Source organism: Bubalus bubalis, chromosome 1 (assembly GCF_019923935.1).
Source record: "Bubalus bubalis isolate 160015118507 breed Murrah chromosome 1, NDDB_SH_1, whole genome shotgun sequence".
In the NCBI taxonomy this organism is placed as follows: Eukaryota; Metazoa; Chordata; class Mammalia; order Artiodactyla; family Bovidae; genus Bubalus; species Bubalus bubalis.
Window position 1 is genome coordinate 172,588,525 of NC_059157.1, and position 142,059 is coordinate 172,730,583.

Consider the following 142,059-nt stretch of genomic DNA (forward strand, 5'->3'; position numbering starts at 1 on the left):
CGACTTACTGACTGGACGACAACACATGATTTTCAGCAATAAAAGAAGACTTTGAGATAAATTGTCACCCAGTCCAGGGCCACCAGCTGTGACACACCCTTGACCACCAAGTCCTGATGCTCCTGTCAGAGAAGGAAGCTGTAGCCCCTCTGTGGCCCAGGGCAGGACTCTGTTCCTTCTGGTCACCCTAGCAGGCCCAGCTTGGCCCGTTGCTAGTCACACTGGGCCTCCCTTCCCCATGTGTACTGTAGAGTTTTCTAATTTAAAATGCTTTTATTTAAGATAAAACAAAACTCACTTGAAAAGAAACAGTGACTTATAGGTACAAACCATGAGTTACATGTATGAGTATTCTTCAAAAATTTATTAATAGAAACAGATGTATTCAAATGAAACACTGGACAAAAACAGACAAAAAAGGCTGGAATGGCAACGACATTGGAGAATCTCACTTTACATTTCTTTGCACAGAACTAGCACCATTTTAGGCAGAAATCACATTTAATTATAATTGCTTCTAATATATAAAATACCTTATAAAGATTATTTAACTATCTAGTAACAAAGTTCTTCCAAAAACTTATTTAAAAATCAATTTGAATTTACCATTTGAAACTGACGAAAATGGTTTAAAAATTGATCCAATTCTACTGCTTGTCAAAGGGAATGAGCCATCATTAGCTTTATTGGGAGAAAGTGCCTGAATTCAGCTTCTAGTTCCCTTCTAACCACCAAGCAGATACAGTAAATTGAATATTTCATAGGAATAAGAGCACATCTAAAACTGGTCTTAGAAAATATTTCCCTAGACTATAAAAATACTAAATGGAATACAAAAATTTCAGCATGTACAGCAAATAGACTACAGCAGACAAATATCGAAGACATACTCGAAACTATCTTATACCACAATCATCATGAACATCAAGTATTATTCTGGAAATTTTTTTATGATTCATTCTGATTCAATGTTTGTTTCCCCTCAAGTTTTGTGATAATGTCAGATACAGACCAGATTCTGTGTTTCTAGCAGAAGTTACTGGAGGCACCACTGAATAATTCTGGGTATTCAACTGGTTCTCTCAAAAAGTGCTGAACGCGCAATGGTAGTGCAGCCTGGTTCTTAGAATGGGGGTCAGCAAACTACAGCCCTCAGGCCACAGCTGGCCCACTGCCTCTTTTGTGTGGCCTGTGACAGCCATGCTTAACTCATCCATGGGTCATCTGTGGTTGCTTTCATGTTACAAGAGCAGCGTCGAGCTGCTGCGACAGGCGCTATAGGTGGCCTTTTGGTCCAGAGTCTATAGTATTTACTATCTGGCCCTTTACGGAAAAAGTTTGCCCACCCCTGTTTTAAATGAATCACTTCAGGAAACCATTCACTGAACAAAGACAAAGTGAGGTTGTCCCAGATGAAGAGGAGCTTTGGCTGAGGTTTGCTGATTCCATCACACAGTACCAAGGCAGATCAAAAGAATATACATTTGAAATGGCAGCTTTGGGCACTGAAATATTATTCTGGCATCCAAGTAAAGTCTAGCTGGAATAAAGTACCTTCCTTTCTCTGTGAACTGACCACTGTGTCTCAAGTTACTCACGTACCTAATTACAGTAACATACTCCCTGTTCAACCCCAAATCCACGTGGGCCCCAAGCATGATTTCTGGCCTTTAAAAACCACCTTGTAACTTTAGCAGCCGACAGAACTAGAAGTGGACCTTCCCCATCCTTTTGAATTGGCACGGATTCTCAGCGCTGCATTGTGTACCTTTAGAATCCTTCCCTGTGACATGCTTCATAATAATTGGTACTACCACCACCCAGGGCCACAAACATGTCCTTTTTGATGAAGCGGACTAAATTTTCAAGGGGACACATGGGCTTGGGAAACCGCCTGTGGTAGTCCTGGCAGAATGAAGTGTAGAACGTGATGTCAACACCATCATAGAGGATCCGGACGGAGTGTTCACGGGGTTTCTCCCTGTCCTGCCAGAGCTCAAAGACCAACCTGGCTGCAAACCGTGGGAATCTGGCTCCTGTAAGGCCCAAGGCACTGAGAATCGGGGCCAGAGTAACATCATGAGCAGAGTAGAGAGTGAAGAGCGCCTCCTTCTTGCCCTCTGCTGTGTGCTGCATACGGCTGACAGTTTGGTTCAGGATCGGGTGGGCGCCCAGGAGCGCGTACCCCAGGTACAGCTTCTTCTCCTGCCTCTCTCTTTCATCCTCTATCTGATGCGTCTTGATCACCTTGAAGTGGTCCATGGTGATACAGCCGTTCTTGGTGCAGGGGAAGCTGACATTGTGGCAGAAGAGGCAGAGCAGGGAGTCTATGGGGTTGGCAGCCCGGAGCTGCTTGGTGGGGATGTCCACGATCCGGGCCATCTCCTCGTAGGTCCTTTCCAGCTGCCTGTTATTCAAACGTAATAGGTACTGCCGACGCTGCTCCTTCTCCAGGTACTGGTTCCTCAGTGGGCAATAGCAGTTCCCAGAGCAGAACAGAGCACTGGGCTGGTGCCTGAAATAAACCTTCTTCCAGTCAAAATCTGGCAGAAAGCCATAGAGCAGAGCCAGCCCACTCTGCAGCGTCCGGCTCTTGCCAGTGGTCTCTAAGTGAAGCTGCTCTGCAGCCCAGTCACTCGGCAGGAGCTTGTGTTTCTTCAGGTAGATGTCCCTCAGCAGCTGGCCATTCTGCAGGTGCTGCACGACCCCTGAAACACAAGAGCGCCACATGCTTGCCTCACTACCAGCTCAGTGAAAGGGACAGCCAGGGGAATTGAGGCGCGCCCAATGCTGGAAGGCTTCAGACACTGTATGGTTACATCCTCAAGCCTGGCCCCTGCTGCAAGGGACCCTCCAGAAGGGGCTCCCACCAGCATGTGAAGGGATTACGCACAAAGGGATGAGCAGAGTGGGGCCCTGTCTTCTGGACCCACGCCTTTCCAGGGAGTACAGGGAGCATCTGTCTGCCTCAATCCCTCCTCTGGAGGAGGGCTGTGACTGGTGGGGCTCAGAGGTAAGACCAGCCTGCTGGTGGAGGTGCGGGAGGTAACAGAGCTTAAGGAGAGCTTTCTCCCTCCTGCCCAGGGACAAATCTCCTCAGAGTGCCTGGGAGCTCACAGAAATCAGCCAGGCAAGGAGAACAAGTCAAATCCTGGCTGCCCAGTTCCCTTCTTCATGCCATACTCCCTATTCTCCCAGCCCAAGGCTCTCTGCTCACCTTCTGGGTCCATTCTGCCCAGTCCTGCCCTTTACCTGCCCATGAGCAAGGATATTCTCCCTGCACAGATATGGAATGATCTCCCAGGTACCTAGATGGAATATTTGGGGGGAAAAAAGAGAGCAAATTGTAGAACAGTGTGTTTACTATGCTCCTTTTAAAGTGAGGGGAAAAATAAGAACGTTATGTAGGCAGCTGCCTGTGTTTTGTATAAAGAAACTTTGGAAAGGTGCATGATGATTATCTGGGGGTGACAGGGGCACAGAAATGGGGGGTGGTAATAGAACGTGGGTAGCAGCATGAATTTTAAGTTTCCCTTTAGTAGTTACAGTTTTGAACTACACACAGGAACTATGCCACAGTACAATAAAAACAAAAAACAAAAAACAAACACTGAAAAAGCCTTATCTTCAAGTAGGAGAAGGCAATCCAAGATAAGAGCAAGCTCACTCTCCAGCCAACAGGATGTTGGGATGGCCTTTCAGTGTGAGATCGGAGTTCCCTGAGTGTAAACCACGGGCAGGCCCTGTGACCAGTGGTACCACTTATTCAGATGCTCAACTGGTCTGAAAAGCCCAGCCAAAAAGACAAGACAACTTCAGGCTGAAATGTGTGGGACAGAGGGAACAGTGTTAGCCCAGGAAGGGGAACAGCTCAGGGGGGAAAAAAAAACATGAAGGCTATCTAGATCCTACTCCGAATGAAGAGTATTGAGAGCCGAGTCCCCTCAGAGATCTGGGCTGGGACAGGTCTTAGCATTTCCAAATGACTTGCACAGAGGGGCCAACACCCAGAATCTGTGTCAGCCCCCAGTTCCTTCTGGGCCTACCCTGCATTCTGAGGCCACCTATGAAAGGCCACCAGACCTTTCTCCTTTAATCTTCACAAAAAAACAACAAAGAAAGCAGAAGGAAACTGAGGCCCAAGCCATTCACAGTTAAGATGTGGCCGAGCCAGAACTCCAGCTCCCATGTGGGCCCAACCTGTGCTCTTAGTCCCGGCTCACATCACCTCCTCCCTACATGTTCACGCCAAAATATTACCCACTCAGGGTGTCTCCTTCTCTCCAAACACAACTTGCATCTTCACAACCCAGCTCATGTCCTTCCCTTTCTCTTCCCAGTGAAATCCTTCCTCATCCTGACTCCAATACTATAATTTCTTTTCTGGCCTTCTCTTTCACCCCCAGGTGGAATTAATCATTCCCTCCTGTTCACACAGGCTGCTGGACTTCTGTGGCATTCGCTGCATTTGCTGAGCCTAGCATGTGCTAGAACTGTGCTCAGCGCTTTACACACACTGTCAAATGCAACCGGCCACCAGCTCTGTCGGGAATATGTTACATGCCCCACTTCATAGCTCTGTCTACTCCAAAGCGTGTGTTTATTCTGTAAGCACCCGCAGCTGGCAGCAGCACCCTCAGGGGCCTCCATGCGCCGTGCCATCCAGTGGCCCTCCTGCCCTACACACGGCAGCTGCTAAAGCACCTGGGACAGAGTAGACACTAATGACCAACTGCATCTTACATGGTTCCTGTGAGGTCCCCAAAGTGTGCCACTTATAAATGATTATTCCAACAGCGATGCAAAATTTCAAATAGATAAAAATGACCATTAAAAGAGACCAAGGGAATAGGAGCAAACTACCACAAATAAGATTTCTAGGGCAAGGCTAATTTGAAAAACACTGATGATAATAGGTCAATTGGAAAGAAAGATGGGAATGAGTAAACTACTTGATCCAATTACCCTGCCCTCCCAGCCAGCTGATGGACACTGACCCTCAAGGATGCCATCGGATTCTCTCACGAACGTGAACGTGTAAGTTCATCTTGACACGTGGCCAGGACTGTCTCCATTGACAGACACATAGCAAAACCATAGCAGCAGGGACAGACAGCTTTGTTATCGCTGGGACCAGTCTCTGGAGGCCTAGTCATATTCTTGCCCTTAGAGTCTGTGAGTCATCCTCAGTCTTTATAATAAATGTCCTTTTTTTTCTTTTTGGCTTGAGTTGGTTTCTGCTACTCACCACCAGTGGTTCTTAGCAAGCACAGTTCTGCCCTCAGGGAGGGTTTGGGTTGTCACACTAACACCGGGAGGAACATTGCTGACCCCTTGTGGGTGGGGGCCAAGGGCTGGACAGTCTTCACAAGGAACTGTTCTCTGTTCCGAATAACTTTTGAAGGTACAAGACATTCCCATATGTGAAAATCCTTCAGGTTTTAATACTTTAATCCTTGAAGTTTTAATACTTCAATTTCAAAACTGTTTTTTTGTGTCTACAGACATAAAACCATTTTTGCATAACATTAACATCTACTGAATTTTCCAGAAATAAATTAAGGGACATCTGTCTTTTGTCTTGATCACATTTGTCAAATAAATCATGTCCTGATATACGGGGTATTAAGAGTCATCAATGCACATCCTTTGATGAGTCTGCATCTGTGGCTGTCACCACACCCATCTACACTTACGTGCAAGCAATTGATTACTTCATTCTCTTTTCTAACAAAGGTGTGCTCAAACATTTATACTGAGATATATACAATTACATAATAAAATCATTTCCTTTTGTTTCTACTTCATATTACAGGTAGGATACCTGATATAACTGTTTTGTAAAATTATGTATATAGAACGGTTATATTTGAATTTCACTTTGGGATAGTTCAGGGAGCACCACAAAATACTTGTTAATAAAAGGGGGCTCTGGTTCTGGTAGGAGAAGGACTCCTCTATTTTTATTTATTTGTTTTTTAAATATTTATTCATTTGGCTGCTCCAGGTCTTAGCTGCAGCATACAAGAGCTTCAGTTGTGGCCTGTGGGATAGAGTTCCCTGTTCAGGGACTGAACCCGGGCCCCCTGCATTGGGAGCACAGAGTCTTAGCCATGGACCACAAGGGAAATCCCAGGACTCCTGTTTTAAACTAATGCAGAGCTTGCACACGTGGAACTAATTAGCAAAAGCTTTTGACAAAACTCCTTGTTCAAGGCTAGTCCTCCAGAGCCTTCATCTTAACCCACTTGGTCACTTACTATCATTCTCCCCCATAATAATAGCTTTCAAAACATGGGGAAACCAGTGGGGTTTGATGGACCTTCTTTCCATCAAAGCTGAGGTCCTAAGATGCTGGTGGATCAAGAAACAGAATATGGCCTATAGGTCATCCTGATTCCTCCAGAAAGAGCAGTGACCACACAAAGGTCCTCTGAGGTCTCATACTGAAGACATAGGAAGCTGGAACCTCTCGGGGGCACCAGTTCTTTCTCATGCCAACTCACAGTTAACTCACCAACCTATGCCGACAGTGTACTGGCTGCACAGTCGTATGAGCAGGGCCGCAGAGGGAGAGACGGCTTTTGTGAGGAACACACTTGCAGGCTCCATGTGTGGTGGGGCTCTACCATATGCATGTCCCTCAGATCTGGGGCACTAAAACCTTTTAGCTGTTTTGTTCTAAGTATCTAAGAACATGGGACTGGTTACATACATCATGGCCTATCCATAGTGGAAGAATATGCAGCTATCAAAAATTATGTTGTTGATGAACACATATTGGTAGAGAAAGATTATCACAATACATTATTAAGTGAAAAAGTGGGCTACAAAATAGTGCTCAGGAAGATACAACCTGTGAGAATGAGTGTGAGTGTGTGTGTGTGTATACCCATGACTGCATACAGATATTAACACTGCTGCTGCTGCTGCTGCTAAGTCGCTTCAGTCGTGTCTGACTCTGTGCGACCCCATAGACGGCAGCCCACCAGGCTCCCCCGTCCCTGGGATTCTCCAGGCAAGAACACTGGAGTGGGTTGCCATTTCCTCCTCCAATGCATGAAAGTGAAAAGTGAAAGTGAAGTTGTTCAGTCGTATCCGACTCTTAGTGACCCCATGGACTACAAGGTACCAGGTTCCTCCATCCATGGGATTTTCCAGGCAAAAGTACTGGAGTGGGTGCCATTGCCTTCTCCGGATATTAACACTAATGGTTATTAATTCTTTGGTGAGATTATGAGTGCTTTAGATTCGTCTTCCTTTTGCCTAATTGTCATTCCTACTTTCTCTTCCATGAATATATATATTTTTAATAATAAGAGAAAAGGCTATTTTTAATATTTAGAGATCAGATGGGACTTCCCTGGTTGGAGCAGTGGATAGGAATCCACCTACCAAAGCAGGGGACATGGGTTTGACCCTTGTTTGATCAGGGAAGATCCCACATGCCTTAGATCAACTAAGCCTGTGCTCCACAACTGCTGAGCCCACACATGAGAAAAGTCACTGAAATGAGAAGCCAGTGCAGTGCAATGAAGAGTAGCCCCCACTTGTTGCAACTAGAGAAAGCCTGCACACAGCAGTGAAGACCCAGTGCAACCAAAAATAATAAATATATTTTTAAAAAGAAATGTTTAATGAGATACCTTGGTGGGCTCACAGCTGCTTCAGGTACTCGTGCTGACTCACCCCCACACCCACAGCGTCTCACCCGAGGCCCCGCTGCTCGCGTCCACCACACACGGGAGTGGGTGGAAGAGTAAGTGGAAGAATGGTCGATGTACTGACCTGTCTGCGTGAGCTCTCCCATCTCACACAGCTGGTGACTGGAGTAAAGAGGCAGCGAGTGCAAGGGGCTTTCAAAAGAGGCTCCAGGTCCTTTTGACATGTGATTCACAAAAGCCTCCAGTTTAGAGTGATACGGCTTCCTAAAGAAACAACACAGAGTTAGCGGTCAATGTGCTCTGAAAAAGTCCACAACGATTTCACCTGCAACAAGCAGTATCCCAAGTGAGCCTTGCCCTTTCTCACCTGCAATAATAGTACATTCCCAGCTCACGATTACTCGCCTGCTGACACCTACATATAAACCCCCGACTCCGTAAGGCCAGCCTGAGCCCCTGCCATCTCCGAGTGCCCATCTTCTCAAGCCCTGTGGGGGTTAGCGCTGACCTCATGCACTCTGTTCCCCAGCCCGCACTGCTCCTGTTTCCCTCTCCAGGAGGCCACTGACCTTACCAGGCAGCCAAGCCTAGGTTGGCAGTCATCCTCGATTTCTCCCTCCCCTGCCCTTGCCCATGTGCCCTCCTGGGCTGCTCTGCTCCTCTCTCCTATCCCTGCATCCCTGAGTAGGTTTTGGCTCCTTGGAAAGGAGCCCATTAGCCTACTTTGGCCCTGCCTGACTCTGAGGCCCAGGGCTCCCCAGTGCTGTTCTCTGGCCACACATAGCATCTGCCTTCTGTACCCCACACTTGTTCTTGTACCCTTCCAAGACTTTCCACATGCTGCCTCTTCCTCCTAGAAAAGGTCACCCAGCTTTCACTGGGGTAACCTTTAATCCTTAACTTACGTGACCTCTGGAAAAATCTCTTGTGAAGAAAATTAACTGATCAGGATAACCCATATCTCTACAGCTCACTATGCATTTTGCACATATGGTATCTCACTGCATGTGGGGTGAAAATGAAGAGTGGGAAAAAAACAGGTTATGTATGAGATCTTATGAAATTTATATTATTTATATTTCTGCCATGAAGTCACATGTGGTAAATCAAGATTTATCAGTCTAATCACAAATACACAATTTCTCTGAATAATGAAATGACCTATGAATATATACATACATTTTCTCTGAATAATGAAATGATCTATGAATATACACACCTTTCCCTTGAATAATGAAATGGCCTATGACTGTTTATACATTGTCCAGCTGAACAGAGGTGGACAGATAGAGTAGTTCCCAACTAAACTAAAGCAGCATGAAAATAAGCAAAGATAAATTGTTTAATGGCAGACCCCTGCTGTCTGAAAACCTAATTAACTTTGGCAATGCTTTTACAATGGCTGCCAGAATGGGTTTATTATCTTTTGAAAACATAAAGCTAAAAAAAAACCCCATTACAAAAATATGTTTTAGAGAATGCTAATCCTGACATACAGTATATAGTCTAATAAATCATCCTGTATTGCTACAAGACATTATGGCTTTCCATAAAAACAGAGGATGTTATTTTCCCTGAGGCTGAAACACATATATATTTGCAAACTGGGAAGTAAAATGTCCAGACTGATAATGAGGCTGCCGAAACGAATCCACATAAACAAAGGCTATCTATCAACAGGAGTCAGATATTCTGCTCCAGGCCATTATTTCAGGTTGGTGATGTCTGAGGATCCAAGAAAGCTTTGCTACCAATTTTAGAAATGAAATTTCCCCACTGAAAGTGTTTGCTGGGAGGTCCCAGGTTTTCAGGGAATCTGATTGCTTAATGATGCTTTAATATCTAACTGTATTCATGGAAACCTATTTTTGATATGGAAAAATGACAATTCATGAAAGAAAAACTTCACTTATGGATAATATAACAAAAGACTGAGTCTTTTAATCAGGAAGAGGACCAGGTAACCTGAGTCCTTGGGCCTGTCCTGGACCTGAATGATCAGGTCCTGAGGCAGGAGATATATGGGCCCCAGACTGAGCAGCTATAATCTGTCTCCTGAGGACAGATATTTCAAGGTAAAGATAAAGCAGGAGCAAGAGGAAGCGGAGTCCTGCTTGGATAAAAGATAAAGAGACCACATATTTCTCTTTCTTGAGTTCAGAGACCCCCAAACTATGCATGCAAAGAACGGATCCTTAGGAGAGGGGGTGCTAGACCATAATATGTTCTGTCAAATTCCCTGAGACCTCTGCACTGGAATCTATCCTGGCTAAAAGATGCACGTGCACACACGGGAGGGCCTTTAGCCAGACCAATTATGGACTTAAAGCCAGGCAAAGCAAGATGACCGGCCAGAGGAAACCCGGAGGAACTGCCTCCAAAAGCACAGGACTCTCTCTCTCTGAGCCAGCCCATGCTTCCTCTGCACATATATGCTCTCTTAATAAACATTTTAGTTATCTCACTACTTTTCATCTCTTTGCTGAATTCTTTCTTCAAAGCAGACAAGAACTAGGGAGCACAGCAGCCTAGGTTCAAACCCTGGTAGGGGAACTGAGATTCCTGCTTCAAGCCATCACAGCCGAGGCCATCCCACAGCCTCCCAAGATCAGTTCTTCCCACCTCATATACTGCTCCATACCTGGAGTGAGAGGGTCCCTAGCACACAGTAGATACCTCAAAAACACATGTAAATGAATTCAACTGGGAAGTGCCCCACACTTAGATGCTTCAAGAAAAGTCCAAGCTTTCTATAATCTGTAGCAATGAATATAGAAAGTTCCCATGGTTTATTAAAATATCCAGATTTCGATGGAAATATTAAAAATAAAGGTAGTTGTAAGTGAGCCTTACTTATATGACAGACTCTCTTTGGTCAAATTTTAGTCTTCTCTGAACCCTCTTCCCAACCAGGCCTTGATCTTTGGATTTATACCTGTCTTTGCATTGCCCATTTGTAGCAAAAATCCTGCTAAAGTCAGTTTAGCCAGAATCTCACACTCTTTTTTTTGCTGTGCTGGGTCTTTGTTGCTATGCAGGCTTTTCTCTAGTTACAGTGTGAGGGCTTCTCTTTAAGGTGACTTCTCTTGTTGCAGAGCACAGGCTCCAGATACACAGGCTCAGTAGTTGTGGTGCATGGGCTTAGTTGCCCTGAGGCATGTGGGATCTTAGTTCCCTGATCAGGGATCAAACCCATGTCTCCTGTATCAGCAGGCAGATTATTTACCAGTGGACCACTAGGGAAGCCCAGAATCTCCCACTCTTGGTATCTGATCACCCTTGATACCTGATCAAATTCCTCAACCCCAGTGGTATCTGATCACCCGGGTCTGCTTTCATCAGGAATCCTGTGGAGTCAGTTAACTGGGACCCCTTCACCCTGATGTGTCCTCACAGTAACTCTCCCTCCATTGACCCCCCCACCCTGCTCCTTGGCTAAAAAGCCCCCCTTGTCTATGCTGTATCTGGAACTGAGCTCAGTTCTATCCCTATTGTATTAACTCCTCAATAAGATCTGTTTTTAATGCTTTATCTGCTCTTCAGCTCTGGTTTTTCTTTAACAGTTAGATACTAAAAACCATTCTCTGCTTCTTGGGAACTTGGTTAGATCCCATTTTTGAGACCCTAGCGGTAAGTAGAGTCACATGACTAAGTATTTGCCAGTGGAATGGAAGGATGTATGCCAATCTGTGTTTAGGCTTTCAGATCATGGGTGTGCCCCCTTCACTCTCTCTTCCTTCCCTCTGGCCATGATTCAGGCACTCCTGCAACCCAGGTTCAGTCAAGTACACATCCCTAGGGCATGGCAGGAGCAACAACCTGGAAGGAACCTGGGGCCCTGGATGATCAAGTAAAATTATACAACCTAGAATACTCATCTCAGACCTTCATGCAAGAGATAAACTTCTGTTATTTAAGGCAAGGCATTCCTGGCTCCCCTTTTTATTTTTTACAGTAAGTCCCCTACATACGAATGAGTTCTAGTCTGATAGCACATTCATAAGCCCAACAGTTAGCCTAAGAAGTCAACTAACACAATCAGCTATAGAGTAGTGTACTGTAATAGGTTCTAATACTTTTCACACAAATAATACATAAAAACAAATGCAAAAAATAAACACTTTTAATCTTACCATACAGTACCTTGAAAAGTAAGATAAGTACCAGCTAAGTCACCACAGCTTTTATACTTGATTCCAGACATCCTGGGCTTGAAATAAAGCTACTGAACTACTGTGCTCTATATAGTAAAGTACACAAAAGCACAACTTGTATAGGTTGCACACACATGACAATGTACGGCAGACATGTGAACGAACTTACACGACTGGACATGCGAACACATGTTCACGTCTTCAAAAATTCAAAACTTAAAGGTTCATATGTAGAGGGCTGCCTGTATTTTTATTTTTTGGCCATGCTACACAGCTTGCAGGACCTTAGTTATCTGACCAGGGACCGAACCTGGGCCCATGGCAGTGAAAGCACTGAGTCCTAACCACTGGCCCATCGGAGAATTCTCCTTGGTTCTCCTTATTATAACAGCATGCACAGAAACGACTGTATCTGTGCTGAGGAATTTTTCTTCAGGAAATACCCATGTTATTGTATTCTCATTGGAAATCTACTTTCACTCTGAAAACAGAAAGAGCCTGCAGTGCTACCATCTTAAGCCTTCAAACTATTTGCTTCAGAGTTCTTATTTACATTTTATATACATTTTCACGCCTATTTATTACACAAAGCTCTAGACAGAAGCCCTAAGGCTAATCCACACATATATAAGAAAATGTATTGTGCTTTAGCCATCATTTGAGCAATTATTGAGTTCTGCACAGACTAGTTAGACAAGCAGAGAGACGTATAAGACCAGTGACACTGTTTATTCAAAAAAGCAATTCAAAAAAGCTTGCATGGCTGGAAACCAGATCAAGTTCATGCCACAGATTTTTACAGTTTATGCCAATTAAAGAATTTATTATTTTATATTATTAATAAAGTAAAATAAACTTAATATACTTTTCTCAGTCTTTGGTTTTCTGGGCCTTTTTGCTCTACTTGATGTGATTACCCTCCCCACTCCCCCTTCCTGAAACTCTCCTTCCTCAGCTCTTATAACATCACTCTCTTACCTTCTTCCTGTTTGCAACTTCTCTATCTCCTTCAGGGACCCTTCTTTCTCTCTGTGCTATAATTGGCTGGTGCTCTCAGGGCTCTGTTTTCGGCCCATTCCTCACCCCACAGGCTCTGTGTGTGATACCATTCAAGCCCACAGCTTCAGCTACTGTCTACATGCTAACCTCTCAAATCGACCTCCACCTCCCTGCGGGACAATGTTCCTGAGCCCCACAACTACTCATGAAGAGGCAGCTTCCACTATAAAGACTCTGAGAGTCACGGGAGGTGTCCTTGTAAAGGGAAACATCGGGGTGTCTGGCCCCTGCTGTTTCAGCTCAGTGCACCCCCACCTGTCAGCCCAGAAGTCTCCTTCACCAGATGGGAGTAAAGGGCGCACTTCAGAATGCTCTGCCTCAGAGGAGGCTATACAATTAATAATTCATGAAGATGAACTGGCACCTGGGAACGCAGCAGGCCCAGCAGGTGACCCAGATCCACAGTCCCAGGGGACGAAGAGTCCCAGAGTGGGTCCCCTTTGCTGGAACACCTCCTCACTCTTACGCTAAATGTGTGTTTATAATGACAAGTCAACATTTATTGTTATAAAAGATGGAATTCATTAAATGCCATTAATTAATTAAACATGTATATTCTACCCACTTTCTAGAAAAGATTGAAAGTAGCTCCTAAAAATACAGAATGTGGACTAAAAGAGACCTTCCCTGATGGCTCAGTGGGTAAAGAGCCTGCCTGCAATGTTTGAGACACAAGAGAGAGATGCAGGTTCAATCCCTGGGTCAGGAAGATCCCCTGGAGAAGGAAACAGCAACCCACTCCAGTATTCTTGCCTGGAAAACCCCACGGACAGAGGAGCCTGGTGGGCAACAGTCCACAGGGTCACCCAGAGTTGGACACGACTGAGTGACTAAGCATACACACAGCACACATTCTATCCACTCTCTAGAAAAGACTGAAAGTAGCTCCTAAAAATACAGAATGTGGACTAAAGTAGCAGAACTAGGCCAAAAAGTCAAGACCAAAGGAAATGACGCAGAGGTGGCTGGGGCAGCTGGCTCCTGGAAACTGCGCTGCTCAGGTGGCAACTGCAGAAGTGGCCTCGTCACGGGTCCTGCCATCCCCGTGGCAGAACGAGGGGCCCTGGGGCCTGACCTGGCCTTGTGACCACAGCCACTCGGAGAGGAGAAAAGGCCAGGCCTGAGAGACTCCAGGCTGCTGCAGTGAATGAAACACCATTGCTCAAATTCTCAGCGGGGACCAGGTTCTGCGCTTTTCTGCATCACCACAGTTAGACCTCACCAGGATTTCACAGCCGAGGCTCAAATCTACTACGATAGACACATGAGAGGCAATGATGACCAGTGATTCTTATTGGGCTCCTGAATTCATTCTGCAACCAATCCAGTCCAACAACCAGGCTTGGGCTGGGCACCAGTGATATAGAATGAGTAAGGCCCAATGCCCTGCAGAGCCAAGTGGTGTGGGAGGGCAGAAACAAGGATGCTGGGAGGAAAGCCTGATGGTAGGGAGGAGGCTAGCCTGCTGCCCAGTGGCCCTGCCAAGTGGGCTCCTTCCCTGGGAATAGCCAGACGGCCCCCAGAGCCCTCAGGGTGCCCAGGGGCCTTCCAGCATCAGCTGATTGACCTGGGTGCTGACCCATTGTCCCACCCGAGAATCTGAAGCCCAGCCCGAGAAAGGTGAGCAGAAGCTAAGAGCTGCCCACTCGACCAGGATACCTCCCACAAAGCCTGTGAGGCTGATCTGGGTCCAGCCAGCTCAGAGGCCCACTAGTCCATCTGTCCCTGGGTTGTTCAAAGTCCTGTACAATGACAAGACTGAGTCAGCTGTTAACACACTGAACCTCTGCTGTGCCGAAGGAGAGAAGCCACTTCCTCTAGCCGCCTTCCCATCACCCTGGATGCTCCAGCCCAGTAACTAAAGGGTGAACATCCAGCACAGCAAGTGGCCTCTATCCCTGCCCTAAACGTAAGGCTAGTTAAGGTCTGGTCATTAAATATTTTGTTCTGAGGCCCTTCCTGTACATCCCTCTTTTCAGGTTGAGTGAGACAGTGGTGGTGCCTGATACAAGCAGAGAAGACCCCCTAATGCAGTGGGAGAGGTTTCCTGGAAGGGTGCCATCTCAGAGGGTCTTGGAGGAGCTATAGGAGGGGACCAGCAAGCCAAACCACAGATGCAAAGGCCTGAAGGGTGAAGAGCCGGCAGGCAGTGGTGGGCAGAGGCAGAGGGTCCCAGCAGAAAGGCTCCACAGAGGGCTAGAGATGAGGAAGAAAGCCAATGACTGCACAAGGGCTGGACTCCACCCAGGAGGTTTTCCAGGCTGTGGGACATGAGGACATGCATCCATGCTTGTTGAACATAGAAAAGAAGACACAAATTCCTAGGCTTCGAGCTTTGTGACCTCCAGCAGGAAATGAAAGTCTAGGGTCATGTGGTATTTCATGATGTTTTTACATAAAATGATTCACTTCATCTTTCCTGTGATATCAGACAATAAGAAGGCTGAGATGCAAAGGGTTAGCCTGGAACTCCTGGGTTCACACTGCAGTCCACTGTGAATGGACAGCCCTGGCTGCTGGGAGGCAATGGTTCCACCAGGCTGGTACCCATCCAGCATTCCATCACCATAACATCTTCCCCACGGAGTACTTCCCCGTCTCCTCCCTTCATTCAGTAAACTCTGCCTGGGAGATAGTGAGATCCCAACACACCTGCTGAGGCCTGGCCCATTGCTTTACTGCTAACTGTGCCTCTCACTTTAGAGCCATGCCATTTCCACAGGCACACTTCTACTCTCTTTTCAAGTATTTTTCATCCTAAAGGCTGTCATCCAACAGCAGGTTGTCTCTCCTGTGAAGAATGAAAAGCCTGACGTAATGCTTTCCCTGTAAATGACTTTGCAGCTGGTGATAGTCAGCCTTCTCATCCCATTTACTCCTCACCCCAACTCTGCATGGTCAGCAGCATAATCCCCATTTCAGAAACAGAATGCTGAGACCCAGAGAGAGTAAGGGACATACCTGCAGCCCTGAGTGGAACAGCCACTCCAGGGGCTGAGGACTCCTGGCCCAGTGCTCACTGCACCATGTCTCAACTGTTTCTTAAACTAAACAACAGCAGGAAGGGAGACTGTAGATAGCAGACTGGCCAGGGCTCAAATCTCAGTTTATCTGCTGTGTGGCCTCAGACAGGTGTTCTCACCTCTCTGGGCCTCTGTCCTCTCAACTGTGAGATGGGATTACCCTGCAGGATCGTGCTGAAGATCCAAATCCTGGCAAACTACTCACTGGATGTACGCAGGCCACTCCCCACCCTGTCATCCTGTTTTGAATAGTTTTCCAGTCACTCTTTTGATCTGAAAAGAGATTCTTTTCAATGACTTTTAAGAAAAGTGCGATTTACCTGTTAGCCACCAGAGTGCAGTCAATTTCCGGGCGCTTCGTTTTGGGAATGGCGTACAGTGGGTACCTGTCCCCGTGTCGAATGAACACGTGCACAGAGACCAGCTTAAAATGATGTGGAGCATGGCCTGCGTGAGAAAAGCACGTTGCCTGGTTGTCACTCAGCAACAGTCTATCCTTTCAGCTCGCAGAGGCCGGGAGGGGTGACCATGGTGGAAGGGTGCCATGCTGGGTTGGAGCGAGGGGGGCCCTCTGACTCCCTCACAAGGAAGGGCAGAGGAATGTAAGAAGGCTGCTTATGCTCCAGAGTCCCAGCACTCACAGGGAGGCTTTGGGGTGTGGCTGGGGGGCTGAGATCAGTGAAGTAGGGGCAAGACTGCTCAGGTAGCCTCACTCACATCCACAGACTAGGGGGAGGCCCATGGAAGTACCGGAAACCATGACTTCTGTTTTAAGTCTTTCTCTTATGAAACAAGACTGGGCAAAAAGAGATAAATACTCAACATCTTCTTTGATATACTTTCAGAAAAGCAGAAGTCAACAGAGAAATCATATTTTCCTACATCTTTAATGTCAGACAACATCAGGGTATGATTTGGGAGTTCTAAGCCCTGAGAGAGCCCACCTGGAAAAGGGTTGAGCCGAGGGTGACCCCCTAGAACCCTTCAAGGCCACCTTTCTGCTCATTCTCACAGAAAATCAGGATGACGGCCAACAACTGTGGAGGCCTTCTTATGTGCCTCATGCTGCTCAAAGCAGTTACTCACTCGTCCCAGCAGCCCTGTCTGTGAGGAGGGATGACTTGTTATGCCCATTTTACAGATGAGGAAACTAAGACCTGGGAACTCATTCAAGGGCACAGCCCAGTGGCGACTGTAGGATTGGAGCCCCGGCTGTCTAGCTCCTTAGATGCTGTGTGAAGATGCTACCATGTCAGGCTGCCCAGCCGGCCTACCTTCCATGCTGCGCTCAGCCACACCTGGAATGTTGCAGTACAAAAGGGCTTCATATACCGGGTCCATCACGGGGGGCTCTGTTGCTGGGTCAGGCATGATTCTCTTTCGATTCTTGCTGGTCACTCCATTCTTGGTTGCCAACACTGGGATCAGGTGGACTGCAGGGAAAGCAAAGTAGGTCAGGAAACATGTGATCATGGAGGGCACATGCCAGCTAGAGGACCCCAGAGGGCAGCTAGATTTTCACCGGAATTCACCTCTCTCTCAGAATTAGGCTGGACTTCAATGCATCAATAGCAAAATGTCAGCTTCCCATTCAAGCACTCTTTAAAAAAATTTTTTTTAATTATTTTTTAATTGAAGGAAAACTCCTTGACAATGTTGTGCCATTTTCTGCCATACAACAACACAAATCAGGCATAATTATATATGTGTGCTGTGCTCAGTCATTTCAGTCATGTCCAACTCTTTGCAACCTAGGGATTGTAGCCCACCAGGCTTCTCTGTCCATGGGATTCTCCAGGCAAGAATACTGGAGGGGGTTGCTGTGCCCTCCTCCAGGGGATCTTCCTGACCTAGGAATTGAACCCATATCTCCGGTGTCTCCTGCACTGCAGGCAGATTCTTTACCCACTGAGCCACCTGGGAAGCCCATAATTATATATAAATATCTTTTAAAAATACTTATTTATTTGGCTGTATTGGGTCTTAGTTGTAGCACATGGGATCTGCATAGCAGTGTGCAGACTCTCTAGTTTTGGCACACAGGCTTAGTTGCTCTGTGGCATATGAGATCTTAGTTCCCTGACCAGGGATCAAACCCATGTCTCCTGCACTGGAAGATGGATTCTTAACCACTGGACTACCAGGGAAGCCTTGAGTCCCCTCCAAGCCCTGCCTCTTTCTCAACACCCTCCCCCTCCCCTTGTCAATAATTACCTATGTGACACCAGGTGGGCCACCCAGAGAGAGGGGGCCTCACCCACAGTGGTGAAGGAAGAACTTACTAACTTCATGCAATCTGATTACTTCCTTCTGAACCCCCTTTGAATTCTGGTAAATACTAAGGCGGAAAGCCATTATCTACTAGTGCCTATGAAGTGCTAGACATGTGTCTGTCATATCTCATTTAATACCATCTGCCTTGCACTCTGGGGCCCCCTCAGCCCAAGCATGGGTATCTGCTTATTAATTCTCAAGAGACTATTTTACAGTGAAGAGAGCCACAGACCCAAGGCAAGGCTGAGGCAACTGCCCAAGGTGTATGTGCTGGAGAGAAGACATCTCACTCTCACCCATCTGTCCCCAGGCCAGGTTCTCCCCCACCCCCATCTGCTGGATGTCATGGATGGACACAGCAGTCTGTTACGCTTGTCCAGACAGCACCCCTCTTTCTGTTGGGGAACCCCTCCTTCCCTGCCATGTGGTTCAGCTGAACTGCCAATCACAATGTCAAGTACAATACAGACAAGAGGAGGGGAGTCCTTTTCTCCTGGACACTGATATCTAAGAACGGAAACCCAGGGCTGCCCCAGTCATTTGTCCCTCCATGGACAGCCTCTGCCTGCAGTGGCCAGAGCAATAAATGAGGAGAATTATCAGAGAGAAAGAGGAAGGAAGATCTGAGGACATCCATCCTCTGGGCCCTGGGTCCAGATGTGGCTGAAGTGCCTATTCGATGTCCCAGTTCTGTAAGCCAAGAAAGTCTGCTTATTACTTAAGCTAGTCTCATGTGGGCTTCTGTTCCTTTCAACCAAATGAGTCCTGGTTCACACATTTTATCAATTATTTACAAGCAGCTGTAAGTCCATCTCCTAGGTTAGTAGTACTCAATCTTTCAAAGAGTTCCCAATTTGGAACTGCTGCTGCTGCTAAGTTGCTTTAGTCGTGTCTGACTCTGTGTGACCCCATAGACGGCAGCCCACCAGGCTCCCCCGTCCCTGGGATTCTCCAGGCAAGAACACTGGAGTGGGTTGCCATTTCCTTTTCCAATGCATGAAAGTGAAAAGTGAAAGTGAAGTCGCTCAGTCGTGTCCAATTCGTAGCAACCCCATGGACTGCAGTCTTCCAGGCTCCTCCGTCCATGGGATTTTCCAGGCAAGAGTACTGGAGTAGGGTGCCATTGCCTTCTCCGAATTTGGAACTACCTATAATAATAATCGCTGTATTTTTAGAATCACCAACTGAGGAAATAGGTGAAAATAGGTGTGCCCATGAATCATTAAGAGGAGATGAAGAAGAGGTAGCAAGAATACACAGAAGAACTGTACAAAAAAATGTTCTTAATGACCCAGATAACCTCTCTGGCACTCACCTACAGCTAGACATCCTGGAGTGTGAAGTCAAATGAGCCTTAGGAACCATGACTACAAACAAAGCTAGTAGAGGTGATGGAATTCCAGTTGAACTATTTCAAATCCTAAAAGATGATGCTGTTAAAGTGCTTGATTGAAGATGTCAACAAATCAGTAGTGGCCACAGGACTGGAAAAGGTCAGTTTTCATTCCAATCCCAAAGAAAAGCAATGCCCAAAAATGTTCAAATTACCATACAATTGCACACATTGCACATGCTAGCAAGATTATGCTCAAAATCCTTCAAGCTAGGCTTCAAACAGTATGTGAACAGAGAACTTCCAGATGTAAAAGTTGAAATCAGAAAAGTCAGAAGAACCAGAGATCAAATTGCCAACATCCATTGGATCATAGAAAAAGCAAGGGAATTCCAAAAAAATCTACTTCAGCTTCACTGACTACACTAAAGCCTTTGACTGTGTGTATCACCACAAACTGTGGAAAATTCTTAAAAAGATGGAAATATCTGACCACCTTACCTGCCTCCTGAGAAATGTGTATGCAGGTCAAGAAGCAACAGTTAGTACTGGACATGGAACAACAGACTGGTTCCAAATAGGAAAAGGAGTACATCGAGGCTGTATATTGTCACCCTGTTTATTTAACTTATATGCAGAGTACATCATGAGAAATGCTGGACTGGAAGAAACACAAGCTGGAATCAAGATTGCTGGGAGAAATATCAATAACCTCAGATATGCAGATGACACCACCCTTATGGCAGAAAGTGAAGAGGAACTCAAAAGCCTCTTGATGAAAGTGAAAGTGGAGAGTGAAAACGTTGGCTTAAAGCTCAACATTCAGAAAATGAAGATCATGGCATCCGGTCCCATCACTTCATGGGAAATAGATGGGGAAACAGTGGAAACAGTGTCAGACTTTATTTTTCTGGGCTCCAAAATCACTACAGATGGTGACTGCAGCCATGAAATTAAAAGATGCTTACTCCTTGGAAGGAAAGTTATGACCAACCTAGATAGCATATTGAAAAGCAGAGACATTACTTTGCCAACAAAGGTCCGTCTAGTCAAGGCTATGGTTTTTCCTGTGGTCATGTATGGATGTGAGAGTTGGGCTGTGAAGAAGGCTGAGCGCCGAAGAATTCATGCTTTTGAAGTGTGGTGTTGAAGAAGACTCTTGAGAGTCCCTTGGACTGCAAGGAGATCCAACCAGTCCATTCTGAAGGAGATCAGCCCTGGGATTTCTTTGGAGGGAATGATGCTAAAGCTGAAACTCCAGTACTTTGGCCACCTGATGCGAAGAGTTGACTCATTGGAAAAGACTCTGATGCTGGGAGGGACTGGGGGCAAGAGGAGAAGGGGATGACAGAGGATGAGATGGCTGGATGGCATCACTGACTCAATGGACGTGAGTCTGGGTGAACTCCGGGAGTTGGTGATGGACAGGGAGGCCTGGCGTGCTGCGATTCATGGGGTCGCAAAGAGTTGGACACAACTGAGCGACTGATCTGATCTGATATGTATACAAGTACATGTATATTTCTATCATGTCTAGATATATCGATACTTTTTTTTTCAAGAAGCATATTTTCATTTATGATGAAACAACAACCACAGCTAGAGTTGGCCCTTCACCAAAGAAGCCCTTCAGTTTGTCGTAAACCCACCTTCTTCCTAACAGTTAGGAAGGTCTGGAGCTGCTAACACACAGCTCAAGTGTCCAAAGGTCATTTACCATGGTGGGGAGAATTTGTGCCAGAGCAAGAGGACAATAAAAAGTACATATCATAATTAGCCTCCAATTAAAATAAATAAATTAATTTAAAAATAAAATAAAGAAGAGGGGGGGAAAAAGTACATGTCCTAAGGCAGCATGTTAATGACCCAGCCCTTCCAGCCATGTGGCACCCCTCAGTCCTTGATTCTGCTCTTTTATTAAGCGGTACCAGGTGCTGGCCCCTTGGCCATGCCTGTGGGCACACTCCCTTTGAATCTGGGGCACTTAGCCGAAGCTAAGGAGACATAATATGAGTGACCCTGGGACAGATGGGCATGGGTCCCTAAGCATCCCAGAGTCCTCACAGTTTGCTGGTTTATTTGAGAGCACATGGGGTAAGGCCTGATGGAACTGCTATAAGCTGAGTGTTTGCTGTGCTGTGCTCAGACATGCTCAGTCATGTCCAACTCTTTGTGACCCTATGGACTGTAGCCTGCCAGGCTTCTCTGCCCATGGCATTTTCCCGGCAAGAATATTGGAGCGGGTTGTCATTACCCATTCCAGGGATCTTCTGGGCCCAGGGACCGAGCTGCATCTCTTGTGTCTTCTGTGCTGGCAGGTAGATTCTTTACTATTCATTGCACCATTTGGGAAACCCAAGCTGTGTTCATGCTCCCCCAAATTCACATGTTAAAATCCTAACTGCCAGTGTGATGGTATTTGGAGGTGGGGCCTTGGGGAGTAATTCAGTCAAGAGGGTGGAGTCCTCATGAATGGGATTAGTGCCATTGTAAGAGAGATCCCAGAGAGCTGCCACCCCCATTTCTGTGATGTGAGGTTACAGCAAAACAGGGGCTAAGGGCAGACTTAGGTGTAAGGGAGCATCCTGGGGCTGGAGGATGCGGCTTCTTCTGGCGGGCCTCCCCAGCTCCTCCACTGCCCTGAGGACACGTAGGAACTCTGCTGATCCCACGCAGCTCATATGTCACTGGGCAAGAAAAAGGAACTGTAGGCGCATCAGAAGGAACAGTAGGCAGTCAAACAGATGGAAGAATAACGAGGTGTCATGTAGGTGTAAAAAGCTCCACGAACAGACATGAGTGCCCTGGGGCCACTGTATCTCTGTGGCCAACACAATGACACAATAGGAGACACCTTTTATTAATAATTAACTTGCTATCAATGGGCACATGTTTTCTTTGTGGTGTGATTTCCCAATAGAAGACTTTATACGCCATCTGAGGATATGAGTCTCTCCCATTTATGTCTGCTGTACCTGTTTATTGCATCTATAATCACTTTCATCCTGTCATCACATCCATAAACCTTCTTGTATAAAAAGATGCCAGTGACGTCTCAAGGTCAAAGAATGGCAGAGAACATGACCTCTAAAGCAGTCCCTTGGACCCCCTCACATGCAAAAGCAACTAGCAAATTTCTTAGAACGAGAGTAAGACAAATCAGATGCTGTTTCATGTAGGCCCCTCCCCGTCTCACCCCCACCCCCCCATCCCTCAATGCACAGAGGAAGGATCCATGTGCCTCATTACCAAACATCCCTGTAGCTGTGACTAGAATTCAAGCCAAACTGTCTGGTGCTGCTTTTTCCAGCCTTATACCTCACCTCATCCTATGAAGAGCAACCATCCATCAGGCATGAACCTCAGGCAGAGGCAAGTCAAGGGACTTGCCTGGGGTCACTTGCCCTGTAATCCTGTTGACCTGCTAGGCCTGGTATTTAGGCATCTCCCATCCAGCTATCCAACATTTATTGAGCATCTACTGGGAATTCTTCAGAGAATAAAATACTCTGGTTGCTGTCCTTCTGCCAGAGCTTACAATCCTGTTGAGGAGGGTGGTAAGGTATTAAATAAGAAAACGGGAGCAGAAAGCATATGGGGAAATGTCCTTCTCCATCACAGTGCCTCTGCACACCCTGGGGGTTGGTTTGGGGGTCTGGGTGTAGGAATAATGCAGAAACAAACCGGATATAGAGGAGATACTGGGAAGTCACCACAAGAGTGATCAAGAAGAGGCTCAGAAGAAATACCATCTATCAATAAGTCTCAGCTCAGCAGCCAACTTGATGAACATGTCTGAAGAGCAATGTTTCATCCAACAATGAACTGCTTCTTTTGATTTTTATTTATTCTATTGAAGACCCCCATGGGAGAGAGGAAAGGAGAGAAAGAACGAGTCCAGAGTCAGGGTCAGATCATGACCCTAGCCCCTAGGCTTCGAGCTCCTTCTTGTCTGGCCTTGGTTTCAGGCCCCTTAGTTATTCCACATGCTCAGCGGGTTGTGTGTGTGCAGCCAGTCATCACCTGGGAATCACCGTGACTTCACGAAGACAGGTCAGCGCCTCTCTTCCAGGGCACCAAGCCCATGCCCATCTCCAGTTCCTCACTCCCTATGGGGGCTCTGGCCCAGGGCAGGGGATAAGAATTTACCTGCTTCCAGGCCTCTTCCCAGCTGCTCTAGCATTCAGAACCCACTGTATGCTGCCCTTTACAGGAGATTCTGATGGAGCACTGTGGGCCCATTCCTGGCTCAGAGCACTACCTCTCCTTCCCTTCTGTAGACGGCTGCTCTCCCAGGTCAACCCCATGCTGTGGTGGGGGTGGTCATGACCCTTCTCCAGGACCCTGTCCTTGCCATGCTGGTCCCAGGGATGGGACCTGGCACTAGCCAACTGGGTCAATAAAGGCCCTTTCCAGGAAAGACAGCTTCCCCACATGGAAGAATCAGGTGAGCCCAGAAGCCCTGCCTCCTGCCATCCCTGCCCTAGTCATTTAGTTATCCTGTGTTGTTATCAACTCTTCCTCTGATTATACAGACACCCTGGCAGTTTGAAGTCAGGTATCTAGGATCCGCAGGTGTCCCAGGGCAGGTGGGCAAGTGTTGGCTGACCCGTCTCCACCACTCTGGGCTCAGCTGCCCCACAGGTCTCACCACTGACTGGACCAGCAAAGAACTTGGTGGGGCCAAGGTGTGGCCCCACCACCTGCTTTTCACCTTCCTAGCTTCAGAGTCTGTTTCACCCTTGTTGGGACCTCAGCCCTGGGCTGGTCACCTTCCTAAGCGACTGTAGTCACTTCACCCTTGCATCACTCAAGTCTGTCCTGAGTCAGCCCTGCAGCCATAATTCCCTTAAATAGTTCAGCTCACCCAACTATTTAAGGCACCTTCTTATAAGTTAAACACCCCTAGTCCTGTCACCTGATTTCTGCGATTTCTTCCTCCCCAAAGCTCAAAAGGTTCTTGAATTCTCTTTATCTGTCTTTAATTTGTGTCAATTTGATTACTATGTGTCTCAATGTGTTCCTCCTTGGGTTTATCATGGCTGGGACACTGTGTGCTTCCTGGACTTGGTTAACTATTTCCTTTCACATTTTATTAAGTTTTCAGCTATTAACTCTTTAAATATTTTCTTGGGTCTTTTCTCTCTTTTCCTTCTGCTGCTGCTGCTGCTGCTAAGTCGCTTCAGTCATGTCTGACTCTGTGTGACCCCATAGACGGCAGCCCAACAGGCTCCCCAGTCCCTGGGATTCTCCAGGCAAGAACACTGGAGTGGGTTGCCATTTCCTTTTTCAATGCATGAAAGTGAAAAGTGAAAGTGAAGTCGCTCAGTCACGTCCGACTCTTAGCAACCCCATAGACTGCAGCCCACCAGGCTCCTCCGTCCATGGGATTTTCCAGGCAAGAGTACTGGAGTGGGTTGCCACTGCCTTCTCCGTTTCCTTCTGGGACCTCTATAATACAAATGTTGGTGTATTTTTATGTTGTCCCAGAGGCTGTCTTTGTTTCTTTTCATTATTTTTTCTATATTATATTTTGTGGCACTGATTTCCACCATTCTGTCTTCCAGAAATTCTGTCTCAGCTCCTCTGCTATTGATTCTTCTAGTGTATTATTCAGGAGAAGGCAATGGCAACCCACTCCAGTACTCTTGCCTGGCAAATCCCATGGATGGAGGAGCCTGGTAGGCTGCAGTCCATGGGGTTGCTAGGAGTCGGACACGACTGAGTGACTTCACTTTCACTTTTCACTTTCATGCATTGGAGACGGAAATGGCAACCCACTCCAGTGTTCTTGCCTGGAGAATCCCAGGGACAGAGGAGCCTGGTGGGCTGCCGTCTATGGGGTCTCACAGAGTCGGACACAACTGAAGCGACTTAGCAGCAGCAGCAGTTAGTTCTTTAGTTCTTCTAGTGTATTATTCATCTCTGTTTGTTCTTTAGTTTTTCATTGGTAAACATTTCTTGCATCTTCTCCATTCTTTTTCTGAGATTCTGGATCAACTTCACTATCATTATTCTGAATTCTTTTTCTGGAAGACTGCCTATCTCCACTTCATTTAGTTGTTTTTCTGGGGTTTTATCTTGTTCCTTCATCTGGGAGATAACCCTCTGCCTTTTCATTTTGATTAACTTTCTGGATTGTGTGGGTTTTGTTCTGCAGGCTGTGGGACTGTAGTTCTTCCTGCTTATTCTGTATTCCCTCTGGTGAATGAGGCTATAAGAGGCTCGTGTAAGCTTCCTGATGAGAAAGACTGGTGGTGGAAAAAACTGGGTCTTGCTCTGATGGGGAAGACCATGCTCAGTAAAAGTTTAATCCAGTTGTCTGCTGACAGGGGGTTTGGGGGGTGGAGGCCGCACTCTCCCTGTTAGTTGTTTGGCCTGAGGCGACCCTGCTGTGGAGTCTATGGGCTCTATGGTAGGGCTAATGGTGAACTCCAAGAGGGCTCACACCAAGGGGCATCTTCCAGGACTGCTGCTGCCAGTGCCCCTGTCCCCACAGAGAGCCACTGCCAACCCACGCCTCCACAGGAGACCCTCCAACACTAGCAGGTAGGTCTGGTTCAGTCTCCTGTGGGGGTCACTGCTCCTTTCCCCTGGGTCTTGCTGTGCACAAGATTTTGTTTGTGCCCCCCAAGAGTGGAATCTGTTTCCCCCAGTCCTGTGGAAGTCCTGCCATCAAATCCTGTTGGCCTTCAAAGTCTGCTTCCCTGGGGATTCCCAGTCCCTTTGCCAGAGCCCCGGGCTGGGAAGCCTGATGTGGGGGCTCATAACTTTCACAACAGTGGGAGAACTTCTTTGGTGTTATCATTCTCCAGTTTGTGAGCTGCCAGCCCAGTGGGTTTGGGATTTGATTTTATCATGATTGCGCCCCTCCTTCTGTCTTGTTGAGGCTTCTCCTTTGTCTTTGGATGTGGGGTATCATTTTTCGGTGGATTCAGCATCCTCCTGTTGTAGGTTATTCAACAACTAGTTGCCCTGAATTCTCTTTACTAGAATTGCTCTGACAGGCAACTCCCATAATTCCCTTAGGCTTCCTCAATCCACTAAAGTGTCTTTAATGTTCTTTCTTTCTCTAGCCTGCACTGAGTATAAAAATGTGTGTGATTCTCAAATAAAAGCCAGAGCCAGACCACCAGAGCCCATAGTGGGAGTGGGGTGCTCACAGGGTTGAGGACTCAGCTCCAGCCCTAGGCTGTTTGTTCCAAGTTCTTATCTCCTCCCTGCCTGACCCCTCTGACATCTGAGACCTAACCCCAAGGGTGGCCAGAGTGCAAGGGGCAGTGGTCCCACTGTGACCTGAGCCCAAGCCCAGCTGCAGCCTCTTGGAGGGGCCAGGAAACATTCCTCACATTCCTCTGGGGCCACTGCAAACTGGCCTTGACCAGACAGGGTCCCTCGGGTTAGATGCTGCAAGTGCCAAAGACTCTGAATCATGACAGAAACTAGGAATCAGACACATCCAAGACAGATCCCCAAAAAGAACTATGAAAAGAGCCCCAGTCATCCTCAACCACCTCAGGGCCTGGATCCTCTCTATCTTACCTTTGAGAATCTGCTAAGAGCTATTGATCCTCAGCCCTGAAAAAGGACTGTGTACACTCTTTTACATTTGGTTTCTGGGGATTCATAGCACCTCTGAAACCATGTGAGACAATGCAGATGTCCATGGACTCAGGTTAAGAACGCAATGCACCTGGAAACAGGTTTCCAATTTCAACACCCTCGAGTAGAGATTTTTTCATTTTACAAAATGAAAAAGGATTGTTACAATTCATATAAGCATGTGTTCATCCTAAAATAGGCACCAATACTAAGGTATAAAAAGAAGTGAGTCATGCATATTCCTACCACCCAGAGAACCCACAGTGAACGCTGCAGTGTGTGTGGCTGGAAGTCCTGCCGGAGATGAATGGTGCTCCAGTCCCTGCTCTGGTGCGAATGATGATCGGGTCACTATGGCTCAAGAACATTGTTGCCCCTTCCCCAGGAGCAAAAAGTTTTTTGTGTCTCAAAGGTCTGTATCCCATTAAGGCCACCAAACTAACAGCCCAGGAAAGTGGGTCCAGGTTGGTCATTCACTTCTATGAAAACAGTCAAAAAAGAAGAGCGGTCAAGTGGATGTGAGAGTCCTGGAGAGGCCACCTGAGTGAGAGACCATGTGCTGCGTGCCTGCAGGTATCTGGATACTGTGAAGACTGGTCATTTCACCCTCTGGTAGATACCTGGGGCTGGGGAGAGGCAGAGCTGGGTTCTAAGTTCCCCATAAAGCAGACCCCAGGGCAGTGTGGTCCAGCCCCTCAGTTGACACAGGAAAAAGAAGGAAGGAGGCGGGGAGGGAAAGAGACGATGCTGGAACCAGAACCAGATAAATCAGAGAGGAGTCCTGCATTGTGGCCGAGTCTCTGCTTCTCTCACCCTGGGCGCCGGCTCTGCAGGGCCGGCATCCAGTGCTGGGGACACAGCGGCAGGAAGCACAGTGAGATGGTTCCACTGTCTCTGAGGGCATTCCTGACTGCACCTTCTTATTCAGGATTCAGATTCTGTCCCCCTCAAGACCTCACTTCTGATCAGTCTCAAAAACCTCCCCCTCCCACCCCTTCCCCCAAGGCAGAGTGCTACCAATATCACAGGGCTGTGCATCTGATTACCACTTATCTCACTTCGAGTTGTTTTTTATTTTTATTAATGTCGTCAGCTTGGAGCCCTGTTGCCAAGACAACGAGAAATGAGGCCCAAGCTGATCAGTGCAAACTCCGCCCACGCAGGCTCCCACTGGGTCCCTGGCTCACCTCTATTCAGTTGTTCCTCCAGTGTCAACGTCCCGCAGCTTCCTCTCCTATTTGTCTCTCTTCGTACAATCTTGGCAATCGGCACATACTCTCCTGAATTCACTGACTCATTTTACTAACACTTTCTAGTTTTACTAACTGATAACTTGCTCTCTTCTAAAATGGGAGATTCATCCTTTCCGTCAGGCGGCAGCCATCAGGGTGAGCCGACATGGGCGCCTACAAGTACATCCAGGAGCTGTGGAGGAAGCAGTCGGCCGTGCTGCGGGGGCGCTGCTGGCAGTACCGTCAGCTCTCAGCGCTGCACCGCGCCCCGCGCCCCGCGCCCCGCGCCCCACACCCAACCCGGCCCGACAAGGCGCGCAGGCTGGGCTACAAGGCCAAGCAAGGCTATGTCATATACTGGATCCGTGTGCGCCGTGGTGGCCGCAAACGCCCAGTTCCTAAGGGTGCCACCTACAGCAAGCCTGTCCACCATGGTGTCAACCAGCTCAAGTTTGCTCGAAGCTTGCAGTCGGTTGCGGAGGGGCGCGCTGGCCGCCACTGTGGGGCCCTGAGGGTCCTGAATTCCCACTGGGTTGGTGAAGAGTCTACATACAACTTCTTAGAGGTTATCCTCATTGATCCATTCCATAAAGCTATCAGAAGAAACCCTGACACTCAGTGGATCACCAAACCAGTCCACAAGCACAGGGAGATGGGGGGGCTGACTTCTGCAGGCAGAAAGAGCCACGGCCTGGGCAAGGGCCACAAGTTCCACCATACTACAGGTGGCTCTCGCCCTGCAGCTTGGAGAAGGTGCGATACTCTCCAACTCCACCGCTACCACTAATGTAAGTAATGTTGGTAAAGTTCTTACCTAATAAACAATTTAGGACGTTCTTGTCTGCTTAAAAGTGTGTTTTAATTTGTCTGTTAAAACTAGTTGTCTGCAGATTGCTTCATTGAATGCATTGTCAAATTTTGAAAGTTAAAATGCAATAATGTTTGAACTTATTAAAACTATTTACACTTACACATATAAGTGTATATGAAGTGATGGTATATCTTGTTTTTAATAAGGGAAATGCCTTTGTTTTTGCTTTATTAGGGAGTTGATATGTCTGTGTTTAAAATGCTGTTTGGTACAATAGGTGTAAAATTCTGTAAAAGAGGAGTACATAAACTTAACCCAGTAGATTTGTTGATGCATGTGGTGAGACCTGCAGCTTTACTGGGGTGATGTAACGCTTTGCAGTTTTATGGAGTTTGGCAGGGACAATGTTTTCAGTTGGATTTTCCTTGGAAATGTGAACGGTGTCCTGATCCTTTCTCATGATCATATGCAGAAAAATAATGAAGTTTTTGACTAGGGCCCACATTTAGGCTTAATCTAATATTACATTTGTGTAATTGCTGCTTCTGAAAGGCAAAAAGTATTAAAGTAATGCCACCATTTTAAAGAGAATTGAGTAGCCCTGTTGCAAGAGGCTTCTGATGAACCAAATCCTGGTTTACCCAAATTAAATTGCCTTGGCCTCCGTGGTAGCACTGAAGTTCATATAAAGCTCCTGGTTCAGGCCTTGGGATCTGTAGAATACTGAACTTTGTGCAAAATGGTTGTATTTACACTGGTGTCAATTAAAGTTGAATGTTAGATAAGTGAGGGGGGAGTTATTAGCCCTAAGGTTTGTAAGGTAGTGATGTTAGGATTGGGAGTTTGGTGTTCATCAGATCCCTTTCAAGTGTAGGATGATTGGAAAAACTTGGATCAAAAAGTTAAATGTTTTATATGTAGTATTAGTTTGCGACCATCATGAACTTCTCTAAGCCACATTAGGGGATGAGGAAACAGGGGTGGTTATATTTAAAAGTATCATTGCTAAGTGTAATCTGTTCTCTAGGGTCAAGGCACTCCATTTTTAAAAGGCTACTGAGAAAACTCATGTTGTTGGTGTCAATGCAAGTTCAGCTGGCCTCCAACTTCGTGTTGTCTATAGTTCCCATCCCTACTCTAACCAGCCTCACCGTTCCAGGCTTGATAGGCCACCAGCTGTGGTTGCCCTTACCACCTCATTCTGCTTGTTCCATCACGTCTTCCTGTAGACTAGGCTTCTGTTTCTCAGGGTGGATGTGAGTGTAGGAAATACAGAAGAGGAATTACCCCAATTCTTGGCTTGCTATCTTCATAAATAGTTTGATTTTGAAATTTAATTGCTGGTTTTCTTGAACCAATTTTTCTTTTTTTTCAAGGGTCCTTAAAAAGGCCCACTTGAGTGATTTCCAGAAAACAGGCTTGCAAAACCTTTTAAGACCCAAATTCCTTTCAACTAAAAAAAAAACTTAAATCATATTATTTTGTGTGTAGAGGTTGTTCAACTATATAATAACAGAATAAATGTCTATTAAACCAAAAAAAATAAAATAAAATGGGAGATTCACCTTCTTAACCAATACTGCTGACTACACACACACACACACACACACACACACACACACTCACATAAAGGTACCACATGTCTTTTTAGCAAATATATTATGGACAACCTTTCAAGTCAATACTGAGATGTCTATGTAAATATGGTGTAATGGATGCAGGAGTATTTCCTGTTGGACATTTTGGCTCTTGACCCCCTTTTCCTACTATAAGCAGGGCTGCAAGTAACATCTTTGAGCATACATCTCTATCCTCCAGTTTATTCTTAGGAGAAACTCTCTAAGATCAGAAACAAAGAAAGAGGGAAAGAAAGAAGGAAGGAAGAGGGAGAGAGAGAGAAACAATGTCTCTACCCTGGAAGAAAACTAGAAATAATCCACAGACATATATGTGTCCCATTTTTAGTTCATGGAAGGGCCCACCTGGTACATACCTCCTCCAAAATAACTATGACATGAACTTAAGACACTGATTTGTCCAGCTTAACTTTGTCAGTTATCTACAGAACTTTTTTTCTACCCAAAGATATTTAACTCTATGCGGCAGTTACACACAAAACATTCAAAGAAAAACTAAATTGAAAATTCTCAGAAATCAAATAAGCAGCTTCCCTGGTGGCTCAGTGGTAAAGAATCTGCCTGGAAATATAGGAGACACGGGTTTGATCCCTGATCCTGGAAGATCCCACATGCTGCGGAGCAACTAAGCCAGTGTACCACAGCTGCTGAGCCTGTGCTCTAGAGCCCAGGAGGTGCAACTACAGAGCCCACGCACCCTAGAGCCTGTGCTCCGCAACAAGAGAAGCCACCTCAATGAGAAGTCTGCACGCTGCAACGAGGAATAGCTCCTACTCGCTGCAACTGGAGAAAAGTCCCCACAACAAAAAAAACACAACACAGCCAAAAATAAATAAATAAATACAAATTAAAAAATCAAACAAATCTCCAAGAAAAGGATCATACACACACCACTTACACACACCACACACCACTTATATACACCCCACATATACACATACCACACACATACACACACCACACACATACATGCAGCACTTATACACACCACACACATACACACCCCACATCACTTATACATACTTGTGTTCATCTGCTTCAGTCATGTCCGACTCTTTGTGACCCCATGGACTGTAGCCCGCCAGGCTCCTCTGTCCATAGGATTCTCCAGGCAAGAATATTCAAGTGGTTTGCCATTTTCCTTCTCCAGGGGATCTTCCTGACCCAGGAATTAAACCTGAGTCTCCTGTGTCTCCTCCATCTCCTGCATTGCAGGCAGATTCTTTACCCACTGAGCCACCCAGGAAGCCCACTTATACATACACACACCACTTAAACACACCACACACATCACATACACACACCACTTGCATGCATATCAAACACACATCACTTACACATTCACAAACAGCATACACATCACCATATACATACCACTGACACATACACTTCTTACACACATCATATAAACACACCACTGACACACACACACACCACTTGCACACACATCACACATGCACAAAAGCTGGCCTGGCTGGGGTTCCTCGGCTGCCCACCTGAGAACCTGGGGCGGGTCGCCTGCCCCTTGGCTTCGGAGCCCCCCTCCCTGCTGCTTCCCTGTCTCCTTCACAGCCTCTCCTCCTCCATCTGCCCACATTTCACCTTTGCCCCGTCCTTCCCCTCTGCAGGTACATGGAGTACAAACTCCGGAGCTGACAGGGCTTAGCACAGTGCTCTCGCCACCCCTACTCAGATTGCAGCCGGCTGCAGCTGAGGTCCCTGCAAAGGACTGTGGGCCACAGCTTGTGGACAGTCTGGTTCTTAAAAGAGGGGCTAGAACTTTATGTGAAATTGCCTAGTTTAAAAACATTGGTAAATAAATTTTCCAAAGTGAAAACGTTGCTTGGGCCAAAAAATACCAGCCCGCAGGCTGTGGGACTGGAGGAGCCTCCATGGGCTCCAGGGAGATCAGGGAATGCTGGACACAAGGTCTGTAAACAGGGGCTCTGACGGGCTTCCTGTTGGGCTCAGGCCCTGGAATCGCCTCCAGGAGGACCTGCACCCACTGCACCCATTGGTACTCCCAATGGCCCTGATGCACCTCACCAACTCCCCAGCTCCTCCCCTGTTCCCCACCAGCCCATCCCCTGTTCCCCACCAGCCTGCTTCTCCTTGCTCAGAGCACTCTCCCCCAGTCTCTTCGTCCAGACTCGGGGGCCATTGGCCCCACACGGCTGACCTCCCAGACCGTGTTCTGGGTACCTCCTTCAGCCTTTGGCACACTCACCCCAGGTGGAAAAGGGACTGTGTGAGTAACAGCATGGACGCATGAATGGGGGCAGCCTACGAGACCTCCGAGTCACACTCCCCTCTCTCTCCACCCTGGTTGCACTGCACCCTAGATCAGCTCTCAGTCCGCAGCATCATCTGACGCTCTCAGCTTTGTTCCTTCCTTTTGGGCCCGACACCTTCATCAGAGCCATTCCTCAGCCTTCAACTGGAGCAGGGATGTAGCCCCCGAGTTGCCTCTGAGCACTACCCTTCCGCCAGCCTCTGAGTGGGCAGCACCCAACTTCTGTGTACATTAGCACCCCCAGGGGGAACCACAGTTCTGACTCCCTGGGGAGGGGCACAGATCTGCTCTTCTTTGTTTTTGGAACATGCACTTTAGCAAACTCCCAGGGCTACTCTAATCAAGGGGCTCAGGAGACCACTCTTTGGCAACCGTTGTACAAGACTGTAGCCTTTCCCAGACACGAATCTGATGACATGCTGTCCTCCTGCTTCAGGGGCTCTAGTATCTTCAAGGTATAACATGGTGATGTAGGTGGCCCTGGCATAGTCCACCTTCACAGCTACACACAGGTGATTAACCTGGCCCTGCTGTCTCTTGCTCTGCCCTGGCACACCTGCCTCCATCTGCCAGGAATGCCCTTCCCAGCTTCCTCATGGACAACTCTAACTCATCCCTCAAGGCTGGAGCTCGGATGTCACCTCCCCTGGGAGGGAGTCTTCCCTGACCTCCTACGTGGCTGGCTTCTTGTCCTCCATCCTCCCATGTCACCCTGCCATAATTCATCTCAATCATTTTATTTAACAAGCATGCATACAGTGATCACTATCTGCCAGGAACTGTTCTAGGTGTATTATAAAATATCCTTCACCAACCCGATGAAACAGAAACTCTTATTGTCCCCCTCCCCATTTTACAGATGAGCATGCAGAGGGTAGCAAACATGCCTGAGCTCACACAGTTGGCAAGTGGCAGGGCAGGGACTCGATCAGGCAATCTGGCTCCAGAGTCCACGTTCTTTCCCAGCTCTTTGGGGGGGCCACCGCTTTCCTGCCTGAGCACGCTGTACCTTGTGTGCCAAGCATCTGCTCAGGATTCTCCTTCACTAGATAGACAGCTCCTTTGGCCCTTGAGAGATGAAACCCCAAGGGCCCAGCACACAGTGGAATGTTTGCTGAAGGACAGTGCTATGCCAACTCAAGGTACTGGGTCAACAAGGAACGATAAGATTCTCCAAACCTCAGAGTCTGAGAAGGCTTTAAATGGGATCAGGTCCAGTGACCTGCCTACTATTCCATTCTTCACAGAGCGATGCTCCAGGGTGTGCATCCTGCCAGTCCACCTCCACAAGACGTTGACAGTCAGGAAGCTTCACCTGCCACTGAACTGAAATACGTCTCCATGGTCACCAGGCCACACAGAGCTGGGCTGACGCCTCTTACAGATACTGGATAGACATAAGAGTGCTTCAGATACTGAAGGCAACTTCACTTTGGCAGGTTAACCGCCCCCTTCTACCTGGGAAGCTGAGTTTCCAGTCCACCATGGACATTTCCCTTAGAAACCTGCTCTGGTCCACCAGGGCCCTGCCCAAGATACCGATGACCAGTGTAGACTGACCCCCTATCATGGCCGATGGACTCTGATTTAAAAGAAAGAAATGCACGATATACTATTTCAAAGGGGCTTCCCTGGTGGCTCAGATGGTAAAGAATCTGCTGCAATGCAGGAGACCCCAGTTTGATCCCTGGGTTGGGAAGATCCCCTGGAAAAGGGAAAGGCTACCCACTCCAGTATTCTTGCCTGGAGGATTCCATGGAGAGAGAAGCCTGGTGGGCTATAGTCCATGGGGTCACAAAGAGTTAGACACAACTGAGTGACTAACACACACACACACACATACACACACTCTGTTTCAAAAGCTCTGTCCACAAATGGCTGAAGCAGCCTTTGGGATACCAAGAGCCCTGGCTTCTGAGGAAGCATCATGACAGGACTCTGTACTGTTTACACTGACTGAGCTTCCTGAGCCAAAGGTTTTACCACAAAATCTCCTTTCTCATACCAATGTTTCAAAGTAGCAACAATGAACTTCATTTTATGAAATAAGAAACAGAGGCTCCTGGAGGCCACGCCTGCCTAAGGCACACCACAGCTAAGTGGCTGAGCAGCATTCAAACCCAAGGCTGTGGCTTCAGGGTCTGGGAGCTGGGCCCCCGCCACGCTGCCATTTTGGGACTGCTTGGAAGGCGGTAAAATGAGCACAAAATGAGCATGAAGGAAAGGGTTGAAGCAGGAAAACGGACGATTACAAACGAGCAGAAAAAGCAGCAAAATAAGGAACCATCCACAAGTCTTCATAACCCAGGATCTTTTCTTGTCACACTGAAGGAGTCCCACAATCTAAGAAGTTATTTTCCCAGTTATACTTATTTTAACTAGAATAACTAATGATATTTATGCCTGACTTGTTCCCTTCTTCGAGTATCAGGAATTTCAGAATCACTCTTTCCAAACTCAAAAACATCAAGGACTTGAAAATACAAAATGAATCATTCTTATTAATGTCTATTAGCATAAAGTGAATCATTATTACCATTTAAAATCAACATATTTTGAGAAACTACAAACCGTACTTTAATCTTTTTTGTATCCTCTCCCAACCATCTCCACCCCAATAGTGTAGAAAAATCTCCAGCATACATAAGCACTTAATAAATATATGTTAGTACACATACACACTTTCTGTACCGAGAGGATGAAACACTTATTTAAGCAACTTGATTTTTTCATTGTAACCTGGGTCATAACTTTCTCATATTCAAAACATCAGAAAAATAAAACTACCAAAGTGTCAAAATAAAATACACAATCATAGAAAACAAAATTATACTATTTACTTAAAACAAAAGAAAGCCAAGTTCCATTTGACTGTCTCAAATACATTACCTGAAACAATTATATGTGCTAATCCGATATTCAAAAATTAGTCAAAAGAAATAGAGAAGAAAAAAGTCCATATATTTTAGGGTAAGAATGAAAATTTAAGTGTTACTTAAGCAGACATCTTTGTATTATGAATTAGTCCAGTTTCTTACAGCATAATAATTAGCAACCAGTAAAGTGATTAAATAAATTAAACAATTTAACTCAATTTTCACCAAAATTGTTAAATTCCAAAGTTACAGTTTACCTAGAAGCAGAAGAGCAGTAAGAAGGTCCATATCTTAATCTTTCCAAACTCCCAATGCACTGAAGAATAAAGACCTCAGACCCAGGCTGGCCAATTTATCCTGAAAAATTTTCCCTAAAATAAGTACGGCTGAAAATTGGCTCTGCTAAAACAGAAGGTACTTTCAGAGGAGTTATATAAGCAAAACACACAGGCCAATTCAGTGACATGGAAACCACCTCATGCAAGAGAGACGCGGCAAACACAAGTAACCCACACTCATGTCTCAGAACCTGTCAGTGTCTCAAACTAAGAACTAAGGTTGATTGAAACATCCTTACAAGCAAAGGATGGAAAATTTTTAATGAAAAGCCACACACAAACGACTGATTCCAAACACTTTCTGGAAAAGACTTGTTTTTTTTTTACAGTTCATTAACCATCTAGAGTATCTTTAAACTTCTTATGCCCACCTTCTCTTAATCTATTTTCCTATTCCTAAGGATAAAGTGAGTACTTTTACTATTAGAAGTGCTTGTCATATGCACTAGATGTGTGCATGGAATATGTCACAAATCAGAGGTGAGGCAGGGAAATTTGCTCAAAGCCTCCTCCCTTCAAACCACTCATTCTGAATGCCAAGTCTTTCCCATGTCCCTCAGCTCACTCAGAACATCCCCGCTCTCTGGCCACCTGCCCTTCCTCCCATCATGCAGACTGTGATAGCAATGCCACCTCCTCCCAGAGATACCCTAAGCCGTGATGAGGGCCAAGCACTTGCTTCCCACCTGCCGGGGTGCGGTGGAAAGTGGAGGGCAGGTAGGCAGCAGCAAAAATACAATTACCAGCATCGCACAGATATTTTCTTGGCTTACAAGTACACAGCACCAGAAGGATAGAGAAATAGGGTTCACCTGCTTTCCAGAGCAGGTGTAGATTCATTCATTCACTGAAACACTCCTGAGGCGCCTCCTATGTGGTTGGCAGTGCTGGTTCCTGTGATAAAGAGGGAAGCAGAAATGGGCCCTGTTCTCAAAGAGCAGCCAGTCTTGTAGAAGGAAAAGACACAGAACCAAAAAATTATGATATCGCAAGGCTTCCCTGGTAGCCCAGATGGTAAAGAATCCACCTGCAAGGCATGAGACTTGGGTTCGATCCTTGGGTTGGGAAGATCCCCTGGAGAAGGGAATGGCAACCCACTTCAGTGTTCTTGCCTGGAGAATACCATGGACAGAGGAGACTGGCCGGCTACAGGGAGCTCTCAAAGACTCGGACACAACTGAGCGACTTTCACTTCACTTCATGGCTAGTGCAAGGAGTGGGATAGGTTCAGAGCACCCCAGATGTACAGCCAAGAAGCCCATACCCAGGTGGGGAGTGATGGAAGCTTTCTGAAGGAGAAAGGTGTGAATGAACCATGTGGAGGAGAGGATGGGATGGGAGGCAGATAGAAGGAAGGTGAGGAGAACAGTCCAGGCAGACGGACCGGCTTCAGGCACAGAGAACAGCCTGGATGTGCAGAAAATGCCAAGCCACTCAGCAAGGCTGTGGTGTAGGGTTCAAGGTGAGACAGGGGTCCCAGAAAGGCTAAGGTGCCTCTCAGAGACCCACTGCTGAAGGGTTACAGCCAAGGAAGTGCCTGGTTGGATCTGTGTTTGAGGACCACCACCCTTAGGGGGCAGCAGGGGGCATAGATTTGGGGCTCAGCCTGAGCACAGGCCACAAGTTATGGGCTGAGGGCAGGTGGCGAGGCCTGTGGACTGGCCTCCTCAGCCATGCTGCTGCCGCGCCACTCCGGGCTTCCCAATGCACAGTCCCTGCTGCCCAGTTTGGTACTGGGACCTAATCCTTCCACCCTCTCTGATAATGGACACTCAACCCCCAAGCCAAGCACCTCTGCTGTGTGGCCCAGCATGAGGGCACAAGCTGACCACTCACTGTCTTCACCTTGGGAACCTGAACTAAGGATCCAGGAATAACCAGTTGAGGAATCCAGGGAGAAGCCAAAAGTATGTCATGAGGCCAAGTGATTGCTCTTGTTCCTCACAAGCAAAGATGTACACTCACCCACCACTAGCACCGACACTAAAAAGATTGAGTTGTTTGAAACCTCACTGTTTATTTAAAGAACACAGGTAATGACCTAGAACGTGGGATGGGGGGTAGGTGGGAGGGAGGCTCAAGAGAGAGGGGATATATGTACACTTACAGCTGATTCATGATGTTGTACAGCAGAAACTAACTGTAAAGCAATTATCCACCAATTAAAAAAAATCCTATGATAAACAATAATGGAAAAGAGTATTTTTTAAAAAAGATGTATACACACACACACACACACACACACACACACACACACACATTCTTTTTCTGGTGGCTCAGACAGTAAAGAGTCTGCCTGCAATGCGGGAGACCTGGGTTCGATCTCTGGGTTGGGAAGATCCCCTGGAGGAGGGCATGGCAACCCACTCCAGTATTCTTGCCTGGAGGATCCCCATGGAGAGAGGAGTCTGGCAGGCTACAGTTCATGGGGTCACAAAGAGTCAGACACGACTGAGCGACTAAGCACACACACACACACACACACACACATATATGTAAAACTGAATCACTTTGCTGTATAACAGGAATTAACAACATTGTAAATCAACTATATTTCAATTAAAAAAAAGGTGAAAGGAAAAAAAAAGAACAAAGGCTTTGGGACCTATGTGTTTCCTTCCCATGGGGGCTTCTGCTCCAGAGAAAAGCCCCCTTACCATCCCAGCACCCATACCCACACTCACAGAACTGCAGGCTGAGGCTCACGAAGGCCAGCAGTGCGGCCAGGGCCAGCAGCAGCACGAAGCGATTGCGGAAAAGCATTATTGTTTATTTTATCTTCTCTTCATGGTTTCACCTCAGATCAGCAACACGTCCTGCGAAGAGAGGAGAGGCAAGAAACATGTTTCTGAGGCGGAAAACCAAGTCTGTCAACTGAAAAGAATCTGATCAGCCCCGTTCTCCAGCAGGGCAGTGTGAATCCCGGTCGGAGAACAACTGTGCGCTGTTGCTGATGTCTGTGCCCCCAAATCAGCCTGGCTGAGAAGGCACCCTTCGGGAAGGCTTCGTTTATCTGATCTCAACAGGCAGGGAGATTTCATGGCATGGCCTTTGCAAAGAAAAACGGACAGGATGTCTTTTGAGCACTTATAGTATATGCCAGACCTAAGAAGTCTTTACAAGGATGAGGAAGTGAACACCCCATTCTGATCCCCAACTTCTTCAACCATTTCTGATGAACACTTTGCTATGATGACCCTGCATCTTTGATCTCAGTAATTAACCTGAACATCAATCACTGCCTCATGGTCCACTTTAACACCTTTAGGGATGGCTGGGCTGTGTCTAAGACATGTTCCTACATCAAGCAGCCCCATAAGCTAATTAGAGACCTCCCCCCCAACCTGGACCACTGGGCCCATTTCAGCTGCATCCATGGGTCATCTCGCAGCCCCACCCACCATTCTAATTTCCTCTGACCATGTTAGGACTGTGCAAAAGGACTTCACAAAAATGCCAAATGTGGCTCTAAATGTCCATTCTGTGAAAAGGAACGGTTGCTATGGGTATTTACCCCACCTCTTAGATACCAAATTTATTTTCTGGTTCTCATTGGGGTTTAAAATAGAACTTGAAAAATCACAGCCTCTTCAGAAAAGGTTCTTAACCACAGCAAGCTTATAACCATTATTTCAAACCTGATTTTAGCAGCAGAATCTTTTTCTCCTTCAAATACAATAGAAAATCAATCAGATAAAAGCTCACCTGCTAAGATGGTGAGGGTCACACAACTCCATGAATATATTAAAAGCTACTGAATTATACACTTTGGGTGAGTTGTATGTGAATTATATCTCAATAAGACTGTATTTTTAAGAACCTATGCATGGAATGAGGCAGAAGCCAGAGCCCTGGGGTCTCTTGCTGCCCCCCGCACCCACTCACCTTACCACCACACCCAAGGCCCTGTAGGGGAGTTTGAGAACCATTCCTTTAAGGGACCTGTCAGACCTTCTACCACAGGACAACACTGGCTAAAAGACTGATGAAAATACACTGTACCTCACAAATGAGCCTGTATGTCCAGCATCCGGCAACCCTGCTAACAAACAAATCCCAATTTACACCTTCAAGTGAGCGCTGGTTCTGTCCCTTTAGTCACCACTTCTTTCAGGGGACCAGTGCTTCATGTCCCAAGATGATCTGTCCTCCTGGGGACACCCACCTCCTTGTCCTGGTAGGGACTCAGCAGCCTCAGAAGCTCTCTGACATCTCCAGCTAAAACAACACATTACCCTGGCAGATCCCATCAGGATCTAACATACTTCAGTTCAGTTCAGTTCAGTCGCTCAGTCGTGTCCGACTCTTTGCGACTCCATGAATCGCAGCACGCCAGGCCTCCCTGTCCATCACCAACTCCCGGAGTTTACTCAAACTCATGTCCATCGAGTCGGTGATGCCATCCAGCTGTTAGGACTCCAAATAAATGTTTGCTCTTTCCAAAACTGAAACTCCCTGTGGCCTCCACCTGGGGGTGTTTGCAAGGACACCCACAGACCCTGAAGACAGCTCACCAGAATCTGCATTTGGTGAGGGGCCCAAAGCCAGGGCTTCGGCATTGAACCCTCGAGGTGGCTGAGATCACAATGAGACATGATGTGGGCCCACAGATGTGCAGCCCACAGTTTTGCCCTCCTGAGGGAACAAAGAGGGTGAAGCCCTCCTGTAAACAAACCCCATTTCCAGAGGTAAAGCGTCAAGCCTGAGTGGCTCTGGGCCCCTGATCCAGGCTGTAGAGTTCCTTGCCTAGGGTGTCTGGGAGGCATCACAGTTCATTCTCTTGTATCCTTGACCTTGAGGGAGACCTTGGCAACACTCATCTGCTGGTTCAACAGTAACTGTCCCCTGCTCACCCTGCTGCAAAAGAAAACAACCTAAGTCAAATCCAAGTCACGGCCTCTCCACCCCTCACCCGGGACAGGTTCTGCTGCCCAGCCAAGCCCCCCAGGGATGAGCGTAAAAGGTGCCACCATTCAGCTGCAAACACTGGTCAGTATTTCCAAATCATACCCGACCTGAGCTGAATGTCAGCATTCCCTCACAGCAGCCTCCCCGGCGCAGCCTCCAACCTTTGCTCCAGGAACCAGGAGCTTCTACCTGCTCAAAACCATCCATTCCCTTGGGTTTCCCGTGACATGCCCCGGGGACAGGGTTGGCAATTTCGAACCTGACAGCGGAAAACTGAACTTTAAGGGCACGAGGTTCTTAAGTGGTGATGACTGATATGAAATGAGAGGTGTGCCTCTAAAGCTCTTTCTGCTGCCTTTCAGCGTCACCCCGACACGTCCGCATACTGACTCTAGCTGCCACCCATGTATGTACACAGAAGAGGTTGGCTCTTGGCACGTGCCAGCTTCTTAGCTACCCAAGGATGGCTCACTGCTTCTGGCTCACTAGCCTGTGGATTTCAGAACGTCTCGCTCTCTCAGTCATTCCCAATTAGATGTGTTTACTTTACCATGGTCCTGTTAGAAGGGGATCCTTTTAATTTGGGGAAGGTGAGTGGGGTGTGTGCGTAGAGATTAGATCACAGAACAGGGAGAAGGGTCAGAGCAAATACCTTCTTTGGGTGGGTGTCCCTGTACCCCCAACAATAAATATGTTAGAGCTCTCCTTCATATCTTCCTCTCCCTTCTGTTATGTTATTACCTTCTTTTGAGCCTAATACCACATTTGGAATGGCTCCTTTTCCTTTACATAAACATCTTTAAGTGTTCCTGCTTGGCAAATGGCCTCTAGAGTCTGTCAGAATTCTGTTAGAAGGGTCCTGCAGCTCTGCTTCTCGTGGGGGGACCACCTCTGTAGCACGTGCAGATGAAGTCCACAGCTCTCTGGAGGTGGACAGACCTGGGTCAGAACCCCGAGCTTTTTGACCATAGGACAAGTTATTTAACCTCTCTGAGACTCAGTATCCTCATCTGTAAGTTGGGACTAATTATGTCATGAGAACTGAATCAAAGGCTAAATAAGTGTAATCTCAGTGTACGGTAGGTATTCAAAAGAAAATGATGTCACTAGCTTTGTTACCTACTCATTTTCTTCTTTGGTTTTAATTTGGCTGCATTAGGTCTTAGTTGCGGCACATGAGATCTTTCGTTGTGGTACACAGGCTCTCTGGTAGGGGCATGCGGTCCGAGGAGCATGGGCTTGGTTGCTTCTCGGTACGTGGGAATCTTAGTTCCCCCACCAGGGATTGAACCCGCGTCCCCCCGTGTCTCCTGTATTGCAAGGCAGATTCTTAACCACAGGACCAGCAGGGAAGTCCCCCCTACTCATCTCTGTCAGTTCACTCTACTGCTTCCTCCATCCTCTTGAGAAATAGGAATAGTTTCTTAACCAGTTTGTTGGTTCCTCCAGCTACATGAGTATTGAAATGGTCACATGTTCTTGTCCCCATCCATTGCTCTGTCACTCCAGCTCAAATGCTATCTTCAGCATCTCACTATGCAGTGCAAACCTTGCTGCCTGGGGAAACCACCCACCCCCAATTTCTGAGCCTGGTGGTCTCTTGCCTCTGCAGCTGGAAGACTAGACTTGCCTCTTGGTTGCTCTGCACTTCAGTGTGCGAGGTAAGAACTTTCTTCTGGTACTAGACCAGGTCTGGCCCTTCAACCACTTCCTGCCTCCAGCCTCTTGGGAGACTTATCACCACCCTCATTGGCAGATGAGGCTGCTAGAGCTGCTAAAGAGGCCATCTATGGTTTTTCCCGACACTGCCATTTTACACGAGGACAAATCACAATATGGTTCAGGGTCATCTTCAGATTGTCAGGTAGAAACAACTGCTTTTGCTAAGTTAAATCTCAGACTTATAGACAGGTTTGATTTGGTGCGGTGATGGCCCCCAGTTTGTTTGTTCATGCTTTTCTGTATTCATGGCTTTGGGAAACCTCCTCCCAGACGGACTCTAAGCTTGGACAAGGTCTATGCTTTGGCTACAAGCCAAAAGCTCTCTAAGCTTCGCAGACAAGCTGCAAACAGAGGTGTGAATAGCACTTACGCATTAGGGCTTGTCTTCCCTGGCTGCTTTTAGAACATTGCCCTCCCTGGCTGCTTTTAGAACATTGCCCTCCCTGGCTGCTTTTAGAACACTGAGACCACGGTGTGAAGACACCCAGGCGAGCTGCTGGAGGATGAGACCACATGGGGCCAAGGCAAGCACTCCCGGCTGAGGCTCTCTTAAACAACAAGGCTGCCTGCCAGTCACCATACATGTGAGCAAAGCCATCCCAGACCTTCTAGTTCAGCCACACCACCTGTAGATGGAGAGTCAACCCAGACTAAAAGAACTGTGTGGCCAACCCCCAGGTCACAGCAAATATGAAGGCTGCTGTTTTCAACCACTAAGTTTTGGAAGCTTGATATATGTAAAGCAAAACTAGCTATTCCCATAGAGAGAAAACACGTTGGGTCTTTACCAGGAAATTCTAAGCTAGGGTGTAGATTTCCATATCCTCATCTTTTTTTTTTTTTTTGCAGGCCCCAAATGTCAAAGCTCCATCTCCATCCACATTCTTCAATATGCTGAGGGCTTTTTGGGAAAGGGGCTATATTTAGTTCTAGATTGAAAGTACTGAGGATATGCTGGGTTAACCAGATGGCTGGGATCATGTGACTGCCTTACTGCTTTTAGTTCTCCAGCTACTGACATGTCCACGTACCTGAGGCTTTTCACTTGATGACACGAGCCTCCATGTGGGAACACCAAACATTTCCCCTTGATAAGCTCTGGGTTTCTGTGCCCCTACATCCTGACTCTGCCTCGGCAGTCCAAATGGCAAATAATGGTCAGAATCTCATTCCTTCCGCTCGTGCTAGCACCAGGCTGGTGTGTCCACAGCCCAGGGGCAGGGGGAGGGAGCAGTTCACCAACACTGAGCCCCGAGATGAGCACCTCCGTGCTGCTCTCCTGGAACTTATCTTCCTAGAAAACTTGGAGAGGAAGGTCATGCTCTGTTCTTTTCTTTTTAAACAGCTAAACAATAATGACAATGCAAAACGCAGATTGCTTTGAAGTTTGTGTTTGCAGCTGGAGCTAGGATCCCAATGTGTGTGTAAGCGCTGTGTGTAAGCACTGTGTGTACACAGGTGTGTGCCCATGTGAGAAGCGTGTGCCTGGCTCCAGTGCGTGCTTCTTCACTTCTCCAGTGGAAAAGACCCAAGGGAGCCCCAACACAGCGGAAAACATGAGGCTTCAGAGGCTGGCAGAACTGTGTCAGTTCTCTGCTCGACCACTGCCTTCTGTGTGACCTCTTGACAACTGTATTTCGCCAAGTTTCAGGTCACTGTTCTTTAAATAAGACTGGGGATAAGAGTATAAATGAGCAGAAGGGCAGTGAGGAGTAAATATCACGATACACAGAGCACTTGGCACAAAGGAGGGATGTGCTGTGTCTGGCTCCCCAGCTCTGGAGGAATCATACAGACGCCCCTGCTAGCAATTCAGTCGTCCGACTCTTTGAGACACCATGGACTGTAGCTCACCAGACTCCTCTGTCCATGGGATTCTCCAGGCAAGAACACTGGAGCGGGTTGCCATTCCCTTCTCCAGGGGATCTTCCCAACCCAGGGATCAAACCCAGGTCTCTTGCATTGCAGGCTGATTCTTTACTATCTGAGCCACCAGGGAAACTCTACCATCTAAACACAAAGATTCGCCCTTTCCCTGGGCTGCTGCTTCTGCCGCACACTGTGGTTCCCCTTCCAAATCCTGGCCACTGCCACTTCCCTATTCACTGGCCCAGCCCCATCCATCAGCGGGGAGCCACGTTTGCAGCTTGTTCCTGCCCCCGCCTCTACCATGCCAGCCTTCCTCAGGGCTGACTCAGCTGTGGTGTCCTGCCTCGCCACAGGTTTTCCAGCCTGGAACATGTGTCTCGGATTCTGTCAGAAGACAGGATTACCAGCCAATGGACTCTGTCTCTGTGGCTCAAGCTCCAGCCCCATTCTCGAGTCCCTTTCTCCTTTCCATGCCCGGCGAGCAGGCTCTCCAGCACTCAAGAAATCAGGCGTTCCTTGGGTTCCCTTCTGGTCATAATCCTACATATTCACTCCACGGGAGCTTGGAGCACACACCCCTGGGGTCTCCTGCAACTCCTCTAGTTACCCCACTGGACTTGTCCACGTCATCACAAGTGATAACCGGGACTCGGCCCTCAGTAGAGACTCAGCCCTCAGCAGAGACTCCACAGTCTGCTCACTCACAGCCCAGAAAGCAAAGTCCACAGGAAGAGTCACTGCCACATCAGTAGGGGGAGTAGGACTGTGACCTACTTCAGAATAGCTCCCACATCTCCTAATCCTCAGACATCACTGTCCATGGAAGATGCTCTTGACTCAATATGGCATCATGACCAAATCTAACCCCTATAAATACTTCAGTGGAAACAACTGCTTCATGTTGTGGGCTGAACATCTAACAGTCACCAGTCATCAAATGTCTACTGGGCACAGTTTTAGTCCCCACTGCTAAACCCACAAAGTAAAAAATACCTTAAATCCAGAAATAGAATTATTACTCTGCATCCCTGATGAAGCAGCAAAAAAGAAAACAGATAAACAGAAAACTCAGTCACCTTAATTTAACTTTACAATAGATTTGAAGAGTGAAAGAAAATACTTTAGAATGTAATTTTGGAAAAAAGCACTAGGAAATAGGCAGCTCTCATTACAGTATTATGGTAAATACCATTTCTGAATTAAGAGGAAAAAAGGAATATATCAAAGGCATTTTTACAGGCTACCATTCTACCATCAGAGATTTCCAAAGTCCAAGCCCTGGCCTGACTTTCACCTTGTAAAAGCTGGAAATGTCATGTTTAGTGACTCCAGTCTCAGAGTCCCCTTCAAAGTGTACAGGATTTAGGGTTTTAAACATGACCAAGACCGTTTGAAAGAAAAATGTGCATTCAATTATCTCATTTGTGTAGTTAAAATACCATTACCAGGAATAGAAAGATGGTATTAAAGAAAATGCTTTAGATGTATTCTATACTTTGATTTTTTTTTTGGTCCTAATCATTTTGGCCCAAGTAAATATAGCATTATAATTAAGAAAACCCTAAAGTCTATAATTGTGAACTAAATATGATCCAAACAAAGGTAAAAGCTACATCTTCATCATCCTCCATCTCCAAGGTGACCTCAAAGTGGGGTTTAATTGCAAAATCAAAGATGCCTGGCTAAGAATAAACCAACCTTAAAGTCTGATGAGTGAGAGCCTGATAGATTCCAGAACCTCCTGGAAAGTGCCACGGGGGCTGTGGGCTCCCAGCTGTCACTCACATTCTAGCTACTCAAGTGACAGCTAATGTGCAGGCTGGGCTCTAAAGGTCGAAACCAATTCATTCATCCAATCAGTTGATTCAAAACAATGTTTATTTCCCCGAAGCCAATATGTGTCAGGCATCATCCAAAGTGTGCTTCCCTAGTGGCTCAGTGGTGAAGAATCTGCCTGCCGATGCAGGAGACATGGGTTTGATCCTTGAGCCAGGAATAATCCCTGGAGAAGGAAATGGCAACCCACTCCAGTATTCTTGCCTGGGAAATCCCATAAACAGAGGAGCCTGGTGGCTACAGCCCACAGGGTTGCAAACAGTCAGACACAATTTAGCAACTAAACAATAACAACTTCCGAGGTGCCGAGGATGCAGGATACAGGACACAGTTTCTTCCATTTTGAAGCTCGTATCTGAAATGTACTTATGGGAGGAAGGATATGAAATCTAGGAATTGCTTTAAAATATTCTGGATGTGGGGGTGGGTCGGTGGAGGGAGGTCAAAGATGAATTAATGAAATAAGACTTGCAAACTGTGACAACTTCTGAAGCTGGGTGATGAATCTTAGAGGGCCCATCATATAATCCTCTGCGCTTCTGTGGAGGTTTGAGGTTTTAAGCATTAAAAAAAAGAAAGAAAGAAAGAAAGAAAGCTCACAGTCTGGTCAGTGGAGCAATGAGTAAATGGACCATTAGGCTTGTGACACTAGAACCATCAACGAGAGGCAGAGTTGGGGAGGGAGGGGTTGACCCACCCAGGCCCAGAGAGGGTGGCAGGTTTCCTGTGCAGGAGGCTCTGCCCAAGTTCAGTCTTCAAGAGCAGCCTGGAGCTGAGGCATTTGTAATTACATTTTAGGAAAATAACTGTATTTTAGGAATGAACCAAAGAAACAACCCTAAATGAGACCGTCCTGATTCAAGGGGAGCAGAAGGAGGGCTTTCATCTTTGTGGGTGAGGAGACTCTGAACAGGGAGGTGAGTTAGCCTGAGCATGACCCTACAGCGTCACGTTTAGTGAGCCTGGAGACTGCTGGCTGCCCAGAAACCCCACTGGGGCTGGGTCAGGGAGCCCTGATCTCATCTGGGTCTGCTCCTCCATGTGGAGTTTGCCTGTGGTGTGGTGCCAACAGGTGGGTGGCTACAAGAGCCTCACTCCCCCCACCTAGGCCAGTCTGCCCACAAAACCAAGGAATCCCACCACTAAGGGGACTATACTGCACACCCGCTGGTGCCCCCTCCCTTCCTGGAGTCCCCTCTGAGCACACAGCCACTGACCTCCAAGATGGAGCAAGAGGCAGTGTCTGATGTCAGGAGCCAGGCCACCAAGCAGTGTCGGCTTGAGGGACGGGCCTGCTTCATACACTGACCCTCATTTTCTAGGGCTGGGGTTCTACCTCTTCCCAGCACAGCCTTCTCTGGGAACACTGGACAGGGGCAGGCCGAGGTCTCCCTGCCCCTCTCAGCAGGAGCAGCACTTGAAAGGATGCTTGAGAGCCACGTGATGAGCCCCCATGGAACATTCTGCACTGTGCCGCACACTGACCCCCCCAGACGCCTCTCTCACCCGCAATACTCTCCTCCCGAAGAATAGCCTGTGCTGGTGAGGGGTGATGTAACCCACAGTGTCATGCCCAGATGTGATACAGAGTGGCAACAGCCCCTCCTGGTTATGGGATCACCATGGAGGGGGAGAATCAATGCTTCAGATCACCCCCGAAGTTGGCCCTGATTTCTGGGCTCACCATGACCTTGCTATACCTCACAAATCCCACTGCAGTCCCAGTCCTACCCACGACATGGAGTTAAGTCTGTGGGCTCTGGATTCAGATGGCCAGGTCTCCCTCTCTAACCCTTCTTGAGCCACAGCTGCCCCGTCCATGAAATGGAACGATCCATCTCACAGGGCGTGTAAGGGCTCACGGGACAATCCACGTGAGGGACACAGCCCAGTTCCGGGCTCCCAGTAAAGGTCAGCAGTGACTTCTCCTATGGCTTTAACACCCACCACCCACATGCAGCTGCTCAGCCTGCTGCCGCCTTGTCTCTGCACCCACTCCAGAGGCAGAATGCCTGTGCATGGGGGCCGTGCCAGAACAAGTCAGAGTTTGAAGAGGTTTTAAACACTACCTGGTACAAGTCCCCCATCTGACTGGGAAGACAGGCCAAGGGCAGGTCAGAACTGGCACAAGGCTCCAGGCTGCTCAGGGAGCCTGGCCCTCCTGGCTCACACACCTGCTCCACAACCTGAGAGTGGCAGTCAGCACTCTGCTGTGGTCACGTTCACACGCCTGCCTCTTCACTGTGGCTGACACTCCTCCAGTGTCTATTCTCACTTTCTTACCAACAGAATCCTCTAGGTTTCAGCTGGACACATGGCCACCCAGCTAGAGACAGCTAACTTCCCAGACTCCCTTGCAACTCCTCATCATCATGTGACCATGTCATCATGTGACCAGGTTCCACCCAATGAATTGTGATTGTAAGTAATTTGTGCAATTCTGGGTAAAAGGAGGCTGCCTACACTGCCCCACTCTGCCCTTCCTTCCTCTCCACCCCACACTCTGAAACACTGGAGTAGTGGTGAGCCAGCTTTCTTGATGCCCATGGAGACAACATCCGTGTGAATAACAGAGAAGAACCGTAGATGACCCTGTGGGATAGTCCACCCAACTCCTTGACCATCTATCAGTTCACTTTTTGTTGTTTAGTTGCTAAGTTGTGTCCAATTCTTTGCAACCCCAGAGGCTGCAGCATGCCTGGCTTCCCCGTCCTTCACTATCTCCTCAAGTTTGCTCAAACGCATGTTTATTGAGTTGGTGATGCCATCCAACTGTCTTATCCTCTGTCACTCTCTTCTCCTGACTTCAATCTTTCCCAGCATCAGGCTTTTCTAATGACTCAGCTCTTCACGTCAGGTGGCCAAAGTATTGGAGCTTCAGCTTCAGCATCAGTCCTTCCAATGAATATTCAGGGTTGATTTCCTTTAGGATTGACTGGTTTGATCTCCTTGCAGTCCAAGGGACTCTTAAGAGTCTTCTCCAACACCACAGTTTAAATAGTCAATTCTTAAGTGCTCAGCTTTTTCTATGGTCCAACTCTCAGATCTGTACATGACTACTAGAAAAATCACAGCTTTGACTATACAGACCTCTGTCAACAAAGTGATGTTTCTGCTTTTTAATATGCTGGCTAGCTTTTCTTCCAAGGAGAAAGCATCTTTTCATTTTGTGGCTGCAGTTACCATCCTCAGTGATTCTGGAGCCCAAGAAAATAAAATCTGTCACTAAAATGTATCTCACAACCTTTGTAAGTCATTGTTATCTCAATTCTTTTAAAGCAGCCAGAGAAGTACCCTAACTAGAATTCACCATTAGCTCTAAAGAACACTGGTCCTCTCTATGGGGCCTCCCTCTGAGGGATGTTATGAATAAGCACACACATATTCATGGTGAACTGCATGAGGCTCATCATTGACCAGGCTGAGCATCACTCTTAGATGTGATATAAATGAGACATGGCTGGGGTAACCTTTGTTCTTTTTGAGTTGTATGTTTTGTTTTATCCCAAACTATCCATGTAGCTATCCAGATGGCTTGGCTGCAAGTAACAGAAAACCCTGCTAATGCAAAGGGACCCGTCAACATTCTCACATAATGACTCACAATGTTAGGAACTGCTGCTCCAGAGTGGCTGAATTCAGCAACTTGAAGGCATCATCAGGAAGCCAGGATCTCTTCATCTCTGGGCTTTCTGCCATCCCCTGTGCTCAGGACGGCTCCCCTCAAGAGTCACAGATGGTGACCACTTTCCAGGCATCACACTTGGCACCATGCAGAGGCAGAAGGGGATGATCCTGCATACTTCTACCGGAAGCCAGGATGCCCTCCCAGAAACTTTCCAGTGGACTTCCCCAAATGTCTAACGGCCAGAACTGTGTCACATGCCCATGCTCCAGACCAATCGCTGGCACCAGGAGTAGAGCTCAGAGACTGCGTAAAATCAATCAGAATTCATCTCCTGGCAAGATGAGACCCACACAGGGAGGGAGACGGTGGAGACCTGAACAGAATCGGAGTTCTGTCAAGGCAGAGGGAGGGAGGGGATGCCTGTACCAACCCACAGCTGGAGAAGATCTGACAACACACACAGTTATTCTAGAAAATTATTCTCAAGCCCAGTCATCTGATGACAGCAGCAGCCCTTTTCAGATCTAGCAATCAAAGCACACGTCGTCATAATTATATGTTTAAGGAGCATCAATGCTGGTTTGCTCGGGTATAACCAGCAAAGAAGTATCCCTCAGCCTACTGACTACAGGCTCTACTAAACAGATCTTTTATTCCATATTCACATGTGCTTAAATATGCAGCATGAATTATTTGTCATTTCTTCCCAAACAGGATTTTGAGGCACATAATCTGCAGAATTAGTATTTTTAAACCCCTGAATGAGTAAAGTGTTTTTTTTTTTTTAACCCCTGCATTTTTGAGCTACAGGTACCCACCACTTTCCCTTTTGAGATTTTTTTCCAGCTCAACAAAGGATAAACTTGTGAGGGCTACTGATCATTTCTCAGAACCAGAACAGACTGAAATAAATAATCCAGCAAGCCAGGATTTTCACTTTTATTTTATCTTCAGTGATTTTTTTCCCCCCTGACATTTGAGGAGATGTCTGGGTTCCAGCCAACTTGGCTGCTTTGCTCTTTCTTAAGTTTTAGAGGCATTGCATCTGAAACTGGCATTCTTATTTTAGAACGTCAAGAGCAATGATAAGTACCTCAACACAAAAAGGAGAACACGCAGTTGGCAAGCCTTACTCACCACAAAACCACTTTAAAATATAGCTGATTCTTTTTATTTTGCAAGCAAACTGTGTCAATTAAAAGTTTCTTAAAATGTCAAGGAAAGCACAAAAGGACTGAATAGGCAGGGCTGTAAAACTGGAAATGTAAGTGGTGTACAACTGAAGATTTCAGTGATAAAGTCATAATTTTAAAGGCAAAAAAAAAAAAGCTTACAATGTCCTGAGAATCTCAACTGTGCAAGGTGAATCAGGCATGCCTGAAAGTACAGGCTGCCAAGGTCACTGATGCTTTTTGAAAGCTGTATTTTCTATGTTAACAATACTACAGGGAAATAGAATTTTGCTATGGACAGATCCATGAACAGAGCACTCGTCCACACAACAGACTGAGGCATTTCTCCCAAGGAGGCCTTATTCAGGCTGGGAGCACACTCACCAAGAAAGCCTTGACAACCCCGTGCTCACCACTGGCCCACGTCATGACTCAGCTGTGATGGGGCATGGGGCCCCAGGTCCTCACAGTGGTCACTGTGGGTCACTATCACTGCTAGTGCTGGTGGGCAGGAGCTCTATGCCTCCAAAATACCTTTCAGAAAGCTGCTGGGTGGGGAGTAACTAAGCCTGTGTGCCACAACTACTGAGCCCGCACTCTAGAGCCCTCAAGCTGCAACTACTGAAGCCCTCGTGCCCTAGAGCCTGTGCTTTTAACAAGAGAAGCCACAACAATGAGAAGCCCATGCACTACAAGGAAGAGTAGCCCCACTCACCACAACTAGAGAAAGCCCCAGCGCAAGAACAAAGACCCAGCACAGGCACAAAGAAATAAATAAAAAATTTAAAGAAAGAAAGAAAACTGCTGGGTGACTCAGTGTGAGGTTGGCAGCATCAATATTGATACAGAATTAGCCCTCCTACCTAAGGAAGTGGTCAAATGGGCAGCTACCTGCTGGAGGTGCTGTGGAGGGGTGATGGGGATGACTTGTAACAGCATCCATATGCTGAGATCCAAAAATTCTCTGATTCAGATGTTCTGAGAAACTCTCAAAACTGGTGTGGTTTTTTTGGTCTACTTTGCATGTGTATGAAGAGACAGGTAGAGCAAAAACAGAGCTAAGAACATGGTCACATAGAATCACAGACATTTATCTTGGAAGAAATCTGAATTGCTATTTAGTCTCAGCTCCCTTCCACCTGGTCCCATCACTTCATGGCAAATAGATGGGGAAACAATGGAAATGGTAAGAGACTTTATTCTGGGGGGCTCCAAAATCACTGCAGATGGTGACTGCAGCCATGAAACTATAAGACACTTTTTCCTTGGAAGAAAAGCTATAACCACCCTAGACAGCATATTAAAAACCAGAGACATTACTTTACCAACAAAGGTCCATGTAGTCAAAAATATGGTTTTTCCAGTGGTCATGTATGGATGTGAGAATTGGACTATAGAGAAAGCTGAGCACCAAATAACTGATGCTTTTGAGCTGTGGTGTTGGAGAAGACTCTTGAGAGTCCCTTGGACTGCAAGGAGATACAACCAGTCCATCCTAAAGGAGATCAGTCCTGGGTGTTCTTTGGAAGGAATGATGCTGAAGCTGAAATCCCAATACTTTGGCCACCTGATGCCAAGAACTGACTCATTGGAAAAGACCCTGAAGCTGAGAAAGATTGAAGGTGGGAGGAGAAGGGGGTGACAGAGGATGAGATGGTTGGATGGCAGCACCGACGCGATGGACATGAGTTTGAGTAAGCTCTGGGAGTTGGTGATGGACAGGGAAGCCTGGCGTGCTGCAGTCCATGGGGTTGCAAAGAGTCAGACATGACTGAGCAACTGAACTGACTGACCCTTCCAATAAAGTAGGGAATGCTGCTGCTGCTGCTAAGTCGCTTCAGTCATGTCCGACCGACTCTGTGCGACCCCATAGGCGGCAGCCCAAGAGGCTCCCCCATCCCTGGGAATAATACTATAATAAGTTCCATTTAGATTGAATCCTCTTAAAGTTGTAATGAAATACAAGCCTCAAAGTCAATGGTACTCCTATATATAATGGTGAAAAGCTAAAAGTTTTTTCTCTAAGATCAGAAACAAGACAAGGATGCCCACTCTCGCCACTTTTATTCAGTATAGTACTAGAAGTCCTAGCCAGAGCAATTAGGCAAGATAAAGAATTAAAAGGCATTCAAATAGAATGGAAGAAGTAAAACTGTCTCTATCTGCAGATGACATAATATTATATGCAGAAAACCCTAAAGATTCCACAAAAAAAACTGTTAGAACCATAAACAATCTCAGTAAAGTCATAGGACACAAAATCAATATACAAAAATCAGTTCCTTTCTACATTAAAAACAAGTTATCAGAAAAAGAAATTAAGAAAACAATCCCATCTACAACTGAATCAAAAAGAATAATACTAGGAATAAATTTAACTAAGGAGGTAAAAGATCTGTACACTGAAAGCAATAAGATTGATGAAAGAAAGTGTAGACAAAATAAATGGAAATATTCCATGCTCATAGTTTAGAAGAATTAATATTGTTAAAATGTTCATACTACCTAAGGAAATCTACATATTTTATCAAATTTCCAATGTCATTTTTCACAGAAATAGAAAAACAATTAAAATTTGTAAGGGACACCAAAGAACACAATTAGCCAAAGCAATCTTCAGAAAGAACAAAGCTAGAGGCATCACACTTCCTGATTTCAAGCTACATTATAAAACTATAGTAATTAAAGCAGTATGCTATTGGCATAAAAACAGACACATAAATCAATGGAACAGAATAGAGAACCAGAAATAAACCCACACATATATGGTTAATTGATTTACAACAAAGAAGCAAAGAATAGGGAAAGGATAGCCTCTTCAATAAATGGAACTGGAAAACTGGATAGCCACATGCAAAAGAATGAAACTGGATCCCTATCTCACACCATACACAAAAACTGACTCAAAATGGATTAAAGATTTGAACAGAAGGCCTGTAATTATAAAATTCCTAGAAGAAAATATAGAGGGGTAAGCTCCAAGATCATTTAGCAGTGATTTTTTCTTTTTTGGATTTGGACACCACAAGCAAAGGCAACAAAAGCAAAAATAAATAAGCGGGACTATATCGATCTCAGAAGCTTCTGCACAGCAAAGGAAATCACCTACAAAATGAAAACGAATGAGATAAAACATCTGCAAATCATATATGAAATGAGTTAATACCCAAATTATATATAAAGAACTTACACAACTCAACAGTAAAAAACAAGCAATCTGATTTAAATAGAGAAGAGAAACTGAACAGACATTTTTCCAAAGAAAACATACAAATGGCCAACAAGTACATGAAAATATGTTCAATATCACTAACCATCAGAAAAACAAAAATCAAAACCACAAGGAGATACCACCTCACACCTATTAGACTGGCTACTTTCAAAAAAGACACAAGATAATAGGTGTTAGGATATGGAGAAAAAAGAACCCTCATGCACACTGGTTGGAATGTAACTCGGTGCAGTCCCTAGATAAAACAGGATAAAGGATCCTTAAAAAAGTCAACATAGAACTGCCATATGATCCAGTAATTCCACTTCTGGGTGTATGTCTCAAGGAAACAAAATCACACTCTTGAAGACACATCTGCACCCCACATTCACAGCAGTATTATTTACAATAACAAAGATATACCTCTGTATCTATCACATCTTTATGCACATTACATTTTCTTTATCCATTCACCTGTTGATGGATACTTAGGTTTTTATACACACAAATACATGCACATACACACACACACACACACACACATACACACACACGCACACACAATGGGATATTATTCAGCCATGAAAAATAAGGAAATCCTACCATTTGTGACAACATGATGGAGGCTGAAATCATTATGGTTAGTGAAATAACTGCTGCTACTGCTAAGTCACTACAGTCGTGTCCGACTCTGTGCGACCCCATAGACGGAAGCCCACCAGGCTCCCCCGTTCCTGGGATTCTCCAGGTAAGAACACTGGAGTGGTTGCCATTTCCTTCTCCAATGCGTGAAAGTGAAAAGCGAAAGGGAAGTTGCTCAGTCGTGTCCGACTCTTAGCGACCCCATGGACTGCAGCCTACCAGGCTCCTCTGTCCATGGGATTTTCCAGGCCAAGAGTACTGGAGTGGGGTGCCATTGCCTTCTCCGTAGTGAAATAAGTCAGACAAAATAAGAAAAATATTGTATGATCTCACTTATATGTGGAATAATCTTAAAAACAAAAATGAACTCATAGAAATAGAGAGCAGATTGGTGGTTGCCAAAGGTAAGGTATGGGCAGTAGGAGAAATGAGCGAAGGCAGTCAAAAGGTACAAACTTCCAACTATAAGATAAATAAATTATTGGGATGTTATATATAGCGTAATGAGTATGGTTAATAATACTGTCTCATATATTTGAAAGTTGTTAAGAGAATAGATCTTCAAAGTTTTCATTGCAAGAAAAAAATATTTTGTAACATTGTGAGGTAAATGATATTAACTAGACTTATTGTGGTGATTATTTTGCAATACACACATATACCAAATCCTTATGTTATACACCTTAAACTAATACAATGTTGTATGTCACCTGTATCAATCAAACTGAAAGAAAAAAGAAGATAGGATATAAATTGGTGTTGAGTATATATGAATGTATAGTGTTAAAAAATAATAAAATGACCAAAAGAAAAGAGAGAAAGGCAAACTCGAAAGTCACATGCTACAAAAAGAGAGCTTCCACAAGCTTGACACCCCAAATCTGCGTGGAACACAGGTCTCCCCCCTCTTTAACACACCCCCATCCTTGATATCATTGTCCTGGAACCAAATCAGACTGTTTTTGGAAATGAAAAATAATCTATTGTGTTAAGCCACTGAAATTTGGAAGTTTATTTGTTATAGTAGCTTAACACAATTCCTAACAATTACATGTCCATATACATAGGCTGTGTGTGTGTGTGTGTGTGTGTGTGTGTGTGTGTCTGTGTCTGTGTGTATAAAGGGATGTATGCTTCAGGTGGAAGATGGCCAAGACGTATTGGCCCAGGTTGCTCATATATTGCCCACAAGAGCCTCCACAGGGGCATCATTTGAATATTTGACAGCTGGAAAAAAATTACCTGCTCTAAAATAAGAACACTGCAAAATTGAAATCAATAAATCCTTAATCAAATGTCCAACTGTAACATTATATCAACCTCATTAATTGTTAAATTTAGTATTCATGAAACTTTCATTACATTTGAAGGAATGTGTGGGTTGGGTTTTTCTCATTTTACAAGAATTCCCCAATTGTAATTTATTTTTTTTTCTGATACTTTTATTTTTTTAATTTTTTTTAAAATATAAATTTATTTTAATTGGAGGCTAGTTTACAATATTGTATTGGTTTTGCCGTACATCAACATGAATCCACCACAGGTGTACACGTGTTCCCCATCCTGAACCCCCATCCCATTTCCCTCCCCATACCATCCCTCTGGGTCATCCCAGTGCCCCAGCCCCAAGCATCCAGTATCATGCATCAAACCTGGACTGGCGATTTGTTTCATATATGATATTATACGTGTTTCAATGCCATTCTCCCAAATCATCCCACCCTTTTCCTCTCCCACAGAGTCCAAAAGACTGTTCTATACATCTGCGTCTCTTTTGCTGTCTTACATACAGGGTTATTGTTACCATCTTTCTAAATTCCATATATATGCGTTAGTATACGGTATTGGTGTTTTTCTTTCTGGCTTACTTCACTCTGTATAATAGGCTCCAGTTTCATCCACCTCATTAGAACTGATTCAAATGTATTCTTTATAATGGCTAAGTAATACTCCACTGTGTATATGTACCACAACTTTCTTATCCATTCATCTGCTGATGGACATCTAGGTTGCTTCCATGTCCTGGCTATTATAAACAGTGCTGCGATGAACATTGGGATACATGTGTCTCTTTCCCTTCTGGTTTCCTCAGTGTGTATGCCCAGTAGTGGGATTGCTGGGTCATAAGGCAGTTCTATTTCCATTTTTTTAAGGAATCTCCACACTGCACTGTTCTGCATAGTGGCTGTACTAGTTTGCATTCCCACCAACAGTGTAAGAGGATTCCCTTTTCTCCGCACCCTTTCCAGCATTTATCACTTGTAGACTTTTGGATAGCAGTAATTCTGACTGGCGTGAAATGGTACCTCATTGTGGTTTTGATGTGCATTTCTCTGATAATGAGTGAATGGAATGTAAATCCTGGAATGTGAAGTCAAGTGGGCCTTAGAAAGCATCACTACGAACAAAGCTAGTGGAGGTGATGGAATTCCAGTTGAGCTATTTCAAATCCTGAAAGATGATGCTGTGAAAGTGCTGCACTCAATATGCCAGCAAATGTGGAAAACTCAGCAGTGGCCACAGGACTGGAAAAGATCAGATTTCATTCCAATCTCAAAGAAAGGCAATGCCAAAGAATGCTCAAACTACCGCACAATTGCACTCATCTCAAACGCTAGTAAAGTAATGTTCAAAATTCTCAAAACCAGGCTTCAGCAATACGTGAACCATGAACTTCCTGATGTTCAAGCTGGTTTTAGAAAAGGCAGAGGAACCAGAGATCAAATTGCCAACATCCGCTGGATCATTGAAAAAGCAAGAGAGTTCCAGAAAAACATCTATTTCTGCTTTATTGACTATGCCAAAGCCTTTGACTGTGTGGATCACAATAAACTGTGGAAAATTCTTCAAGAGATGGGAATACCAGAGCACCTGACCTGCCTCTTGAGAAACCTGTATGCAGGTCAGGAAGCAACAGTTAGAACTGGACATGGAACAACAGACTGGTTCCAAATAGGAAAAGGAGTACGTCAAGGCTGTATATTGTCACCCTGTTTATTTAACTTACATGCAGAGTACATCATGAGAAACGCTGGGCTGGATGAAGCACAGGCTGGAATCAAGACTGCCGGGAGAAATATCAATAACCTCAGATATGCAGATGACACCACTCTTATGGCAGAAAGTGAAGAGGAACTAAAAAGCCACTTGATGAAAGTGAAAGAGGAGAGTGAAAAAGTTGGCTTAAAGCTCAACATTCAGAAAACGAAGATCATGGCATCTGGTCCCATCACTTCATGGGAAATAGATGAGGAAACAGTGGAAATAGTGTCAGACTTTATTTTGGGGGGCTCCAAAATCACTGCAGATGGTGATTGCAGCCATGAAATTAAAAGACACTTACTCCTTGGAAGCCAAGTTATGACCAACCTAGATAGCATATTCAAAAGCAGAGACATTACTTTGCCAACAAAGGTCCATCTAGTCAAGGCTATGGTTTTTCCAGTGGTCATGTATGGATGTGAGAGTTGGACTGTGAAGAAAGCTGAGCGCCGAAGAATTGATGCTTTTGAACTGTGATGTTGGAGAAGACTCTTGAGAGTCCCTTGGACTGCAAGGAGATCCAACCAGTCCATTCTAAAGGAGATCGGTCCTGGGTGTTCTTTGGAAGGAATGATGCTAAAGCTGAAACTCCAGTACTCTGGCCACCTCATACAAAGAGTTGACTCACTGGGAAAGAGTCTGATGCTGGGAGGGATTGGGGGCAGGAGGAGAAGGGGACGACAGAGGATGAGATGGCTGGATGGCATCACCGACTCGATGGATGTGAGTCTGAGTGAACTCCAGGAGTTGGTGATGGACAGGGAGGCCTGGGGTGCTGCAATTCATGGGGTTGCAAAGAGTCGGACAAGACCGAGTGACTGAACTGAACTGTCATATATAGCTTTTATTATATTGAGGTATGTTCCTTCTATTCCTGCTTTCTTGAGAGTTTTTATCATAAATGGATGTTGAATTTTGTCAAAGGCTTTCTCTGCATCTATTGAGATGATCATATGGCTTTTATTTTTCAATTTGTTAATGTGGTGTATTACATTGATTTGCAGATATTGAAGAATCCTTGCATTCCTGGGATAAAGCCGACTTGGTCATGGTGTATGATCTTTTTAATGTGTTGTTGGATTCTGATTGCTATAATTTTGTTAAAGATTTTTGCATCTATGTTCATCAGTGATATTGGCCTGTAGTTTTCTTTTTTTGTGGCATCTTTGTCAGGTTTTGGTATTAGGGTGATGGTGGCCTCATAGAATGAGTTTGGAAGTTTACCTTCCTCTGCAATTTTCTGGAAGAGTTTGAGTAGGATAGGTGTTAGCTCGTCTCTAAATTTTTGGTAGAATTCAGCTGTGAAGCCTCTGGACCTGGGCTTTTGTTTGCTGGAAGACTTCTGATTACAGTTTCAATTTCCGTGCTTGTGATGGGTCTGTTAAGATTTTCTATTTCTTCCTGCTTCAGTTTTGGAAAGTTGTACTTTTCTAAGAATTTGTCCATTTCTTCCAAGTTGTCCATTTTATTGGCATGTAATTGCTGATAGTAGTCTCTTATGATCCTTTGTATTTCTGCATTGTCTGTTGTGATCTCTCCATTTTCATTTCTAATTTTATTGATTTGATTTTTCTCCCTTTGTTTCTTGATGAGTCTGGCTAATTTTATTTTAGTCAATTTTATTTATCCTTTCAAAGAACCAGCTTTTGGCTTTGTTGATTTTTACTATGGTCTCTTTTGTTTCCTTTGCATTTATTTCTGCCCTAATTTTTAAGATTCCTTTCCTTCTACTAACCCTGGGGTTCTTCATTTCTTTCTTTTCTAGTTGCTTTAGGTGTAGAGTTAGGTTATTTATTTGACTTTTTTCTTGTTTCTTGAGGTATGCCTGTATTGCTATGAACATTCCCCTCAGCGCTGCTTTTACAGTGTCCCACAGGTTTTGGGTTGTTGTGTTTTCATTTTCATTCATTTCTATGCATATTTTGATTTCTTTTTTGATTTCTTATGTGATTTGTTGGTTATTCAGCAGCATGTTGTTCAGCCTCCATATGTTGGAATTTTTATTAGTTTTTCTCCTGTAATTGAGATCTAATCTTACTGCATTGTGGTCAGAGAAGATGCTTGGAATGATTTCAGTTTTTTTTTAATTTACCAAGGCTAGATTTATGGTCCAGGATGTGATCTATCCTGGAGAAGGTTCCGTGTGCACTTGAGAAAAAGGTGAAATTCATTGTTTTGGGGTGAAATGTCCTATAGATATCAATTAGGTCTAACTGGTCTATTGTATCATTTAAAGTTTGTGTTTCCTTGTTACTTTTCCGTTTAGTTGATCTATCCATAGGTGTGAGTGGGGTATTAAAGTCTCCCACTATTATTGTGCTATTGTTAATTTCCCCTTTCATACTTGTTAGCATTTGTCTTACATATTGTGGTGCTCCTATGTTGGGTGCATATATATTTATAATTGTTATCTCTTCTTCTTGGATTGATCCTTTGATCATTATGTAGTGTTCTTCTTTGTCTCTTTTCACAGCCTTTGTTTTAAAGTCTATTTTATCTGGTATGAGTATTGCTACTCCTGCTTTCTTTTGGTCTCTATTTGTGTGGAATATCTTTTTACAGCCCTTCACTTTCAGTCTGTATGTGTCCCCTGTTTTGAAGTGGGTCTCTTGTAGACAACATATATAGGGATCTTGTTTTTGTATCCATTCAGCCAGTCTTTGTCTTTTGGTTGGGGCATTCAACCCATTTACGTTTAAGGTAATTATTGATAAATCAATGGCAACCCACTCCAGTACTCTTGCCTGGAAAATCCCATGGATGGAGGAGCCTGGTAGGCTGCAGTCCATGGGGTCGCGAAGAGTCAGACACGACTGAGCGACTTCACTTTCACTTTTCACTTTCATGCATTGGAGAAGGAAATGGCAACCCACTCCAGTGTTCTTGCCTGGAGAATCCCAGGGACAGCGGAGCTTGGTGGGCTGCCATCTATGGGGTCTCACAGAGTCGGACACAATGAAGTGACATAGCAGCTTAGCATGCTCCTGTTGCCATTTACTTTATTGTTTTGGGTTCGAGTTTATATGCCGTTTTTGTGTTTCCTGTCTAGAGAAGACCCTTTAGCATTTGTTGGAGAGCTGGTTTGGTGGTGCTGAATTCTCTCAGCTTTTGCTTGTCTGTAAAGCTTTTGATTTCTCCTTCATATTTGAATGAGATCCTTGCTGGGTACAGTAATCTGGGCTCTAGGTTATTTTCTTTCATCACTTTAAGTATGTCCTGCCATTCCCTCCTGGCCTGAAGAGTTTCTATTGAAAGATCAGCTGTTATTCTTATGGGAATCCCCTTGTGTGTTATTTGTTGTTTTTCCCTTGCTGCTTTTAATATTTGTTCTTTGTGTTTGATTTTTGTTAATTTGATTAATATGTATCTTGGGGTGTTTCGCCTTGGGTTTATCCTGTTTGGGACTCTCTGGGTTTCTTGGACTTGGGTGATTATATCCTTCCTCATTTTAGGTAAGTTTTCAACTATTATCTCCTCAAGTATTTTCTCAAGGTCTTTCTTTTTGTCTTCTTCTTCTGGGACTCCTATGTTTCGAATGTTGGGGCGTTTAACATTGTCCTGGAGGTCTCTGAGTTTTCCTCATTTCTTTTAATTCATTTTTCTTTTTTCCTCTCTGATTCATTTATTTCTACCATTCTATCTTCTACTTCACTAATCCTATCTTTTGCCTCCGTTATTCTACTATTTGTTCCCTCCAGAGTGTTTTTGATCTCATTTATTGCATTATTCATTATATATTGACTCTTTTTTATTTCTTCTAGGTCCTTGTTAAACCTTCTTGCATCTTCTCAATCCTTGTCTCCAGGCTATTTATCTGTGATTCCATTTTGTTTCCAAGATTTTGGATCATTTTCACTATCATTATTCGGAATTCTTTATCAGGTAGATTCCCTATGTCTTCCTCTTTTTTTGGTTTGGTGGGCATTTATCTTGTTCCTTTACCTGCTGGGTATTTCTCTGCCTCTTCATCTTGTTTATATTGCTGTGTTTGGGGAGGCCTTTCTGTATTCTGGCAGTTTGTGGAGTTCTCTTTATTGTGGAGTTTCCTTGCTGTGGGTGGGGTTGTATGGGTGGCCTGTCAAGGTTTCCTGGTTAGGGAAGCTTGTTTTGGTGTTCTGATGGGTGGAACTGGATTTCTTCTCTCTGGAGTGCAATGAAGTGTCCAGTAATGAGTTATGAGATGTCAATGGGTTTGGAGTGACTTTGGGCAGCCTGTATATTGAAGCTCAGAGCTGTGTTCCCATGTTGCTGGAGAATTTGCATGGTATGTCTTGCTCTGGAACTTGTTGGTCCTTGAGTGGTGCTTGGTTTCAGTGTTGGTATGGAGGTGTTTGATGAGCTCCTGTCGATTAATGTTCCCTGGAGTCAGGAGTTCTCTGGTGTTCTCAGGATTTGGACTTAAACCTCCTGCTTCTGGTTTTCAGTCTTATTTTTACAGTAGCCTTAAGACTTCTCCATCTATACAGCACCATTGATAAAACATCTAAATTAAAGATGAAAAGATTCTCCACAGTGAGTGACACCTAGAGAGGTTCACAGAGTTACATGGAGAAGAGAAGAGGGAGGAGAGAGTTAGAGGTGACCCAAATGAGATGAGGTGGAATCAGAAGAGGAGACAGCAAGCTAGCCAGTAATCACTTCCTTATGTGTGCTCCAAAGTTTGGACCGCTCAGAGATGTTCACGGAGTTATACAGAGAAAGGAAGAGGGAGGAAGGAGACAGAGGTGGCCAGGAGGATAAAGGCGGGAATCAAAAGGAGAGAGACAGATCCAGCCAGTAATCAGTTCCCTAAGTGTTCTCCACCGCCTGGAACACATACAGAGATTCACAGAGTTGGGTAGAGAAGAGAAGAGGGAGGGAGGAGACAGAGGCGACCTGGTGGAAAAAAAGGCGAGTCCAAAGTGGGAGAGAGCAGTCAAGCCAGTAATCTTGCTCCCAAGTAAAAATGGGTACTGAAGATTGGGTTCTTAAAGGTACAAAATTGATAACAAATACCAAAAAGCAAAGGTCAAAAATCTAAAGTAGAGGTTGGATTTTTAAAAATATAATATTAAAGAAAGGAAAACAAAAACACAAAAATTATAAAATATATATATATATATATATGAAGTTTGCTTTAAAAAATAGGGTCTCTTTTTTCTTTTCAAAGTTATAGTAGGTTATAAAAATGAAAATTAAAGGAGTAATAGAGGACTTAAAAATTAAAAAAAAGAATGATAGTAAAAATAGTAAAAATATATCTAGGACTTCCTCTGGTGTTGCTGTGGGCAGTGTGGGGTCAGTTCATTTTCAGATAGTTCCTTGCTCCGGCTTATATTTCTCAAGATCTATAGGCCCCTTCCTATGTAGTCGGTACTAACTACAGGGTTTTAATCTATTGCACCTGTCACTTCCAAGGTGGTTCCCTCTGTTTTAGCATCTTCCGTTTGCTGGTCTCTTCAGTGTCTGATTTCCACCCTGACACAAGGGGGCGGTGGTGGACACTTTTTTAGGCTCACTTGTTTACTCTCACTGTGGGGAGGGAGGGACACTGCAAACAAATAACACTAGCGTGTGCTCACAGTGTCTCAGCCACACTGGGCCTGCCCCCTCTCACGGCGTGTGTGCCCTCCCTGCCCACACTGCTCAGGTTCTAGGTTGCTCTGCCGGGAACCGTCTGAGGCCAGCCCTGGGCTGCATGCACCTCCCGGGTCTAAGCCGCTCAGGATCAGGCACTCAGGTAGTCCTCAGAGGCGCAGACTCGGTTGGGCCTGCGTTTTATGCCCTTCCCAGGCCCGAGCAGCTCAGGTGATCAGGTGTTGGCGAGCGCAGTTGCTGCGACTTATCGCCTCCCTGCTGCTTGGTTTTCTGGGTGTACAACCGGTGCACCTTCTCAGGTGGATGTTGACCATCCAGAACCCCAAGAAGTCTTAGTTACCAAAGACGCCTGCTTGCAGTTTGGTGGATAATGCCTCTTTGGGGCTGCAATTGCCCCCTTCCGGCTCTGGCTGCCTGTTACCTGGGGGATGGTCTGCAGCTGGCTAGCTCTGTTCAGTCCTTTGTTCTATGAGCGGGTCTGACGGTGTCTTAGGTTAGGGCTTTTTGCATAGCTCTAGTCCTTTGTTCTGTGCGCGGGCCTGGTGGTGTCTTAGGTTAGGGCTTTTTGCGTGGTAGCTATCCCACAGTCTGGTTTGCTAGCCCAAGTTAGTTCCCTCAGATTGCCCTCAGGGCATTCAGGCCCCGTCCTTACTCTAAGCAATGCAGCCCTTGCCCCCCTGCCCAGCCCCCGCTAGCTGGTGGCGGATGCAGGCATCTGCGCTGCTTTTCCACTGGGGGAGTTACCGTTGGGCACATAATCTGTGGGTTTTAATTATTTATTTATTTTTCCTCCTGGTTATGTTGCCCTCTGTGGTTCCAAGGCTCACCACAGACTCAGCAGTGACAGTGTTTCCTGGTGTTTGGAAACTTCTCTCTTTTTAAGACTTCCTTCTCAGGACGGAGCTCCGTCCCTACCTCTTTTGTCTCTCTTTTTGTCTTTTATATTTTTTCGAAGACAATGGGCTGCTTTTCTGGGTTCCTAATGTCCTCTGCCGGCATTCAGAAGTTGTTTTGTGGAATTTACTCAGCGTTTAAATGTTCTTTTGATGAATTTGTGGGGGAGAAAGTGGTCTCCCTATCCTATTCTTCTGCCATCTTAGTCCCCAATTCTATATAGGCTTTTGATAAAGATTAAGCAAAATATCATGAAACACCTGAGTCATAGTAGCTCAGTGATGGTTAATTCCTTTATATTCATGGGTCTGCCACCTACGTGAAAAATACACCAATAAAATCTTTTTTTTTTTTTGCTTCAGAGCAAGCATTTTATAGGAATATTTAAACGTATAGATTGGGGCTAACCCCTAAACTTATTATCAGGTGACATTTTCTGGAGAGTTCTATTTACATCTTTAAATCACTCTGTGATATGGTATGTGCTGCTTGCATTGAACGCTAACTTAAAACTGAGAGGTGAGATCTCACTAGATGCCGAGCCCTTTCCAGTTTTCCAAAGTGAGTCGTACTTTACTAGAGGTTCTTAAAAAAAGGGTGCTTAACGAGAAACATCACAGAAGGCAATGGCACCCCACTTCAGTACTCTTGCCTGGAAAATCCCAAGGACAGCGGAGCCTGGTAGGCTGCGGTCCATGGGGTCACCAAGAGTCGGACACGACTGAGCGACTTCACTTTCACTTTTCACTTTCATGCATTGGAGAAGGAAATGGCAACCCACTCCAGTGTTCTTGCCTGGAGAATCCCAGGGATGGGGGAGCCTGGTGGGCTTCCGTCTATGGGGTCGCACAGAGTCGGACATGACTGAAGTGTTTTAGCAGCAGCAGCAATGAGAAACATTAAGGAAAAAGCTATTGATGCAAGTGCTTTTGAGAATGCCAAACAATAGGATAGCCACAGACTAAATAAGCAAATACTTATTCTGTATTCTCACCTTACAATTGAGATTCCACGTATGTCTACTAAACAGGGCAAAGAGCTATCCTGTAATATTTAGAGCTTTCACAGTCATCTTCCAAAGTCTGCTGCATGATTAGTTGGGCACTACTGTGTGTATTTACAGGACATCACGGTGGTGGGAATGTTTGCTGTGGATCGTGTTCTGTAACACTGCTGTGAACTGTTGGTTATGGAAGACTGGCTTTGCCCACCAACCCAGGAATAACTAACTGCAGACTGCCATATCACTAGTCTTGTTATGACTGATCGAATCAGGATGGAGAAATTTCCTCCTCTCGAATTTGGGACATCTCTGGTATCTTTTGTAAGAAAAATAAACTCATTTAAAACTACAATGCAAAACCTTGTCATCCCCAGAAGGACAGTCTTCTAGCATCTTCCCAGCAGGTGGTCATCTGAACGTTCACCTTTTAGTGGTTTCCCATAATGCTCTTGGGATGATGACCAAACCCTGCCCATGGCCTACAGACCCAGCCTCACCTCAAGTCCATGCATGAGAGCCCCTCAACCATCCTGGTCATCTCTGAGCCCCACAAAAGAGCTGTGCTTCTTGGGGACTTGGGACTTGTGTCCAAGCCTGTCCTCTGACAACCCAATTAGGAGATAGGGCAGCCAGGCAGATGGGGTACCAGTTCACAAGGGGCACAGCCCCTCCCAGGAAAGGGCCTGAGGTGGAGAAAAATGTACATTTCTGGAGCTGCTTGGGCAGAGAAGGGAGGTGGGACTGCAAGCGGCCATTAGGTTTATCTTGCCAGGAGGACTCTGGTGAGGGGGGTAGGGCAGGCAGGTAAGTTTGAAGCCAAGGCTAAAATGCTCAGGAGGGCAAAGCATGAGAGCAATGGAAGTTTTAATGCACATCCACAAATTCTCTGTCACATTTCCCACCAGAAGGTGGTCCTAGGTCCTGGGAACAGGCATTGGGACTGCCTTGAGGAGTAGAAAGGCATAGACATGATGCTGTGTGAGCTCCAACACTAGCTCAGAAAGTCTATGCAGATTCCACCTGGCTTGTCTCGTTTGCTCTCTCCTGGGCCACATGCTTCAGAGCTCCAAGGCATAACACAGGAGAAAGCCCGCGAGAGGCCATCTGGGGACAGGGATGCCCAACAGTAGACCTGTGAGTGAGGGACCCTTTGAACAATTCCAGATCAGCCATCCCCTGAATGACTATGTGAGAGATCTGAGCCAGAAGCATAAGCTGCGTCTGGTCCACCTCCAGACCATGAGGATGAGAGTAAAAGGATGATTGTCTTAAGCACCCAGCTTGAGGATTTGTTTTGCACCAATACTGAATGACACGAAGGCTAGGAACTTGAGTCTTGCTCCCTGGTCTTGTATCCCCAGTGCCAGGAACAGTGTCTGGCCAAGAGCAGGTGCTTGATCAATATTTGTTGGATGAATGAATGAATGAACAAAGGAGAAGCTTACTCTAACCACCAGCAACCCACCCTTGGTACCTTCTTCTGGCCAGCATGCTGCCTTTCCCACCGTGCTGACTCCCAATCAGCCCTTGGATCCCAGCTCCAGGATCACTTTCTCCTTTCTCAGGGTAACTGCCCATCTCCTGTCTGGATGAGCATCCTGTCTGATACCCCCGAATTACCCTGTGTTTCTCCTTCATGACACTTCCCAGGACTATCATTACGTAACCAAGCTGCTGAAATTCCTGGCTGGCCCGCTGCCTCCTGTGCTTGACTGTAAGCCACCTGACAGCAGGGATGGCTTCTGTCTGTTCACAAGTGTGTCTCCAGCGCTGAACAAAACCTGGCACAGAGTCCACTGAGAGCACATCAGAACAGTTCTGGAGACGGACGATATTCAACTTAGCTGTTTTTACTCACAACACTTGTGATACCAAATGTATGGGGCTTTTTTCTCACAACCACCAGTTTTCCGGACACCAGCTGGGTGTCCCACAATTCAGTTTGCTTCTGACGCTGACCATCCAGAGTCAGCTTCAGACCCCACAGGATTAAGGGCTTGGTCCTCAAGATTACTCCCATGTCAGATGCCAGTCACAGGTCTCCGCCCTCAGGCTGCCCACTTCTGCCCTGCTTTGGCTCCAAAGATAGGAGGCTTCCTGCAACCCCTCTACTTCAGGTTTGATCATTTGTTACGAGAGCTCATGAATCTGGAGGCAGAATAAGTACTATTATTTACTGTAGATTATCATAAAAGCTACTCAGGAACAGCCAAATGGAAGAAACACACTGGGCAGGATATGGGGCAAGAGCACACAGTTTACACGATCTCTCTGGGCTCACCACCCTCCCAGCACTTCTCTGTGTCTGTCAACCTGGAACTTCTCTAAACCTCACTGTTCAAAGTTTTCTGTTGAGGTTTTATGTAGGCAAGAGTGCTTAAATCAATGGCACTGATGACTGAACTCTACCTCTGGCTCTCTTCTCTCCCCTGCTGCTGCTGCTGCTAAGTCGTTTCAGTCCGACTCTGTGCGACCCCATAGATGGCAGCCCACGAGGCTCCCCCGTCCCTGGGATTCTCCAGGCAAGAACACTGGAGTGGGTTGCCATTTCCTTCTCTCCCCTACTGATCATTAAAACCCCTTAATCCTGCCTTGGTCTTTTGGGCACAGGCTCCCATCCAAAACTATCTAGACTCCATCCAGTTATGTATCATCTCATCAGCATATAAAAGACACTCCTTAATGGCTCAGATGGTAAAGAATCTGCCTACAATTCAGGAGACCTGGGTTCAATCCCTGGATCAGGAAGATCCCTGGAGAAGGAAATGGCAACCCACTCCAGTATTCATGCCTGGAGAATTCCATTGGATAGAGGAGCCTGGAGGGCTACATGGGGTCACAAAGAGTAAGACATGACTGAGTGGCTAATACTTTGAAGACTTAGCACTCTGGAGATTCCAGGGGCTTTAAGAGCTGTGTGCCAGAACCTGGGACAAAGACTGAATATTAATTTTTTTATGACACCACAATAGCCAACCTCATTATTAGAAGCTTCGAATTCTTAGAAGTCTCATTGAGTTAGAACTAGCCTGTTAGCTACTAGCCTGTCTTCCACCAGGCTTTCCAAGTCCACTCACACCTGGATCATCCTCAAACCACACAGACCTTGGGGAACCCAAGAGGTTGAGTGTCTTCAGGTGTACATAACAGTCGGGGGAAAAGCTGAAACCTGGAGCCAGCTCTCTGCCTTGCCAGTTCAGTGCATTCCCATTACACCACACTGCCTCCTGGATGTTTTCACGGATGTTAAATGCTGTGGCAGCATCGTAACCCTCCAACCAAAGAACAACAAACAAATCTGAGTGCTTTTCATAATGGAACATACGAAATGGGTGAAGCTTCTTAACACTGAACACATGGTGTCCAAGACCTATACAGAACAAGAGCTCATGTGATCCTTTAGGCACCTCCCTGCCAAATACTTACTGGGTGAGACCCTGAGCAAACATTTAATTCAGATTTTAATTTGGCCCCTATTTCCTAGACAGACCCTGGGTCAATTTTCTGCAGAGGGATTTTTTTCTCTTCCTTGTCATTCCTAGCGTCTTTGGAGATTAGGGACAGAAATAAACTCCAAGTGATCTGCAATAGTTCAGTAAGACACCACTCCTGAACAACTGAGCTTTTGACAATACAATGACTGGGAAAACAAAATGTGAAAATTTTAATGGGATGTGATGTGAAAAAGAAAAAAACACACAGAATCATGTACTGCATGGCTAAATTTTTTTAAAGGTATATATGTATATGCTTAGAAAACTAGGATGGAAAGAAATATAAATTTTAAAATGACATGGTATTTCTCATCCTTCGGATGGGCAAAAAAATAAAAGACTATTCACTTCTGGTGCACACTAGTCTCAAAAGGGATGAGTTCATTCACACATTGTTAGTGAGAGGGTTAACTGGAATGGAATTTGTAGAGAACCAGTGGTCTTATTAAAACAATAAACACACATACCCTTTGCCCTAAGAATTCATATTCTGGGTATCTAGTTCCCAAGACTGCTCACTCATGTGTACAAAGCAGCAATAGGAATAACTATAAAAATTTGAAAACTGAAATGTTCTCATGTATAGAAATGGCTGGAAAATTACAGTTTGTCCATACAATGGAATATGATTCAGCCTTAAAAGGAAGAGGTGGATTTAGGTGTGGGCATGGACAAACCTCTGGAGACAGTGTCCAGTGGAAGACAGACGAGAGAGTGCTGGCATAGCAGATATAGGAAAATTTCATGTAGGTAAAATGTACATCCGCGTATCTCAGCGGACCTATGGAAATTTTAAGACAACATGCAAACTTACTGAAAAAGGTCTTGAAGGAGACAGCCCTCTAAATTAACAGGGGTGGACTTTTAACCTCGATCATATACTTTTCAATATCTACTCACATATTTAGTGCTCTCTTTGTACAACATGTTGTGTACAGACTTTAAAAGATTTAGTAATGGTAGAAGAAAATGTTAATACTGTTAAATCAAAAAAAAATAAAAAAATAAAAAAGGCGAGCCCTAATACAGCCCCTATAGTGTGAACTCAATTATGTTATAGATACGTTACCAAACTGGACTGAGTGGTTTTAAACAGGAGTGGGAGTGAGGCTTTCTATTGTTTACTCTTCAGAACTTTGAACCTATTATTATTTTTTTTAAAAATACAAGGAACAATTTTTTTAAAAAACCGGAAAGAGGAGAAATGTCCTTAATGTTACGGGTGCTTATAGCTGGGATTACAGGTAACCTTAATTTTCTTTCAAACAAATCACAAGACAGAAAACTAACAGGAAACTCTTTAAGCAGGTGGTGGTATCTTAGAAGATTTCTTTCTCATTGGTAATTTTCTGCATTTTCCAAATTTTCTTAAGTAGACATGTCTTACTGTTACAATCAGAAAAAAAGAAAGTTGTTAAGTTTATTTATCAATGTGGTTAAGCAAGAAGTCACAAGGTGGGTACAGGATAAATTATAAAGAGATTAGTGGTTTTGAAACAGTACCCCTTTCAAAACTCAGTGCAATATGGAACTTGATGCGTAAGAGAGATAAAGGCAGAGTTTGCTAGGAGGGGCTTCATGCACCACTCGGCAGAAGGCCCATCACTGCAGAAATCAGGGTTCTAGGAACGCCGTCGGGAAATGCACTGTACAGACTGGGGCTTCAGGGGGTGGGGGTGGGGATGGCGGTGGCTTTTGTGCTGGAATGGTCAGAGAGGGCTTCAGGGACTCAGCATAATCTGTGTTAAAACTGAAAGGGCAGGAAGGACATCTGTGGGCACGCCTGATGTGAACAGGCATTTGGAAGTAGATAAGTGATGTGGGTAGTGGTGCAGAAGCGGGGGCACAGCCAAATCCTCTGAACTGTTGACTGCTGGCAGACTTTACACATTGACTCATCAGTGAACAGGTGGAGGATGATTGGGACCAGACTAGGTTCCTGTGGGAGCAGGGAGCCACAGCAGGTTCCGGAAGGCATGCATGACAGGATGAAGGCGGTATTAAAGAAACATCACTGTCTATGGATGGATACACCCCTGCATATTCATTCTACCCTTGAGTTGTAGCAAGACGCTGGCAGCAAGAAGACAGACAACCTTCTGGGCCTTGAGTTCACTGTTACTCAACTCAAGGTTTTGTTACAGCTGTGCCGCATTTGGTCGGTGCTATCTCATAAGTTACCCACGTTCCAAGGGCGATGGGGCTGGGAACCCCAAGCCACAGCTCGAGATACCTCCCTGGGATTGAGATCCAGGCTGTGGCACTTCAGGCCAGTTGCTTCACCTCTCTGAGCTGCAGTTTCCTCACCTGTAAATGGTGATTCGAATATCCACTTAACAAATATTTACTGAGCATCTGCTATATGCCAAGTACAGTCATAGAAATGGGATCAGTAGTGACCAAATAAGCCTAAAATTCCTACCCACATGGAGCTTAGATTCCAGTGGAATGTGAAATTACCCATTCCTGGGTTTGTGGAAAGGATTGGATGAGATGTTTCTGGGATGCACTTAGGGTAGTAGTGATTCTACACCTAATTCCCATGTGTAGGGGGTTTTCTTCCCACAGCACAAAGCAATTTTCTGTCTGACACCAGCTGGGTGTTCACCCCACCCCACAAGGTGCACCCTGAGGAGACTCAGGATGAGAAGGCACAGGATACTGGCTGAGGTGCATATTCAAGGAATGATTTCAATGAGCCCTGGCTTTTACAGGTTCCCATACCCAGAAGAGGGTTAAATTCTTTAAATTGAGATATCTGGTTTTCTTTAATTAACAGTGATCTTTTGATGTTCCAACTACCTGATCTTTGTAGCAAAAACTCCTATGTACCCTGACCCCTCCCTGACCTCTTGGGAGCAGTCTCTCACAACCATCTGAGATGCTGGGTCCCTGGCTTAAGTCCCCAGTTTTGTCCACCACATAAAACACAATTCTCAACTTTTAAGTTGTGCACTTTCTTCCACTGATAAACTCAACTCTGACCGCACCTACCTGGAAATAGCCTCAGCTCTCACAAGTTAAGGGCTTAACCCCACAAGGCTGTCCCCTCACTACTTCAGATGCCAACTGCAGATCCAGGTTGTCACCTGTGCTTCTAACTGGCTATGGATTGAAGTTCCAATGAGCTCCCTCTTTGGGTTCAATTGATTTGCAGAGTGGCTCACAGAATTCAGAGAGAACAATTTACTTACTAGACTACCAGTGTATCACAAAGGATATGACTCAGGAACAGCCAGATGGAAGAGACACACGTGGCAAGGTATGTGGAAAAGGTCTTGTAGCGTTCAGGGTCTCTCCCAGGCTACCACTCTTCCTACATCTCCATGTGTTCACCAACCTGGAAGTTCTACAAACTGCATCCTTTGGGTTTTTATAGAGGCATCACTGAGGCAGGAGATAGATGGGCCCCAGGCTGAGCAGCTGGACTCTGTCTCCTGAGGAGACAGAGTATCTGTCTCCTAAGGACAGATACTTCAAGATAAAGAGTAGAGAGGAGCTGAGTCCTGCTTGGGTAAAAAAGATACGGAGGCCACATATTTCTCATTCCTGGGATCAAGGAGACCTCCCAAACTACACGTGCAGAGAAAGATTCCTTGGGCATCAGAGAAGGGAGAGGGTATCAGTCAATAATATGTCCTGCCAGCCTCCCAGAAACTCTCATGCTGAAATCTATCTTGGTTAAAAGATGTAAGGGCACATCGGGGAGGGTCCTGAGCCACATAGCTATACACAAGGAGCAAGATGATTGGCCAGAGAAAACCTGGAAAAATATCCCTATAATAGCAAATTTAAGTCAAAAGTGCAACTCTGCCTCTGAGCGTGCCTGTGTGTCCTTTCCACATGACTCTGCTTCTAAGAAACACTTTACTCACTTTACTATCTCCATCTCTTTACTGAATTTTTTTTCAAATTAAGACAAGAACCAAGGGACTTCCCTTGTGGTCCAGTGGCTAAGACCCCATGCTTCAAATGCAGGGGGCCCAGGTTCGATCCCTGGTCAGAGAACTAGATCCCACATGCCACAACTAAGAGTTTACGTGCTATAACTAAAGATCCTGAAAGCCACAACAAAGACTAAAGATGCCAGTGCAGCCAAATCAAAAAAATAAAAAAAGAAGACAAAGTTTGAAAAGTTTTAAAAAGAGAAAAACTGAGATCATCATTACCTAGGCATAACTGACCAAATCGCTGACTAATGGTAACTGAGTCAACCTCCATCCCCTCCCCCTCTTCCCCAGAAATCAGAGATGGTACTACTGAAAGTTCTAATCTTCTAATCACAAGGTTGGTTCTCCAGGCAACCAGCCCCCAACCTTAGGTCACGTGGAGGCTTAACTCACCTCATTCACATAATGAAAGACACCTTTCCAGTCTCCTCTAGGAAATGTCAAGGGTTTGAGGAACTCTGTGTCAGAAACAGTGACAAAGAACAAATAGACATTTCTTATTACAAATCAGAACATCCCAAGTTGTAGTGATGCTCCTTCTCTTCATTTTATCATTATGCATGTTCCCTATAGCATTTGGCACCAAAAAGGTACCCCAGAAACACCACAGGACTGATCTACAAGTCCTTGAGATCCTTCTACCTGGAAACAAAGTGCCCTACATTTAGCCCTGGGCTTAGACTAGCATGGAAGTTCCTCTCTCTGCACCCTGCCCCCCAGCACGGCCAATTCCACCTTAACAAACAGGGCTGGGAAGGGAGAATGAAAGAAACTACCCTTGGGGCCATTCAACACAGAGAAGGCTCTTCTAAACTCTAGCATTTCCATGGGGAGATGAACAAAACTTTATAGGCTGGTGACAGCTGGTCCGTTCTCAGGTAGCGCTAACCATGGTCCTCACCTAGACATGAACCCTGAATGGACCACCCCATGGAGATGACTCAGTCCCTCCAATCAGGCCAGCCCAGGGCAAGGCCAATCCTCACTTAATGGATTTCAGCATCAAATGTTCATTTCAATGTGCTCACAAGGTGGGGAACAGGCACAACCAGGACATATTTATCCTAAGCCAAGTGGCCAGAAGTTTGGGTATGAGTTGAAAGGAGAGAAAAAAAAAAAATGTAAGCAAACTTTAGAACCTTATCTTTGGGGCTCCAAGACTGTGCTCCACCAAAAGCTTAGCTGGCACATATCTTAATACAGAATGACAGTTTCCAGCTTTTCTCACCAACTACATGCTGGTGTTCTGGTGCCAGCCTCTATTTTTATAGCCTGAATAATGCTAGGGTTATTCAGGCAAAGGACCAGACGAGAGCTGGAGACAGAGGGACAGGGCACAAGAGGCATGAGCACTGGGGCCCACATCCCACTCAGTCTCCAACAGCAAAACCTTGAGAGTTGAGTCTGGGACAGCAGTCGAGCCCACCCTCCTCTTAGAACCCAGACCTCAAGCCCCCTTGGGGCTGAGACTCCATCTGCCTTGTTCGCTGCTCTAACCCCAGGACCTGGAGCACAGCAGTGCTTAATGAATGAATGACCACACTGCCCCACCCCAACTTCAGCACACTGGACTCCTTGCTGTTGCCCCAAAACCTAAGTTCCCCTTCTGCCAATTCAGTGTCTGTGCCATTCCACTCTCCTGGCCCAGATGCCTTCTTGATCTTGTTTAATTTTCACTCATCCATGAACTCAGCCCAAATCCTACCTCCCCTGGAAGCCTTCCCTAACCCCAAGGCTGGGTGAGGTCCCCCCCAACACTGGGCAACCTCAGTCCTCCCACAACACTTCTCAATGTCACAGGCTTGAGTCAGCTTCCTTGCTTACCTCCCGGAAGGCGGGGTAGATGCAAAGCTGAGGAAGCAGCAGGTATTTAACAGGTGTCTGTGGAAAGAAGGAAGGGAGGGAGGAAGAAAGATACCAAGGATGCTGTGGATGGAGAAGATGTCACTGAAACCTACAACAGATTGAGTAAGAACAAAACACCAAAACCCAACAGATCAATGAACCATTCACCAACAAGTTTACTGAAAAAAAAAAAAAATTGCAGGAAGTGGTGGGAAAATACTTTTCAGTGGGTTCAAATGGGAAGCAGAGGCCACTTTGCTGTGGCCTCTTCTCCTCTCTGGGGGTGGGGGCTGGAGGGGAAGAGACAACGTTGGGAGACTGGGTGAGTGGGGCCACTTGAAAGGGCACAAGCAGCTCTCATGGGCTCAAAGTTCTTGAAGGTTCCTATGGTATCAAGGAAGCTGAAGGCCCTTCTTTCTGGAGTGACCTCCCACTGCTGAAGGGAACCAACAAGGACTCACTCCCTCAAAGCTGTTAAGAACACGGCCTGAGTCAAGAAAGAGTGATAATGAAAAACTTCCATTATTCTGTTGGCCCAGTTCTCGAAGGTAGGAACAGAAGCTGGGATTTAAGACAGATGATCTGGGAAGAAAGACTATTTCTGGCTGGAGCTTTCTTAGCACAGCATTTCTTTCCAAGACAGACACCTCCAGTTGCCCCTCAATATTCATTTATTCCTTACTAACAGAATCCTGATTTAGTGGGGGGTTGTGGGCTTCCCTGGTAGCTCAGTTGGTAAAGAATCCACCTGCAATGCAGGAGACCCCAGTTCGATTCCTGGGTCGGGAAGATCTGCTGGAGAAGGGATAGGCTACCCACTCCAGAATCCTTGGGTTTCCCTTGTGGCTCAGCTGGTAAAGAATCTGCCTGCAATGCAGGAGACCTAGGTTTGATCCCTGGGTTGGGAAAATCCCCTGGAGAAGGGAAAGGCTACCCACTCCAGTATTCTGGCCTGGAGAATTCCATGGACTATATACAGTCCATGGGGTCACAAAGAGTCGGACACGACTGAGCGACTTTCACTTTCACTTTGGGGGTGGCGGTGAGGAAGTGTCACTGGCAGTGTCAGCTCACCATAAAACGCATCTCCTCTTCCTCTTAGGCACTAGGCTGGACCACATTTCCCAGCCTCCCTCACAGGAGGTATGGTCATGTGACTGACCCCTGGCAAATGTCAGTGGGAGCAATTCTCTATCAAGTCTGGCCCATAAAATCTTTCCATCCTCCATCTTTCATGTTCCTTCCTCTTTTGCTGACTGATGCAAACGAGCATGACAGCCTTAAGAGCTTGGATCCCTGAATCACCTTTTGGAAAAGAGCCCCTACCTCCCTTTTCAGGAACAGCTATTTTGGACTCTGTGTGAACAAACAGTTAATGTCCATCATACTTGAGTCATTAAATGTACAGCAGACCCTTGAACATGGCTCCACTTACAGACAAATCTTTTTCAATAGTAAATACACTACTACACAATCTGAGGTTGGTTGAACCCACAGATGTGGGACTGCGGATATGGAGGGCCAGCTACAGTTACATGCAGAATTTTTACTTGGGGGTGGGGGAAGGTCAGTGCCCCAAACCTCTGTGTTGCTGAAGGGTCAACTGCATTTGGTTTGTTTGTTTCAGCCTATCTAACTCCTCTAAGCAGCAGTGTGCCCTGCTAAATACTCATATGACCCTTTTAACTGGGAATGGCCATGTGACAGTTCTGGCCCTGACACGTTAGAGGAGGTCTGCTGGATGTTGTGGGGGAAAAGTCTGTTTTCCTGATAAAAGGTATCAGGGTGGCTGGCACTTCCTTCCTGCAGCAACCATTCTGCCATCATGAAGAAAAGGCCAGGAAAAAGAACAGTGTGTCAGTTCAGACAGATATCTGCTGTTGAAACCAAAGCCAGCTACCCCCTACCTTCAAACATCTTGTTACACAAGAGAAACAGACCATTATTTGTTTAAGCCAGGAAGGTAGGTTACTCTGCAGCCAACACAAGCCTGCTTTACAACCACTCATTCATTCATCCATTCATTTATTCACCCAACCTTTATTGAGGCCTATTTCATGGCAGTTCTTGAGCTAACAGTAGAAGACACAGAGATGAGCTGGGTGTAGCCCCTGCTCTCCTGAAGCACCCAGTCAAGCTGCGGAGACAGGCCCATGGGCAGACAATCTGAATGCAGTGGGAACGGATGCTGTGGTGGCACAAGATGATCTGGGGGGTGTGAGCAATGGTGGTGGGTGAGCACGGAGGCAAGGCGTTCCCAACTCCCTTTCTGGCACTGGACACACAGAGCAAACACCCCTCAAGCTAAAAAGCAAATAACAAGAACGTGCTGTGCTCGGCTGAGCCAACTGCAATTACTTACTGCATGTTGAGTCCCTAAACACCATCAATTAATGCAGCTGTTTCAAGATAATCAGCAGTCATTAGAGCAAGATGCTCAAGAGGAGAATATAAAAACTCACACGCCGCTGACTTAGACATGCCGGAAAGTCTGTGAACCGAGGATGAGACAGGCTGGCTTAGACCCTCAGACCCTCCTGCCTGCTGACATTAGGATCTCTCTTTTTCAAAGATACAGTCATTTTTCACCTTGAAGACAGAACCCAAAAAAATCAAACGTCTATGCCATGACCTTCAACCATAAATGCCCAAACTTTGATTCTCAGGTGTGTGTTTCCATTAAGAACTGCAGTGGAGACAGACTGGCAACAAAAATCAACCCCATCCGGGAAATCAAAACCAGAGAAGTCAGAGCAGTCAGGGAACCAACTGGAAAGTAAAGGTTCTCCTCCTTTTAACTCAATGCTGCCTACACACAAATAATTTTTCTTTTTTAATGAATGGTATTATTGGCCATTTCTTTACTTTCCAAGTATGGGGAAAGTTATTTTAAGAAAAAAAGACAAAGCCTCATTGACCTCAGATTCCAGAAGTTTAAAAATAAATAAACTAGGACTTCCCTGCTGGTACAGTGGGTAAGAATCCACCTGCCAGTGCAGGGGACACGAGTTCGATCCCTGGTTTGAGAAGATCCCACATGCCATGGAGCAATTAAGCCCAGGCATCACAACTATGGAGCCAGAGTGCTGCAGCTACTGAAGCCCATGAGCCGAGAGCCCGTGCTCTGCAACAAGTGAAGTCACTACAATGAGAAGCCTGAGCACCGCAATGAAGAGTAGCCCCCTGCTTGTCGCAACTACAGGAAAGCCTGTGTGCTGCAATGAAGACCCAACACAACCAAAAAAAAAAAACACAATTTTTTTTAATGAATAAAATACGCAGGTTCCTCATTAAGAGGATTGATTATCCGCTTTCCAGTCTGACTGCCAACTTATGAGTACAAAGAACTCCAGTGGAGACCAGAGGGTGTGCTAATCACACAAAGCAGAGAGGCACTTGGGTTCTGAGGCTGCAAACACAGGCTCCTCTAGTCCTCTCCCCAGCGCTGGAGGCCATCGCTAGCGGGGCAGGCTGCCATACTGGAGTTCCTCTGTAGAACACACGGAGCAGCGGAGGGTGAGATCTGAGGAGGAGGGACCTCCCTTTCCTGGACCAAGTATTAAACTCAGGCCTGTTAACACTTTCCCAGAGACTTTCAGATTCAGAAGGTTCCAGCTATGACAGACACAGGACACATGACAATGTCAAAAGCACAGGCCCAGAATGGTATTACTTGTGCTAAAGCCCATGATACCAAACCTAGATTTAATATTTGACCTAACTGCGATTTCAGCCTCCTTCAGATACGTCATCTTAATGGGCCAGTTTGGAGTTTTCTGGCCAGCACGAATGAGGTGATCTGTCACATGAGTCCTCTCTACCCAGAGAAAGTAGAGATAAACTACAAGATAGACCCTTGCCCCTCACCCAGAAGAACGTGACTTGGCCTGAAACAACTCTGGATTTTCTTTTGTTAACAGCCTCCTTGCCACTCCCTTGTCCTACTTATAAAAACTATCTCTTTGCACAGCCCCTCAGAGCGCCCTTCTGTTTACTAGATGGGGTGCTGCCCATTCAGGACTCTTGAGTAAAGCCAATTAGATTTTCACATCTCCTTGGTTGAATTTTGTTTTTCCCTAGTAGTCTGGCCTTCTGCCTCAGGCTAGTCCCTGACCTGCTCTCAGGAGCAGCTGTGCCATTCGTCAGAGAACTGGGTCTCCGGTGGGATCATGGGTTTCCGGGGTGATGGACAGTCAGCCCAGAACAGTGGTCAGGGCATCTGGTGCCATCAACCAGGACCAGGAATATGCTGGCAAACCAGGTGAGTAAATACTGAGTTCACAGTCTCTTATCATGCTTTCCGCTAACGACCTGAGGCCAAGAGTGATAGTTAAAACATGAACAGCCAGCATGTGTCAGACATGGACCAGTCAAATGAGTGCCTATGTTTAGCAGCGGGCAAGGTCACGTCACCAGAGTATATCAGCTGAAGTATACCACTGTGCCCCACCCCTCCTGCCTCAGTCAACCCTTCACAGGCTATACTCTGGCCTCTCGAGGCCATAAAAAGTGGCCTGGAGTCAGGTGAGTGCCCAGGAAATGCCTCTGCTATTATTCCTGTCCTTCACCGTGAACTTGAGCATGATGTCCTCCATTCTATGGGCAGAAGGCTATGTATATCTTATCATCCTATATCCATCATCTCAGTGCAGTCGGCTGGTATGAAAAATGTTTTGCAACCCACTCCAATATTCTTGCCTAGGAAATCCCATGGACAGAGGAGCCTGGTGGGCTACAGTCCGTGGGGTCACAAAGAATCAGACATAACTAAGTGACTAAACAGCAAGAGCATTAAGGAATGAATGGTTAAAAAAATAAAGACCAAAAAAAAAAAAACAAACCACAGCTAATATTTAAGCATGTACTATGCATTCTAAGTCCTTGCCATGTACTGTCTCATCTCAGCTTCACAGTAATACCATGAAGTGGGCATTATTATCATCACCTTGGTTTTACAAAAGAGAAAATGGAGGCATAGAGAGGCTGGGTAACTTGTCCAAGGGTACAAGCCTAATAATGACAGATCCAGGATTTAAAGCCAGTCTGGCTTCAGGGTCTACACTCTGACCCACTGCAATGTGCCGAGTACACACCCACAGGAATGTTAGTATCAGGAAGTCATCAGAGAACCTGACACCCACACACCCTGAAAAATCCTTCCAGATGGTTTCTGATGATGCTGAGCATATACTGTTGTTGTTTGACTTACAGAACATTTTAGAGAAAAGTAGTATCTACTTTTACCGCTAAGCAGGAGACCACCTGTAATTTTTACATAACTAAGTAACCACATTGTGTTATCAAGCCACTGTAGCAGGAAGATCTAGGTACATAGTATTTCTCCACTCAAGAGATCTGAATTCTAGGGGAAGCCTTTTAAACACCCTGTGGTCCAATGTCCCCATCCCTAAGAAGATCCCAGACCTGCCAGAAGGATTGAACAAGATCATGGACACAGCTCCCTGTTTAAATGGTAAGCTACTACATAAGCAAAACATATGATCATAATGATTAATATATTTCAGTAAAGGGACAGATAAAAATTTCTATACCTATCAATCTGCTGCTGCTGTGTCACTTCAGTCGTGTCCAGCTCTGTGTGACCCCATAGACGGCAGCCCACCAGGCTCCCCCGTCCCTGGGATTCTCCAGGCAAGAACACTGGAGTGGGTTGCCATTTCCTTCTCCAATGGATTAAAGTGAAAAGTGAAAGGGAAGTCACTCAGTCGTGTCCGACTCTTAGCGACCCCATGGACTGCAGCCCACCAGGCTCCTCCGTCCATGGGATTTTCCAGGCAAGAGTACTGGAGTGGGTTGCCATTTGTTGTGTATACTTCTAAGGAAGGTCCTATTTATATCTCTTCACATTTCAGTAACAATGTTTAAAGCTTAATTTACTTCTATAAGCCTGGGTCCTTCCATTATTACTTCTGAGCTTCCAGACATTTCTACCATATCTTTAATAATTTTACCTTAATCTTTCATCTTAGAAGCATAAAAAGTTAATGAGGCAGTAAATATCTTACTCTAACTTCAGATTCTTCTATATTAGCAGCTGACACAATTAGTAAGCAAGACCTTCATTTTACTTTATAATTAAAAAGCTCAAAATGATACTGCTCTGTCTCTGAAGGCCTGGAGTTTGGTGTTGGATCCAAGAATGAGGTGGATCTAGGGAAGTAAGCTGTGGTTTCTGTCAGTTGGAAAGACACATGTCTCCAAGTAATTGAGGGGTAGGACAAATAGTATTCAAACTATTTGTAAACTGGGTGTAAATGATGATGCTAACCACAGACAGTAGTGGAGAGGAGAGGAGGGGGAGGAAGTATCAGAACCAGGAGCAATGATTTTCATCTTAATCTGTTCTTTAAAGCTATGGTTTCTATGCTATTGATTGTGGCTCTCTCTGGAAGTTGGTTATACACAGAGGCAGAGAGTGGTAAGCAGATGACAAAAGGATGCCTCATAATACAAAAACATGAACGCATAAGTTGGGGGAGTAACTATGCAAACACAGAATTTTCAAGTTCCTAAGTTGCTATCACTAGATATTTGAGTTGCCCAAGCTCTCCTCCACCCTACTACCAGCACAGAGGTGGCGCGATCAATGTGTGCAGTGCAGGAAAATGGGGCTGGGGGAGGCGGTGGCGGCGGGTGGGGAATAGGGACCAGGGTGCAGGGAGAAACCCTAGATACTCCTGGTGGAGCACTGCCTGCAGCCAGAAGGCAGCCTAGAGGACATGGGTGACGCTGCCTCCTAGCCGCAAGAACTACATCATAAGGCTCCTCCAAGTTCTTTCATCATTAATACCTGCTGTGCTCCTGAGATGGCTCCTCTCTTCATTACTGATAGCCCTGCTTCTTTCCCAGAGCCAGTGGCTTCCCTTACAAAGGCCCAAGAAGATTCAGAGCAGCCTCCTGGCTCTAGAGATGGAGGCTACTTACTATGCTGGAGGCTGCGGCTCAGTGAGGCCACCCTGGCCCTCCTGCCTTTTGCACTCAGACGGCAGCCTTGCAGGATATCCAGGTTGAGAGGCCTTGGCAGGTCCTATTCCACCTGTGAGGCTGCCCAGGAGGCTCAGGAAGAATCCCAGGGAGGCTGCTGCTGCCAAAAGGCCCACCATCCTACCAGAAGGCAGCTGTTGCCTCTTCTCCCGCTGCTAAGCACAGGTACGTGCGAGCGTGCTCAGGTGCTTCAGTCTTGTCTGACTCTTTGAAACTCTGTGGACTGTAGCCCACCAGGCTCCTCTGTCCAAGGGAGTCTCAGGCTAGAATACTGGACAGGGTTGCCATTTCCTCCTCCAGAAGATCTTCCCTACCCAGGGATCGAACCCATGTACCTAGCGCCACCTGCACTGCAGGCAGATTCTTTACTGCTGAGCCACCAGGGAAGCCCCAGGCACAGGTTCAGACCCTCCCAGCCGGCTCTCTTTTGGCCATGCCTCTCAGCATCCCAGGTGTGAGCTGGCTCCCCCAGGCTGGACCCCAGAGCAATGTCGTTGTTGCTCAAGCCACCTTTTCCAAAGGGGAACACCCCTCATTCACAACTTCAGAGGGATTCGTGCTCTCCCACCTCCCTGGGTCCAGCTCTCACCTGGCTTTCATGGCCTCCTAGGAAGCAGAATGGTGGGGCCTGGCACACCTTATTTCAGGTAACTCTGAGGCCATTTTCCCCATCTCAGCAAATTTGCTCCTAATGGTAACTCCTCCCCCAGAATGTGGGCCCACGACACCTTATCCACCAACCAAGAACCTCATTCCAGGGCTGAAGTCTACCCCTGGGAGTTTTCAGAACCCTGGCTATTCTGTCATCCCTTTTCCTACTTCCTCCAGATAGCAAGCTTACTTTCTTCCTCTTTCCCTCCCTCCCCTTCTCTCACTTACAGACCTCAGGCATTAATTAAGCCTCTTCTAGAAAACAGCTGCAGGAATCCTGGGTATGAGCCAGACCTGGAGGCAGAGACAGTCTGGGTGAGGAAGATAAATCCACAACAGTTTTGAACCTACAAGCAGTGCAGGTTCTCGCTTCAAAGTGACATTCCAAATTCCAATCCTTTCCAGATTCCTTAAAAAAGGGGACACAGGCTGCTCCCACCCTTGTTGCCTCTGGCCATTCTCTCCAGGGCTGGCCTTTGATAGAGGCGGCAGGGCTGGACTTTGATCTACCTGCCAGCAGGTCATAGCCACCCACCACAGTCAGAAACACCTTCCCCAAACACCAGCCTCTCTCTCCTCAACAGATCAGCAAATCAAATTGCCAGAAAAGTGCAAGAAGGGGTGTTCTTAGCTCTCTCCAGGGAAATGAAGCTCTCTCCTTCATCTCCACTGGAGTGAAGATGGTGTGATCTGAAGCAGTCAGCGGGACTCCACAAGAGGCTTCCCCTTCAGGGAGGAGGGACCCTGAACGGGGCTGCTGCCACAGCTCAAGGCCCTAGAGCTCAAGCCATGGAGGACTCACCATTCACCAGGGAGCCTTAGCTCCCCACGGTGGCCATCACCTTATCACTCCAATCGGGGCATGAAGACAACTTCTTTTCTTTCTGGAAACTCTGGAGTCCCCCCTGAGTTAGAGACCCAGTTGTCAAAGTCGGACCCATAAATTATGCTCTCTGCCCTCAATACACACAGAAATGAATGTCTCCACTCAGATGTTTCTTTAAAATTTGATGAAGGATAACACTTTGGAAACAGTGAAGCACAATGGGAAAACATGGGTTATGGATTCTGATAGCCTGGATTCAGGAGGGACACCCACTTATTTACTAAACAAACACTGAGTACCTGTCATTTAGAGAGTGGAAGCCTGGGTGCTGGGGGCTTAACGATGGTTCCACCCTCCTGGGCGGTGGGGCAATCTGACATTCAATAACTCATCACACAGCAGCCTGGGGAGGGCTGAAGAAACACCCACAGGAATTTGGGGGCATGGCACCCCACTCCAGTACTCTTGCCTGGAAAATCCCATAGATGGAGGAGCTTGGTGGGCTGCAGTCCATGGGGTCACTGAGGGTCAGACACGACTGAGTGACTTCACTTTGACTTTTCACTTGCATGCATTGGAGAAGGAAATGGCAACCCACTCCAGTGTTCTTGCCTGGAGAATCCCAGGGACGGGGGAGCCTGGTGGGCTTCCGTCTATGGGGTCGCACAGAGTCGGACATGACTGAAGTGACTTAAAAGCAGCAGCAGAAGAGGGAGCCTACCAGGCCCAGTGTGGCCTGGGGCGAATTACTTACTAATTCACTATTCAATGGTGAAAACTACTGAGCTAAATACTCTTCAAACAAATCACTGGGAAGAAAGAGATGCAGATACCTCGGTTCCGCAAATGCTCTAAGTGCGGTGCTGCAAAGGCCCGGTGGCCCACCTAGTCCCTGGTGCCCGAAAGTAGCCTCCCAGGTATCAGTGATGGGGGCTGGCCAGGAGCTAACCTGTAAAATAGACATGCCTCGTACATATCCTTTCTAAAACATAGTCGTTGTTTTGTCCTGTCCTACTCTTTTGCGACCCCATGGACTGTAGCCCGCGAGGTTCCTCTGTCCATCGGCTTTCCCAGGCAAGAATACTGGAGTGGGTTGCCATTTCCCTCTCCAGCCAGGAATTGAACTCCTGTCTCCTGCATTGACAAGCGGGTTCTCTACCACTGAGCCATCAGAGAAGCCCTCTCTAAAATAGACAATTCATTCAATCCAAAACTTAATGAAAGCCAGGAGAATGGATGAGTTGGGTTCATGCACTGGTTTTCTGCCTGTCACCCTGCATTTCCACCTCTCTCCAGGAAACTCGAGGTTTTTCAAACCACCTATTTTTTTTTAAACCCTCTTCCCAGAGATGTCCGAACAGCGCACCAACACCTCCGAGGAGGAATTGTTGCCGAGCCGGGTCCGCAGTCAGCTCACGTTTGTGAGGGTGGCCGACCACACCGTGTTCCACACTTGGGTTCATCCACGGACCTTCTGCAAATAGCAACAAATGTCCCCAACTTGTGGAGCCTTCTTGAGGCTCCCTTAGTCGCCCACCCCAGGCTTCCCCATTCGCACGCGATCTGATCCCACAGCTCTCGTGATTTTACTTTTCGAATGCTTACAAAGCACCCTGTCTTTCCAAGAAGGCACTAGCCAGCCGGGCGGGGATGTCCTCCCCACCCCCCCACCCCCCACCGAAACGCCCCGCCTAAGCGGGTAAAATATGGCTCCAACGCCTCTTGCACCGCTAAACCTTCAACCACCCACCCACAGGTAGAATTAGAAAGACCGCTGCAGCCGCCAAGAACGCGGCCAGCTCGAAGCACATCCAATTTCGCGTGTATGACAAAGCCGGCTGCTTTAAAAGGCTGCGACCTAGACAAGTTCGCGAGCAAAAGCAACTGCGGGAGGTGGAAACCCCGCAGTCCTGATCTGAGCATCCCGGAACATTCACCCGCGTGCGGAGCTACCCCTCCGCGGGGCCCCGGGACTCCCGGGGGGCGCCGCGCGCAGGTAGCGGCCGGAGCAGCCGGCCCCACCGCCGAGGAAGGCCGCCGAGAACTTGCTGCCGCCTGCTTACCTGGCGCCCCGTGGGCTCGCGGCGGCCGGGGAAGGGGGATCTTGCAGGGGAGCTCCAGTTCCGGCTGCAATCAGGCGGCAAGAGTGCGGGGGCCGGGCCGGCGCGGGCCGGAGGGGCGGGACCGCGCACCCAGGCAGAGGAGGTGCGGAGCTGGAGGTGGAGAAGCGGGAGGCGCCGGGGTTTAAGGGAGGCACCCGCCGCGGGGTGCGGGGCAAGGACTTGGGAAAAGGGCGGCGGGATCCTAGGCCGGGTTAGGGGGCGCTGGGGCTAGGAGAGAGGGCGGCGGATCAGAAGGCGGGGACTGGGATCCGGGCGCGGGGGCTGAGGGGTCGGCTTAGGGAGAAGGAGCGAGTCCGGGGCCGGGGTTTGGAGAAGAGGCGGGGATGGAGGAGGGAGCTTAGTAGCCGGGTTCAGACCGGGTACTCGCAAGCTCGCCCCTGACCTCCCCCGCCCCCGCACCCCTCTCCCACCGGAGTCACTGCCCAGTCGTCCCGGCCTTGGCGCGTTCGCAAGACCCCCTTGGTGTCCGAGCCCGAACCCCAGGACACCCGCCCACCTCGAGCCTCAGTGGGAGGCTCCGCTCAGCCTCAAAGGCAACCGCCTCGACCGCGGCCCGCGCCGCGCTCACCGCCCATGGTCCCGGCCCGGCCCGGCTCCGCCGCAGCGCGCCCGGTTCCGCGCTCGCCGCCTGCTCTGCCCGGCGCAGCGGGAGGCGAGGGCGGCGCGCACCGACTTCGGGCAGCGCGACATCTCGCAGCGCCCCCTACTGACCTCGCTGCGCTCGGGGCCCGGCCCGCCCCGCGCTGGGCGCCCTCCAGCTCCGCCCCGGAGGCGGCGTTGCGGTGCGGCCCGGCACGCTAGAAGGGAGCGGAGGAGAGGACACTGACTGGAGGAGGCCAAACACAGGCCCCAGGGACGGGACAACCATCGGAGATCTCGGCGGGCGAAAGTCGCAGTCACGGGCACGCTGAGTGCGCGGGGACCGCGGCCACCTGAGCGCAGGGCCGGACTCGGGATCAGGAGTGGACGCACGCCTAGGTCGGGTGCGCAGACACGGCCCGGGCCTGGAGCCCTAGTGTGGGGTGCCCGTGGGCCGTGGGCTTGACCCGGCGCTACCCGGGGTCCGGTGCTGAGCTGGTCGCCCGTTTTGGGGACCCACCGTTACTGGGTGACTGCAGCCTCATAGACCCAAACTGTCATGATTCTGGCCACCTTGCCCTACCCACCACCCCCGCCCCCAGCCTACTCCTTGTTCCCTTCCGGCCCCAACCACATCCGGCCCTGTGTGTCAACTCTAGACCTCCAGCTGCTCCCTCGGGGTGGCCTCTAGGTGCCCTGCGGAGGTCGCCATCCTGGCAGCCTCCATCCCCACCCCTTCTCTGAGCTACCGGAAAGCCATTGAGCCCTTGACTGATTTCTGTAACTCTCTGTTAGACACACTTAAGGCTTGCAGTTGAAATTGATTTGATACTTTATGGGGGCGGGGGGAACAGGGGTCATTTCTCTCAAATGTTGGGCTCTAGCTGGTGGGGATTACTACTTGATTTCTCTGCGCAAGATAATCTGACCAACTGTGACTGTCAGAGAGGCCTTTGGTATCAGTTCCAGAACTACAGTGACCTCTACGTACCTTAGAGCAATTGGTCTTGAGCAAAATGGGCTCCTAAGTATTTACTGTTGACCTTCTGAGCTCACTTTCTGGAGGTATCTCTCACATGGCCTCTTCTCTCATTCCTGTACTGCTGCTGCTGCTGCTAAGTCGCTTCAGTCGTGTCCGACTCTGTGGGATTCTCCAGGCAGGAACACTGGAGCGGGTTGCCATTTCCTTCTCCAATGTGTGAAAGTGAAGTCTCTCAGTCGTGTCCGACTCTTAGCAACCCCATGGACTGCAGCCTACCAGGCTCCTCCGTCCATGGGATTTTCCAGGCAAGAGTACTGGAGTGGGGTGCCATTGCCTTCTCCCCATTCCTGTACTGGTGGCTCCCAAATCCACACTCAGCACAAAGATGTTACCCACATTTCTACGGACTCTCTGGCTTTCTGCTCAGAACTTGCCATCTCAATTCAGCACTCCCAGCACCAAATTCTATCTCTTGCCAGCTCCCAAGTGTATCTGCTCAGTGGTCTCACAATGTTCACAGTCTCCTGCTTTGCCTTCCTCAGCTGAAGGCTCAAGGTCCAGGGAGCCTTAGCTTCTAAACCCTGATAACCTGCCTTTCTCTTCCCATTCCTGGGATGCCAGGCTGTGCTCAGCTCCTTCCTGCCCCGACCTCTGACACAACGCTACCCAGGCATGAACTGCACCTCCCAGGACAAAATTGTTTCACTGTCCCCTTTAGCATCACCCAGATTCTCCCACCTGGCTCTCAGGCCACCCTACCCATCCAATACCTCTCCTCCTTTCCTTCACAATCCCACTGACTATCCTCTCACTAAGTCCAGGCTCTACACCTTCCCTGGTGCTGGCTGCCTCTTCCCTGCACGAGGTAGGGCACTTTCTGCTCTAAATCAGGGGTCCCCAAACCTGAGTAGGAACTGGGCAGCACAGCATAAGGTGAGAAGCACTGCAAAGCTTCGTCTGTATTTACCAGCCACTACCCATTGCTCACGTTACTACCTGAACTCTGCCTCATGTCAGATCACCTGCAGCATTAGATTCTCATAGGAAAATTATCACAATGTAATAATAATAGAAATAAAGCACACAATACATGTAATGCACTTTAATCATCCTAACCCTCCCCCTCCTCACTCTGTGGAAAACTTGTCTTTCACAAAACTGGTCCCTGGCACCAAAAAGGTTGCTAGGGGGACTTCCCTGGTGGTCTAACAGCTAAAACTCTGACCTCCCAATGCAGGGGGCCCGGGTTTTATTCCCTGATCAGGGATCTAGATCCCACATGCCACAACCAAAGATCAAAGATCCTTGATCCAGCAACTAAGACCTGGGACAGCCAAATAAATTAATTTTTAAAAAGGCTGCTGAGGACCAGTGCTCTAAATGACAGACAACCCAATTCACATGTACTTAAACAAGAAGGAATTGATTGACTTATGTAAATTAAAAGCTCGGGGCACATCTGCTTCATGCCTGGGTTTAGGCCCAGAAACTAAAGCTTTCAGGGATGCTCTATCTCCCAGCTTTGCTTCCGTCCATGTGAGCTGTACTCTCAGGCTCTCTGCAAGACCCCAGCAGATCCAGGCTCACAACCTCACAGCCACGAGGCCAGCAGAAAAACTGCGTCTCCTTGCCCACCATTCCCGCAAGCCTTGGGCCTGACTCTGGTTGGGTCACCTATCCACCCTGTCCTGCCAGCCACTGTGACCCCATGGTGGTTCTGTCTCTCCCTGCTACCTGCTCAGCCCCAACAAGTACCTGCTCCTGCATCCCTTCTCTGTCACAACAGGACTGAAGGGAACCCAGGGGCACCACTGCTAACCATTTCCCCACAAAACACACGTCACTACAGTTCGCCTGGCTGCAAGCCTCCTGCATTGGCCTAGGGCATTTTCCAAACAGAAAAGGGTTCCAAACAGGGGCAGAGTTCCAAAAAGGAAGTGGGAAACAAGACCCTCTGCTTACAGCTTCCTGTCTTTTTACCATATCCCCTCCCTAAGTCAAGACTTGGTACAGAGGTGGCCTCAGGCCTCTCCGGGAACCAGGCATCATATTCTCCCTAGATTCTCCCTCTCAGTCTCTTTCCTCGCTTCCCCGATTCTCTGATGGCTTCAATCCCCCTTTTTTCTTGGAGGAGGTGTCCCCTCCTTTCTCCCTGTGGACTTTGGGTTCTGAGTAGTACCCACACGTCCTGGCCCCTGGCGTAGTAACACTCCTTGGCTGGAACTTAAAGGAGGAAGGGGCTACAAGGAGAAAAAAAGAATTCCTACTGGGAAAATATATGTGACGAAGCATCTCAAAACTATTACTGCCATTCAGCCTCTTTCCTCTGTGGTTGGTGAGGAGGTAAGATGTGGCCTGAAGCAGCTGGTGGCCTCCTGGTCAGCACCTGGGGTGGCTGTGCCAAAGCTGACCACCCAGAGGAAAACAGTCGAGAGGCAGCTTCCTGTCATGCCTAAAACCAGGACCTGGATTTTTCAAGTACATGTCCAATGAATCTCTGCTTTCCCCCCAAGCGAACTAGAATTGGTTTTTCCATAACATGCAACCAAAAGAGTTCTGAGTATCACAAGCCCACAGCACAGCGCTTGGCACATTGGTCCCTGAAAAAGAGTAATCTTTCATCATCATTATTCATGTGATAGGGGGCAAGCCATGCCCATCAATGACTGTAAAACAGAGGAGAAAGGAAAAAGCACAAGTGACCATTTGTTCATAACCTTGGTTTCCCCTTCTATTCCCAGACTTTGTCCTTCCCACATACACATTTTGGCCCCCAGGGAAACTCAAAATTCATTGAAAGTTGAACCCTCCCATCTTATAAAAATAGTCCCAGTCTCAGCCAAGTCATGAATATTTTGCCAGGCAGTACTTACTGTCTTTCTGTGCAAGCAGCCCCTGCCTAGAGCAGCTGGGAGCAGGTGCCCATCTTTAATTCAGTTTCAATCTGCTGAGCATAAAAAAGCTGAGCAAATATTTGTACAACCTCCTTTGTCCTGCTCTGTAAACTTAGAGAAACAGTGGGCTACTGCCCCTAGCCTGAAAGGATTGACTAGGGGAAAACAAGAAGTCTAGGACAGGGTATGAGGTAACAATGATACCAGGGAGGCCCCTAGGCACCTGGGTGAGGTGGTTGATTGTCATCAGGTTCTAAGTTCCAAAGATCTGTGTGGCCCACAGCCTGCCTTATGACAGAATTACACATCCATGCAAAATATTTCTTTTGTACCCACCACAATATCTAGATTACTGATATTATTTTTAAGTTCCATTTACCATGGGTTTCCCTGATTATAAAAGTGCCCACTCATTGTAAAAACTTGGGAAAAGACAAAGTACACAAAAAGATGAAAATTTAAATAACCCATGATAAGTGTATGTCAAATAATACAGTAAACATCCAACCAAGATTTAAAGTGGGAAGACTAACCCATACATGCTTCCATTCCACAGCTGGCCACCTCAGAGCCCCAGGGAGATAAATATCTTGCAAAGGTTAAAAGTCATTTCTTAGGTTCTTTCAAATCTCCTGCATTCTCCATAACACAAGTATAATTTTCAAAACTGTCATCAGGGCCTCCCTGCTCCAGGGTGGTCAGTGCTCCATCATTTATGTATATGCATGATTCATTGTACTTGATACCAGCTGCAACCTCATCTCCCCACGCCAACAGGCTTATTATACAAGTCCCTGCCCCTCCGAAGAGCAATCAGGGAAGGCAAACTCATTTTACCATCTAGCTGGGTGAAATCTAATTAGAAAGGCAAATCTGGAAGAACAGAACACAAAATAACCACATTTAATAAAAAATAAGAGATGGCTTCAAACCTGACCTTGAGCCAAAAAAATAATCACAAAGAACTGAAGTAATTTACTGAATCATAAGTCTAAATATTCATTTTGTCCTCTAAAAGCTGAACCCAACCAAAAGATGTTTCTAGGCAAAAAAGAAACAAATAAGCACTGGATGAACTCACACAAATCTTATTTGGAAATCATAAAATGACAACAAGGATTTCAGCTATTTTATCTACAACAGTGCCAGGAAGATATGTATTAAAGTTGGATGAATGGATGAATGGACCTGGAGCCCATCCCCCTTGTTTTACAATTAGAAGTCAAGCAGAAAGGAGACAGGAGGAGAGTGGGGATCTGGTGGAGCTTTCTGCAATCTTGTGACCCCTTGGAAGAAAAAAATGAGAGATTAGTGCCCATGAGAGATGTGGGGCCCAGCTAACACTCCAGACTTCAGTCAGGACTGAAAATAGAAAAGATGGAAGCTAGGAAATAGCCTTGGAATTCTGAAAGATACCATTGCCAATGTAGAATTCTATGCTCAGAGAAACGAGGGACAGAAGGGTAATCAATTTGCCCCAAATTAATCACAGTAATGGAAAAGAATGTACATTCTGCTATTATTGGGTGGAGTCTCATATAGATGCAAATTAAGTCGATAGTGTTTTTCAACTCTTCCAGATCCTTACTAATTTTTTTTCTCCTTTTCTATCAATTATTGAATGAGTGGTTGACATCTACTGTAATTATTATAATTTATTTCTTCTTTCAGACCTATTATTAATTTTTGCTTCATGTGTTTTTAAGTTTTTATTAGGTACAGAGATGATTGGGATTTTATGTATACCTGATAAATTGCCCCTTTATTTCTTTATCCCTTTTTAATATCTTTGATAAGAAATCTACTTCATCTGATGTTAACATAGCCACTCCAGTTTTCTTTAGGATAGTGTGGTACAATCTTTTCCATCCCTTCTCCTTTAATCTATTTGTCTTTATATTTAAAGTGTTTTTTGGTGAGTATAAAAAAGTTGTATGTTGCTTTTTTATTCAACCTGACAATCTCTGCTTTTTATTTGAGGTGTTTCAACTATTTTTATTTAATGAGATTAATAATTTGGTTGGGTTTAATAGTATTGCTTTACTATTTTCTATTTGTCCCATTCTACACAATTGCATTCATCTCACATGCTAGTAAAGTAATGCTCAAAATTCTCCAAGCCAGGCTTCAGCAATACGTGAGCCGTGAACTTCCAGATGTTCAAGTTGGTTTTAGAAAAGGCAGAGGAACCAGAGATCAAATTGCCAACATCCACTGGATCATCGAAAAAGCAAGAGAGTTCCAGAAAAACATCTATTTCTGCTTTATTGACTATGCCAAAGCCTTTGACTGTGTGGATCACAATAAACCATGGAAAATTCTGAAAGAGATGGGAATACCAGACCACCTGACCTGCCTCTTGAGAAACCTATGTGCAGGTAAGGAAGCAACAGTTAGAACTGGACATGGAACAACAGACTGGTTCCAAATAGGAAAAGGAGTATGTCAAGGCTGTATATTGTCACCCTGCTTATTTAACTTCTATGCAGAGTACATCATGAGAAATGCTGGGCTGGAAGAAGCACAAGCTGGAATCAAGATTGCCAGGAGAAATATCAATAACCTCAGATATGCAGATGACACCACCCTTATGGCAGAAAGTGAAGAGGAACTAAAAAGCCTCTTGATGAAAGTGAAAGTGGAGAGTGAAAACGTTGGCTTAAAGCTCAACATTCAGAAAATGAAGATCATGGCATCTGGTCCCATCACTTCATGGGAAATAGATGGGGAAACAGTGGAAATAGTGTCAGACTTTATTTTTCTGGGCTCCAAAATCACTGCAGATGGTGACTGCAGCCATGAAATTAAAAGACGCTTACTCCTTGTAAGCAAAGTTATGACCAACCTAGACAGCATATTCAAAAGCAGAGACATTACTTTGCCAACAAAGGTCCATCTAGTCAAGGCTATGGTTTTTCCAGTGGTCATGTATGGATGTGAGAGTTGGACTGTGAAGAAAGCTGAGTGCCAAAGAATTGATGCATTTGAACTGTGGTGTTGGAGAAGACTCTTGAGCGTCCCTTGGACTGCAAGGAGATCCAACCAGTCCATTCTGAAGGAGATCAGCCCTGGGATTCTTTGGAAGGAATGATGCTAAGGCTGAAACTCCAGTACTTTGGCCACCTCATGCAAAGAGTTGACTCATTGGAAAAGACTGATGCTGGGAGGGATTGGGGGCAGGAGGAGAAGGGGATGACAGAGGATGAGATGGCTGGATGGCATCACTGACTTGATGGACGTGAGTCTGAGTGAACTCCAGGAGTTGGTGATGGACAGGGAGGCCTGGCATGCTGCGATTCATGGGGTCACAAAGAGTCAGACACGACTGAACGACTGAACTGAACACAATTTTTATTTCTTTTTTGTTAATTGAGTATTTCTTATGATTTCTTTTTAACTCCTTTGCTTATTTTTTATATCTCTTTTTTTTTTATTGCCAGTGGTTGTGTTAGGGTTATAGTACACAATTTTTGGGTTATCACAGTCATGGTGTGATATTATTTTACTACTTGATTAATAGTATAATAAACATATTAAACTATACTTTGATTAGCCCTCCTACCCACTGAAATATTGTTTTCATACACCTTATGTCTACATTTTAAAAACTCATTTATTTTTAAAGCTTTATTTATTTATTTGTCTGTGCTGAGTCTTAGTTTCAGCATGTGGGATCTCTTGATTGTGACATATGAGTTCCTAGTTGTGGCATGTAGGGTCTAGTTCCCTGACCACAGATCAAACCTGGGTCCCCTGGATTGGGAGCACATAGAATCTTAACCACTGGCCCACCAGAGAAGTCCCTGTATCTACAAATGTTACAGACTCCATGATACATTGTTATCACTTTTGCTTTAAACCATCAACTTCTCTTTTAAGGTGATTTTTAAAATAAGAAAGAGTCATTTTATTGTTACATATTTACCATTTCTGGTGCTCCCCGTTTCTTTGTGTGGCCTCATATTTCCATCTAGTATCATTTCCTTTTGCCTAAAGGAGTCTCTTTAACATTTCTTACCCTATATGTCTTGTGGTGATAAACTCTTCCAGCTTTTGTATGTCTGAAGAATATCTTGAGGTCACCTTTGTTTCTGAAAGATATTTTCACTGGGTAGAGAATCCTAGGTTGACAGCCTGTGTCTTTCAGTCCTTTAAAGTTGTTGCATCACTTATTTCTGACTTCTCAGGTGGCTCAGTGGGAAAGAATCCACCTGCCAATATAGGAGACATAGGAGACACGGGTTCAATCCCTGGGTTGGAAAGATGCCCTGCAGGAGGAAATGCCAACCCACTCCAACATTCTTGCCTGGAAAATCCCATGGACAGAGAAGCCTGGTGGGCAATAACAGTCCATGGAACTACAAAATAGTCAGACATGACTGAGTGATTGAGCACGCATGCACAAACACTGATTTCCATTGTTTTGCTGTTATTTTTTCTCTTTCTTCCTCTTTACATAATGTGTCTTTTCTCCGCTGCTTGCTTTTATAATTTTCTCTTTTCAATGGTTTTAAGTAATTAGATGATGATTTGCTTTGATGTCATTTTCCTGTTGTTTCTTCTGCTTGAGGCTTAATGAGAAACCTGTTCACTTCCCCTTGAGGGACGGGGCTCAAAAGAGTCCTTCCACCCAAGAAACTAAAGCACTTATATCTAGCTGCTCCCTCGATGCCCAGAGCACCCAGTATATTCTCACACATCTTACAAAAAGAGAAATATCCCTCACCCCTCTCTCCTCTGCGCCGTTCTCTCTATCCATCATACCCGGCTCCAACACCCTATCCTACTCCCTTGGATCCTCTGTGGGTTACAAAATGGTCCAAAGTAGAGAGGTTGAGTTGAGCCATAGTCTGGGGTGGGGTGGAAAGCAGGCCTGGGACAACTGGGGTTCTCCCTGCTGTCTTGGAGAACCAAAGATAGGATGGACCCAAGTCCCTTTGAAAGAGTGACAGGCTAGCATAATGGCAGTGTGAGGAGTGGGTAGAGAATGGAGAGCTTGCAAAAAGCCTCTACTTCCCAATGAGTGCCTAGGACATGCCTGCACTTTGCTGGTGTTACTGGGAAGAATAAAATATGATTACATATTGAGGTTTTTCGTTTGTTGGTTGGTTTTGTTCACTAAAAGAATACTGTCTATATATAATGGGCTTCCCATGTGGTGCTAGTGGTAAAGAACCTGCCTGCCAATGCAGGAGATTTAAGAACTGTGGGTTCGATCCCTGGATTGGGAAGATCCCCTGGAATAGAGCATGGCAACCCACTCTAGTATTCTTGCCTGAAAAATCCCATGGGCAGAGGAGCCTGGAAGACTATAGTCCATGGGGTTGCGAAGAGTTGGACCTGACTTAAGAAACTTAATATGCTATATATAGCAGTCTGCTGTGGGGAACTCTGTCCCTCTGCTTGAGGGTTAAACCAAAGTGCTTTTATTCAGGGTAATACCCTGACCCTGTCCACTTGTGAATGGCTGCAAGAAAAAGGTAATTAACACATCCTTGTCCTGAGAATGGCCATTCCAGGAAATATTTGCAAGATTAATTGGCTTTTTACTTTACTCCCTCACCTCTTCCCCATCTGTGTTCTATAAAACTGGCCAGACTCCCAATAAGATGGTTATTTTGAGACACTAGTCTGCCATCTTCTTGGTCTGCTGGCTTTCTGAATAAAGTTGTTATCCCTTATCTCAACACCTTGTCACCCAACATTTTGGCCTGTCATGTGGCTTCCCTGGTGGCTCAGAGAGTAAAGAATCTGCCTGCAATGCAGGAGACCTGTTTGATCCCTGGGTCAGGAAGGTCTGCTGGAGAAGGGAATGACAACTCACTACAGTATTCTTGCCTGGAGAATTCCATGGACTGAGGAATCCGGCAGACTATAGTCCATGGGGTTGCAAAGAATAGAAAGACTGAGTGACTAAAACACACACGCGTGGCAAGCAGAGCAGGCTTGAACTCAGTAACACTGGGGCCTCAAAGACAGTAGTGAATTGTCACTGCCTGAACAGCTTCCTACGCCTGTCTGGGGAGACATCTGGCCAAACAAGCAGCAGACAGCAATGTGATCCCTGTGGGTTCAGCAGGAAAAAACATAATCCTATTTAATGTAAGGGATAAAAGCAATAGCTAGAGAGATTAAGGGAGAAGGCAACAGCAACCCACTCCAGTACTCTTGCCTGGCAAATCCCATGGACAGAGGAGCCTGGTAGGCTGCAGTCCATGGGGTCACTAGGAGTTGGACACAGCTGAGCGACTTCACTTTCACTTTTCACTTTCATGCATTGGAGAAGGAAATGGCAACCCACTCCATTGTTCTTGCCTGGAGAATCCCAGGGATGGGGGAGCCTGGTGGGCTGCCGTCTCTGGGGTCGCACAGAGCCGGACACGACTGAAGCGACTTAGCAGCAGCAGCAGCAGAGAGATTAAGTGACATGCTTAGATGACCCAGCAATTTAGTGGTTGAGTTTGTATAAAATCAAGGCCCAGAGCAGGTTTCTGTGACCATGTCTCATGCTGTGCATCAGGGCAGCCCTCCCTTCCAGATCAAGATGCCTGTCCCCTTCTTGCAGGGCAGAAGTGTTCAGCATGCACATCATGATTCTCCAGCAAGGTCATTTGTGCAGATCCCAAGTGCCTGAGCAGGGTCTGTACCACCCAGAGGTAGACCCCACTCAGCTCCTGCGGCTTCATGTGGTTGTGGCTCGTCACTGCAGTGGGCCTGTGAGCTTCTCAGACAGTGATGGCTCTGAATTCCCTAGAGTGCCTTGCACATGCCTGGCAATCAATAAATGTCTGCTGATCAAGTCCCTGTTAATGAATGGTGATGACTTCATCAGTAAATATTGATGGGTTTGAGACTCCTGCTCACTTTGGATAAGCTGGAGCTTTTGCCAAAGGAGGCAAAAAAGAATTCCCAATAAGCTGGATGTGTTCCAGTTCCTTACATGGACAAATCTGTAATTGATTCAGGGGAGTACGTGTGTGTGTGGGAGGGGGGCGGTCTCTCTGTTGTCATAGTGACTCTGAAAAAAAAAATTTCTTTAACGGCATCCCAGACATGAAGACTCTGAAGTAATGGCCCTTTTAAAATTGAATCATATTAATAAGATCTATCCAACTGAACCACGCTTCTTTCTTTCTTTCTTTTTCATTAGATGCATTATTAACTTGGCTAGCTGCAAGACCTCATAAATGCAAAGTGCCCATTCAAGAAGAACACCACTTCCAGCATGGAATAAATAAGATACAAGTCATTAATTCCAGAGATCCTGGCAGATAAAGAATAAGTTCTGTGAATGGTGATTTTCGGGTTGTAGGGTTCTTGAGTGTGTGTGGGTCACTTCTCTTGAGTGAGTCCTCAAAACCTGGGACAGTCCACACAAGCTAGCAGACGAGGCTAATCACAAAGCATTAGAAGGAAGCTGAGGGGGGAAAAGACAAACAACAACTCAATTTCACGAAGTTCTATATCATACAAGAGAGGAATTGCAAAAAGTTTAAATGTTACAGCTCTCCTGCCCAGTACCACCTTTTAGCATTGGATTTAATAATATTTGGTATTTACTAAGCAAGTAATGTGAGAGTTGGATCATAAGGAAGGCTGAGTGCCAAAGAATTGATGCTCTTGAACTGTGGTGTTGGAGAAGACTCTTGCGAGTCCCTTGGATAGCAAGGAGATCAAATCAGCCAATTCTAAAGGTAATCAGTCCTGAATATTCATTGAAAGGACTGATGTTGAAGCTGAAATGCTTCAACAAATGAATAAATGAACAAATGAATACTTTGGCCACCTGATGCAAACAACTGACTCACTGGAAAAGATCCTGATGCTGGGAAAGATTGAAGATAGGAGGAGAAGGGGACGACAGAGGATGAGATGGTTGGATAGCATCACCAATTCAATGGACATGAGTTTGAGCAAGATCCGGGAGTTGGTGATGGACCGGAAGCCTGGCGTGCTGCAGTTCATGGGATCGCAAAGAGTCAGACACGACTGAGCGACTGCACTGAACTGAAGCAAGTAATATGGCAGATAGACTCTAAAATATCCCCTAGTGATCCCCACCTCCTGATATTCACACCCTTGTACGAATAAAGGTATGACCTGTGACTTGCTTCTAACCAGTAGAAAATGGCAAAGGAGGTGACACTTCCGTGATTATGTTACATAAAACATAACTTCTGTCTTGTTAACTGAAGATTTTGATGAAACAAGATGCCATGTAGTGAACTACACTAGGGAGAGACCCTCTGACAACTGAGGGCACACTTCACTAATAGCCAGAAAGGAAGTGAGGGCCTCATTCCAAAAATCCACAAGGAACTGAATCCTACCAACAACATGTGAGCTTGGAAGTAGCTTCTTCCCCAATCATATCTTCAGATGAGACTCCACCCCTGACCAACTCCTCAACTGCAGCCTCATGAGAAATCCAGGCAAGGAAGACTCAGCTAAGCTACACCTGGATTCTTGACCCACACAAACACTGAGATAATAAATGTGTGTTGTTTTAAGTCACTAGCTTTATGATGAGTTGTTGCACAGCAATGGAAAACTATTACAAGCACCTATGTATGTTCTTAGTGCTATGGACACAAGACAGTTTGCTGCCTTCATGGACATTCCTTTCTGGTGGAGGAGACAGAAATAAGAATATTAATAAATTAATGCCATGAAGAAAAAGAAATTAAGGCAAGAGAATAGAGGAGGAGGTGGGTGGTATTTTATATAGGGCTGAAGAGTAAGATTGTCTGTGAGGATGGAGCTTTGAGCAGAGAATTGAAGAAGTGGGCATATTAGAAGGAGGAGCATTCCAGGCAGAGGGAATCGCAAGTCCAGAGGTCCTGGGGTGGGATCAAGTTTGGCAGGTTGTATCCCAGGAACAGGGGAGCCTGGTGGGTTGCCATCTATGGGGTCACACAAAGTCGGACATGACTGAAGTGAGTTAACAGCAGCAGCAGCAGAAGCAGCAGCAGCAGCAGCAGCCCAGTTAGCCCAGGAAGTATTGTAAGAGCTGAGCTCAGAGAGTTAGTGGGGTCAGATCACAGATGGCCCTGCAGGCCTTGGGGAGGGATTTTTCACATTGGCCATGTGAGAGGACAGGCTCGAGCCCTTTGAGCAGGTGAGTGACATCATCTGATCTGAGAGTAAGAGTCAGTCTGGAAGGATGATCCTCTTCTAATATCCATAACATAAACTGCACAGAAGCTACATAGGGCCTGGAAAGTGACTAAGAGTCTCTCATCTATTTTTCTTCAGGGATTCTCCCAGAAGCCCTGTGGAATAGGTGTGGCAGGTACAGGAATTCTTCCCCAGTTGCATCCCTCTAGTTCAAAAGGCTGATCCATGTGGCTGGACTCCTGAGTCCCCTCTCCACACACAGGACCCCCATTAGAATGGAACCAGGAAAAATGGTGTGTCACTCCAGACATGACTTGGGGACCCTGATCATAATGTCAGAAAGATGTGAATATTTGCATGGGGAATGAAACGGATGAAAAGCAGTGCTTTTCATGCACAATAATTTCAGTAAGGCAAGCAGACGTACAAGAATCTTTTTGAAATGTCAGAGAACTAGATTCTGAAAGTATTTCTTGTGAATTAATTATATATTAGGTTATTGCTAACCTAAAATGTTTCAAATGCCATTAAGATGTTGGTTTTTTTTTTTTAGTGGTACTCTATTGTTCTTTTAGAGATTGTATATTAATAAATGTATTAGAAGTTTTTATACTCACATTTATTATTAATCCCTCAACCTTATTTTTTGTAAGGTTTGAGTTCCACACATGCAATGTTTTTGTTGAGTAAACATAAACCTCAGGTTTGAAAACAAAATCTGTATCATCCTTGAAGTTGAACATATTAAGTAAAGGGACTCTATGTTTTCTTGGTGGGTCCTGCTTGTTTGGACCATGGGAGAGGAGTAAGGCAGAAAACCTAACCATATTGGAAAACAGATGACTAAAACCTCACCCTGCCCTCCATCTATCCCCTCATCCGTCCCTTAATCCACCCAATCCATCCATCCACTCAAACATCCATCCACTTATCCACCCATCCATTCGTCTGTTCATCCATCCATCCAACAAGTATTTAAGAAGCACCAAACAGAGTCAGATGTTGTAATGGAAATATGGAGATTAGGCAGACAAGGCTTGTGTCTTCACATAGTAAATTTTTGTTCTTCACACAAAGCTGGGTACTTTCCCTCAAGCAGCAAGTCCTCACTGCTCTGAAGCTCTCATTTATGCGATCACACATCTCAGCCTAGCTGGGGCATGTCCAAGTAAACTTTGCTCTCCAGTCTTGGGGACCAGAATTCAAGAGATTTCCTCAAATCACTCTGTGAGATGGTTGTAGTCAGAGTGGACCATCAGAGATCTCAGAGTGGTCATCAGATCCAAAGTCCTTCTGATGCTTAATTCACAGAGAAGCTCTTCTAGGTACCAATACTAATAACACACAAAGCCTTCTGAGCAAATATTCAAGTGCATTGAATAATAATAACATATTGACAAGACTGATGAGTATGTTCTTATTTTTTAAAGTGTATGGTTCTTTCCAAGTTCTGTTCCTCTACTGGTTCTGCCCTAAAATTCTGATGTGTTCCCCAAGGTTAACTTCCAACTGTTCCCCTTTGTGTACCCTGAGTGATCTCAGCCGCTTTTTTTTTTTACCAAATCTGAATCCTGGTCCAACTAGGTTTCCTAAGCCTTGACTTGTGTGTCTATTTTCCTGCTGGACGCCTGTGTCCCAAAAGGGACAGAAATTCATTGTGTCCTAAACGAAGCTCATGGCAAGTACAAAATCATGTCCCCAAACCCTAAGATCTGATGAATGAAATCCACAGGGATGTCTTGTGGGCATTCCAGAGTAGCACAGAGAGACTACAGCTAATTCAGGGAAGGAAGTCAGTCCTGAATATTCATTGGAAGGACTGATGTTGAAGCTGAAACTCCAATACCTTGGCCACTGATGCGAAGAGCTGACTCATTTGAAAAGACCCTGACACTGGGAAAGATTAAGGGCAGGAGGAGAAGGGGACGACAGAGGATGAGATGGTTGGATGGCATCACCGACTCAATGGACATGGGTTTGGGTGGACTCCAGGAATTGGTGATGGACAGGGAGGCCTGGCGTGCTGCAATTCATGGGGTCGCAAAGAGTCGGACACGACTGAGCGACTGAACTGAACTGAACCCAGCTCAAGAAGCAGCAGCAGAGGGAGACTAAGTGGCAGAGAAAACCAAGGCCTCAGGCAGAAAACTATGCTATTATCCAAGGAAGGGAGACCTGGAGAGAGGGTCCTGGACAGACCTGCCATAGAGAGGAAACTTAACCATGGGGTGGAAGGTTATTTTAGATTTCTCTGGTTAAGGGCTCATGCTTCCTAAGCAGCTGAATGATTAAAATGTTACCTTCTAAGCCCACTGACTCCTTCAGAACCTTCCTGACTCAGAAGCCCACTCTGTGAATATACCCCCTTTCAGCAGAAAGGGGGTACATCAGGCTCCCGTGAGTATGGTTATGTGAGCCAATGTTGAAAGGCATCATCCTGAGTGGCCCTAGAATCCCAGACCAGCTGGAATCTGGATTTCTCAGGTTCTGGTGGCTCAAGGAGGTATGGTCTATTTTGTACTGTATTAATGACGTTCAGTTGATCCACATTTGTACCAGGTGAGCACGACCACCTTCTTGCTGTGATCTCCAGAAACACTGGTTCTGCCATTTCCCTTATTTATTTAATACCACCTGAGTGTTCTGTAGGAGCCATCCCTCCAGCAACTAAGGTTTCCATGCTGTTTAACTGCAGTTTTGCACATAAGTATAAATTGAGAATTCCACGGATGGAGAGGCCTGGCGGGCTACAGCCCATGGGGCTCACAAAGAGTCGAACACAACTGAGTGACTAACACTTTCACTTTCTTTAATAAACTGATTCAATTTGGGGAGCATTTGCTAAAGATAAACACTCCACAATCCAGAAATTCCATTTCTGGGTCTATAATAAAGAGAAATGAATGCATACATCCCACAAAAGAATGTTCATCCTAACCTTTTCCATTATAGCCAAAAACCCAAGTGTCCATCAACAGAACAATGGATAAAACACTGTGGATATCCATACAATGAAATATTACACAGCAGGAAAGAAGAATAAAGTAGTGATACATGCAGCAACACAGATGAATCTTATGGACATACAATGAATGAAAAGAGACACAAAAGCTCATACTGTATCATTCCATCCACATGAAGTCCAAGAAGAGGCAAAATAACAAGTCATAGAAGTCAGACTCTATGACCACCAGATGGTCAAAGAGGTGATCTCCAGATGGGGAATACTGACTATGAAGGGGTGCAAAGGAACCTTCTCAGAGCTGGACATGTATTGAGTTAGCTAAAAAATTCATTTAGGGTTTTCAAAACCTCCTTCGGGAAAACCCAACAGAACTTTTAGGTCAACTCAATACTTTGTCATGATCTGGGTGGTGGCTACATGAATATATTCATATGTGAAAATTTATTGGTTGTACATTGAAAAACAGTGCACTTTTGACAATTTATTTTGTCACACTTTTTCAGGCTTCCCAGGTGACTCAGCTGATACAGAACCTGCCTGCCAATTCAGGAGATGTAGTGAGGTAGGCTTGATCCCTGGGTGGGGAAGATCCCCTGGATTAGGGCATGGCAACCCACTCCAGTATTCCTGCATGGAGAATTCCACGGACAGAGAAGCCTGGTGGCCTGTAGTCCATAGGGTTGCAAAGAGTCAGACACAACTGAAGCGACTTAGCACCAAGGCACACTTTTTCAATGTTGAAAAAGAAAGCAAAAACAGGAAAAAATTTAAAACTTCAGTTGGTCTTGAGCAGAGTATTCCTGGAATCCAAGGAGATCAATTGTATTTAATCTCTCACACAGACTCTGATCAAGCTACATTTTTCTTCAGAGGAAGAGAGTAAATATTTGAGATTTTCTGGACTATACCAGCTCTGTTCACAATTATGCACGTCTGCCCTTGAAGCAGGAAAACAGTCACAGACAGTAAGTAAATGAGCAGGTGTGTTTGTGCACCAATAATACTTAGAGAACCAGGCAGAGCGTCACATTTATCTGCAGACCATACCTTTTGACCTCTGATCTAATCCATTGGTGGGGACTTCCCAGGAAAACGGTTGAGATCACTTCAATGTTCACCAGAGAAGAGTGCAATGATCCGTTAACTATGTCTGTCAAAAGAATGAATATAGGTACCTGTACAACTGAATCAGGGCCTTCCCTGGTGGTTCAGATGGTAAAGAATCTGCCTGCAATGCAGGAGATGTGGGTTCGATCCCTGGGTTGGGAAGATTTCCTGGAGAAGGGCATGGCTACCCACTCCAGTATTCTTGCCTGGAGAATTCCATGGACGGAGGAGCATGGCGGGCTGCAATCTGTGGGGTCACAGAGAGTCAGACACAACTGAATGATGAAAATTTCATAACTGAATCACTTTGCTGTACTTCTGAAACTAACACAACATTGTAAATCAACTGTTGGTAGTGTCTGACCCAAAGTGGAACATTAGAATTTCCTGTTCATAAAATTCCCTCAGCCATTTTGCCAATTAGAGCACGTCTCCAGGGCACCCTTCTTCTTTGCCCTCTGTTTTTTTGGATTTGTTTGTTTTGGCTGCACCGCAGGGCATGCAGGATCTTTAGTTTCCCAACCAGGGATGGAACCCGTGTCCCCTGCATTGGAAGTGCAGGGTCTTAACCACTGGGCCGCCAGGGAAGTCCCTCCCTTCCCTTCTGCTTTGCTTTTGTTCACAGCCCAGCAGTGGCAGCACCCCTCCCCACCTCGTTTTCAGAGCAGTGTAACCCTCCCCAGACTCTACACCTACATCCAGTCTTCCTTTTACATCGTGGCCAAAGACCACATATTTTGGCTAAGCAACGGGGCACCTCCTGTGAGTCCCTGCAGTGCCCCAGCCTCTGCCAGGAGGAGGGAACAAAGAGAAACTCCTCCTGCCTCTGACCCTCTGGGAGGAGGGGGGAGGGTGGTGGTGGGGAAGGAACTACAGCCAGTTTTTCTTTTCCTTATTTATATGATTTTTATTGTAGTGCGGCATATGGGATTTTAGTTCCCTGATCAGGGATGGAGCCCGCGTCCTCGGCATTGGAAGCGCGGAATCCTAACCACTGGACCGCCACTTGAAGTTCCCGTTTTGATTTTAGAAACCACTCTTTAACCTGGGACACCCACCTGCCTCGCATGCCGCCTCCGCCACGCCCAGCCCCTTCGGCAGTCCGTCTCCCTCAATGGAAGAGATGCCTCCTTTTCCTAGAATGAAACCTCCCAAGTCTGCAATTCCCACCTCTTCTGCCTCCTCACTCCTCTACTTTTCTCCCCGTTCTCTAGGTTTCAACTACTATCTCCATTGACTTCTTTGGATCTGGATTTAAAGACTCAATTCTCTTTCCTTTGGGAAAGGGAAAGAAAAAAACAAAACAAAACAAAACCCAAGCCCTCTTTAAATCTCGTGATCCATTTCCAGCTGTTGCCCTCTCTCTCTCCTTTTGTCCTCAGCCAAAATCTGGAAAAGTCACCTCTGCTCATGGTCCAGGCACCAGAGCCCCAGTCTTTCCAGCGGGCCCCCGCCGCGGTCTCCGCTCCACCGAAACCGGCTCGATTCACACCGCGGGCGACCTCTCTGCAGCGACATCTTGCGGCCACCCTGCAGCCACTCCCCTCTCCGCTGAGTTCCAAGCCGGAAACTCCCCCTGCGCTCCAGACCCGAGTCCTAGGGCTTCATGACCTCACCCCTCCTGCATCTCAGCCCTTCCCGGCCCGCCCCTGAAAGAGTAGTTCTACTGGACTCTCCAGGCATCTTCCCACTCTGGGTGCTCTCCATGAGCAATGCTGGTGTCATAACCATCATTTCTGAAGCCACAGCTCTCCTTGGAAAGTTCTGGCATCTTGGGGAAGATGATTATAACGGGGACTACGGTTGCATTTACTCTCCTCTTTTTACTTGGTAATGGATCACTGATAATTACCGGGATATGTTGTTGTCCACAAAAAAACATGGTGTTTCCCAGCCTCCCCTGCCTGTGGTTTGGCTCCATGACTTGGTCCAGTTGCGGGGGTGGGGGTGGGGAAGACTTCACTTGGGGTCACCTCCCGTCTATCGCTTCCCCTTCCTCCTTTTCACTGACTGGAGGGAGATGTCATGTTTGACTCCACTGCCAACTTGGATCGTGACCTGACTTCAAGGACAGGTTCCAAGTGGTAGATCACAAATGATGGTGAAAGGTTGTTGTTGAACCACGCAAAGACGCTGGGATTCTTGGCCTCTGGAGGACAGGATTTCAATCCAGGGCCAGAGACGAGGCTTGATCGCTCAGAGCTTTTGTATAATAAAGTTTTATTAAAGTATAAAGGAGATAGAGAAAGCTTCTGACATAGGCATCAGAAGGGGGCAGAAAGAGTACCCCCTTGCTAGTTGTTAGCTATGGAGTTATATACTCTCCAATTAGTCATTACAGTTAATCAAAAGAATGTCTGGAGGTTGTCAAGACCTCACTAGACCTACTCCCATAATTTACACCTTAAGATAACAGGATTAGCCAGAAGGTTTTTTTTCCAGAGACTGTCCTCAAGAAGGATACATTATTGTTATATAATCCTAAGGAATGTAGAGGGACAAAAAAGTTTGTCTTTTCTTCCTCCTTGAGAATTCCAGACCCCTCTCTCCTTGGAATCCCCTGGACTTCTTATCAACCTGCCTAGGAAATGACTCAGTGGGAGCGGTCTGGATCCTGGATAACTTGCCAGCGCCTCAACACCTGCCCTGCATGCTCATTTGGACTTCTCTTATGGGAGAAGGAAACATACATACAGAACAGAACACTGCAGCGTGTGTTTAAGTCCCTACTGAATCTGTTGAGTTTGGGAGTCAACAGGAATCCTGATATATCTCTCCTCCTCTTGCCCATTGAGAGGTTAATGACCTTCTCCCATCCCAAACCTGGTCCTTCTCCTGTAGGTCTTAACACCCTTCCCACCCCATTCCCTTCCTGGCTTTCCCCTGTCCAGACCAGAAGTGGTTGTTGTTCAGTCACTCAGTCATGTCTGACTCTGTGACCCCGTGGACTGCAGCACACCAGCCTTCACTAGGAAATGACTCTCTCAGTCATTCAGTATCTCCAGGAGCCTGCTCAAATTCAGGTCTGTTGAGTCGGTGATGCCATTCAACCATCTCATCCTCTGTCATCCCTCTTCTCCTCCTGCCTTCAATCTTTCCCAGCATCAGGGTCTCTTCTAACGAGTCAGTTCTTCGCATCAGGTAGCCAAAGTATTAGAGCTTCAGCTTCAGCATCAGTCCTTCCAATGAATATTTAGGGTTCAGTTCAGTTCAGCTCAGTTCAGTTGCTTAGTTGTGTCCGACTCTTTGCGACCCCATGAATCACAGCACGCCAGGCCTCCCTGTCCATCAACTCCCGGAGTTCACTCAAACTCATGTCCATCGAGTCGGTGATGCCATCCAGCCATCTCATCCTCTGTCGTCCCCTTCTCCTCCTGCCCCCAATCCCTCCCAGCATCAGAGTCTTTTCCAAGAGTCAACTCTTCGCATGGGGTGGCCAAAGTACTGGAGTTTCAGCTTTGGTTGATCATGTTCAATTCCCTCCTGTCTTCTTACACCCAGCCAGTGATCAGATCCTCACTGTATCTCAGGATGCACACTGCCTCTAGCCCCTGGTTCAGGCCATCATAAACTGTCACTCCACAACCACCCATTTCCCTTGGGGTCCCGGGGTGCTGGGAAACTGCTGAATACAGGCAATGATCCTGGGAGCTAAGCCTGAGATGAAAGGAGAGATGGAGAGGTGAAGGTGCCTGGGAAATGTGACAGTAGAATTATTGAAAAATTACAAAAATTGGGACTTGCCTGGTGGTCTTGTGGTTAAGAATCTGCCTGCTAGCAAAGGGGACATGAGCTTTAGCCCTTGAGCCCTGGGGTCTGGGAAGATCCCACATGCCACAGAGCAACTAAGCCCATGCACCACATCTACTAAAGACTGTGGGCCTACAGCCTGTGCTCCGCAACAAGAGAAGCCACTGCCATGAGAAGCAAGGATGAGTGGCCCCCAGTCTTCATAGCTCGAGAAAGTCCATGCACAGCAATGAAGATCCGGCACAGCCACAAACGAAACAAAAATTTATATAAGCAAACCATTTCCTTAAGTTAATGGCCAAATGTTAAAGTGTCATTTTTCATATCATTTATAATCTTGTCACAGTCCCTTTAACAAAGTTTGGTTAGATTTCAGTGAAAATTATCTTCCAGAGTAGTTCTCATTCTCCCCACCCCCACGGAAGGAAGAGGGGAACTTTACTGCGATTAGTATGTATGGTGAAGAATTTCATGTTAATGAGGTTTGTCAGCAGTGATAACTGAACCACATTTAAACAAAACCAAAAAAGAATGAATGCACACACTTGCATTGGTGAAAGAGCCTGGGAGTCTGCTTGAGCAAAGGGAAGAGGAGCCCCTGAAGGGACGTGAGGCCCTAGGGACAAGCCCTGGCTGCCCCACCATTTCTTCCAGGTCCAGCCAGATGGGATGGTGTCACACCCAGTGGAAAAGCCAGGCCAAATCTCAACATTTGCTTTTGAGATCTGCTGCATCAGGCCCTTCCTGGGGACTTCCCTCTTTTTCCCCCAAATCATTTCCAGCCACTTCTTCTTGGGGAGACTGAATTATCAACCCACAGGCTGAATGTATGGAGAGTAAGTAAGGGTAGTCAGGGCCCCTGGGCATGCCCAGGTTTAATCTTTCATCTGCTAACCACCTGCTGTGTGCCTGACTCCCTGCTGACAGCCTCCACCATCCTCTGGGAGAGTCTTTCATGCCAATTTGGTGGGTGGGACACTGGCACTTAGAGTGGTGAAATGACTTGCCCAGAGCAACCAGAGCAGCACAGCTTGAAAGGAATGGGCCTGGCACTGACCTGAGTCTGTCTGACTCCAAATTGCTCCTCGTTCCCTACTCACCAGGTATCCTGAGCCTGGATAATGATGTCCATCACCTGCAGAGCTATTAAGAATTCTGAGTCTAGGGGCTTCTGTCATGGCTCAGTGGTAAAGAATCTGCCTGCCAATGCAGAAGACATGGGTTTGATCCCTGATCTTGGAAGATCTCACATACCACAGAGTAACTAAGTCTGAGTACCACAACTACTGAGCCTGTGCTCTAGAACCTGGGAACCACAACTGCTGAAGCCCTCATGCCCTAGAACCTGTGATTGACAAGAGAAACCACCATAATGAGAAGCCCTCACACAGCAACTAGAGAGTAGCCCATGCAGCAACGAAGACCCAGCACAGCCAAAATAAGTAAACTTTGAAAAAATAACACCAACTTTGTATTCAAGGATACTTAAAGAGAGAAACTTTACTTTGCCAACAAAGGTGTGTCTAGTCAAGGCTATGGTTTTTCCAGTGGTCATGTATGGATGTGAGAGTTGGACTGTGAAGAAGGCTGAGGGCTGAAGAATTGATGCTTTTGAACTGTGGTGTTGGAGAAGACTCTTGAGAATCCCTTGGACTGCAAGGAGATCAGTCCTGGGTGTTCTTTGGAAGGAATGATGCTAAAGCTGAAACTCCAGTACTTTGGCCACCTCATGCAAAGAGTTGACTCATTGGAAAAGACTCTGATGCTGGGAGGAATTGGGAGCAGGAGGAAAAGGGGACGACAGGGGATGAGATGGCTGGATGGACAGGGTTTGAGTGAACTCCAGGAGTTGGTGATGGACAGAGAGGCCTGGCGTGCTGCAATTCACGGGGTCACAAAGAGTTGGACATGACTGAGTGACTGAACTGAACTGAACTGAAAGAGAGAAAATTCTAAGTCCAGGGAATTCCCTGGTGGTTTAGTGGTTAAGACTCATGCTACCAATGCAAGGGGCATGAGTTCAATCCCTGATTGGGAACTAAGAACCCACATGCTGTATGACTGGGCCAAAAAAAAAAACAACAAAAAAAGAATTCCGAGTCTAGGGCCAAACCCCAGAGACTCTGCTTCAGTTGCTTGGAGCTGGAGCTGGGAGTCTGTGTTTCCACGAGGGCCCCAGGTCTCCCAGATGACCCTGATGCTCAGCTGGCCTAGGACTGGCCCTGCATCAGGTCCCACTGCCTCAAGGTGATAGCAGCTGCTGCCGCAGTGCGGCAGAGAGGGGTTGCTGCTTGCCTGCCCCTGATGAGGCAGCTGCAGGCTTGCACAGGGGTCTGGCCAAGTATGAAAGAATTACACTCAGCAGTAGGCCCAGCAGAGCCTGCTGTAAAGTGGAAGTGCCAGGAGACAGCTGTGTCCCTTTGTTTTTCCTCCCTAACACCAGGTTCAGGGATTGTAACTTTGAATTCTTTGTGCATTTGACCAAATCTAGTCTTTCTTCTTTCCATCCATCCTATACAGAGATGCCAAGTTAAGCAGCTGGGCACAGTGTCTGCAAATGCCAGCTCCTGTTTGAACATTTGCACTTGCTTCTCCCCATCCAGAGGGCCCAGGTGAAGCTCCTGGCCCCAAGGTGGTCTGGTCTGACCTCCTGCTCCTGCCTTCTCTCTTGCTGGTCTCCTTCACGAAGATGCTGGACCCTTTGTTCTGTTTTATCCTTCCTCCCCTCCCTGATGTGGAATATCCCTAGAGCCCTTCTTTATTCTCCAAATCCCATCCCAGCTTAAATATCCCCATTTCCAGGGAGCCCTCCATGATTGGCCTGGCCCATATTTCTTCTTGGAACACTTGCTGCCATTCGTGTCTTGGATTCTGCTGTGTCTTGTGATTTTCACATGCTTGTGTCCTAAAAACACAAGTAGAAGTCACATCTCAAGGTCACTGGCTGGATCTTGAATGTCTTCCCCACTCTACACCTACATTCCCCACCTGTGCTTGAAGCCCTGGGTTTTCCTAACAATCTCCTTTTCCTTCCTTCCCCTGTTCTCAAAACTGCCCTGCCCCGTGGCCCATTATTCTGCCAAGAAATCAGTAAGCGAGTTTGTGATAATTCAATCACGCTATTTAACTTTTTCATTTTATTAGAAGAGCTAAATTTTATGGCTCATCTACCTTTTGTTAGGAGTTGTGCCTCAGTTATCTTATTCATCAGGAAGTAGGTGTAGTACCCATTCTGTTGATGCGGAAACGAACGTTCGGGAAAGTTAAACGATATGCCCAAGGTCCCACAGCCAGTGAGGGACCAAATCCGGAAGTGAGGTTCAGGCAACGGACGTTCAATCCTTTCCGTAGCACAAACTCCTTTCCTGAGCTGCAGTGTTAAGAGTAGCCGCTAGACGGCATCTGGCAGCTGCCGCGAGCGGGGCAGGCTTGAATGCAAGCTGGTGAGATACCGAACCTGTTGTGCCTGCATTCACCACCAGGGGGCAAGCGGGGGAAAGAAACAGCACAAAAGGTCGCACAAGAGGTGGCTTAGCCCCTAGACTAGAGAAACTTGTTTTCAAACAACTGGTGAACCCCATTACCTTAGGGCTGGGGTAGGTACAGAAGCTCATTGATTATTTTAGTTATTCCAAACATTACAAGTTTCGAAATGTGTTACTGAAATCTTCCTCACATATAATTGAAGCACCATAGCCTAAGCAGAACTTGAATCTTTCTTGTTGACTTCAAGTCATCAGCATGGTTGGTAAAAAGAGCGGAATCTCATTTCTGCACCTTCCTGGCATGGCCAACAAAGAAAACCACTTTTAATTACCTCCTGTAGACTGAACACTTTAAATGTTTTATCCCTTTTTATCTTTACATTTTTGAGGGGTTCCAAGAGGTGAAGTGACTTGCCCAAGTTTACATAGTAGAGCCAGGATTTCAACACCAATGGATCCAACTTCAACGTTTCTTACCCTCTCGGAGCCTCAGTCACCTTATCTGTTCAAGAGGCGTAATTATAATAACACTTGTCTCCGTGTTGAAAAAGATAAAGTGTGTGAAGTGCTTCAGAGAGGGCAAAGATGTGGGGGCTTAAAGTGGGTGAAGTAAGAGATGCTGGTGGCCTGAGGTCTGTCACACGGTGAATCTAAAACAGGTCCCCAAGCCCATTCTCCCTTCTCTAGCACCAATAACACTAGAAATTCCTGTGGCAGGTCTCTTCATATCTAATTTACACAAGAAACTGAGGCCAAAAAGGGGGTGAGATTTGGCTGAACTCTTTGAACTGGCTGATGATCATTAATTCTAATGGAGTCACTTACTTGCCAAATATTTCTTGAATACTTATCATGTATCAGGCCTGTGCTGGGCCCTGGGATACAGAGATGACTAGGCTGAGGGTGCTGCCTCGACTTTCAGGTGTTTACAGAAGAATCAGGACTGCATTTTCATCTCCACTCAACTCTGTGATGTCACCTCACCCATACGTGTCTTCATAGACCCGCCCACCAATTAACCCATTCATCTACTCACTCCTCCATCCATCCGCCTATTTGCCTACTATCAACATACCTACTTATCAATTCATCCATTCATCCACCTACCCATCTGACCACTTATCTGTACATCCATCTAAACAACTGTTTGTGCTTTCCTTTTTTGGGTAAAGTTCCTCTGTAGTGCTCCCACAGTCATGTGTGTTCCCTTTATCACATCACTGATCACTGTGTTATAATGGTCTGTTCTCTGGCCTATATTCTCTTCCAAACAGCGAGTTCCCAGAGAATGGGAAATTGGACCATGTAAGACATTCAGTAAATGCTTGTTAATAAAGCTTTGGCACCTAAAGTAGGAGCTGGGCACTCAGGGATGGTGTAAGACAATCCACTGGAATGCAGAAAGACCATTTTATAACTTCCGTTTGCACTTTAGTTCTTAGTTCAATAGCAAGAACATAGTTAATCATCTCCTCGTATTTGATATCCAGATTGAAAACGGTGTTGCTGACATACTGGATAGTCCTGCCTCACTCCTGGTAGATGAGGGATCCTGAGAGAAGGATGAGAGCTTCCACCTATGGTTGGACTGCTGAGAACCCCTTTCTCTCTCTCTCTCTCTTTTTTGGCCATGCCACACAGCACGCAGATCCCTGGTTAGTTCCCTGATCAGAGATCGAACCTGCGCCCCCTACAGTGGAAGCGGGGAATCTTAATCACTGGACTTCCAGGGAAGTCTCGAGAACCTCTCGCTTGTTTGCTGGTTTTCAAGCTATTGAAAATACAGTAATTCTTCAACTGTGGTGTCATTGATGTCAATTTATATAAGCAAGATTTTCAAGCAGCAAAATCTTTGTGTGACTTTGTAACAAGATACTGAGTAACCAAAATTTCTGAATTAGTTGATAGTTAAATATGTTTAATATCATCCCCTGAATTGAATATCATATGACAACACTGGGCTTTATATTTAGCAAAACATGGGGGTCAACCAAGAAAGGAGACGTGGGATTTGGGTCACAGGGGATCCCTTGTAGCACAGCTGGGCAGGGGATGTCAGAAGTAGCCAGTGCAGATGGAGCTGATGGCTGGAGGACTTAGGGGAAAATGTCTCGTTGGCAGGCCTGATGTTAGCCAGGATGTGCCAGTTTAAGTACTTCTGAATTGGTTGTTAAATAGCAGCTAACGTGAGCCACCCTTCTTCCCTGCCCAGCCTCTTCCTGGCAGCTGGACCTTACCATGATGCAGATCCAGACGCCAGGAGTTAATACCTGGCACAACAGAGGCGCTTCTACCATCTGCCCCTGGCTTTGGGGGCTAGTGCTTTGTCCATTCTGGTCACTATCTGCTATGAATCATCCCCATATATTGAATTAAATTGGGTTGGTTAGTGATTAAATCTTTTCAGCATAATTCTCTGCTCATTAGGGTATCTGTTATGAACGAAAGTTTGGGAATAAAAGTGAGGCTATGAAATAGACAGATAGTACAAAGAAAAGAAAGGCAAGCAGAAATGCCAGAACAAACAGAAGGCTTACAGGAAAGACAGTGTGTTCATAGTATGTTGGTACAGTGACTGGCCGAACCGCCTTCAGTACTGGCCTAATCGTGGTCATGCAAAAACTGCCCCTCCATTTTCAATTTTTAGACTCGGCCTGTAAACAAAGAACAGAAACCTTATTTATAGTTATGGAACAGAACATCAATCTTGAAAAAATAAAGTAAAGCTTAGCAGGGCTGGGAGGAAGGAATAGAGAGGGAAATTAATATTTTTCATCTCACCAAGGGAAAGTCAAAAGGCAGTAGGGAAGGATGATGGGTTTAGAAGTAGAAATATAAAGGTAGTATTTATACTTTTATAGTCATCCAAACAAGGAATGCATATGAGTATCTGAAGTCAGAGTAATCAGGAAGCTGATTAATAGACCATACCTAAAATTGATCATTCTAGAAAGCATGTTAAAGTCATACTGTCTTGAGATACAGAGTGAACCACCAGAGAGCAGCTGGAAGAATTCAGAGTGGCCCCATTAGGAGCCCGGGAGGGTGGCTGGCATCTTTCCTTACCAGTTCCTCTGTGCTTCTTGATGGTGCATGTGCTAAAAACTCCAAAGCAGTAAATGGAGCTTTTTGTGTGATTAAAATGTTTGAGGTGGGGACTGTGACAAGTCTGCGTTCCATGGCAGTTTCTGAAATCTAAAATTTATTGACAGACAGCTTTGCTGAGAAATCTTGCCATTCAGACTCTCCTCAAAGAAACTGGGCCTCTCTCCCCTGCTGGGTGGTGGGGAGGGGGCTGACAGATCTGTCCATTTACTATTTACAACACTGCCTGTCTGTTGCTATAGGGAAGCACAGAGGACCATGGGGACCAGGGGAGAGATGTCCTATCTGCTGTGAGCTAGAAACGCTGCCCTCGGCCAGGTGCCCCCTGGATTGAGATCTGAAACAGTGGCGCTTGTGGAGATGAAGGGAAGGGCATGCGGCCAGGGCTGGAGTTTGTGCAGAGCACCGCCCAGCAACCAGAGGGTAGGAGGGGCTGGGAAGGCAGTCCTTGAAGCACTGAGCAGGGCAGGAGAGGGCCCAGGATTGGGCAGAGAACCAATGGGCAGTTTCCCTGCCCATCCTGGATAGATTGCCCCATGCCCTGCCCCCTCACCCACCTCCTTTGACTTCATGTGTCTTGGTTTCCAGGCTCTTTCTGGCTTCTGACTAAGGCTTCAGCCTTTTTCACTGACACAAAATTGCTCTCTCCTCTCCCTGCTGCTGGGTTTGGAGATCCTGGTTTTTTGGCTAGCATCTCAAGGCTCCCCATGGTTCTGCTGTCCAGCTTCCTCCTCAGCTCTGACTCAGGTCTTGGGAACATGGTCGCCTGAGGGCTGTTGCTGGCCCGTGGGGTGGTTTTGTGTCTTTTCCTCCAGGCAGCCACAGCCTGGATCAGGATTCATAAATAAGCAAGAGGAGTATTGACTGGATGTCAGTCCCACTGCCTTTCAGTTGGGGCCTTGGTGCGGTGCTCAACCTGCACAACTGTACATGGAGATCCTGACACTTAAGAACCTGCCCAGCTTTCTGGCAAAAAAAAAAAAAAAAAAAAAAGACAGCTCTCAGACTAGTGAGAGTTTGAAGGGGGTCAGCTTGAGAACAAAGATACTATTGTATTCATCTTTAATAGCTCAAGAACAGGGTTTGGCACCTCGTGGCTTGAGTAGATAGCATCACATCCATGTTCTCCAGCTCAGATTCCAAAGTAAGAGCAAGGGAAACCAGAAGCCTCACTGCACAGCTGCACTGCACATCGTGCCTGGTGGGGCCAGGGTTACACCTTCAACCTCTAGTTCTCCTCAGCTCAGGCTTGGGGCACCCCATTCTGTCTTTGTGGGACTCAAAGGCAAAGTATCTGAGGCTAGAGGTGGGAGTGGTTTCTGGAATTTTTTAAAAAATTATTTATTTATTTGGCTGTGTTGGGTCTTAGTTGCACCGCGGCATGTAGGATCTTAGTTCCCTAACCAGGGGTCGAACCTGTGTCCCCCTGCACTGGAAGGTAGATTCTTAACCACTGGACAACCAGGGAAGTCCCTCTGAAATTCTTTTACCCAAAGGGAGATCTATTCCCCACAGCCAAGGAGAGAGAAGGAACAGGCACTGCCATGGAGTGGTTATAACCAGGATAGGGAGATACTAGATTTATCATGAAAACAAATAATGAATAATTCAAAGTCACATATCAGGACCAGACCCTGTAGTTCAGCCTCCCCTGCCCCACCCAGACTCCACCAGTGAGCAGATCCACTGAGCCCTGCCTGGGGCTCCTGGGAGTCTGGGGTGAGCCTGTACCGCCTGCTACCAGCTCCAGGGCTATTTTACACTACCTGTTACATCTTAAAAATTCATGAGAATTTTGCAGTCTACTTCTGGGCTTGTTGTAATGTAACATTGTGTGTTAAACTTCTTTCTGTGTGTAAAACAGAAGCTGCAGAAAGAGGTCCGAGTTTCCCTATGACTCCACATCCTGCCAGCACAGTCTCCGTGTGGAGACAGTCATTCTGCTATTTTTCTGTCTTCCTCCCTTTCTGGTACTGATGACTCAGTTTCTCTCTGAGAGAACCATCCTTCCCCATTCTCTGTCCACAGTCAGACGCTGCCCTCTGTCCTGGGGACAAGACCTCCTGAATCAAATTTCCTTCCTCTGAGCCCAGGAGTGAACACGTGACCCATGCTGAACCAATCTGCATCAGTCTTAGGACTTCTGCTCCCACTACTGGGATGGATGTCTAGTGGCCTTGGCCTGCAGCAGCTTAAAGCGTGATGTCACTACCTGGCCAGAGACTGAGGTTGGGTTGTTGCAGTGAGAGCCCTGAATCCTAGCCACTAGACCAGGGGTCAGTGATAATGCCCTGGCTTCTTGGGTTTGCAGAAAAGAATTCTGACAAAGACAGAAAGTAGAGAAACAAGTAATGTGTTTATTAGGAGGAAAAAGTAGAGTACATGTGATTAGACACTGGCAGATTCAGAGAATCGCACCCTCATGGTAGCTTGAATCACTTTAATGGGGCATTTCTTCTGGATCCCCTTTGGCCAGTCATTTTGATTTGCCTGGTTCTGAGTCCATGTTCGGTTTATCTCAAGATCCTCCCACCACGTGTGTGCGTGTGTGTGTGTGTGTATTTCTTAGCCAAGATGAATTCTAGCAAAGAGGCTTAGGGGTAGTTGACCTACTGTGAGGTGATGCCCCCTCCCTTTTTGGCCCCTAAGAAGCCTTTCTCTGCATATGTAGTTGAGGAAGTCTCCTTGACTTTGAGAATAAGGAATATGTGGTCTTTTGTCTCATCTGAGCAGGACCCAATCTCCATCATCCTGCTTTTATGGAGTTTCTGCTATTATGGAGTTTCTGTCCATAATAATTCTGAAATTGTTCAGCATGGGACCCATCTATCTCCTGTCTCAGGATGAGAAGGCTTATTCTTGCTAGAATGGCTAAACTGCTGGGAGACAGCCTGGAAACTTCAGGGCCTAGTAGAGAAAAACTAGGGAATGAATCAATCCAAAGCATAGCAGAATTCAAACATAGAAAGAGGAAAAGTCCCAGTGGGCTCTGTAAGTCCCTGGATCTAGCTATACCTGAAGCTGTATAATCTGGGGGTTATACTGGCTTGCATTAGGTTTCTTTCACTTGTAACCTGCAGAGCTCTAACTAATTCAACCCGTGGACACATGCCCCAGTTAGGAGGCCCAGTCTTACTGGAAAGAATTTCAGAACTTTGGCATAGGAGCCAGAAGACTGGATTTGGGTCCCAGCTTTCCCACAAACTTGCTCTGTGATTTTAAGGGTTGGATTAGGTCATCTCCAGGGCTTCTTCCAACTCTAAGATCTTCTGCCTAAAAATCTTACAGAAATGTAATGAAAGGCAAATTTACCGTGGTCTTGGGATGGGATTTCTGGGCTACAGATCTGGAGAGTCTGACTCGGTGTCTGGGTGGGGCTTAGAAATCTGTATTTCTAATGCAAAGTCCAGGTGGTTCTGATATGTCGCCAGGTTTGGAAACCACTCAGATTCTTAAATGCTTCTTCTTAAGGCAGTTGTTTAAAGAGTTGTCTGATGAGAATTTCCTGAGCACCTACTGTGTGCCAAGTCACCTTCTTCTGACATTGGCCTTCCTGTTGGGTGGGGAGGGGACTCTCCATCCTCACACTGCACTTTCTGTAAAATCCTGAAGCTGGCTCTGAGAAAGAACATACATCACTGGCGACACACTTCTTCAGTCATTCAATTGCTTCATAAATGGCATTTAAAGCCTTTATTGATGAATAAGCCATTCACTGTCCACTTGGTTCATTTATAAACAGCAAAAGGTGAACACATGCATTTATGTTGCCATTGCCATTGACGTCTCGTGTAAAACCTTAACAAGACCCTGCCATGGCAACCGTAACTCCCACATTACTCGAATTCAAATGGCTTATTATCAAGATAAACATTTATTCTATTAAGGTATGCAATATGAGTGTCATATTTTATACATGGTTACTTGTAGCATAGTTCAGCTGGGGGCCAACACCATATTGAATTATTTAAAAGCATTTCTCCCTGGATTATTAAAAAGTTCAGTAAAATATATATTAGTGTATAAAATTTTAATGCATGGTTCACATTGCAGTATTTGCAAGCTCTTGGTCATTAGAAGGGGAAAGCCAGGGAAGGCACACTCCACACAGACTGTGTCTTTGAGAAGTTGCTCAACCAAACACAGCCTATACTTTGTCTCAGCAGAGACTTCCAGCCCCGGCAGGCTCCCTTATACAAGAAACAGGCAGGGAGACGGGGATAAGGGGACAGCCACCAACAGTGGCATGGAGAAGACTCTGAGTCCCCAAACTCAGTGACTTTGATGCTTGCTGACCTGATTACAGAGTGAAAGTGAAAGTCTTTCAATCATGTCTGACTCTTTGCAACCCATCATGGACTGTAGCCCACCAGGCTCCTCTGTCCGTGGAATTCTCCAGGCAAGAATCCTGGAATGGGTTGCCATTTCTTCCTCCAGGGGATCTTCCCAACCCAGGGATCGAACCCAGGTCCCCCACATTGCAGGCGAATTCTTTATCGTCTGAGGCAGCAGGGATTACAGAATGGTGTCTACCAGTTCTGCTGTGTGTGACCCCTGTAATTCCTGGGTCACTCGGGTGGGCAGTGAATCAGGTGTTCCCTGCACTGTTATTGACTTGTCCTGTGAGTGGTCATTTTCATCTTCTCTGAACTACACCTTCCTTAGAAGGGCTAAGTGGGGCTAGAGTATGTGGCTTTATAAAGCTCAGCCAATAGACTTCAGTGGTGGTTTAGTGGCTAAGACTCTGCGCTTCCAGTGCAGGGGGCCCAAGTTTGATCCCCAATCAGGGAACTAGATCCCACGCTGCAACTAAGAGTTCACATGCCGCAGCTGAAGATTCTGCATGCCACAAGGAAGACCAAAGATCTGGCCTGCAGCAACTAAGATCCAGTGCAGCCAAATAAAAATAAATAAATGAATATTAAAAAAACAAACAAACTCAGCCAAGGCAGAGAAGCCAGCTTTGGTCCTGTCAAATTAAGTCCCGCTGTGGTCAGTGTCCCCTCCTAGCGGCCCAGAGACACTGTATCGGCACAGTAGGCTCTTCTGGCCAATGCCTGATCCTCCCAAAGTGGGACAGGGGGACCTTCAGCTTGAGCGCATCATGACATTCCTATGAGTCCCAATAAATGCCAGGGGCTATGAGTATAAGACACACAGCAGACGAAGTGCTCCCCTAGTATCCATTCCCACCCCACACATGCAAATGCTCTTCTGAGGCCTGGGTCATCTGCATTGCCTCACTTTTCTTCTTTATCCCCCCGTGGTGGCGGGGGGTCAGGCTGGATGTTCAGTGAGTGAGTGTTCTACGGCAGGAAAATGGATTGGTTGTTCATTTCTTATATCCTTTCTGCAGTAGGAGACCCTCTGAAGGAGAAGGTCATTTTTCTCCCTTATCTTACCTCTCTAAACAGATAAGGGCAGACAGGGCCTGGGCTTCCTACCTCTGGAGATGTCAGTGTTTTGGGGTTTCAGAGTCCAGAACAGAAACTTCCAGGAGTCTTCAGTCAGGGTCCCCAGAAGCAGGCCCCAAGAACAAGGATTTGGGACAGTCTGGAAGGCAATCCCCAGAGTCACAGGTTGGGGAGTGAAGCACGAGCTGGAGGGAAATCACTTACCCCCACCCCCAGACACCTGGGAGATCGTGGGAGATACAGCACTGTTTCGTCAGGGGCTGGTGGACTTTTATCCGCCAAGGGCTATTTGTCGTTGGTTGAAGTTGCTCCCAGGGCGTTAGCGTCTGGGCACTTCTGGCCTGCATCCTGGACTCCCCCTCTCCTGCACCCCACTCTCCTGCACCTTGAGAAGCCCTTGGGCAGAGTCTCAGGGGCTTTGTAGGAAGATGCTCTTGGCTTCCCCACAAAGGTGAGTACTAGGGTGAGGAGCAGAACACCTCCAGTAACCCAGAACCAGACGGACAGAGCCCCGTGGAGGAGGTTAAGCTTGGCTCTCCAGGAGGGGGACAAGTAGACGCTGGAGTCTGGGTGTGGGTGACTTCAGGGGATGGAGGGGAAGCCAGTGGTGGTGAGTGCGTGCAAGGTGAGGATGACACCTTTCAGGCCAGCGGTCCCGAGGGAAGGCACACAGATATCAGAGGGGGCCTTAGTATATGTGACTCTGGGGAGCAGCAGGGAGCAAATGCTGTGCCCAAGCCAGGCAGGAGGAGGTGACCTCACCCATTTTAGATGGATCACATGGACCATGAGAATCTCAGTGGTGGCTGTGGTGACGTCAAGTCCAGAGATGTTTCCTCAAGTTTTTAGGACTGTGTAAACGCCACTGGCTTCTTGCATAACCCTGGAAAAGAGAGAGTATCCCCAAACATGAGTTATGTTGGGCATCTCACTGTCCTACTAAGTGGGGGCTGAAAGCCAGATTAAACTTGAGTTAAAAGAAAAGAGACTTCCCTGGTGATTCAGATGGTAAGGCATCTGCCTACAGTGCGGGAGACCCAGGTTCAATCCCTGGATCAGAAAGATCCTCTGGAGAAGGAAATGGCAACCCACTCTAGTACTCTTGCCTGGAGAATCCCATGGACAGAGGAGCCTGGTAGGCTACAGTCCATGGGGTTGCAAAGAGTCTGACACGACTGAGCGACTTCACTTTCAAAAGAAAAGAAAGTACAGTTGTCTCTCAGTGTCCGAGTTGAGGCGGTGGGGGTGGGGGGATTGTTTCCAGGGCCCTCTAGAGATACCAGTATCTGGGGATGCTCAAGTCCTTTATATATTGATAAAATGGCATAAAATTTACATATAACCTACTGCACATTCTCCCATGTACTTAAATCATCTCTAGATTACTTATACTATCTAATACAACATAGTGAAGTCGCTCAGTCATGTCCGACTCTGCGACCCCATGGACAATAGCCTGCACCAGGCTCCTCTGTCCGTGGGATTTTATAGGGAAGAGTACTGGAGGGGGTTGCCATTTCCTTCTCCAGGGAATCTTCCCAACCCAGGGATCGAACCCAGGTCTCCCACATTGTAGACAGATGCTTTATGGTCTGAGCCACCAGGGAACATTTACAACATAAATGCTATGTAAATAGTTTCAAGTTCAATGTAAAAGCTATGAAAATACTTATAAATAGAATGTAAATAGTTGCTAGCATGTGGCAAGTCCAAGTGTTGCTTTAGAAACTTTCTGGAATATATTTTTTCTGAATGTTTGTTAATCTCAGTTAGTTGAATCTTCAGATCCATGATATCAAGGGCTGACTGTCACAGAGGCTTTGTTGCCCTTGAATGTTGTGGAAGAGATGTAAATTTCAGTGGTTGGAGTGAATGAAGTTTTGAAATCAGTAAGGAGGGGAAGAGTGAAGGGTGAGCCCTTGTACTAAAATCCTGTGTGTCCAGCAGGGACACAAAGGAAAGTCTTTTCTGCAGCAAGTGAATAGCATCAAGAGGCTGGAACACAGAGCAGAGAGTGATTTTTAAATGACAGAGACTCCCCAAAACTGCCTCTTCATCTTTAAAGACTAAATGGCACCTCACTCCAGTACTCTTGCTTGGAAAATCCCATGGAGCCTGGTAGGCTGCAGTCCATAAGGTCGCTAAGAGTCGGACACGACTGAGCGACTTCACTTTCACTTTTCACTTTCATGCACTGGAGAAGGAAATGGCAGCCCACTCCAGTGTTCTTGCCTGGAGAATCCCAGGGATGGGGGAGCCTGGTGGGCTGCTGTCTATGGGGTCGCACAGAGTCGGACACAACTGAAGTGACTTAGCATAGCATAGAGTGTGTCAAGTCATGGAGAAGATGAAGAATAGGACTTGGATCTTTTTTTAATATTTATTTTTGGCTGCATTGGGTCTTCATTGGGCATATGGGCTCTTTTGCTGTGATGCATGGGCTTTGCTGCCTCCTCAGCATGTGGGATCTTATTTCTCTGACCAGGGATTGAACCTGCATCCCGCATATTGGATGGTGGATTCTTAACCACAGGACTACGAGGGAAGTCCCTGGACTTGGATTTTATGACAAAGTCTAGACACTCATGAGAACTTTAAAACCGAGTAGGACATCCTGTGCTTCGAGAGATAGCACCGGTGGAGACAGCTTGAAGGAAGGCCAGGAGGAAGTCACGCCTGACACGGGCAGCTGTATCACTTGGGGAATTCAACGTTCGGGGCAACTGTGCCTGCTGGAAGTTGTCTCCCGCCCTTCCCCAAAACACCAGAGCCGGCAAAGCCATAGGAAAGGGCAGGCCAGTGTGTGGGGGGGGTGGCCGGCCACTGAGCTATCTATCTATATCTACCATGATGATCTCAGTGAATACATTGAAAACTTGGTACCAGAAACTCAGATGTCCACAGCTGACGGAATGCCCTGCGGTCTCACTTAGGTGGAGGCACATGGAGCACTAGAAGGAAAATTAAAAACACCCAGAGTGGGGACCTCCCTGCTGGTCCAGTGACCAAGGCTCCATGCTCCCAGTGCAGGGATCCTGGGCTCCATCCCTGGTCAGGGAACTAGATCCCACATACTGCAATGAAATCACCCTTCAGGCAACGAAGGCCTGGCTCAGCCCAATAAAGAGATAACCAAATAAAATAGCTTTTAAAAATTCTTAAAAAAACCCCCGAACACCCAGAGTACATCCACCTAAAACACAGGAAACAGATATTGTTAAACTATCGAAGGAACCCCCAGATTTATTTACACACACATGCCTCAGGCCAGCCCTAAGATAATAATTCTAAGCCTTGGGTGATGGAGGAGGTGTCTTTAAGAAATCAGGGTCTGAAACGCATCCGTGATTCCACCAGAAGCATGGGGGGCATGGAGGAAAGTTCCAGAAGCAGGTGGGGCCTCAGCTGCAGGGGTGACGTGTGAAGCAGTAGAGTCAGCAGGGGAGGGCAGGGAGCACAAGCGTTTCTGTGTAGCAGGAAGGGCAAGTCGGAAGGTTCAGGATACGAGCTGGAGACATAAACAAAGGTTGGGTCACTGTGGTTCCCTGTAAGTATTATGATCGTATATTATTTTTTAAATTGGACACTTTAAAGAAACACTGTATTTTGAGATAATTATAGATTTACATGCAGTTGTAAGAAATAATACAGAGAGGTCCTGAGTACCCTTTACCCACTTCTCCCCAATGGTAATGTTTTGTAGAATGACTGTACAAGGTCACAAACAGGAGACTGACATTACTATAGTGAAGATACCAAATCCCACTCCCGGGACCTGTGCTGCTGTGACTTTCAGCTACGCTAATTCCCTTCCCCCACCTGTCTCTTTAATCCTGGAAACCATTCATCTGTTCTCTATTTCTATAATTTTGTCCTCTCAAGAGTGCTATATAAGTGAAATCAAACAGTGTGTAACCTCTGGAATAGGTTTTTTCACTCAGCAACATTCTCTGGAGATTCATCCAGGTTATCACATGGATCAATAGTTCATCCCTTTTCGTGGCTGAGTAGTATTCCATGGTGTGGGTGTGACACAGATTTTTTAACCACTCATTTGTTGAAGGGCATCTGGATTGTTTCCACTTTTTAATTTTTTAAGGAACCTTCACACTGTATTCGGAGAAGGCAACGGCACCCCACTCCAGTGTTCTTGCCTGGAGAATCCCAGGGATGGGGGAGCCTGGTGGGCTGCTGTCTGTGGGGTTGCACAGAGTCAGACATGACTGGAGTGACTTAGCGGCAGCAGCAGCAGCTCACCGTATTCCACGATGGCTACAGCAATTTACATTCTACTAACTGCACGTGGTGCTGCTAGTGCTTGCCAATGCAGGAGATTTAAGAGACACAGGTTTGATCTCTGGGTTGGGAAGATTCTCTGGGGAAGGAAATGGCAACCCACTCCAGGATTCTGGCCTGGAGAATCCCATGGACACAGGAGCCTGGAGGGCTACAGTCCATGGCATTGCAGAGCTGGACCCTACTGAAGCGACTTAGCCTGCGAGCAGCAGTGCACGAGGGCCCCCTTTTCTCCACACCCTCACCAGTGGTGTCGTCCCTAATTTTTATTTTGCCCATTCTGATAGGTGTGCAGTGATGTTTTATTTTGGTTTTCATTTGTACTTCCCTAGTGGCTAGTGATGTTGAACACCTTTTCATGTGCTTATTTGCCCTTTGTATATGAATGAAATGTTTGTTCATGCCTTTTGCCCATTTTTTAACTGAATTGTATTTTTTTTTCTTTTAACTGTTGAGCTTTGAGGGCTCTTTATATATTCTATTATAAATACTACTAGTCTTGTTGAATATGTGGTTTGCAAATACCTGTAGCTTGTCTTTTTATCTTCCCTTCAGAGTCTTCCAAGGAGCAAAGGTTTAAAATTTTATGTAAATCCAAGTTATCATTTTTTCCTTGTATGGATCATGCTTTTTGTGTCAGTTCTAAGCACTTGTCGCCTTAGATCCAAATGAAGCACTTTGAAGCACTTAGATCCAAGTGAGCAAACAGGAGAAACAAGACTGAACCACGACTGTGGTGCCTGGTGCAAGGATGCCTGCTTGCACTGCACACATGTCAAGATAAATAGCTGTACTTTTGGGGAAGCAACAAGATTGAGATTTAGGTAGAAAAGGGATTAGCAGGGCTGAAAGTGAGTGAGCCCCCTGGGGAGAGGCTTTTAAAATTCAAAGAATCCAGAAGGTCATGATGGAAAGAGCCTTAGAAATCATCTAGTCCAATCTTCTCAATATACGGATAAAGACACGGGGGGCACCAATAATGTGCACCCCCATCAGTAGATTCTTAATCACAAATCATGGAAACCTTTAATGGAGGAGTTGAGAAATTTGTTAGTTTCATAACTTTAATGCAAATTCAGGCCACTGGGGATCTTGTTAAAATGCACACTTAGATTCAGTAGGTCTGTGGTGGGACCTGAGAGTCTGTATTTCTGATAATCTCTCAGATGATACCTGTGCTGCTGGCCATGTAGCAAAGTTTAGAGAACATTAAATAGCTCACAGAAGGGACTTCGCGGGTGGTCCAGTGGCTGAGACTCTGAGCTCCCGAGACAGGGGACCTGGGGTTTAATTCCTGGTCAAGGAAATAGATCCCACATGCTACAGCTAAGAGTTCGCATCCTGCAACTAAAGTTAATCCCACGTGCCGTAACTAAGACCTGGCATAGCCACATAAATAAGCATGTATTTATATAACTCACAGGATCTCCAGGTGAGTCAGAAAACAAGTCAAGGCGGCTTCAGGTCAGGAATAATGCCTGGATCACTCTGAGAAGCAGAACTGTGGGGCCCTACATGCGGCTGCCTGAGCTCCCCCACTCCCCCACCCACTACTGCCACCCTTGCTGAGTGATCCCCTGGGGACCTGTTTCTTCACATCATGAACTTCAGAACCACGGGATGGCATGGGGTGCATGACCAACAGAGTGGGGTTTGGGATGGTCTCTGGCTGCAAAAGAAGCTGGGAAAGGAAGAACTCCTAGTCCAGCCTGCCTAACCCACCTAGTAGCGGGTCCCCAAACTCAGTTCCAAAGGGTTGCATGTGTGTTAAGTCACTTCAGTTGTGTCTGACTTTTTGTAACCCCATGGACTGTCACCCGCCAGACTCCTCACTCAGTTCATGGGATTCTCCAGGCAAGAATACTGGAGTGGGTTGCTATGCCCTCCTCCAGGGCTTCCTGACCCTCATCTCCTGCGTCTCCTGCATTGCAGGTGGATTCTTTACTGCTAGCACCACCTGGGAAGCTAAACAGACAGAAAGAATGATAGTTGTCCATTACATCTCTGATTTACGATCAAAGTCTACAATCTCTTAACAACCAATGAGATTTTTAAATATTTATTATTTAAAAAAATTTTTTATTTTTGGCTGCTGTTGTCTTTGCTGTAGCATGCCGGCTTTCTCTACTTGCGGCAAGCAGGGGCTCCTCTGTTGCTGCAGTTTGTGAGCTTCTCATTTCAGTGGCTTCTTTTGCTGTGGAGCATGGACTCTAGAGCACACCGGCTCAGTGGTTGTGGCCTGCAGGCTTAGTTGCTCCGAGGCATGTGGGATCTTCCCAGACTAGAGATCAAATCTGTCCCCTGTATTGGCAGGTGGATTCTTAACCACTGGACCACCAGGGAAGTCCCCTAATAAGATTTAAAGTACTGAAATCTGGAAGGAAGAACACATAAACTCAAGTGTATGAGGGCCAATAATAATTTTTTATTCTTCTATCTAATTAAAGAAGTGAGTGAGTATTTATTGAGTGTCTACTATGAGCGAAGCAATGATGGGGAAGGATCCTGTGTTCATCATTCCATCTTGTCAGGAACTAGGTTGCAAATATCCCTGCAAGTTTCTTTAGGCTTCTGACTTCTCTCTGACCTGTGGAAATCACAGAACGGTCTATCTTCAAGAAAGAGAAGTTTCCTTGGCATTCATGATTCCCTTGAACTTCTGTTTGGATTTCAATTCATTTGCACCAAATTATTAAACTCCACTTATTTATTTCACTAGCAGGCTCATGGGACAGTTTTCTTCATACAGAGGGGAGAATGGGCTGTCTTTCTGGAACACTCCGAAGCATAGTTGGAAGATGGTGATCTTATAACAATCAGTGAGAGATATGACACACCACAGATGAAAGAAGCCTCAAGAGGGTCAAAGCTTCCAAAGTAATAAACAATGGAAAGAAGGAAGATAGAAGAGGTATTTGCTACCGATGGTCAGTATGAAAATCTGCAATCCTAATTCAGACATGCAGATATGTATCTTTATGAAGAAAACTGGAAATGGTAACTAAAAGGGTAAGTATATAAGATTTTTTTCTACTTCTTTAAATTTCATTGAAAGGATTATTGACTGTCTAAATAACAATAACAACAACAACAACCCACAATGGCTTGTAGGGGTTATACACACAAGTAAAATTTATGACAGCAAAAGCAAAAGGCTATGATGGGTGAAATGAGAGCATAGATTGTAAGGTTCTTACACAACATGAATAGTGGTAAAACATCACTTGAAGTATAACATGAGAAGGTAAAGAGGCATAAACCTTAAAGCAACCATTAACAAAACAAAGAGCTATAGTTTATAAGTCAACAAAGGAGAAAAAATGAAGCATAAATAATACTCGCGTGTGCTCAGTTGCTTCAGTCATGTCCAGCTCTTTGTGATCCCATGGGCTGTAGCCCGCCAGGCTCTTCCATCCATGGGATTCTCCAGGCAAGAATAATGGAGTGGGTTGCAATGCACTATTCCAGGGGATTTTCTTGATCCAAGGATCAAACTCATGTCTCCTGTGTCTCCTGCCTTGTAGCCAGATTCTTTACCCACAGAGCTACCTGGGAAGCCCTAAACAATACTCGACTCATCCAAAAGAAGACAGAAAATGAATAAAAGGAGCACAGAACAGATGGGACAAGAGCTACTATTTAAAAAAAAGTATTTCTTTTAGGCAGTATAAAGTTGAGTCTTGCTGTTTTAGCCAAGTAGAAAAATCCCGGGATAGATGACTTCACTGATGAATTCTATGTAACATTTAAGTAAGAAATTATATCAATTTTATGCAAATTTTTATAGAAAATGAGAGAATCCTTTCTAACTTATTCTAAGAAGTCAGTATTACCCTGACACCCAAAACAGACAAAAGACATTACAAGGAAAGAAAGCTACAGACTATATATCACTAAATTGATGCAAAAATTCAAAACAAAATGTTAGCAAATCAAATCCAATAATATGTAAAAAGGGGTTAAACATCCCTTGTGAGTTTATCCCAGGAGCAAGGTCAGTTTAATGTGTGTCAACTGATTACTGAAATTAATGAACTAAAAAAGAAAAACCATATAATCATCTCAAATATGGAGAAAAACACTTGATAAAATCCAACATCCACTCCAGATTTAAAACTCACAGCAAATAGCAGTTTCTTCTAAAGGAAACTTCTTCAAATTGTTAAAGGACATTTATGAAAAGACTAGAGATAACATCTTAGCTAAAGAGGAAGACTGAATACATAAAATCAGGAACAAAACCGGAATGTCTGCTCTCACTACTTCTATTCAACATTGGGCTGGTGGGGTTAGCCAATGAAACAGGCACGGAAAAGAAATAAAGGCATTCAGACTGATAATGAAATAGAGCTGTCCTTATTTGCAGGTCACATATCTGGCTGCATGTAGAAAATCTGATGAAATTTACAAAAAAGACATTGGAACTAATAAGTGAGTGCAGCAGTGTTGCAGGATACAAGAACACAGACAAACACAAACTAGCTGTATTTCTATATACTAACAACCAATGACCAAAGTAGGAAATATTTTTAAAAATTTTTATTGGAGTATAGTTTATTTACAGTGTGTGTTAGTTTCAGGTTACAGCAAAGTGAACCCGTTATACATACATCCACTCTTCTAAAAACTGCATTAATAGCATCAAAAAATATTAAATACATATTAAATACTCAGATGTGAATCTCTAAGTTGGACACGACTTAGCAAATGAAAAACAACAAAAGAGATGAATCTAACAGAATTTGTGCAAGACTTATCTGCTAAAACTATATAAAACTACTAATCACTTTTGAGAGAAATTAAAGAAAACCTGAATGATTCAGGTCATTCAGGTATGACCTAAATCAAATCCCTTATGATTAGACAATGGAAGTGAGAAATAGATTTAAGGGACTAGATCTGACAGATAGAGTGCCTGATGAACTATGGATGGAGGTTCGTGACATTGTACAGGAGACAGGGATCAAGACCATCCCCATGGAAAAGAAAGGCAAAAAAAGCAAAATGGCTGTTTGAGGAGGCCTTACAAATAGCTATGAAAAGAAGAGAAGTGAAAAGCAAAGGAGAAAAGGAAAGATATAAGCATCTGAATGCAGAGTTCCAAAGAATAGCTAGGAGAGATAGGGAAGCCTTCCTCAGTGATCAATGCAAAGAAATAGAGGAAAACAACAGAACAGGAAAGACTAGAGATCTCTTCAAGAGAATTAGAGATACCAAGGGGACATTTCATGCAAAGATGGGCTCAATAAAGGACAGAAATGGTATGGACCTAACAGAAGCAGAAGATATTAAGAAGAGGTGGCAAGAATACACAGAAGAACTGTACAAAATAGACCTTCACGACCCAGATAATCATGACGGTGTGATCACTCACCTAGAGCCAGACATCCTGGAATGTGAAGTCAAGTGGGCCTTAGAAAGCATCACTATGTACAAAGCTAGTGGAGGTGATGGAATTCCAGTGGAGCTATTTCAAATCCTGAAAGATGATGCTGTGAAAGTGCCACACTCAATATGCCAGCAAATGTGGAAAACTCAGCAGTGGCCACAGGACTGGAAAAGGTCAGTTTTCATTCCAATCCCAAAGAAAGGCAATGCCAAAGAATGCTCAAACTACCCCACAACTGCACTCATCTCACATGCTAGTAAAGTAATGCTCAAAATTCTCCAAGCCAGGCTTCAGCAATATGTGAACTGTGAACTTCCAGATGTTCAAGCTGGTTTTAGAAAAGGCAGAGGAACCAAAGATCAAATTGCCAACATCCGCTGGATCATTGAAAAAGCAAGAGAGTTCCAGAAAAACATCTATTTCTGCTTTATTGACTATGCCAAAGCCTTTGACTGTGTGGATCACAATAAACTGTGGAAAATTCTGAAAGAGATGGGAATACCAGACCATCTGACCCACCTATTGAGAAACCTGTATGCAGGTCAGAAAGCAACAGTTAGAACTGGACATGGAACAACAGACTGGTTCCAAATAGGAAAAGGAGTACGTCAAGGCTGTATATTGTCACCCTGCTTATTTAACTTCTATGCAGAGTACATCATGAGAAACGCCGGGCTGGAAGAGGTACAAGCTGGAATCAAGATTGCTGGGAGAAATATCAATCACCTCAGATATGCAGATGACACCACCCTTATGGCAGGAAGTGAAGAGGAACTCAAAAGCCTCTTGATGAAAGTGAAAGTGGAGAGTGAAAAGGTTGGCTTAAAGCTCAACATTCAGAAAACGAAGATCATGGCATCTGGTGCCATCACTTCATGGGAAATAGATGGGGAAACAACGGAAACAGTGTCAGACTTTATTTTGGGGGGCTCCAAAATCACTGCAGATGGTGACTGCAGCCGTGAAACTAAAAGACACTTACTCCCTTGGAAGGAAAGTTATGACCAACCTAGAGAGCATATTCAAAAGCAGAGACATTACTTTGCCAACAAAGGTCCATCTAGTCAAGGCTATGGTTTTTCCTGTGGTCATGTATGGATGTGAGAGTTGGACTGTGAAGAAAGCTGAGTGCCGAAGAATTGATGCTTTTGAATTGTGGTGTTGGAGAAGACTCCTAAGAGTCCCTTGGACTGCAAGGAGATCCAACCAGTCCATTCTAAGGGAGGTCAGTCCTGGGTGTTCACTGGAAGGATTGATGCTGAGGCTGAAACTCCAATATTTTGGCCACCTCATGCAAGAGTTGACTCATTGGAAAAGACCCTGATGCTGGGAGGGATTGGGGGCAGGAGGAGAAGGGGACGACAGAGGATGAGATGGCTGAATGTCATCACCGACTCGATGGACATGAGTTTGAGTAAACTCCGAGAGTTGGTGATAGACAGGGAGGCCTGGTGTGCTGCGGTTCATGGGGTCACAAAGAGTCGGACACGACTGAGTGACTGAACTGAACTGAAAGAAAACCTGAAAAGAGATATATATGTTTTTCATGAATTTGAAAGCTCAATATTGTTAAAAAAAAAAAAGCCATTATTCCCATATTGATGTATAGATCCAATGCAATCCCTATTGCAATCCAAGCAAATTTTCTTTTTGGGAGAAATTGACAAGCTGATTCTAAAATTTGTGTGTAAATACAGAAGACCTGGAGAAGGCAATGGCACCCCACTCCAGTACTCTTGCCTGGAAAATCTCATGGACGGAGGAGCCTGGTAGGCTGCAGTCCATGAGGTCGCTAAGAGTTGGACATGACTGAGCGACTTCATTTTCACTTTTCACTTTCATGCATTGGAGAAGGAAATGGCAAGCCACTCCAGTGTTCTTGCCTGGAGAATCCCAGGGACGGGGGAGCCTGGTGGGCTGCTGTCTCTGGGGTCGCACAGAGTCGAACACGACTGAAGTGACTTAGCAGAAGCAGCAGCAGCAACAGCAACAGAAGACCTAGGATAGTCAAAATAAATTTCATAAAGGACAAAGTTGGAGGATAATACTAACTGGTTTCATGACATTATAAAGCTGCAATAGTCAAGACTGTGTAGTATTGGCATCAAAATAGACAAGTAGATCAGTAGAATAGGATAAAGTCTAGAAAAAATCCACACATATAGAGACAACTGAATTTTCACAAACATGCAAAGGCAATTAGGTGAAGAATAGTCTTTTTATCAAATGGTGCTGGGACCTTTAGGTATCCCCAGTGACTCAGTGGGTAAAGAATTCTCCTGCAATGCAGGAGACACAGGAGATGTGGGTTCAATCCTTGGGTCAGGAAGATCTCCTGGAGTAGGAAATGGTAACCCACCCCAGTATTTTTGCCTGAAAAATCCCATGGACAGAGGAGCTTGGCGGGCTACAGTAAAAGGGTTGCAAAGGGTCAGACATGCCTGAGCAACTAAGCACTAAGCACTATACAGTGGGAAAACTCTGATCAACATCCTACAGAATACACAAAAATTAACTCAAAGTGAACCAAAATCTAAACACAAAACCTAAAACTGTAAAACTTCTAGAAGAAAACAAAGGAGAAAGTCTTGTGAGCTGGGGTAAAGCAAAAATTTCTTTAATAAGACACCAAAAATGGACTTCCCTGATGATCCAGTGGTTACAGGTCCACCTGCTGGTATGGGGGACACAAGTTCGATCTCTGGGCAGGGAACTAAGATCCCACGAACCATGGAGCACCTAAGCGGGTATGCCACAACTACAGAGCCCATGCTCTAAACCTGCGAGCCATAGCTACTTAGCCTGCACACGCCTGAGAGCCCACACATTGCAAATAGAGAATGCCCCTGCTTGCCACAACTAGAGAAAGCCCTTGCAGAGCAAGGAAGAGCCCCATGCACCTCAGCAAAGACCCAGGGTAGCCAAAAAACCCCATCAAAATCACAGTGTATAACAGAACAGATGAATGATCTGGATTCACTGAAGTTAAAGATGTCTGCTCTTAAAGGACCCTACTAAGAGAATGAAAAGAGAGGCTACAAACTGGGAGAAAATAACACATACATATGATAAAGGATATCAGATCTAGAATATGTAAAGAACTCTCAAAATTTAATAATAAAAACCAAACAAAGCCAATTAAAAATAGGCAAAATATTTAACAGACATTTCCAAAAAGAAGACACATGGATGGTAAACAAACATATGAAATGAAATGAAAAACTCAGTGAAATACCACTTCACACCTAAACTTATTAAAAAAAAAAAAAAAGCTGATCCTATCAAGGATGGGAAGGAAGTAGAACTCTCACACACTGGGAAGGTAATGACACAACAAAAAATGTGGAAATTTCTTTAAATGTTAAACATACACCTACTATATGATCCAGCATTTTACTCTTTGATATTTACCCAAAAGAAAAGGAAGCACATGCCCACACATGAATATTCAGAGCAGCTTTATTTGTAATAACCCCATCTAGAAGCAACTCAAATGTCCATAAATGGCCAATGGATAAACAAATTGTTGTGTTCACTACTCAGCAGTAAAAAGGAATAAACTATGCAGCGCATAAAAATATGGACACTTCCTAAAATAATTTTAATGCAGCACATAAAAATATGGACACTTCCTAAAATAATTAAAGAAACTAGGTTTTTTAAAAAGCACATAAAAATCAAATATGTTCATTAGTGATCCAAAAATTGAAAACAACAAGCTATTAAACTCCAAGTTTAGAGTCCAGTTAGTGAAGACAACACTGATAATGGGAAATTATTAGTGATCTGGAGATCAAATGAGGGAATTTTATTTTCATTTTTAAAGATTGGTTAGAAATGGCAAGTTGATTTCAATAATCAGGATCTCACTAATTATTAACTCACATGCTCAGATGTAAATGTCCATCCTTCCATATCAACCCGCCTGCAAAGAATCCGTTTATTATTATTATTATTATGGACAATTTTAAACAATGAGTAGAATGAACAGTATAATAAACTCTCATGTTTCCATTCAGTTCAGTTCAGTCGCTCAGTCGTGTCCGACCCTTTGCGACCCCATGAACCGCAGCACGCCAGGCCTCCCTGTCCATCACCATCTCCTGGAGTTCACTCAAACTCACGTCCATGGAGTCAGTGATGCCATCCAGCCATCTCATCCTCTGTCGTCCCCTTCTCCTCCTGCCCCCAATCCCTCCCAGCATCAGAGTCTTTTCCAATGAGTCAACTCTTCGCATGAGGTGGCCAAAGTACTGGAGTTTCAGCTTTAGCATCATTCCTTCCAAAGAAATCCCAGGGCTGATCTTTAGAATGGACTGGTTGGATCTCCTTGCAGTCCAAGGGACTCGCAAGAGTCTTCTCCAACACCACAGCTCAAAAGCATCAATTCTTCGGCACTCAGCTTTCTTCACAGTCCAACTCTCACATCCATACATGACCACAGGAAAAACCATAACCTTGACTAGATGGACCTTTGTTGGCAAAGTAATGTCTCTGCTTTTCAATGTGCTATCTAGGTTGGTCATAACTTTCCTTCCAAGGAGCAAGTGTCTTTTAATTTTATGGCTGCAATTACTCAGCTTCAAAAATTTTCAACTCATCGCCTACCTTATTTCATCTATAGATCCCCACCCACTCCTTGTGCCTCCAGCCCCAACATCAGGCTATTTTATCTGGAAATATTTGTTTGTATTTCTGCATGAATCATGTTATTTGCAGTCTCTGTTTCAAATTTCTAGTAATTCAGAACCAGTCCTGGCAACTTCATCAGAAAATCTTGGAGGGGCTGGGAAGGAATGTAGGATGTACTGGAGTTTCTGCCCACACATTGATCAACTTGCCAAGAGATTTTTTCTTAAGAAAAGAAAAAAAAAAAAAAAGGGTTATCTTCTCTGTTTACAAAGAAAAAGATCCAACTTGCTTTTCTGTAGCTAGTGAGTTGTGATATTCTATTAGACTCTCTGTGAAAATCCCAGGAGCTGTTGTGTAACATGACTGTTATCCAGGAAAGGAATGTGCATTTTTAGATGGAAAACTGAAATTCTAGAACATGTCCCCTGTGGGCAGTCGGACTCTTACGGGCATCCACACTTGCTTTACGGGAGGCTACTTGATATGGGAAGTAACCCAACAGATGCTGTGTTCCCATGAGTGCTTCCAAGATATCAGAGATGTCTTCATATTCATCCCTGGAGATGTTTTCACAATGGGGTTCTTTGTTCTTCAAAACCTTCAAAAATCTCTCCACCCGATTTTCTTTCTTTTCTTGTCTTTTCCTTTTCCCCTACTGTGGAACCATCCACCTTCTCGGATGCAATAGCCCTACTGGTTGCTGCCAAGGGAAATACTGCATTGAATCCAAAGTATTTTTAGTGGGAAAGAAATAACTTTGAAAACAGAAATATTATTGATACTGCTTCTCCCCCCACCCCGCTTTTTTATTTGTTGAATTTAGGTATGCTATACATAAAAGTCGGAGAAGGCAATGGCACCCCACTCCAGTACTCTTGCCTGGAAAATCCCATGGACGGAGGAGCCTGGTGGGTTGCAGTCCATGGGGTCGCTAAGAGTCGGACACGACTGAGCGACTTCACTTTCACTTTTCCCTTTCATGCATTGGAGAAGGAAATGGCAACGCACTCCAGTGTTCCTGCCTGGAGTATCCCACGGACGGTGGAGCCTGATGGGCTGCCGTCTACGGGGTCGCACAAAGTCGGACACGACTGAAGCAACTCAGCAGCAGCATACGTAAAAGTACAGGAATCCTAACCATATAGCTTGATGAATTTCTACAGCCATACGTATTCATGTCACCATCACCTGGATACAAATGTGGAACTTTTCTAGGACCCCAGCTAGCTCCCTAATGTGTATCCCCAAAATCAATAACAAAGCCCCCTCAGAAGTAAAACTCTTCTGACTTCTGCACTCAGAGCTCACTTTTGCCTGTTCTTGAACTCACCTAGGTGGAATTATGTATTCTTTTGTGTCTTTTAGTCAACATTGTTATGAGATTCATCCATGCTGTGTATAGTAGTGGTCCACTTCTCTTCAAAACAATCATTATGCATTTTTCCGTTGTATGAATATTGTATCCACATATTTATCTCTTTTCCTGTTGATGGACATTTGGGTTGTTTCCGGTTTGGGGCTGTAAGGAATAGTAATGCTCTCTTGGTCAGTTATATATATGGTAATCATTTTCTCTCAGGCTATGTCCTTGCATTTTTACTTTCTAGTATGTCTTTTGATGAAGAAGTTATTAATTTTAATGATGATCTATATGTGTGACTTTTTCTTTATGATTACTGCATTGTGTACTCTGCTAAAGAAGTCTTGCTTACCCCAAGGACATGAAGATTTTTTCTAATGTTTTCTTTTAGAATTTTTGCTGCTGTTGCTTTACATTTCATGTTTAGGTCTATAATCACTTTCAATTGAATTTTTTGTCTATGACGTGAGTTAGAGGGAAGATGTGTGTGTGTGTTTTTCCACAAGGATATGCAATTGACCCAGCAACACTTATTGGAAAGACCATTCCCTCCCACTCCCACTGAATTTAATAACACAATCCATTGACCATATTAGCAGGGTCTATTCTTTTTTATTCATTGGTCTATTTGTTTATCCTTATACAAATCAAATGATTTATATCTTTACAGTGAAGTTCAATATCTGATAATAGAAGTCCTCCTACTCCTATTTTCCTTTTTTTTATTTTTTTAATTGGAGGATAATTACTTTAAAATACTGTGTTGGTTTCCGCCATACATCTATATGAATAAGCCACAGGTATACCTACATCCCCTTCCTCCTGAAACTCCTCTCATCTCCCTCTCCCTCCCAGCCCTCTAGATTGTCACAGAGCACTGAGTTGAACTCCCTATGTCACACTGCAAATTCCCATTTGCTATCTATTTTAAGAAGATATACAGATAGCCAACAAACACATAAAAATATGCTCAGTTCAGTTCCATACAGTCACTCTGTTGTGTCCAACTCTTTGCGACACCATGGACTGCAGCACACCAGGCTTCCCTGTCCATCACCAACTCCTGGAGCTTGTTCAAACTCATGTCCATCGAGGAGTCGGTGATGCCATCCAACCGTCTCATCCTCTGTCGTCCCCTTCTCCTCCTGCCTTCAATCTTTCCCAGTATCAGGGTCTATTCCAATGAGTTAGTTCTTTGCATCCAGTGGCCAAAGTATTACTTATTATTTGAGAAATGCAAATCAAAATTACAATGAGGTGTCACCTCACACTGGTCAGAATGGCTATATCATTTTAAACATCTACAAACAATAAATGCTGGAGAGGATGTGGAGAAAAGGGAAACTTCTTGCACTGTTGCTGGGAATGTAAGTTGATACAGCCACTGTGGAGAACAGTATGGAGATTCTTTTCCCTTTTTTTTTTTATTGTTTACAGCTATTTTATGTCCTTTGCATTTCCAAGTAAATTTTGAATCAACTTGTCAATTTCCACAACACAACTCAGAAAATTATTATTGTCACTGCATTGATTCTGTAGGTCATTTTGGGACGAACTGACATCTTAGTAACATTGAATCTTTCAGTGAACATGGTATGTTGCTCCACTTATTTGGCTCTTCTTCAATATCTCTTGACACTGTTTTGTAGTTTCCAGTGTAGAGGTCCTACACCTATCTCATTAGATTTTCTTATTTTTTGTTACATAAATGACATTGCTAACATTTCATTTTCTAACTGTTGCTAATATGTAGACATACAATTTTAAAAACATTGTTCTTGAATCCAGTGACCTTTCTAATTCTCTTATTAATTCTAGTTTTCTATAGATCTGTTTTTATGTATACAATAATGTCATCTGCTGGAGATCAGTGGAGAAATAACTCCAGAAAGAATGAAAGGATGGAGCCAAAGCAAAAACAATACCCAGTTGTGGATGTGACTGGTGATAGGAGCAAGGTCTGATGTTGTAAAGAGCAATACTGCATAGGAACCTGGAATGTTAGGTCCATGAATCAAGGCAAATTGGAAGTAGTCAGCAGAAGATGGCAAGAGTGAATGTCAACAGTCTAGGAATCAGGGAACTAAAAAGGACTAGAATGGGTGAATTTAACTCAGATGACCATTATATCTACTACTGCAGGCAGGAACCCCTTAGAAGAAATGGAGTAGCCATCATGGTCAACACAGACTGGCTCCAAATAGGAAAAGTAGTACATCAAGGCTGTATATTGTCACCCTGCTTATTTACCTTATATGCAGAGTACATCATGAGAAATGCTGGGCTGGAAGAGGCACAAGCTGGAATCAAGATTGCCAGGAGAAATATCAATCACCTCAGATATGCAGATGACACCACCCTTATGGCAGAAAGTGAAGAGGAACTAAAAAGCCTCTTGATGAAAGTGAAAGAGGAGAGTGAAAAAGTTGGCTTAAAGCTCAACATTCAGAAAACGAAGATCATGGCATCTGGTCCCATCACTTCATGGCAAATAGATGGGGAAACAGTGGAAACAGTGGCAGACTTTATATTTTGGGGCTCCAAAATCACTGCAGATGGTGACTGCAGCCATGAAATTAAAAGACGCTTATTCCTTGGAAGAAAAGTCATGAGCAACCTGGACAGCATATTAAAAAGCAGAGACATTACTTTGCCAACAAAGGTCCGTCTAGTCAAGGCTATGGTTTTTCCAGTGGTCATGTATGGATGTGAGAGTTGGACTGTGAAGAAAGCTGAGGGCCAAAGAATTCATGCCTTTGAACTATGGTGTTGGAGAAGACTCTTGAGAGTCCCTTGGACGGCAAGGAGATCCAACCAATCCATTCTAAAGGAGGTCAGTCCTGGGTGTTCTTTGGAAGGAACGATGCTGAAGCTGAAACTCCAATACTTTGGCCACCTCATGCGACAAGTTGACTCATTGGAAAAGACTCTGATGCTGGGAGGGATTGGGGGCAGGAGGAGAAGGGGACGACAGAGGATGAGATGGCTGGATGGCATCATCAACTAGATGGACAAGAGTTTGAGTGAACTCCGGGAGTTGGTGATGGACAGGGAGGCCTTGCATGCTGCAATTCATGGGGTCGCAAAGAGTCAGGACACGACTGAGCGACTGAACTGAACCAAATGTCATCTGCAAATGTTGGTTGTATTTCTTCTCTTCCAATTTTTAATACTTTGTAATTTCATATACAGTCTTATGGACTGCCTAGATTTCCAATATAATGTTGCATAGAAATAGTGGGCAATCTTTCCTGTTTGTTGGCTAAGAGGAAAGCATTCAATAATTTATCATTAAACATGATATTAGCTGTAGGTGTTTTGTGGATTTCTTTTACTATATTAAGAATGTTTCCCTCTTCCCAGTTTACTGAGTCTTTTTAAATTGTAAACAAGGGTGGCATTTTAGCAAATTTTTTACATTTAAATCTGAGATGATAATGGTTTTTCTTTTTTACTTGGTCAATATGATGAATTGCATCATTTTTTGATTTTTAAATCAACTCATGAAACAAACCAACTTTGGTCAGGATAAACCTTTTATCTTGGATTTGCTTTGCATTTTTGTTTAAGATCTTGTATTTCTATTTTGTGTAGTTTCTAGAAATGTTATGTGCCTGGTGGTTGTTCAGGAGTGGCCAGATATATAAACTTCTGGTTGTGCCAGGTCAGACTCTGGGTCAATGCTGGCAAGGCTTCATCCAGGCTTGGCTTCCTCATTCTCGTCTACTCTAATCCAGCTTCTCCTTGTCACTCTGCAAGGGGCATTTCAGCATAGAGACAACTTTACTCTTAGGACAGTCAAAATATGCTCCCACCTGGTGGATCAGAATAGCACTGTTGCTGTTAAGTTGCTAACTCATGTTCAGCTCATTGTGATCCCATGGACTGCAGCACGCCAGGCTGCCCTGTCCTTCACCATCTCTGTGAGTTTGCTCAAACTCATGTCCACCAAGTCGGTGATGCCATCCAACCATCTCACCCTCTATCGTCCCCTTCTCCTCCTGCCCTCAATCTTTCCCAGCATCAGGGTCTTTTTCCAATGAGTCAGCTCTTGGCATCAGGAGCATCAGCTTCAGCATCAGTCCTTCCATGAATATTCAAGGTTTATTTCCTTTAGGATTGACTGGTTTGATCTCCTTGCTGTCGAAGGGACTCTCAAGAGTCTTCTCCAGCACCACAGAATAGCTTTGGGGTAATTCCAATCCTAGCAGACTGGTGGCATCCTGGAGCTCGCTCATACTAGCCTGCAATAGCTGATGGTTAAAATTTCAGGAATTTTGAAAGCTGGTTATTGATTACAACATTATTAAAAATTCAATCATATAAACTTACAATTTGAAAAATTATACTGGAAACAAAGATAATAAAAACCATAAACTTACCACTTTTAATTATATTACTATCAACCTTGCCCTGCTTCCCAAGAGGCACTAGTGGTAAAGAATCTGCCTGCCAGTGCAGGAGATATGGATTTGATCCCTAGGTTGGAAAGATCCGCTGGAGAAGGAAATGGAAAACCACTTCAGTATTCTTGCCTGGGAAATCCCATGGGCAGAGGAGCCTGGCAAGCTACAGTCCATGGGGTCACAGAGTTGGACATGACTGAGCACGCACGCTCAAGCATGCATCTTTGCCCTATGGGTAACTGACATTTAGGTATCTATATGGCAGAAATAATATTTAATGGTTGGCCACTGATCATCTTTTCCCAACTCTGCATTTAGGGACATCATACTGAAGCTTGAAATTGGCTGTGGTGGAGTATTTATACTATGGAAAACAACAAACACTTCAAATCAGGCTTTTAAATTTTTCCCCAGAGAGCTGGTTGTTAGACATCTGCAAAGTGTTAGTCACTCAGTCGTGTCCAACTCTTTGTGACCCCATGGACTTTAGCCACCAGGCTCCTCTGTCCATGGAATTCTCCAGGCAAAACTAATGGAGTGGATTGCCATTTCCTTCTCCATAGACATCTGCAAACACACGGCTATAGCAACTTCTCTATCTGCTCCCTATGTCTCTTCCCTGTTTGGTACCATCACCAGCTTACTTGCTTGTGTTCCTTTCCTACTAGATGATAAATTGCACAAGGGTGGAGACTTTTATTCATTTTCTTCTCTGTGGTTTCCTCAGCACCACCAGCAGGGCCCGGCACATGGCAGGCCCTAATGCCTATTTTTCTAATGGATGGATGGCGAGTGTCCTCACACCTTCCCCCACCTAACTCCAGCATGCATGCAGTCATCAAGCTATGGACATGGGCTTTTTGCATCAGCTTTCTCTTCCCAAACACCTACTCCCAAGGTCTTCATTCAGGCCTTCCTGGTTCTTGGGACCAACAGACTTTCTCTTGATTTCCCCACCTCTACTTTTGCCTGCTTGCTAAGCCCCCTTCCACAGACACTCCAGGAAGGCTGTACAAAAGCATAGATTAAATATCTTTTCTGCTTCATGTCTGCCTTGGCTCCTGCAGCAGCATTTAAGAAATCTAGTCCAGGCCCTGCACTTGCTGCTTCCTGTTACACGATTGCGTTATACTTGGGAAAAATACAATTTTGATGGTAGCCTAAGGCTCCTTGGAGATGCTTCAGCTGCTTAGCATTTGATGTTCAGGTGGGAGAGGCACGGAGGGGGAGGGGGGCTTTGCAAGCACCCCCAACACATATATCTGGAACAAACTGGCTTTTATCTATTTCACTAAGCTTTTGGATCTTTACAATTTTGCTTGAAAAAAGAATTTTTTAGATCTATAGGATCAAGTCTATGGAATGTTCTCTTGATTCATATAGATCCACATTCTTCCTTCTCTGCCCTGCTCTGAAGGACCTCTATGGACAAGACCAATCAGATCCCCTTGTTTGCTATGCTCCTCAGGGCTTCAGCCACTGGGCAGACACTAATGGAGACTGGAGGAGGGACAAGAGATGGGTCAGAGTATTAATGCCCTTGCTCTCTCCCTGACAGACTGTGGTTGGCACAGAGTGTTCCTTCATCTAAGGCCATAGCTCCTATTGGCTGGCTCTCTTATAGTTACAGATCCCTGCCTTTCCAGTTAGTTTCCTCTCTTAGCCACCCAGACTGAGTGACATAACAATCTCCCCCAGCCAGCCATGCGAGCCCAGGGTGCTTCACTCTCAATGGTTGGCTTCCCAAGCCCTGCCCCACCTCTGTATGATGCCTTTCTATTAACTCTCTTCATTCTCCCTTTAAAAAAAATTATTTATTTTCGGCTATGTTGGATCTTCGTTGCTTTGCAGGGGCTTTCTCTAGTTGCGGTGAGTGGGGTCTACTCTTTGTTGTGATGCACAGGCTTCTCCTTGTGGTGGCTTCTCTGTGGAGCACAGGCTCTAGAGGACATGGGCTTCAGTAGCTGCTGCTCCCGGACTTTAGAACTTGGGCTCAGTAGTCGTGGTGCGTGAGTTTAGTTGCTCTGTGGCATGTGGAATCTTCCCAGACCCAGGATCGAAACTGTGTCCCCTGCGTTGGCAGGTGGATTCTTACCACTGTACCACCGGGGAAGTCCCAGCTTCCTTTTGGAGTGTGTTGACTGTGTCCTCCTGGAACTCCGACCCCTTCCAAGCCCTTATTCCTGAGTGCAGCTTACGAGCCTTCATCCTGCATCACTGCCCCCTGCCTCCTGCTCCCCCCTCAGCTCATCCTCTATCACCTGGGCGATCTCTATCACACTCTGAGCCCTTTCCCACCTCCATGCACTGCTTCTGCTGGGCCTTCTTTTCTCTAGGCCCCTTGCTCACACCATCAGCCGGCACTGGGCTTTGCATCCACCCATTTGCATCTCAGTCCCTCTGCTGGGGCGTGGGGGGTGCCCCTGGGTGGCAGGAGCAAGACACCCCTTGGGTCTGGCACAAGGCCTGACACAGAGCCATTTGTTGACTCAAAGTGATGACTGAATGGCAACTCTTTCCTTTAAATGCCATCCCTGTGCAACAAATCATCAATACATTATCCCTGTTGAATGGAAAAACCCCTAGGCGTAGAAGAAGTGTATCTGAGGCCTCTGTGCTGGTTGGAAGAAAAAGGACTTGTGTACCTGAATCCCCCCACATGGGCTGGTGGGCTGGGCACTCAGCAACTCCAGGGTTCCTCATACAAAAGAGCCCTATTTACTGTGTAGAAAAAACAAGGGAAGACACTGTCACCACTCCAGAGTTGGCTTATTCACTCCCAAATCCATCAAGAAAGTGGAGGGAGCACCACTGTTATTGGCCAAATGTGTCATCTTGTGTAAGAAAGCAAGGTTTCTAAATATTAGGAAATATTAGGCTAAAT

The 142,059-nt window shown here is 45.8% G+C and overlaps 2 protein-coding genes across 9 annotated transcripts; one reads left to right on the top strand and one right to left on the bottom strand.

The window, feature by feature from the left end:
- Positions 1 to 349: 349 nt before the first annotated feature.
- Positions 350 to 86,369, bottom strand: PXYLP1 (2-phosphoxylose phosphatase 1). 8 transcript variants are annotated; one of them, XM_045166363.1, is made up of 8 exons: positions 86,191 to 86,356; positions 85,635 to 85,784; positions 84,405 to 84,520; positions 38,981 to 39,112; positions 17,175 to 17,333; positions 16,221 to 16,347; positions 7,789 to 7,928; positions 350 to 2,708 (listed from the first exon to the last, which is right to left on the bottom strand). In XM_045166363.1, exons 4-8 carry the CDS (start codon positions 39,057 to 39,059, stop codon positions 1,771 to 1,773), a joined length of 1,443 nt encoding a protein of 480 aa, XP_045022298.1. In that variant the 5' UTR covers positions 39,060 to 39,112; positions 84,405 to 84,520; positions 85,635 to 85,784; positions 86,191 to 86,356; the 3' UTR covers positions 350 to 1,770. The 8 variants fall into 8 exon arrangements, with proteins under 8 accessions (XP_045022298.1, XP_025146643.1, XP_006078105.1 ...); XM_025290858.2 differs by lacking the exon at positions 84,405 to 84,520 and having other exon boundaries at positions 86,263 to 86,369; XM_006078043.4 differs by lacking the exon at positions 84,405 to 84,520.
- On the top strand, positions 28,508 to 29,128 carry LOC102394871 (60S ribosomal protein L15-like). The gene has a single exon (XM_006078049.3). It carries the CDS (start codon positions 28,508 to 28,510, stop codon positions 29,126 to 29,128), a length of 621 nt encoding a protein of 206 aa, XP_006078111.2.
- Positions 86,370 to 142,059: the final 55,690 nt, after the last annotated feature.

Coding starts and splice junctions, on each gene's coding strand:
- PXYLP1 (XM_025290858.2), bottom strand. CDS start 39,059: ATGCTTTTCCGCAATCGCTTCGTGCTGCTGCTGGCCCTGGCCGCACTG. Junction 7,929..16,220: donor TGCACTCTGGTGGCTAACAG/GTAAATCGCACT, acceptor TTGTTTCTTTAG/GAAGCCGTATCACTCTAAAC. Junction 2,709..7,788: donor GGGAGAGCTCACGCAGACAG/GTCAGTACATCG, acceptor CTTGTGTTTCAG/GGGTCGTGCAGCACCTGCAG.
- LOC102394871 (XM_006078049.3), top strand. CDS start 28,508: ATGGGCGCCTACAAGTACATCCAGGAGCTGTGGAGGAAGCAGTCGGCC.